This window comes from Scyliorhinus torazame, chromosome 4 (genome assembly GCF_047496885.1).
Source record: "Scyliorhinus torazame isolate Kashiwa2021f chromosome 4, sScyTor2.1, whole genome shotgun sequence".
Lineage (NCBI taxonomy): Eukaryota > Metazoa > Chordata > Chondrichthyes > Carcharhiniformes > Scyliorhinidae > Scyliorhinus > Scyliorhinus torazame.
The window spans coordinates 630801-774979 of record NC_092710.1 but is presented as its reverse complement, the minus strand read 5'-3'; positions in this window follow the sequence as shown (position 1 = coordinate 774979).

Here is a 144179-nt window from a genome sequence, read left to right as displayed (position 1 = left end):
ACACACACACTCGCACACTGAGACACAGACACACACACACATAGATACACACACACACACACACTCGCACACTGAGAAACAGACACACACACACACACAGATACACACACACTCGCACACACTGAGACACAGACACACTCACACACACAGATACACACACTCACACACTGATGCACAGACACACTCACACACACATAGATACACACACACACGCAGACACACACACACGTAGACACACACACACACACACTGATACACACACACACACACGCAGACACACTCACACACACGTAGACACACACACACACTCACACACTGATACACAGACACACTCGCACACACAGATACACACACACTCGCACACACTGATACACAGACACACACACACATAGATACACACACACTGATACACAGACACAATCACACACACAGATACACACACTCACACACTGATGCACAGACACACTCACACACACATAGGCACACACACACACACACACACACTCGCACACTGAGACACAGACACACTCACACACAGATACACACACACGCACACTGATGCACAGACACACACATGCACAGATACACACGCTCTCACACACACTGATACACAGACACACTCACACACACATAGATACACACACACGCACACACTGATACACAGACACAATCACACACACAGATACACACACTCACACACTGATGCACAGACACACTCACACACACATAGGCACACACACACACACACTCACACACTGATACACAGACACACTCGCACACACATAGATACACACACTCGCACACTGAGACACAGACACACTCACACACAGATACACACACACTCGCACACAGATACACACACACACGCACACTGATGCACAGACACACACACGCACACTGAGACACAGACACACTCACACACAGATACACACGCTCTCACACACTGAGACACAGACACACTCACACACACAGATACACACACACACTCGCACACACATAGATACACACACACACGCACACTGAGACACAGACACACTCACACACACACACAGATACACACACACTCGCACACTGAGACACAGACACACTCACACACACAGATACACACACACTCGCACACTGAGACACAGACACACTCACACACAGATACACACTCACACACTGAGACACAGATACACACACACTCGCACACTGAGACACAGACACACACAGATACACACACACTCGCACAATGATGCACAGACACCCACACACAGATACACACACACTCGCACACACAGATACACACACACTCGCACACTGAGACACAGACACACTCACAAACACACAGATACACACACACTCGCACACACACTGATACACACTCACTCGCACACTGAGACACACACACACACATAGATACACACACACGCACACTGAGACACAGACACACTCGCACACACAGATACACACACACTCGCACACTGAGACACAGACACACTCACACACACAGATACACACACACGCACACTGAGACACAGACACACTCACACACACACACACACAGATACACACACACTCGCACACTGATACACAGACACACTCGCACACACAGATACACACACACTCGCACACTGAGACACAGACACACTCACACACACAGATACACACACACTCGCACACTGAGACACAGACACACTCGCACACTGAGACACAGACACACACAGATACACACACACTCGCACACTGATGCACAGACACAGACACACACACACACAGATACAGACACACTCGCACACACAGATACACACACACACGCACACTGAGACACAGACACACACACAAACACACAGATACACACACACTCGCACACACAGATACACACAAACACTCGCACACTGAGACACAGACACACACACACATAGATACACGCACACTGAGACACAGACACACTCGCACACACAGATACACACACACTCGCACACTGGGACACAGACACACTCACACACACATAGATACACACACAAGCACACACTGATGCACAGATACACACACACACACACACTGATACACAGACACACTCTCACACACACTCACACACTGATACACAGACACACTCGCACACACATAGATACACACACATTCGTACACACTGATACACACACACTCACACACACAGATACACACACTCACACACTGATGCACAGACACACTCACACACATAGATACACACACACACGCAGACACACTCACACACACGTAGACACACACACACGCTCACACACTGATACACAGACACACTCGCACACACATAGATACACACACACGCACACACTGATACACAGACACACTCACACACACAGATACACACACACACACTGATGCACAGACACACTCACACGCTCGCACACTGAGACACAGACACACTCACACACACAGATAGACACACACTTGCACACTGAGAACCAGACACACTCACACACATAGATACACACGCTCTCACACACTGAGACACAGACACACTCACACACACAGATACACACACACTCGCACACTGAGACACAGACACACACACAGATACACACACACTCGCACACTGAGACACAGACACACATACACACATAGATACACACACACTCGCACACTGAGACACAGACACACACAGATACACACACTCACACACTGATGCACAGACACACTCACACACACATAGATACACACACACTCGCACACTGAGACACAGACACACTCACACACACAGATACACACACACTCTCACACTGAGACACAGGCACACTCACACACACAGATACACCCACACTGATGCACAGACACACTCACACACACATAGATACACACACACACTCACACACACGTAGACACACACACACTGATACACAGACACACTCACACACACGCAGACACACTCACACACACGTAGATACACACACTCACACACTGATACACAGGCTCACTCGCACACACATAGATACACACACACTTGCACACACTGATACACAGACACACTCACACACATAGATACACGCACACACTGATACACACACACGCACACTGATGCACAGACACACTCACACACATAGATACACACACACACACGCAGACACACACACACACGTAGACACACACACACTGATACACAGACACACTCACACACACATAGATACACACACAAGCACACACTGATGCAGATACACACACACACACACTGATACACAGACACACTCTCACACACACTCGCACACTGAGACACAGACACACTCACACACACATAGATACACACACACTCGCACACTGAGACACAGACACACTCACACACAGATACACACACGCAGACACACACACACACACGTAGACACACACACACACGCACACTGATACACAGACACACGCACACACAGATACACACACGCACACTGATGCACAGACACACTCACACACACATAGATACACACACACACGCAGACACACACACACACGTAGACACACACCGATACACAGACACACTCACACACACACAGATACACACACTCACACACTGATGCACAGACACACTCACACACACATAGATACACACACACACGCAGACACACTCACACACACGTAGACACACACGCACTGATACACAGACATACTCACACACACGTAGACACACACACACACGCAGACACACTCACACACACGTAGACACACACACTCACACACTGATACACAGACACACTCGCACACACATAGATACACACACACTTGCACACACACACACGCAGACACACTCACACACACGTAGACACACACACACACTCACACACTGATACACAGACACACTCGCACACAGATACACACACTCGCACACACTTAGCTACACACCCACACGCACACTGAGACACAGACACACTCACACACAGATACACACGCTCTCACACACTGAGACACAGACACACACATACACAGATACACACACACTCGCACACTGAGACACAGACACACTCACACACAGATACACACACACTCGCACACTGAGACACAGACACACTCACACACACAGATACACACACACACTCGCACACACAGATACACACACACTCGCACACTGAGACACAGACACACTCACACACACAGATACACACACACTCGCACACTGAGACACAGACACACCCACACACACAGATACACACACACTCGCACACTGAGACACAGACACACACACACACAGATACACACACACTCGCACACTGATACACAGACACACACACACACAGATACACACACACTCGCACACTGATACACAGACACACACACACACACACAGGTACACGCACACTCGCACACACAGATACACACACACTCGCACACTGAGACACAGACACACACACACACAGATACACACACACAGATACACACACACTCACACACTGAGACACAGACACACTCACACACAGATACACACACACACTCGCACACACAGATACACACACACTCGCACAATGAGACACAGACACACTCACACACACAGATACACACACACTCGCACACTGAGACACAGACACACTCACACACAGATACACACTGAGACACAGACACACTCACACACACAGATACACACACACTCGCACATTGAGACACAGACACACTCACACACACAGATACACACACACACAGATACACACTCGCACACTGGTACACAGACACACTCACACACATAGATACACAGACACACACACACACACAGATACACACACACACACACACACAGATACGCACACACACACAGATACACACACACTGAGACACAGACACACTCACAGATACACACACACACTCGCACACACTGATACACAGACACACTCACACGCACAGATACACACACAAACTCGCTCACTGAGACAGACACACTCACACACACATAGATACACACACACTCGCACACTGATACACAGACACACTTGCACACTGATACACACACACTCGCACACTGAGACACAGACACACTCACACACACTGAGACACAGACACACTCGCACACACATAGATACACACACACTCGCACACTGAAATACAGACACACACACACACAGATACACACACACTCGCACACTGAGGCACAGACACACTCACACACACAGATACACACACACTCGCACACTGATACACAGACACACACACACACACAGATACACACACACTCGCACACTGAGACACAGACACACTCACACACACAGATACACACACACTCGCACACTGTTACACAGACAGACACACACACACAGATACACACACACTCGTACACTGATACACAGACACACACAGATACACACACACTCGCACACTGGGACACAGACACACACACACACAGAGATACACACACACTCGCACACACAGATACAAACACACTCGCACACTGATACACAGACACACTCACACACACAGATACACACACACTCGCACACTGAGACACAGACACACTCACACACACAGATACACACACACTCGCACACTGAGACACAGACACACACACACACACAGATACACACACACTCGCACACTGAGACACAGACACACTCACACACAGATACACACACACTCGCACACTGAGACACAGACACACTCACACACACAGATACACACACACTCGCACACTGATACACAGACACACACACACACAGATACACACACACTCGCACACTGAGACACAGACACACTCACACACACAGATACACACACACTCGCACACTGTTACACAGACAGACACACACACACAGATACACACACACTCGTACACTGATACACAGACACACACAGATGCACACACACTCGCACACTGGGACACAGACACACACACACACACAGATACACACACACTCGCACACACAGATACACACACACTCGCACACTGAGACACAGACACACGCACACACACAGATACACACACACTCGCACACTGAGACACAGACACACTCACACACAGATACATACACACTCGCATACTGAGACACAGACACACTCACACACACAGATACACACACACTCGCACACACAGATACACACACACTCGCACACTGAGACACAGACACACTCGCACACACAGATACACACACACTCACACACTGAGACACAGACACACTCACACACACAGATACACACACACTCGCACACACAGATACACACACACTCGCACACTGAGACACAGACACACTCACACACTGATACACAGACACACTCAGACACTGATACACAGACACACACACACACACAGATACACACACACTCGCACACTGCGACACAGACACACTCACACACACAGATACACACACACTCACACACATACACACACACACACAGATACACACACACTCACACACACAGACACACACACTCGCACACTGATACACAGACACACACACACACAGATACACACACACTCGCACACTGAGACACAGACACACACACAGATACACACACACTCGCACACTGAGACACAGGCACACACACAGATACACACACACTCGCACACTGATACACAGACACACACACACACAGATACACACACACTCGCACACTGAAACACAGACACACTCACACGCACAGATACACACACACAGTCGCACACGGAGACATAGACACACTCACACACACAGATACACACACACTCGCACACACTGAGACACAGACACACTCACAGATACACACACACACTCGCACACTGAGACACAGACACACTCACACACACAGATACACACACACACAGATACACACACACTCGCACACACTGAGACACAGACACACTCACAGATACACACACACACTCACACACTGAGACACAGACACACTCACACACATAGATACACACACACTCGCACACTGAGACACAGACACACTCACACACACTGAGACACAGACACACTCGCACACACATGGATACACACACACTCGCACACTGAGACACAGACACACTCACACACACAGATACACACACACACTCGCACACACATAGATACACACACACACACGCACACTGAGACACAGACACACTCACACACACACTCACACACACACACACACAAATACGCACAAACTCGCACACTGATACACAGACACACTCGCACACACAGATACACACACACTCGCACACTGAGACACAGACACACTCACACACACAGATACACACACACTCACACACTGAGACACAGACACACTCGCACCCTGAGACACAGACACACTCACACACACAGATACACACACACTCGCACACACATAGATACACACACACACGCACACTGAGACACAGACACACTCACACACACAGATACACACTCGCATACTGATGCCCAGACACACACACACACACACACAGACAGATACACACACACTCGCACACACAGATACACACACACTCGCACACTGAGACACAGACACATTCACACACAGATACACACACACTCGCACACTGAGACACAGACAAACTCACAAACACACAGATACACACACACTCGCACACACAGATATGCACACTGAGACACAGACACACTCGCACACACACTGATACACACTCACTCGCACACTGAGACACAGACACACTCACACACAGATACACACACACACGCACACTGAGACACAGACACACTCACACACACAGATACACAAACACGCACACTGAGACACAGACACACTCACACACACATAGACACACACACATGCACACTGATACACAGACACACTCACACACACACTCACACACTGATGCACAGATACACTCACACACACACACTGATACACAGGCACACTCACACACACACTCACACACTGATGCACACTGAGACACAGACACACTCACACACACACACGCACACACTGATGCACAGATACACACAGACTCGCACACTGAGACACAGACACACTCGCACACTGATACGCACACACTCGCACACTGAGACACAGACACACTCACACACACAGATACACACACACGCACACTGAGACACAGACACACGCACACACACAGATACACACACACTCACACACTGATGCACAGATACACACACACTCGCACACTGAGACACAGACACACTCACACACACAGATACACACACACACAGATACACACACACTCGCACACACTGAGACACAGACACACTCACAGATAGACACACACACTCACACACTGAGACACAGACACACTCACACACATAGATACACACACACTCGCACACTGAGACACAGACACACTCACACACACTGAGACACAGACACACTCGCACACACATGGATACACACACACTCGCACACTGAGACACAGACACACTCACACACACAGATACACACACACACTCGCACACACATAGATACACACACACACACGCACACTGAGACACAGACACACTCACACACACACACACACAAATACGCACAAACTCGCACACTGATACACAGACACACTCACACACAGACACACTCACACACACACACACACAGATACACACACACTCGCACACTGAGACACAGACACACTCACACACACAGATACACACACTCTCACACACTGAGACACAGACACACTCGCACCCTGAGACACAGACACACTCACACACACAGATACACACACACACTCGCACACACATAGATACACACACACACGCACACTGAGACACAGACACACTCACACACACAGATACACACTCGCATACTGATGCCCAGACACACACACACACACACACACAGACAGATACACACACACTCGCACACACAGATACACACACACTCGCACACTGAGACACAGACACATTCACACACAGATACACACACACTCGCACACTGAGACACAGACACACTCACAAACACACAGATACACACACACTCGCACACACAGATATGCACACTGAGACACAGACACACTCGCACACACACTGATACACACTCACTCGCACACTGAGACACAGACACACTCACACACACATAGACACACACACATGCACACTGATACACAGACACACTCACACACACACTCACACACTGATGCACAGATACACTCACACACACACACTGATACACAGGCACACTCACACACACACTCACACACTGATGCACACTGAGACACAGACACACTCACACACACACACGCACACACTGATGCACAGATACACACAGACTAGCACACTGAGACACAGACACACTCGCACACTGATACGCACACTGAGACACAGACACACTCACACACACAGATACACACACACGCACACTGAGACACAGACACACGCACACACACAGATACACACACACTCACACACTGATGCACAGATACACACACACTCGCACACTGAGACACAGACACACTCGCACACTGATATGCACACACTCGCACACTGAGACACAGACACACTCGCACACACATAGATACACACACTCGCACACTGAGACACAGATACACTCGCACACACAAATACACACACACTCACACACTGAGACACAGACACACTCACACACACAGATACACACACACTCAAACACACAGATACACACACACTCACACACACAGATACACACACACTCACACACACAGATACACACACACTCGCACACACACATTGATACACACGTTTGGATACTTTCAGTGCTTCCTGTTTTTGGGCAGCACACGTTGATGCTGATTGGTGAGTGTCGAGGTTTGGGTTGACTAACACTGAAACAGTATCAATCTTCAGCTCCATTTCTCTTTGTGTTTCTAATCCTTAGGGAACTGTGTTGTCCTAAAGCCATCGGAGGTGAGCGCTAACACATCAGCTCTGCTCAGTAACCTCATCCCCAAGTACCTGGACAAGGTGAGAAACAGCACGAACTCTGACTACACCTTCCACAGGAACAGGAGGCCATGCAGCCCCTCAACACTGTTACACAGGAACAGGAGGAGGCCCCATTCAGCCCCTTCTCCAGCCTGTTACACAGGAACAGGAGGACCCATTCAGCCCCTTCTCCAGCCTGTTACACAGGAACAGGAGGAGGCCCCATTCAGCCCCTTCTCCAGCCTGTTACACAGGAACAGGAGGGGGCCCCATTCAGCCCCTTCTCCAGCCTGTTACACAGGAACAGGAGGAGGCCCCATTCAGCCCCTTCTCCAGCCCGTTACACAGGAACAGGAGGAGGCCCCATTCAGCCCCTTCTCCAGCCTGTTACACAGGAACAGGAGGAGGCCCCATTCAGCCCCTTCTCCAGCCTGTTACACAGGAACAGGAGGACCCATTCAGCCCCTTCTCCAGCCTGTTACACAGGAACAGGAGGAGGCCCCATTCAGCCCCTTCTCCAGCCTATTACACAGGAACAGGAGGGGGCCCCATTCAGCCCCTTCTCCAGCCTGTTACACAGGAACAGGAGGAGGCCCCATTCAGCCCCTTCTCCAGCCCGTTACACAGGAACAGGAGGAGGCCCCATTCAGCCCCTTCTCCAGCCTGTTACACAGGAACAGGAGGAGGCCCCATTCAGCCCCTTCTCCAGCCTGTTACACAGGAACAGGAGGAGGCCCCATTCAGCCCCTCAACACTGTTACACAGGAACAGGAGGAGGCCCCATTCAGCCCCTTCTCCAGCCTGTTACACAGGAACAGGGGGAGGCCCCATTCAGCCCCTTCTCCAGCCTGTTACACAGGAACAGGAGGAGGCCCCATTCAGCCCCTTCTCCAGCCGGTTACACAGGAACAGGAGGAGGCCCCATTCAGTCCCTTTTCCAGCCTGTTACACAGGAACAGGAGGAGGCCCCATTCAGCCCCTTCTCCAGCCTGTGACACAGGAACAGGAGGAGGCCCCATTCAGCCCCTTCTCCAGCCTGTGACACAGGAACAGGAGGACCCATTCAGCCCCTTCTCCAGCCTGTGACACAGGAACAGGAGGAGGCCCCATTCAGACCCTTCTCCAGCCCGTTACACAGGGACAGGAGGCCCCGTTCAGCCCCTTCTCCAGCCTGTTACACAGGAACAGGAGGAGGCCCCATTCAGCCCCTTCTCCAGCCTGTTACACAGGAACAGGAGGATGCCCCATTCAGCCCCTTCTCCAGCCTGTTACACAGGAACAGGAGGAGGCCCCATTCAACCCCTTCTCCAGCCCGTTACACAGGAACAGGAGGAGGCCCCATTCAGACCCTTCTCCAGCCCGTTACACAGGGACAGGAGGCCCCGTTCAGCCCCTTCTCCAGCCTGTGACACAGGAACAGGAGGAGGCCCCATTCAGACCCTTCTCCAGCCCGTTACACAGGGACAGGAGGCCCCGTTCAGCCCCTTCTCCAGCCTGTTACACAGGAACAGGAGGAGGCCCCATTCAGCCCCTTCTCCAGCCTGTTACACATGAACAGGAGGAGGCCCCATTCAGCCCCTTCTCCAGCCTGTTACACAGGAACAGGAGGAGGCCCCATTCAGCCCCTTCTCCAGCCTGTGACACAGGAACAGGAGGAGGCCCCATTCAGCCCCTTCTCCAGCCTGTTACACAGGAACAGGAGGCCCCATTCAGCCCCTTCTCCAGCCCGTTGCACAGGAACAGGAGGATGCCCCATTCAGCCCCTTCTCCAGCCTGTTACACAGGAACAGGAGGAGGCACCATTCAGTCCCTTCTCCAGCCTGTTACACAGGAACAGGAGGCCCCATTCAGCCCCTTCTCCAGCCTGTTACACAGGAACAGGAGGAGGCCCCATTCAGTCCCTTCTCCAGCCTGTTACACAGGAACAGGAGGCCCCATTCAGCCCCTTCTCCAGCCTGTTACACAGGAACAGGAGGAGGCCCCGTTCAGCCCCTTCTCCAGCCTGTTACACAGGAACAGGAGGAGGCCCCATTCAGCCCCTTCTCCAGCCTGTTACACAGGAACAGGAGGCCCCATTCAGCCCCTTCTCCAGCCTGTTACACAGGAACAGGAGGAGGCCCCATTCAGCCCCTTCTCCAGCCTGTTACACAGGAACAGGAGGATGCCCCATTCAGCCCCTTCTCCAGCCTGTTACACAGGAACAGGAGGAGGCCCCATTCAGCCCCTTCTCCATCCTGTTACACAGGAACAGGAGGAGGCCCCATTCAGCCCCTTCTCCAGCCTGTTACACAGGAACAGGAGGAGGCCCCATTCGGCCCCTTCTCCAGCCTGTTATACAGGAACAGGAGGAGGCCCCATTCAGCCCCTTCTCCAGCCTGTTACACATGAACAGGAGGAGGCCCCATTCAGCCCCTTCTCCAGCCTGTTACACAGGAACAGGAGGAGGCCCCATTCAGCCCTTCTCCAGCCTGTTACACAGGAACAGGAGGAGGCCCCATTCAGCCCCTTCTCCAGCCTGTTACACAGGAACAGGAGGAGGCCCCATTCAGCCCCTTCTCCAGCCTGTTACACAGGAACAGAAGGAGGCCCCATTCAGCCCCGTCTCCAGCCTGTTACACAGGAACAGGAGGAGGCCCCATTCAGCCCCTTCTCCAGCCTGTTACACAGGAACAGGAGGAGGCCCCATTCAGCCCCTCAACACTGTTACACAGGAACAGGAGGAGGCCCCATTCAGCCCCTTCTCCAGCCTGTTACACAGGAACAGGGGGAGGCCCCATTCAGCCCCTTCTCCAGCCTGTTACACAGGAACAGGAGGAGGCCCCATTCAGCCCCTTCTCCAGCCGGTTACACAGGAACAGGAGGAGGCCCCATTCAGTCCCTTTTCCAGCCTGTTACACAGGAACAGGAGGAGGCCCCATTCAGCCCCTTCTCCAGCCTGTGACACAGGAACAGGAGGAGGCCCCATTCAGCCCCTTCTCCAGCCTGTGACACAGGAGGAGGCCCCATTCAGCCCCTTCTCCAGCCTGTGACACAGGAACAGGAGGAGGCCCCATTCAGACCCTTCTCCAGCCCGTTACACAGGGACAGGAGGCCCCGTTCAGCCCCTTCTCCAGCCTGTTACACAGGAACAGGAGGAGGCCCCATTCAGCCCCTTCTCCAGCCTGTTACACAGGAACAGGAGGATGCCCCATTCAGCCCCTTCTCCAGCCTGTTACACAGGAACAGGAGGAGGCCCCATTCAGCCCCTTCTCCAGCCTGTGACACAGGAACAGGAGGAGGCCCCATTCAGCCCCTTCTCCAGCCTGTTACACAGGAACAGGAGGCCCCATTCAGCCCCTTCTCCAGCCCGTTACACAGGAACAGGAGGATGCCCCATTCAGCCCCTTCTCCAGCCTGTTACACAGGAACAGGAGGAGGCCCCATTCAGTCCCTTCTCCAGCCTGTTACACAGGAACAGGAGGCCCCATTCAGCCCCTTCTCCAGCCTGTTACACAGGAACAGGAGGAGGCCCCATTCAGTCCCTTCTCCAGCCTGTTACACAGGAACAGGAGGCCCCATTCAGCCCCTTCTCCAGCCTGTTACACAGGAACAGGAGGAGGCCCCGTTCAGCCCCTTCTCCAGCCTGTTACACAGGAACAGGAGGAGGCCCCATTCAGCCCCTTCTCCAGCCTGTTACACAGGAACAGGAGGATGCCCCATTCAGCCCCTTCTCCAGCCTGTTACACAGGAACAGGAGGAGGCCCCATTCAGCCCCTTCTCCAGCCTGTTACACAGGAACAGGAGGAGGCCCCATTCAGCCCCTTCTCCAGCCTGTTACACAGGAACAGGAGGAGGCCCCATTCGGCCCCTTCTCCAGCCTGTTATACAGGAACAGGAGGAGGCCCCATTCAGCCCCTTCTCCAGCCTGTTACACATGAACAGGAGGAGGCCCCATTCAGCCCCTTCTCCAGCCTGTTACACAGGAACAGGAGGAGGCCCCATTCAGCCCCTTCTCCAGCCTGTTACACAGGAACAGGAGGAGGCCCCATTCAGCCCCTTCTCCAGCCTGTGACACAGGAACAGGAGGAGGCCCCATTCAGCCCCTTCTCCAGTCTGTTACACAGGAACAGGAGGAGGCCCCATTCAGCCCCTTCTCCAGCCCGTTACACAGGAACAGGAGGAGGCCCCATTCAGCCACTTCTCCAGCCTGTTACACGGGAACAGGAGGAGGCCCCATTCAGCCCCTTCTCCAGCCCGTTACACAGGAACAGGAGGAGGCCCCATTCAGCCCCTTCTCCAGCCTGTTACACAGGAACAGGAGGAGGCCCCATTCAGCCCCTTCTCCAGCCTGTTACACAGGAACAGAAGGAGGCCCCATTCAGCCCCGTCTCCAGCCTGTTACACAGGAACAGGAGGAGGCCCCATTCAGCCCCCTTAAGCCTACACCGACACTCAGTAGGATGTAGGCTCATCAATATCATGAGCGAGATTCTCCGACCCCCCCCCCCGCCGGTTGCCGAATTCTCCGGCACCGGATATTCGGCGGGGGCGGGAATCGCGCCGCACCGGTTGGTGGGCCACCCCCCCCCCGCGATTCTCCGGCCCGGATGGGCCGATGTCCCGCTGCTCGAATGCCTGTCCCGCCGGCGTGGATTAAACCACCCCTCTTACCGGCGGGACAAGGCGGCACGGGCGGGCTCCGGGGTCCTGGGGGGGGTGCAGGGCGATCTGTCCCCGGGGGGGGGGGGGGGGCCCCCACGGTGGCCTGGCCCGCGATCGGGGCCCACCGATCCGCGGGCGGCCCTGTGCCGTGAGGGCACTCTTCTCCTTCCACCTTCAGCACGGTCTCCACCATGGCGGAGGCGGAAGAGACCCCCTCCGATGTGCATGCGCGGGGATGCTGTGAGCGGCCGCTGACGCTCCCACGCATGCGCCGCCCGGCAAAGTCATTTCCGCGCCAGCTGGCATGGGCACCAAAGGCCTTTCCCGCCAGCTGGCGGGGCAGAAATCAGTCCGGCGCGGGCCTAGCCACTCAAGGTTGGGGCTCGGCCGCTCAAGATGCGGAGGATTCCGCACCTTTGGGGCGGCGCAATGCCGGACTGATTCGCGCCGTTTTTGGCGCCGGTCGGCGGACATCGCGCCGATTGCGGAGATTTTCGACCCATAATCTCCCTTTTCCACACGTTTTCTGAAACTCTTAATTCCCGTGACCCACAGAAAAATCGATCAATCTCAGTTTTCAAATTTCTCTCGGCCCCCGAATCAACAGCTTTATGCAGAGCGTGAGTTTGAGATTTTCCCTGTCCCTATGCGACAGATAGACCCAGGGAACATGTAAGTTTCAAAAATAAATAAAATAAAAGGCAAAGAACTCTTTCCTGATATTATCCCCCAACGGCTTGGCTCCAAATTGAAGGTTCTGCACCTTCATCACCTTGATCAGATCGCTCTTCAATTGATTAACCAGATAGGAAAATAACCTCGTCTGTGTAACCTGCTCTGTCATTGAATTCCCGAGATGGGTCCATTGGGAGCTTGTACAGCCACCATCACCTCATCCTGGTTCTATTCCAACCCTGGGAGACAGTCGGACGAACCTACTCAATTATTGTCACATTCGGTCAGGACCTGTGAATTGTTCCTGTAATTTACCCCCTAAATATGTGTGCTCCACCCTGTTTAGCTGCTGTACTGAACTCTGTCTACCCCTCGTCCGGGGACAGTGTAGAGGGAGCTTTACTCTGTATCTAACCCCGTGCTGTACCTGTCCTGGGAGTGTTTGAGAGGGACAGTGTAGAGGGAGCTTTACTCTGTACCTAACCCCGTGCTGTACCTGTCCTGGGAGTGTTTGATGTGGACAGTGTAGAGGGAGCTTTACTCTGTATCTAACCCCGTGCTGTACCTGTCCTGGGAGTGTTTGATGGGGACAGTGTGGAGGGAGATTTACTCAGTATCTAACCCCGTGCTGTACCTGTCCTGGGAGTGTTTGATGGGGACAGTGTAGAGGGAGCTTTACTCTGTATCTAACCCCGTGCTGTACCTGTCCTGGGAGTGTTTGATGGGGACAGTGTAGCGGGAGCTTTAATCTGTATCTAACCCAGTGCTGTACCCGTCCTGGGAGTGTTTGATGGGGACAGTGTAGAGGGAGCTTTACTCTGTATCTAACCCTGTGCTGTACCTGTCCTGGGAGTGTTTGATGTGGACAGTGCAGAGGGAGCTTTACTCTGTATCTAACCCCGTGCTGTACCTGTCCTGGGAGTGTTTGATGGGGACAGTGTAGAGGGAGCTTTACTCTGTATCAAACCCCGTGCTGTCCCTGTCCGGGGAGTGTTTGATGGGGACAGTGTAGAGGGAGCTTTAATCTGTATCTAACCCCGTGCTGTACCTGTCCTGGGAGTGTTTGATGGGGACAGTGTAGAGGGAGCTTTACTCTGTATCTAACCCCGTGATGTACCTGTTCAGGGAGTGTTTGAAGGGGGCAGTGTAGAGAGAGCTTTACTCTGTACCTAACCCAGTGATGTACCTGTTCAGGGAGTGTTTGAAGGGGGCAGTGTAGAGGGAACTTTACTCTGTATCTAACCCCGTGCTGTACTTGACCTGAGAGTGTTTGATGGGGACAGGGTCGAGGGAGCTTTACTCTGTATCTAACCCCGTGCTGTACCTGTCCTGGGAGTGTTTGATGGGGACAGTGTAGAGGGAGCTTTACTCTGTATCTAACCCCGTGCTGTACCTGTCCTGGGAGTGTTTGATGGGGACAGTGTGGAGGGAGATTTACTCTGTATCTAACCCCGTGCTGTACTTGTCCTGGGAGTGTTTGATGGGGTCCGTGTAGAGAGAGCTTTACTCTGTAGCTAACTGTAGCGCACAAAGACTCCGTGAGACGAATAGAGTGAAGTCGATGAGGCTTTATTAAGCGTGTCTGTTCCCCCGCAGCTCGATAGTAGACTGGCCTGCGGGGGAGGACTCCGGCTTCTTATACTCCACCTTCAGGGCGGAGCTAGAGGTCAACGGCCAACCAGGACCCGGGATCTGTCAGCCAATGACATACTACCACATTCACCCCTTGTCAAAAATGAACCCGGTGGGGTGATGCTTCGTATGGTGGTAAGGGTTTACAGGGCTGGTCCTGGGAGGAAAAAAAACATTCACATGGCAATACAGTATTGTACAATTTTGTCCTGTTTCAACTATTTACAGAGGGTATAGGGAGAAAAGCAAAATGTTCTTGTGAAAAGTCCATATTTTGATTTAGATCGACGCCACGAGTCGGTCGGGCGGTCTGGTCGTCCGTGTCGATCGCCTCGGCCCCGGCGGTGGTGGTGCTTGTACCGGTGTTGTCGTCTCCGGGATCCTTACGGTTTCAGCTTGGGCTTTATTCTTGGTCGGGCCTGAGGGGGGGGGAACCGATCCTCCTGGGAAGGGGGCGGTCACGGGGTGCGACGGTGGCAGGAAGGGGGGGGGGGGGCGGTGTTGGGTGAATGGTGTCGGGGGGGTGTGTGTGTTGCCGGCGGGCGCCAGATCCCGCAGGGAGACCGTGGCTGTCGGCCGTCGGGGTACTCCACGTAAGCGTACTGCGGGTTCGCGTGGAGGAGGTGAACCCTTTCGACCAACGGGTCCGCCTTATGTGCCCGCACATGCTTCGGAGCAGGATGGGTCCTGGGGCCGCCAGCCAGGTCGGCAGCGACGTTCCAGAGGAGGACCTCCTAGGGAAGACAAGGAGACGCTCATGAGGCGTTTGATTAGTGCTCGTACATAATAACGACCGGATGGAGTGGAGAGCGTCCGGGAGGACCTCCTGCCACCGTGAAACTGGGAGGTCCCTGGACCGTAGGGCCAGTAGGACGATCTTCCAGACCGTGCCGTTCTCCCTCTCTACTTGCCCGTTCCCCCGGGGGTTGTAGCTGGTCGTCCTGCTTGAGGCTATGCCCTTGCTGAGCAGGAACTGGCGCAGCTCGTCACTCATGAAAGAGGACCCCCTGTCGCTGTGGACGTATGCGGGGTAACCGAACAGTGTGAAGATGCTGTTCAGGGCTTTAATGACTGTGGCCGCGGTCATGTCAGAGCAGGGAATGGCAAAAGGGAAGCGGGAGTATTCGTCCACCACATTAAGAAAATACGCGTTGCGGTCGGTGGAGGGGAGGGGCCCTTTGAAATCGAGACTGAGGCGTTCAAAGGGGCGGGAAGCCTTAATCAGGTGCGCACCATCCGGCCTGAAAAAATGCGGTTTGCATTCCACGCACATGTGGCAGTCCCTTGTGACTGTACGGACCTCCTCTAAAGAGTATGGGAGATTGCGGGACTTGATGAAGTGGTAAAACCGAGTGACCCCCGGGTGGCAGAGGTCCTCGTGGAGGGTTTGGAGGCGGTTAATTTGTGCGTTGGCACATGTGCCACGGGATAGGGCATCGGACGGCTCGTTCAGCTTTCCGGGCCGGTACAAGATCTCATAGTTGAAGGTGGAGAGCTCGATCCTCCACCTTAAGATCTTGTCGTTTTTGATTTTGCCCCGCTGTGCATTATCGAACATGAAGGCTACTGACCGTTGGTCCGTGAGGAGAGTGAATCTCCTGCCGGCCAGGTAATGCCTCCAATGTCGCACAGCTTCCACTATGGCTTGGGCTTCCTTTTCCACTGAGGAGTGGCGGATTTCTGAGGCGTGGAGGGTCCGGGAGAAAAAGGCCATGGGTCTGCCCGCTTGGTTAAGGGTGGCCGCTAGAGCTACGTCGGAGGCGTCGCTCTCGACCTGGAAGGGGAGGGACTCGTCGATGGCGCGCATCGTGGCCTTTGCGATATCCGCTTTGATGCGGCTGAAGGCCTGGCAAGCCTCTGTCGACAGAGGGAAGGTCGTGGTCTGTATTAGGGGGCGGGCCTTGTCTGCGTACTGGGGGACCCACTGGGCGTAGTATGAAAAGAACCCCAGGCAGCGTTTCAGGGATTTTGGGCAGTGCGGGAGGGGAAATTCCATGAGGGCACGCATACGTTCGGGGTCGGGGCCTATTATCCCATTGCGCACTACGTAGTGGTGCTAAAAACGCACTTGTCCTCGTTGTACGTGAGGTTCAAGGCTTTGGCGGTCTGGAGGAATTTTTGGAGGTTGGCGTCGTGGTCCTGCTGGTCGTGGCCGCAGATGGTTACATTGTCGAGATACGGGAATGTGGCCCGTAACCCATGTTGATCAACCATTCGGTCCATCTCCCGTTGGAAGACCGAGACCCCGTTTGTGACACCAAAAGGGACCCTTAGGAAATGGTATAATCGCCCGTCTGCCTCGAAGGCTGTGTACTTGCGGTCACTTGGGCGGATGGGGAGCTGATGGTAGGCGGACTTGAGGTCCACGGTGGAGAAGACTTTATATTGGGCAATCCGATTGACCATGTCGGATATGCGGGGGAGAGGGTACGCATCTAGCTGTGTGTACCTGTTGATGTCTGGCTATAGTCTATGACCATCCTTTGCTTCTCCCCTGTCTTTACTACTATCACCTGCGCTCTCCAGGGACTATTGCTGGCCTGGATTATGCCCTCCTTTAGTAGCCGCTGGACTTCGGACCGAATGAAGGTCCGGTCCTCGGCGCTGTACCGTCTGCTCCTAGTGGCGACGGGTTTGCAATCCGGGGTGAGGTTCGCAAACAAGGACGGGGGTTGCACCTTGAGGGTTGCGAGGCCGCAGATAGTGAGTGGGGGTATTGGGCCGCCGAATTTGAACGTAAGGCTCTGTAGATTGCATTGGAAATCTAATCCCAGCAAGGTGGGGGCACAGAGTTGGGGAAGGACGTTTAGTTTGTAGTTTTTGAACTCCCTCCCCTGCACCGTTAGGGTAACTATGCAGAATCCTTGGATCTGTACGGACTGGGATCCTGCAGCTAAGGAAATCTTTTGTGCGCTGGGATAGGTGGTCAAGGAACAGCGTCTTACCGTGTCGGGGTGGATAAAGCTCTCCGTGCTCCCGGAGTCGACTAGGCATGGTATCTCGTGGCCGTTTATTAGCACCGTTGTCGTCCTCGTCTGGAGTGTCCGGGGCCGAGCTTGATCGAGCATAATTGAAGCGAGACGTGGTTGTAGTAGTGGAGTGGGGTCCGTTGTTGCCGTCCAAGATGGCGTCGGGGATGGACAAAATGGCCGCCCCCATACATCGCACGTGGCTGGGGGGTCACAAGATGGCGGCGGGGGTGGACAAAATGGCCACCCCCACGCGTCATACAGGTCTGGGGCGGTCCAAGATGGCGGCGCCCTTCCTCCCCTCGTGGTGGCCGGGACCCAAAATGGCGGCGTCTGCGGGTCGCACATGGGGCGCTGGGGGGGGGGGCTGGGGAGCGCTAGGACCGCGCGGAGCTCCCTCACCGGGGACAGCGGTGGTTGGGACCCAAGTTGGTGGCGCCGGCGGGTCAGACGTGGGGCGCGGGGTGGGGGCTAGGGGGGCGTTAGGGACGCGCAAAACTCCCTCTTCTCCGTGGAGTGGTGGCCGGGACCCAAAGCGGTAGCGCCGGCGGGTCATACATGGGCTGCGGGGAGGGGGGGTTGGGGAGCGTAAGCGGCGTGCAGGGCTCCCTGTTCTCCCGGAACCGCGGTGGTCGGGACCCAGAGCGGCTGCGCCTGCGGGTCGTACATGGCGTGCTGGGGGGGTTGGGGCGCGTAAACGGCTTGCAGGGCTCCCTGTTCTCCCGGGACAGCGGCGACCTCGCGGGACCGGCACACAACCGCGTAATGGCCCTTTTTCCCGCAGCTCTTGCAGATAGCTGCGCGGGCCGGGCAGCGCTGTCGGGGGTGTTTCGCCTGGCCGCAGAAATAACAGCGGGCTCCCCCGGTGCGACTCGGCGTTTGGACCGCGCAAGCCTGTGGGGTGTCCGGGGGGGGGGGGGGGGGGGGGGTTTGTCGCGACGGGTACGTACGGAGCCCAATGGGCTGCCGCGCGGTCGGGGCCGTAGGCGCGGGTATTATGCGCGGCCACGTCTAGGGAGGCTGCTCGGGCCCGGGCCTCAGAGTCCTAGCGACTCTCTTTCTAGAAGTTTTTGGCGGATTTGGGAGGAATTCATACCTGCCACAAAAGCATCGCGCATTAACATGTCCGTGTGTTCATTTGCGTTCACCGAAGGGCAGCTGCAGGCTCGTCCCAAAATCAGCAGCGCGGCGTAGAATTCGTCCATCGATTCTCCGGGACCTTGCCGTCTCGTCGCGAGCTGGTAGCGAGCGTAGATTTGGTTAACTGGGCGGACATAGAGACTTTTCAGTGCTGCGAACGCCGTCTGGAAATCGTCCGAGTCTTCGATGAGGGAGAAGATCTCCGTGCTCACCCTCGAGTGCAGGACCTGTAGTTTTTGGTCTTCTGTGACTCGGCCGGTGGTCGTTCTGAGGTAGGCCTCGAAGCAAGTCTGCTAGTGCTTGAAGGCTGCTGCCGCGTTCACTGCGTGGGAACCGATCCTCCTGGGAAGGGGGCGGTCGCGGGTTGCCCCGCAGCTCAATAGTAGACTGGCCTGCGGGGGAGGACTCCGGCTTCTTATATTCCGCCTTCAGAGCGGAGCTAGAGGTCAACGGCCAACCAGGACCCGGGATCTGTCAGCCAATGACATTAGGGCTTCCAGTCCTATATGACCCCCAATACATACTACCACACTAACCCCGTGCTGTACCTGTCCTGGGAGTGTTTGATGGGGGCAGTGTAGAGGGAGCTTTACTCTGTATCTAACCCCGTGCTGTACCTGTCCTGGGAGTGTTTGGTGGGGACAGTGTAGAGGGAGCTTTACTCTGTATCTAACACCGTGCTGTACCTGTCCTGGGAGTGTTTGGTGGGGACAGTGTAGAGGGAGCTTTACTCTGTAGCTGATGCGCTAAGCGTCAAGAACCACAAAGACATGTGAGACTTTAACTCAGGTGTTAGCGCGTCAAGAACCACAAAGACATGTGAGACTTTAACTCAGGCTTTAATATACTACATGGGAGGCTTACCCGACACAGATGACCCCAGACAGAATGGGGCCGGTCCCAGAAGAGGGTTCTTATACTAACTCCCAGGGGAGTGGCTAAGGCGGAGCTCTCCGTGGCCAGGTCGGGTTACCTACCAGTGACCGAGCCTCTGCAGAGCTACAGTACAATACACAGGATTACAGGGGCCACGTTACACACAACTATTATATAACTGTACAATGGTAGGGAAGTACAGTGGTGTATCACCACAGTAGCTAACCCCGTGCTGTACCTGTCCTGGGAGTGTTTGATGGGGACAGTGTAGAGGGAGCTTTACTCTGTATCTAACCCCGTGCTGTACCTGTCCTGGGAGTGTTTGATGGGGACAGTGTAGAGGGAGCTTTACTCTGTATCTATCCCCGTGCTGTACCTGTCCTGGGAGTGTTTGATGGGGACAGTGTAGAGGGAGCTTTACTCTGTATCTAACCCCGTGCTGTACCTGTCCTGGGAGTGTTTGATGGGGACAGTGTAGAGGGAGCTTTACTCTGTATCTAACCCTGTGCTGTACCTGTCCTGGGAGTGTTTGATGGGGACAGTGTAGGGAGCTTTACTCTGTATCTATCCCCGTGCTGTACCTGTCCTGGGAGTGTTTGATGGGGACAGTGTAGAGGGAGATTTACTCTCATCGTTGATCCTATACCTGTCTCTCTAGGATTGTTTTGCTGTTTTTATTGGGGGGCCGGTGGAAACGAGAAAACTTCTGCAATTCAAGTTTGATTACGTCTTTTATACAGGTGAGTGTGCAAGCAGGAGCAAGATGGAACATCGGGGTCAAGGCACTGAGAGACATGTATATTGGAGAGATCGGGGGACATAGAACTGAGGGACATTTATGTTGGAGGCACAGAGGGAGATTTATATTGGAGGCACAGAGGGACATTTACATTGGAGGCACAGAGGGACATTTATATTGGAGGCACAGAGAGACATTTATATTGGAGGCACAGAGGGACATTTATATTGGAGGCACAGAGGGACATTTATATCGGTGGCACAGAGGGACATTTATATTGGTGGCACAGAGGGACATTTATATTGGAGGCACAGAGAGACATTTATATTGGAGGCACAGAGGGACATTTATATTGGAGGCACAGAGGGATATATATTGGAGGCACAGAGGGACATTTATATTGGAGGCACAGAGGGACATTTATATTGGAAGCACAGAGGGACATTTATATTGGAGGCACAGAGGGACATTTATATTGGAGGCACAGAGGGACATTTATATTGGAGGCACAGAGGGACATTTATATTGGAGGCACAGAGGGACATTTATATTGGAGGCACAGAGGGACATTTATATTGGAGGCACAGAGGGAGATTTATCTTGGAGGCACAGAGGGACATTTATATTGGAGGCACAGAGGGACATTTATATTGGAGGCACAGAGGGACATTTATATTGGAGGCACAGAGGGACATTTATATTGGTGCCACAGAGAGACATTTATATTGGAGGCACAGAGAGACATTTATATTGGAGGCACAGAGAGACATTTATATTGGAGGCACAGAGGGATATTCATATTGGAGGCACAGAGGGACATTTATATTGGAGGCACAGAGGGACATTTATATTGGAGTCACAGAGGGACATTTATATTGGAGGCACTGAGACATTTATATTGGAGGCACAGAGGGACATTTATATTGGTGGCACAGAGGGACATTTATATTGGTGGCACAGAGGGACATTTATATTGGAGGCACAGAGGGACATTTATATTGGAGGCACAGAGGGACAGTTATATTGGATGCAGAGGGACATTTATATTGGAGGCACAGAGGGACATTTATATTGGAGGCACAGAGGGACATTTATATTGGAGGCACAGAGAGACATTTATATTGGAGGCACAGAGGGTCATTTATATTGGAGGCACAGAGGGACATTTATATTGGAGGCACAGAGGGACATTTATATTGGAGGCACAGAGGGACATTTATATTGGAGGCACAGAGAGACATTTATATTGGAGGCACAGAGGGTCATTTATATTGGAGGCACAGAGGGACATTTATATTGGAGGCACAGAGGGACATTTATATTGGAGGCACAGAGAGACATTTATAGTGGAGCTACAGAGGGACATTTATATTGGTGGCACAGAGGGACATTTATATTGGATGCACAGAGAGACATTTATATTGGAGGCACAGAGGGACATTTATACTGGAGGCACAGAGGGACATTTATATTGGGGGCACAGAGGGACATTTATATTGGAGGCACAGAGGGACATTTATATTGGAGGCACAGAGGGACATTTATATTGGAGGCACAGAGGGACATTTGTATTGGAGGCACAGAGGGACATTTATATTGGAGGCACAGAGATACATTTATATTGGAAGCACAGAGGGACATTTATATTGGAGGCAGAGAGGGACATTTATATTGGAGGCACAGAGGGACATTTATATTGGAGGCACAGAGGGACAGTTATATTGGAGGCACAGAGGGACATTTATATTGGAGGCACAGAGGGACGTTTATATTGGAGGCACAGAGGGACATTTATATTGGAGGCACAGGGAGACATTTATATTGGAGGCACAGAGGGACATTTATATTGGAGGCACAGAGGGACATTTATATTGGAGGCACAGAGGGACATTTATATTATTGGCACAGAGGGACATTTATACTGGAGGCACAGAGGGACATTTATATTGGTGGCACAGAGGGACATTTATATTGGAGGCACAGAGGGACATTTATATTGGAGGCACAGAGGGACATTTATATTATTGGCACAGAGGGACATTTATACTGGAGGCACAGAGGGACATTTATATTGGAGGTACAGAGGGACATTTATATTGGAGGCACAGAGGGACATTTATCTTGGAGGCACAGAGGGACATTTATATTGGTGGCACAGAGGGACATTTATACTGGAGGCACAGAGGGACATTTATATTGGAGGCACAGAGGGACATTTATATTGGAGGCACAGAGGGACATTTATATTGGTGGCACAGAGAGACATTTATATTGGAGGCACAGAGGGACATTTATACTGGAGGCACAGAGGGACATTTATATTGGGGGCACAGAGGGACATTTATATTGGAGGCACAGAGGGACATTTATATTGGAGGCACAGAGGGACATTTATATTGGAGGCACAGAGGGACATTTATATTGGAGGCACAGAGATACATTTATATTGGAAGCACAGAGGGACATTTATATTGGAGGCACAGAGGGACATTTATATTGGAGGCACAGAGATACATTTATATTGGAAGCACAGAGGGACATTTATATTGGAGGCAGAGAGGGACATTTATATTGGAGGCACAGAGGGACATTTATATTGGAGGCACAGAGGGACAGTTATATTGGAGGCACAGAGGGACATTTATATTGGAGGCACAGAGGGACGTTTATATTGGAGGCACAGAGGGACATTTATATTGGAGGCACAGAGGGACATTTATATTGGAGGCACAGGGAGACATTTATATTGGAGGCACAGAGGGACATTTATATTGGAGGCACAGAGGGACATTTATATTGGAGGCACAGAGGGACATTTATATTATTGGCACAGAGGGACATTTATACTGGAGGCACAGAGGGACATTTATATTGGTGGCACAGAGGGACATTTATATTGGAGGCACAGAGGGACATTTATATTGGAGGCACAGAGGGACATTTATATAATTGGCACAGAGGGACATTTATACTGGAGGCACAGAGGGACATTTATATTGGAGGCACAGAGGGACATTTATATTGGAGGCACAGAGGGACATTTATCTTGGAGGCACAGAGGGACATTTATATTGGTGGCACAGAGGGACATTTATACTGGAGGCACAGAGGGACATTTATATTGGAGGCACAGAGGGACATTTATATTGGAGGCACAGAGGGACATTTATATTGGTGGCACAGAGGGACATTTATATTGGAGGCACAGAGGGACATTTATATTGGAGGCACAGAGGGATATATATTGGAGGCACAGAGGGACATTAATATTGGAGGCACAGAGGGACATTTATATTGGAGGCACAGAGGGATATATATTGGTGGCACAGAGAGACATTTATATTGGAGGCACAGAGGGACATTTATATTCGAGGCACAGAGGGACATTAATATTGGAGGCACAGAGGGACATTTATATTGGAGGCACAGAGGGACATTTATATTGGAGGCACAGAGGGACATTTATATTGGAGGCACAGGGGGTCATTTATATTGGAGGCACAGAGGGACATTTATATTGGAGGCACAGAGGGACATTTATATTAGAGGCACAGAGGGACATTTATATTGGAGGCACAGAGGGACATTTATATTAGAGGCACAGAGGGACATTTATATTGGAGGCACAGAGGGACATTTATATTGGAGGCACAGAGGGACATTTATATAAGAGGCACAGAGGGACATTTATATTGGAGGCACAGAGGGACATTTATATTGGAGGCACAGAGGGACATTTATATTGGAGGCACAGAGAGTCATTTATATTGGAAGCACAGAGCGACATTTATATTGGAGGCACAGAGGGACATTTATATTGGAGGCACAGAGGGATATATATTGGAGGCACAGGGGGACATTTATACTGGAGGCACGGAGGGACATTTATATTGGAGGCACAGAGGGATATATATTGGAGGCACAGAGGGATATATATTGGAGGCACAGAGGGACATTTATACTGGAGGCACAGAGGGACATTTATATTGGAGGCACAGAGGGACATTTATATTGGAGGCACAGAGGGACATTTATATTGGAGGCACAGAGGGACATTTATATTGGAGGCACAGAGGGATATATATTGGAGGCACAGAGGGATATATATTGGAGGCACAGAGGGACATTTATACTGGAGGCATAGAGGGACATTTATATTGGAGGCACAGAGGGACATTTATATTGGAGGCACAGAGGGACATTTATATTGGAGGCACAGAGGGACATTTATATTGGAGGCACAGTGGGTCATTTATATTGGAGGCACAGAGAGTCATTTATATTGGAAGCACAGAGGGACATTTATATTGGAGGCACAGAGGGACATTTATATTGGAGGCACAGGGGGACATTTATATTGGAGGCACAGAGGGACATTTATACTGGAGGCACAGAGGGAGATTCATATTGGAGGCACAGAGGGACATTTATATTGGAAGCACAGAGGGACATTTATATTGGAGGCACAGAGGGTCATTTAAATGGGAGGCACAGAGGGACAGTTATATTGGAGGCACAGAGGGACATTTGTATTGGAGGCACAGAGGGACATTTATATTGGAGGCACAGAGGGACATTTATATTGGAGGCACAGAGGGACATTTATATTGGAGGCACAGAGGGACAGTTATATTGGAGGCACAGAGGGACATTTATATTGGAGGCACAGTGGGACATTTATATTGGAAGCACAGAGGGACATTTATATTGGAGGCACAGAGGGACAGTTATATTGGAGGCACAGAGGGACATTTATATTGGAGGCACAGAGGGACATTTATATTGGAGGCACAGAGGGACATTTATATTGGAAGCACAGAGGGACATTTATATTGGAGGCACAGAGGGACATTTATATTGGAGGCACAGAGGGACATTTATATTGGAGGCACAGTGGGATATATATTGGAGGCACAGGGGGACATTTATATTGGAGGCACAGAGGGACATTTATATTGGAGGCACAGAGGGATATATATTGGAGGCACAGAGGGACATTTATATTGGAGGCACAGAGGGACATTTATATTGGTGGCATGAGGGATATATATTGGAGGCACAGAGGGACATTTATATTGGAGGCACAGGGGGACATTTATATTGGAGGCACAGAGGGACATTTATATTGGAGGCACAGAGGGATATATATTGGAGGCACAGAGGGACATTTATATTGGAGGCACAGAGGGACATTTATATTGGTGGCACCGAGGGATATATATTGGAGGCACAGAGGGATATAGGAAGCACAGAGGGACATTTATATTGGTGGCACAGAGGGACATTTATATTGGAGGCACAGAGGGACATTTATATTGGAGGCACAGAGGGACATTAAATTGGAGGCACAGAGGGATATATATATTGGAGGCACAGAGGGACATTTATATTGGAGGCACAGAGGGATATATATTGGAGGCACAGGGGGACATTTATACTGGAGGCACGGAGGGACATTTATATTGGAGGCACAGAGGGATATATATTGGAGGCACAGAGGGATATATATTGGAGGCACAGAGGGACATTTATACTGGAGGCACAGAGGGACATTTATATTGGAGGCACAGAGGGACATTTATATTGGAGGCACAGAGGGACATTTATATTGGAGGCACAGAGGGACATTTATATTGGAGGCACAGAGGGACATTTATATTGGAGGCACAGAGGGATATATATGGGAGGCACAGAGGGATATATATTGGAGGCACAGAGGGACATTTATACTGGAGGCACAGAGGGACATTTATATTGGAGGCACAGAGGGACATTTATATTGGAGGCACAGAGGGACATTTATATTGGAGGCACAGAGGGACATTTATATTGGAGGCACAGTGGGTCATTTATATTGGAGGCACAGAGAGTCATTTATATTGGAAGCACAGAGGGACATTTATATTGGAGGCACAGAGGGACATTTATATTGGAGGCACAGGGGGACATTTATATTGGAGGCACAGAGGGACATTTATACTGGAGGCACAGAGGGAGATTCATATTGGAGGCACAGAGGGACATTTATATTGGAAGCACAGAGGGACATTTATATTGGAGGCACAGAGGGTCATTTAAATGGGAGGCACAGAGGGACAGTTATATTGGAGGCACAGAGGGACATTTGTATTGGAGGCACAGAGGGACATTTATATTGGAGGCACAGAGGGACATTTATATTGGAGGCACAGAGGGACATTTATATTGGAGGCACAGAGGGACATTTATATTGGAGGCACAGAGGGACAGTTATATTGGAGGCACAGAGGGACATTTATATTGGAGGCACAGTGGGACATTTATATTGGAGGCACAGAGGGACAGTTATATTGGAGGCACAGAGGGACATTTATATTGGAGGCACAGAGGGACATTTATATTGGAGGCACAGAGGGACATTTATATTGGAAGCACAGAGGGACATTTATATTGGAGGCACAGAGGGACATTTATATTGGAGGCACAGAGGGACATTTATATTGGAGGCACAGTGGGATATATATTGGAGGCACAGGGGGACATTTATATTGGAGGCACAGAGGGACATTTATATTGGAGGCACAGAGGGATATATATTGGAGGCACAGAGGGACATTTATATTGGAGGCACAGAGGGACATTTATATTGGTGGCACCGAGGGATATATATTGGAGGCACAGAGGGACATTTATATTGGAGGCACAGGGGGACATTTATATTGGAGGCACAGAGGGACATTTATATTGGAGGCACAGAGGGATATATATTGGAGGCACAGAGGGACATTTATATTGAAGGCACAGAGGGACATTTATATTGGTGGCACCGAGGGATATATATTGGAGGCACAGAGGGATATAGGAAGCACAGAGGGACATTTATATTGGTGGCACAGAGGGACATTTATATTGGAGGCACAGAGGGACATTTATATTGGAGGCACAGAGGGACATTTATATTGGAGGCACAGAGGGATATATCTATTGGAGGCACAGAGGGACATTTATATTGGAGGCACAGAGGGATATATATATTGGAGGCACAGAGGGACATTTATATTGGAGGCACAGAGGGACATTTATATTGGAGGCACAGAGGGTCATTTATATTGGAGGCACAGAGGGACATTTATATTGGAGGCACAGAGGGACATTTATATTGGAGGCACAGAGGGATATTTATATTAGAGGCACAGAGGGACATTTATACTGGAGGCACAGAGGGACATTTATACTGGAGGCACAGAGGGACATTTATATTGGAGGCACAGGGGGACATTTAGATTGGAGGCACAGAGGGACATTTATATTGGAGGCACAGAGGGACATTTATATTGGAGGCACAGAGGGACATTTATATTGCTGGCACAGAGGGACATTTATATTGGAGTCACAGAGGGACATTTATATTGGAGGCACAGAGGGACATTTATATTGGAGGCACAGAGGGACATTTATATTGGAGGCACAGAGGGACATTTATATTGGAGGCACAGAGGGAGATTTATCTTGGAGGCACAGAGGGACATTAATATTGGAGGCACAGAGGGACATTTATATTGGCGGCACAGAGGGACATTTATATTGGAGGCACAGAGGGACATTTATATTGGAGGCACAGAGGGACATTTATATTGGAGGCACAGAGGGACATTTATATTGGTGGCACAGAGAGACATTTATATTGGAGGCACAGAGGGACATTTATATTGGAGGCACAGAGGGACATTTATATTGGAGGCACAGAGGGACATTTATATATGTGGCACAGAGGGACATTTATATTTGAGGCACAGAGGGACATTTATATTGGTGGCACAGAGAGACATTTATCTTGGAGGCACAGAGGGACATTTATATTGGATGCACAGGGACATTTATATTGGAGGCACAGAGGGATATTCATATTGGAGACACAGAGGGACATTTATATTGGAGGCACAGAGAGACATTTATATTGGAGGCACAGAGAGACATTTATATTGGAGGCACAGAGGGACATTTATATTGGTGGCACAGAGAGACATTTATCTTGGAGGCACAGAGGGACATTTATATTGGATGCAGAGGGACATTTATATTGGAGGCACAGAGGGATATTCATATTGGAGACACAGAGGGACATTTATATTGGAGGCACAGAGAGACATTTATATTGGAGGCACAGAGGGTCATTTATATTGGAGGCACAGAGGGACATTTATATTGGTGGCACAGAGGGACATTTATACTGGAGGCACAGAGGGACATTTATATTGGAGGCACAGAGGGACATTTATATTGGAGGCACAGAGGGACATTTATATTGGAGGCACAGAGGGACATTTATATTGGATGCAGAGGGACATTTATATTGGAGGCACAGAGGGATATTCATATTGGAGACACAGAGGGACATTTATATTGGAGGCACAGAGAGACATTTATATTGGAGGCACAGAGGGTCATTTATATTGGAGGCACAGAGGGACATTTATATTGGTGGCACAGAGGGACATTTATACTGGAGGCACAGAGGGACATTTATATTGGAGGCACAGAGGGACATTTATATTGGATGCAGAGGGACATTTATATTGGAGGCACAGAGGGATATTCATATTGGAGACACAGAGGGACATTTATATTGGAGGCACAGAGAGACATTTATATTGGAGGCACAGAGGGTCATTTATATTGGAGGCACAGAGGGACATTTATATTGGTGCCACAGAGGGACATTTATACTGGAGGCACAGAGGGACATTTATATTGGAGGCACAGAGGGACATTTATATTGGAGGCACAGAGGGACATTTATATTGGAGGCACAGAGAGACATTTATATTGGAGGCACAGAGGGACATTTATATTGGAGGCACAGAGGGACATTTATATTGGAGGCACAGAGAGACATTTATAGTGGAGCTACAGAGGGACATTTATATTGGAGGCACAGAGAGACATTTATATTGGAGGCACAGAGGGACATTTATATTGGAGGCACAGAGAGACATTTATATTGGAGGCACAGAGGGACATTTATATTGGAGGCACAGAGAGACATTTATATTGGAGGCACAGAGGGACATTTATATTGGAGGCACAGAGGGACATTTATATTGGAGGCACAGAGAGACATTTATATTGGAGGCACAGAGGGACATTTATATTGGAGGCACAGAGATACATTTTTATTGGAAGCACAGAGGGACATTTATATTGGAGGCACAGAGGGACATTTATATTGGAGGTACAGGGGGACAGTTATATTGGAGGCACAAAGAGTCATTTATATTGGAGGCACAGAGGGACATTTATATTGGAGGCACAGAGGGACAGTTATATTGGAGGCACAGAGGGACATTTTTTATTGGAGGCACAGAGGGACATTTATATTGGAGGCACAGAGGGACATTTATATTGGAGGCACAGAGGGACATTTATATTGGAGGCACAGGGAGACATTTATATTGGAGGCACAGAGGGACATTTATATTGGAGGCACAGAGGGACATTTATACTGGAGGCACAGAGGGACATTTATATTGGTGGCACAGAGGGACATTTATATTGGAGGCACAGAGGGACATTTATATTGGAGGCACAGAGGGACATTTATATTATTGGCACAGAGGGACATTTATACTGGAGGCACAGAGGGACATTTATATTGGAGGCACAGAGGGACATTTATATTATTGGCACAGAGGGACATTTATACTGGAGGCACAGAGGGACATTTATATTGGAGGCACAGAGGGACATTTATATTGGAGGCACAGAGAGACATTTATATTGGAGGCACAGAGGGACATTTATATTGGAGGCACAGAGAGACATTTATATTGGAGGCACAGAGGGACATTTATATTGGAGGCACAGAGGGACATTTATATTGGAGGCACAGAGATACATTTATATTGGAAGCACAGAGGGACATTTATATTGGAGGCACAGAGGGACATTTATATTGGAGGTACAGGGGGACAGTTATATTGGAGGCACAAAGAGTCATTTATATTGGAGGCACAGAGGGACATTTATATTGGAGGCACAGAGGGACAGTTATATTGGAGGCACAGAGGGACATTTATATTGGAGGCACAGAGGGACATTTATATTGGAGGCACAGAGAGACATTTATATTGGAGGCACAGGGAGACATTTATATTGGAGGCACAGAGGGACATTTATATTGGAGGCACAGAGGGACATTTATACTGGAGGCACAGAGGGACATTTATATTGGAGGCACAGAGGGACATTTATATTGGAGGCACAGAGGGACATTTATATTGGAGGCAAAGAGGGACATTTATATTGGAGGCACAGAGGGACATTTATATTGGATGCAGAGGGACATTTATATTGGAGGCACAGAGGGATATTCATATTGGAGACACAGAGGGACATTTATATTGGAGGCACAGAGAGACATTTATATTGGAGGCACAGAGGGTCATTTATATTGGAGGCACAGAGGGACATTTATATTGGTGGCACAGAGGGACATTTATACTGGAGGCACAGAGGGACATTTATATTGGAGGCACAGAGGGACATTTATATTGGATGCAGAGGAACATTTATATTGGAGGCACAGAGGGATATTCATATTGGAGACACAGAGGGACATTTATATTGGAGGCACAGAGAGACATTTATATTGGAGGCACAGAGGGTCATTTATATTGGAGGCACAGAGGGACATTTATATTGGTGGCACAGAGGGACATTTATACTGGAGGCACAGAGGGACATTTATATTGGAGGCACAGAGGGACATTTATACTGGAGGCACAGAGGGACATTTATATTGGAGGCACAGAGGGACATTTATATTGGAGGCACAGAGGGACATTTATATTGGAGGCACAGAGAGACATTTATATTGGAGGCACAGAGGGACATTTATATTGGAGGCACAGAGGGACATTTATATTGGAGGCACAGAGAGACATTTATAGTGGAGCTACAGAGGGACATTTATATTGGAGGCACAGAGGGACATTTATATTGGAGGCACAGAGAGACATTTATATTGGAGGCACAGAGGGACATTTATATTGGAGGCACAGAGGGACATTTATATTGGAGGCACAGAGGGACATTTATATTGGAGGCACAGAGAGACATTTATATTGGAGGCACAGAGGGACATTTATATTGGAGGCACAGAGATACATTTATATTGGAAGCACAGAGGGACATTTATATTGGAGGCACAGAGGGACATTTATATTGGAGGTACAGGGGGACAGTTATATTGGAGGCACAAAGAGTGATTTATATTGGAGGCACAGAGGGACATTTATATTGGAGGCACAGAGGGACAGTTATATTGGAGGCACAGAGGGACATTTATATTGGAGGCACAGAGGGACATTTATATTGGAGGCACAGAGGGACATTTATATTGGAGGCACAGAGGGACATTTATATTGGAGGCACAGGGAGACATTTATATTGGAGGCACAGAGGGACATTTATATTGGAGGCACAGAGGGACATTTATACTGGAGGCACAGAGGGACATTTATATTGGTGGCACAGAGGGACATTTATATTGGAGGCACAGAGGGACATTTATATTGGAGGCACAGAGGGACATTTATATTATTGGCACAGAGGGACATTTATACTGGAGGCACAGAGGGACATTTATATTGGAGGCACAGAGGGACATTTATATTATTGGCACAGAGGGACATTTATACTGGAGGCACAGAGGGACATTTATATTGGAGGCACAGAGGGACATTTATCTTGGAGGCACAGAGAGACATTTATCTTGGAGGCACAGAGGGACATTTATATTGGCGGCACAGAGGGACATTTATATTGGAGGCACAGAGGGACATTTATATTGGAGGCACAGAGGGACATTTATATTGGAGGCACAGAGGGACATTTATATTGGTGGCACAGAGAGACATTTATATTGGAGGCACAGAGGGACATTTATATTGGAGGCACAGAGGGACATTTATATTGGAGGCACAGAGGGACATTTATATTGGTGGCACAGAGGGACATTTATATTGGAGGCACAGAGGGACATTTATATTGGAGGCACAGAGGGACATTTATATTGGTGGCACAGAGGGACATTTATATTGGAGGCACAGAGAGACATTTATATTGGAGGCACAGAGGGACATTTATATTGGTGGCACAGAGGGACATTTATATTGGAGTCACAGAGGGACATTTATATTGGAGGCACAGGGGGACATTTATATTGGAGGCACAGAGGGACATTTATATTGGAGGCACAGAGGGACATTTATATTGGTGGCACAGAGAGACATTTATCTTGGAGGCACAGAGGGACATTTATATTGGATGCAGAGGGACATTTATATTGGAGGCACAGAGGGATATTCATATTGGAGACACAGAGGGACATTTATATTGGAGGCACAGAGAGACATTTATATTGGAGGCACAAAGGGTCATTTATATTGGAGGCACAGAGGGACATTTATATTGGTGGCACAGAGGGACATTTATACTGGAGGCACAGAGGGACATTTATATTGGAGGCACAGAGGGACATTTATATTGGAGGCACAGAGGGACATTTATATTGGAGGCACAGAGGGACATTTATATTGGAGGCACAGAGGGACATTTATATTGGAGGCACAGAGGGACATTTATATTGGAGGCACAGAGAGACATTTATAGTGGAGCTACAGAGGGACATTTATATTGGAGGCACAGAGGGACATTTATATTGGAGGCACAGAGGGACATTTATATTGGAGGCACAGAGAGACATTTATATTGGAGGCACAGAGGGACATTTATATTGGAGGCACAGAGATACATTTATATTGGAAGCACAGAGGGACATTTATATTGGAGGCACAGAGGGACATTTATATTGGAGGCACAGGGGGACAGTTATATTGGAGGCACAGAGGGACATTTATATTGGAGGCACAGAGGGACATTTATATTGGTGGCACAGAGGGACATTTATATTGGAGGCACAGAGGGACATTTATATTGGAGGCACAGAGGGACATTTATATTATTGGCACAGAGGGACATTTATACTGGAGGCACAGAGGGACATTTATATTGGAGGCACAGAGGGACATTTATATTATTGGCACAGAGGGACATTTATACTGGAGGCACAGAGGGACATTTATATTGGAGGCACAGAGGGACATTTATATTGGAGACACAGAGAGACATTTATCTTGGAGGCACAGAGGGACATTTATATTGGTGGCACAGAGGGACATTTATACTGGAGGCACAGAGGGACATTTATATTGGAGGCACAGAGGGATATATATTGGAGGCACAGAGGGACATTTATATTGGAGGCACAGAGGGACATTTATATTCGAGGCACAGAGGGACATTAATATTGGAGGCACAGAGGGACATTTATATTGGAGGCACAGAGGGACATTTATATTGGATGCAGAGGGACATTTATATTGGAGGCACAGAGGGATATTCATATTGGAGACACAGAGGGACATTTATATTGGAGGCACAGAGAGACATTTATATTGGAGGCACAGAGGGTCATTTATATTGGAGGCACAGAGGGACATTTACATTGGTGGCACAGAGGGACATTTATACTGGAGGCACAGAGGGACATTTATATTGGAGGCACAGAGGGACATTTATATTGGAGGCACAGAGGGACATTTATATTGGAGGCACAGAGGGACATTTATATTGGAGGCACAGAGAGACATTTATATTGGAGGCACAGAGGGACATTTATATTGGAGGCACAGAGGGACATTTATATTGGAGGCACAGAGAGACATTTATAGTGGAGCTACAGAGGGACATTTATATTGGAGGCACAGAGAGACATTTATATTGGAGGCACAGAGGGACATTTATATTGGAGGCACAGAGAGACATTTATATTGGAGGCACAGAGGGACATTTATATTGGAGGCACAGAGAGACATTTATATTGGAGGCACAGAGGGACAATTATATTGGAGGCACAGAGGGACATTTATATTGGAGGCACAGAGAGACATTTATATTGGAGGCACAGAGGGACATTTATATTGGAGGCACAGAGGGACATTTATATTGGAGGCACAGAGAGACATTTATAGTGGAGCTACAGAGGGACATTTATATTGGAGGCACAGAGGGACATTTATATTCGAGGCACAGAGGGACATTAATATTGGAGGCACAGAGGGACATTTATATTGGAGGCACAGAGGGACATTTATATTGGATGCAGAGGGACATTTATATTGGAGGCACAGAGGGATATTCATATTGGAGACACAGAGGGACATTTATATTGGAGGCACAGAGAGACATTTATATTGGAGGCACAGAGGGTCATTTATATTGGAGGCACAGAGGGACATTTACATTGGTGGCACAGAGGGACATTTATACTGGAGGCACAGAGGGACATTTATATTGGAGGCACAGAGGGACATTTATATTGGAGGCACAGAGGGACATTTATATTGGAGGCACAGAGGGACATTTATATTGGAGGCACAGAGAGACATTTATATTGGAGGCACAGAGGGACATTTATATTGGAGGCACAGAGGGACATTTATATTGGAGGCACAGAGAGACATTTATAGTGGAGCTACAGAGGGACATTTATATTGGAGGCACAGAGAGACATTTATATTGGAGGCACAGAGGGACATTTATATTGGAGGCACAGAGAGACATTTAAATTGGAGGCACAGAGGGACATTTATATTGGAGGCACAGAGAGACATTTATATTGGAGGCACAGAGGGACAATTATATTGGAGGCACAGAGGGACATTTATATTGGAGGCACAGAGAGACATTTATATTGGAGGCACAGAGGGACATTTATATTGGAGGCACAGAGGGACATTTATATTGGAGGCACAGAGAGACATTTATAGTGGAGCTACAGAGGGACATTTATATTGGAGGCACAGAGGGACATTTATATTGGAGGCACAGAGAGACATTTATATTGGAGGCACAAGGGACATTTATATTGGAGGCACAGAGAGACATTTATATTGGAGGCACAGAGGGACATTTATATTGGAGGCACAGAGATACATTTATATTGGAAGCACAGAGGGACATTTATATTGGAGGCACAGAGGGACATTTATATTGGAGGCACAGGGGGACAGTTATATTGGAGGCACAGAGAGTCATTTATATTGGAGGCACAGAGGGACATTTATATTGGAGGCACAGAGGGACAGTTATGTTGGAGGCACAGAGGGACAGTTATATTGGAGGCACAGAGGGACATTTATATTGGAGACACAGAGGGACATTTATATTGGAGGCACAGAGGGACATTTATATTGGTGGCACAGAGGGACATTTATATTGGAGGCACAGAGGGACATTTATATTGGAGGCACAGAGGGACATTTATATTGGTGGCACAGAGGGACATTTATACTGGAGGCACAGAGGGACATTTATATTGGAGGCACAGAGGGATATATATTGGAGGCACAGAGGGACATTTATATTGGAGGCACAGAGGGACATTTATATTCGAGGCACAGAGGGACATTAATATTGGAGGCACAGAGGGACATTTATATTGGAGGCACAGAGGGACATTTATATTGGATGCAGAGGGACATTTATATTGGAGGCACAGAGGGATATTCATATTGGAGACACAGAGGGACATTTATATTGGAGGCACAGAGAGACATTTATATTGGAGGCACAGAGGGTCATTTATATTGGAGGCACAGAGGGACATTTACATTGGTGGCACAGAGGGACATTTATACTGGAGGCACAGAGGGACATTTATATTGGAGGCACAGAGGGACATTTATATTGGAGGCACAGAGGGACATTTATATTGGAGGCACAGAGGGACATTTATATTGGAGGCACAGAGAGACATTTATATTGGAGGCACAGAGGGACATTTATATTGGAGGCACAGAGGGACATTTATATTGGAGGCACAGAGAGACATTTATAGTGGAGCTACAGAGGGACATTTATATTGGAGGCACAGAGAGACATTTATATTGGAGGCACAGAGGGACATTTATATTGGAGGCACAGAGGGACATTTATATTGGAGGCACAGAGAGACATTTATATTGGAGGCACAGAGGGACATTTATATTGGAGGCACAGAGGGACATTTATATTGGAGGCACAGAGAGACATTTATATTGGAGGCACAGAGGGACATTTATATTGGAGGCACAGAGATACATTTATATTGGAAGCACAGAGGGACATTTATATTGGAGGCACAGAGGGACATTTATATTGGAGGTACAGGGGGACAGTTATATTGGAGGCACAAAGAGTCATTTATATTGGAGGCACAGAGGGACATTTATATTGGAGGCACAGAGGGACAGTTATATTGGAGGCACAGAGGGACATTTATATTGGAGGCACAGAGGGACATTTATATTGGAGGCACAGAGGGACATTTATATTGGAGGCACAGGGGGACATTTATATTGGAGGCACAGAGGGACATTTATACTGGAGGCACAGAGGGACATTTATATTGGAAGCACAGAGGGACATTTATATTGGAGGCACAGAGGGACATTTATATTGGAGGCACAGGGGGACAGTTATATTGGAGGCACAGAGAGTCATTTATATTGGAGGCACAGAGGGACATTTATATTGGAGGCACAGAGGGACAGTTATATTGGAGGCACAGAGGGACAGTTATATTGGAGGCACAGAGGGACATTTATATTGGAGGCACAGAGGGACATTTATATTGGAGGCACAGAGGGACATTTATATTGGAGGCACAGAGGGACATTTATATTGGTGGCACAGAGGGACATTTATACTGGAGGCACAGAGGGACATTTATATTGGAGGCACAGAGGGACATTTATATTGGAGGCACAGAGGGACATTTATATTGGAGGCACAGAGAGACATTTATACTGGAGGCACAGAGGGACATTTATATTGGAGGCACAGAGGGATATATATTGGAGGCACAGAGGGACATTTATATTGGAGGGACAGAGGGATATTTATATTCGAGGCACAGAGGGACATTAATATTGGAGGCACAGAGGGACATTTATATTGGAGGCACAGAGGGACATTTATATTGGATGCAGAGGGACATTTATATTGGAGGCACAGAGGGATATTCATATTGGAGACACAGAGGGACATTTATATTGGAGGCACAGAGAGACATTTATATTGGAGGCACAGAGGGTCATTTATATTGGAGGCACAGAGGGACATTTATATTGGTGGCACAGAGGGACATTTATACTGGAGGCACAGAGGGACATTTATATTGGAGGCACAGAGGGACATTTATATTGGAGGCACAGAGGGACATTTATATTGGAGGCACAGAGAGACATTTATATTGGAGGCACAGAGGGACATTTATATTGGAGGCACAGAGGGACATTTATATTGGAGGCACAGAGAGACATTTATAGTGGAGCTACAGAGGGACATTTATATTGGAGGCACAGAGAGACATTTATATTGGAGGCACAGAGGGACATTTATATTGGAGGCACAGAGAGACATTTATATTGGAGGCACAGAGGGACATGTATATTGGAGGCACAGAGAGACATTTATATTGGAGGCACAGAGGGACATTTATATTGGAGGCACAGAGGGACATTTATATTGGAGGCACAGAGAGACATTTATATTGGAGGCACAGAGGGACATTTATATTGGAGGCACAGAGATATATTTATATTGGAAGCACAGAGGGACATTTATATTGAAGGCACAGAGGGACATTTATATTGGAGGTACAGGGGGACAGTTATATTGGAGGCACAAAGAGTCATTTATATTGGAGGCACAGAGGGACAGTTATATTGGAGGCACAGAGGGACATTTATATTGGAGGCACAGAGGGACATTTATATTGGAGGCACAGAGGGACATTTATATTAGAGGCACAGGGAGACATTTATATTGGAGGCACAGAGGGACATTGATATTGGAGGCACAGAGGGACATTTATACTGGAGGCACAGAGGGACATTTATATTGGTGGCACAGAGGGACATTTATATTGGAGGCACAGAGGGACATTTATATTGGAGGCACAGAGGGACATTTATATTATTGGCACAGAGGGACATTTATACTGGAGGCACAGAGGGACATTTATATTGGAGGCACAGAGGGACATTTATATTATTGGCACAGAGGGACATTTATACTGGAGGCACAGAGGGACATTTATATTGGAGGCACAGAGGGACATTTATCTTGGAGGCACAGAGAGACATTTATCTTGGAGGCACAGAGGGACATTTATATTGGAGGCACAGAGGGACATTTATATTGGTGGCACAGAGAGACATTTATATTGGAGGCACAGAGGGACATTTATATTGGAGGCACAGAGGGACATTTATATTGGAGGCACAGAGGGACATTTATATTGGAGGCACAGAGAGACATTTATAGTGGAGCTACAGAGGGACATTTATATTGGAGGCACAGAGAGACATTTATATTGGAGGCACAGAGGGACATTTATATTGGAGGCACAGAGAGACATTTATATTGGAGGCACAGAGGGACATTTATATTGGAGGCACAGAGAGACATTTATGTTGGAGGCACAGAGGGACATTTATATTGGAGGCACAGAGGGACATTTATATTGGAGGCACAGAGAGACATTTATATTGGAGGCACAGAGGGACATTTATATTGGAGGCACAGAGGGACAGTTATGTTGGAGGCACAGAGGGACATTTATATTGGAGGCACAGAGGGACATTTATATTGGAGGCACAGAGGGACATTTATATTGGAGGCACAGAGGGACATTTATATTGGAGGCACAGGGAGACATTTATATTGGAGGCACAGAGGGACATTGATATTGGAGGAACAGAGGGACATTTATACTGGAGGCACAGAGGGACATTTATATTGGTGGCACAGAGGGACATTTATATTGGAGGCACAGAGGGACATTTATATTGGAGGCACAGAGGGACATTTATATTATTGGCACAGAGGGACATTTATACTGGAGGCACAGAGGGACATTTATATTAGAGGCACAGAGGGACATTTATATTATTGGCACAGAGGGACATTTATACTGGAGGCACAGAGGGACATTTATATTGGTGGCACAGAGGGACATTTATATTGGAGGCACAGAGGGACATTTATATTGGAGGCACAGAGGGACATTTATATTATTGGCACAGAGGGACATTTATACTGGAGGCACAGAGGGACATTTATATTAGAGGCACAGAGGGACATTTATATTATTGGCACAGAGGGACATTTATACTGGAGGCACAGAGGGACATTTATCTTGGAGGCACAGAGAGACATTTATCTTGGAGGCACAGAGGGACATTTATATTGGCGGCACAGAGGGACATTTATATTGGAGGCACAGAGGGACATTTATATTGGAGGCACAGAGGGACATTTATATTGGAGGCACAGAGGGACATTTATATTGGTGGCACAGAGAGACATTTATATTGGAGGCACAGAGGGACATTTATATTGGAGGCACAGAGGGACATTTATATTGGAGGCACAGAGGGACATTTATATTGGTGGCACAGAGGGACATTTATATTGGAGGCACAGAGGGACATTTATATTGGAGGCACAGAGGGACATTTATATTGGTGGCACAGAGGGACATTTATATTGGAGGCACAGAGGGACATTTATATTGGTGGCACAGAGGGACATTTATATTGGAGTCACAGAGGGACATTTATATTGGAGGCACAGGGGGACATTTATATTGGAGGCACAGAGGGACATTTATATTGGAGGCACAGAGGGACATTTATATTGGTGGCACAGAGAGACATTTATCTTGGAGGCACAGAGGGACATTTATATTGGATGCAGAGGGACATTTATATTGGAGGCACAGAGGGATATTCATATTGGAGACACAGAGGCACATTTATATTGGAGGCACAGAGAGACATTTATATTGGAGGCACAGAGGGTCATTTATATTGGAGGCACAGAGGGACATTTATATTGGTGGCACAGAGGGACATTTATACTGGAGGCACAGAGGGACATTTATATTGGAGGCACAGAGGGACATTTATATTGGAGGCACAGAGGGACATTTATATTGGAGGCACAGAGGGACATTTATATTGGAGGCACAGAGAGACATTTATATTGGAGGCACAGAGGGACATTTATATTGGAGGCACAGAGGGACATTTATATTGGAGGCACAGAGAGACATTTATAGTGGAGCTACAGAGGGACATTTATATTGGAGGCACAGAGGGACATTTATATTGGAGGCACAGAGAGACATTTATATTGGAGGCACAGAGGGACATTTATATTGGAGGCACAGAGAGACATTTATATTGGAGGCACAGAGGGACATTTATATTGGAGGCACAGAGATACATTTATATTGGAAGCACAGAGGGACATTTATATTGGAGGCACAGAGGGACATTTATATTGGAGGCACAGGGGGACAGTTATATTGGAGGCACAGAGAGTAATTTATATTGGAGGCACAGAGGGACATTTATATTGGAGGCACAGAGGGACAGTTATATTGGAGGCACAGAGGGACAGTTATATTGGAGGCACAGAGGGACATTTATATTGGAGGCACAGAGGGACATTTATATTGGAGGCACAGAGGGACATTTATATTGGTGGCACAGAGGGACATTTATATTGGAGGCACAGAGGGACATTTATATTGGAGGCACAGAGGGACATTTATATTATTGGCACAGAGGGACATTTATACTGGAGGCACAGAGGGACATTTATATTGGAGGCACAGAGGGACATTTATATTATTGGCACAGAGGGACATTTATACTGGAGGCACAGAGGGACATTTATATTGGAGGCACAGAGGGACATTTATATTGGAGGCACAGAGAGACATTTATCTTGGAGGCACAGAGGGACATTTATATTGGTGGCACAGAGGGACATTTATACTGGAGGCACAGAGGGACATTTATATTGGAGGCACAGAGGGACATTTATATTGGAGGCACAGAGGGACATTTATATTGGTGGCACAGAGGGACCTTTATATTGGAGGCACAGAGGGACATTTATATTGGAGGCACAGAGGGATATATATTGGAGGCACAGAGGGACATTAATATTGGAGGCACAGAGGGACATTTATATTGGAGGCACAGAGGGACATTTATATTGGAGGCACAGAGGGATATATATTGGAGGCACAGAGGGACATTTATATTGGAGGCACAGAGGGACATTTATATTCGAGGCACAGAGGGACATTAATATTGGAGGCACAGAGGGACATTTATATTGGAGGCACAGAGGGACATTTATATTGGAGGCACAGAGGGACATTTATATTGGAGGCACAGAGGGACATTTATATAAGAGGCACAGAGGGACATTTATATTGGAGGCACAGAGGGACATTTATATTGGAGGCACAGAGGGACATTTATATTGGAGGCACAGAGGGTCATTTATATTGGAGGCACAGAGAGTCATTTATATTGGAAGCACAGAGGGACATTTATATTGGAGAAACAGTGGGACATTTATATTGGAGGCACAGAGGGACATTTATATTGGAGGCACAGAGGGATATATATTGGAGGCACAGGGGGACATTTATACTGGAGGCACGGAGGGACATTTAAATTGGAGGCACAGAGGGATATATATTGGAGGCACAGAGGGATATATATTGGAGGCACAGAGGGACATTTATACTGGAGGCACAGAGGGACATTTATATTGGAGGCACAGAGGGACATTTATATTGGAGGCACAGAGGGACATTTATATTGGAGGCACAGAGGGACATTTATATTGGAGGCACAGAGGGACATTTATATTGGAGGCACAGAGGGACATTTATATTGGAGGCACAGAGGGATATATATTGGAGGCACAGAGGGATATATATTGGAGGCACAGAGGGACATTTATACTGGAGGCACAGAGGGACATTTATATTGGAGGCACAGAGGGACATTTATATTGGAGGCACAGAGGGACACTTATATTGGAGGCACAGAGGGACATTTATATTGGAGGCACAGAGGGACATTTATATTGGAGGCACAGTGGGTCATTTATATTGGAGGCACAGAGAGTCATTTATATTGGAAGCACAGAGGGACATTTATATTGGAGGCACAGAGGGACATTTATATTGGAGGCACAGGGGGACATTTATATTGGAGGCACAGAGGGACATTTATACTGGAGGCACAGAGGGAGATTTATATTGGAGGCACAGAGGGACATTTATATTGGAAGCACAGAGGGACATTTATATTGGAGGCACAGAGGGTCATTTAAATGGGAGGCACAGAGGGACAGTTATATTGGAGGCACAGAGGGACATTTATATTGGAGGCACAGAGGGACATTTATATTGGAGGCACAGATGGACATTTATATTGGAGGCACAGAGGGACATTTATATTGGAGGCACAGAGGGTCATTTATATTGGAGGCACAGAGGGACATTTATATTGGAGGCACAGAGATACATTGATATTGGAAGCACAGAGGGACATTTATATTGGAGGCACAGAGGGACATTTATATTGGAGGCACAGGGGGACAGTTATATTGGAGGCACAGAGAGTCATTTATATTGGAGGCACAGAGGGACATTTATATTGGAGGCACAGAGGGACAGTTATATTGGAGGCACAGAGGGACAGTTATATTGGAGGCACAGAGGGACATTTATATTGGAGGCACAGAGGGACATTTATATTGGAGGCACAGAGGGACATTTATATTGGTGGCACAGAGGGACATTTATATTGGAGGCACAGAGGGACATTTATATTGGAGGCACAGAGGGACATTTATATTATTGGCACAGAGGGACATTTATATTGGAGGCACAGAGGGACATTTATATTATTGGCACAGAGGGACATTTATACTGGAGGCACAGAGGGACATTTATATTGGAGGCACAGAGGGACATTTATATTGGAGGCACAGAGAGACATTTATCTTGGAGGCACAGAGGGACATTTATATTGGTGGCACAGAGGGACATTTATACTGGAGGCACAGAGGGACATTTATATTGGAGGCACAGAGGGACATTTATATTGGAGGCACAGAGGGACATTTATATTGGTGGCACAGAGGGACATTTATATTGGAGGCACAGAGGGACATTTATATTGGAGGCACAGAGGGATATATATTGGAGGCACAGAGGGACATTAATATTGGAGGCACAGAGGGACATTTATATTGGAGGCACAGAGGGACATTTATATTGGAGGCACAGAGGGATATATATTGGAGGCACAGAGGGACATTTATATTGGAGGCACAGAGGGACATTTATATTGGAGGCACAGAGGGACATTAATATTGGAGGCACAGAGGGACATTTATATTGGAGGCACAGAGGGACATTTATATTGGAGGCACAGAGGGACATTTATATTGGAGGCACAGAGGGACATTTATATTGGAGGCACAGAGGGACATTTATATAAGAGGCACAGAGGGACATTTATATTGGAGGCACAGAGGGTCATTTATATTGGAGGCACAGAGAGTCATTTATATTGGAAGCACAGAGGGACATTTATATTGGAGAAACAGAGGGACATTTATATTGGAGGCACAGAGGGACATTTATATTGGAGGCACAGAGGGATATATATTGGAGGCACAGGGGGACATTTATACTGGAGGCACGGAGGGACATTTAAATTGGAGGCACAGAGGGATATATATTGGAGGCACAGAGGGATATATATTGGAGGCACAGAGGGACATTTATACTGGAGGCACAGAGGGACATTTATATTGGAGGCACAGAGGGACATTTATATTGGAGGCACAGAGGGACATTTATATTGGAGGCACAGAGGGACATTTATATTGGAGGCACAGAGAGACATTTATAGTGGAGCTACAGAGGGACATTTATATTGGAGGCACAGAGGGACATTTATATTGGAGGCACAGAGAGACATTTATATTGGAGGCACAGAGGGACATTTATATTGGAGGCACAGAGAGACATTTATATTGGAGGCACAGAGGGACATTTATATTGGAGGCACAGAGATACATTTATATTGGAAGCACAGAGGGACATTTATATTGGAGGCACAGAGGGACATTTATATTGGAGGCACAGGGGGACAGTTATATTGGAGGCACAGAGAGTAATTTATATTGGAGGCACAGAGGGACATTTATATTGGAGGCACAGAGGGACAGTTATATTGGAGGCACAGAGGGACAGTTATATTGGAGGCACAGAGGGACATTTATATTGGAGGCACAGAGGGACATTTATATTGGAGGCACAGAGGGACATTTATATTGGTGGCACAGAGGGACATTTATATTGGAGGCACAGAGGGACATTTATATTGGAGGCACAGAGGGACATTTATATTATTGGCACAGAGGGACATTTATACTGGAGGCACAGAGGGACATTTATATTGGAGGCACAGAGGGACATTTATATTATTGGCACAGAGGGACATTTATACTGGAGGCACAGAGGGACATTTATATTGGAGGCACAGAGGGACATTTATATTGGAGGCACAGAGAGACATTTATCTTGGAGGCACAGAGGGACATTTATATTGGTGGCACAGAGGGACATTTATATTGGAGGCACAGAGGGACATTTATATTGGAGGCACAGAGGGACATTTATATTGGTGGCACAGAGGGACCTTTATATTGGAGGCACAGAGGGACATTTATATTGGAGGCACAGAGGGATATATATTGGAGGCACAGAGGGACATTAATATTGGAGGCACAGAGGGACATTTATATTGGAGGCACAGAGGGACATTTATATTGGAGGCACAGAGGGATATATATTGGAGGCACAGAGGGACATTTATATTGGAGGCACAGGGGGACATTTATATTCGAGGCACAGAGGGACATTAATATTGGAGGCACAGAGGGACATTTATATTGGAGGCACAGAGGGACATTTATATTGGAGGCACAGAGGGACATTTATATTGGAGGCACAGAGGGACATTTATATTGGAGGCACAGAGGGACATTTATATAAGAGGCACAGAGGGACATTTATATTGGAGGCACAGAGGGACATTTATATTGGAGGCACAGAGGGACATTTATATTGGAGGCACAGAGGGTCATTTATATTGGAGGCACAGAGAGTCATTTATATTGGAAGCACAGAGGGACATTTATATTGGAGAAACAGAGGGACATTTATATTGGAGGCACAGAGGGACATTTATATTGGAGGCACAGAGGGATATATATTGGAGGCACAGGGGGACATTTATACTGGAGGCACGGAGGGACATTTAAATTGGAGGCACAGAGGGATATATATTGGAGGCACAGAGGGATATATATTGGAGGCACAGAGGGACATTTATACTGGAGGCACAGAGGGACATTTATATTGGAGGCACAGAGGGACATTTATATTGGAGGCACAGAGGGACATTTATATTGGAGGCACAGAGGGACATTTATATTGGAGGCACAGAGGGACATTTATATTGGAGGCACAGAGGGACATTTATATTGGAGGCACAGAGGGATATATATTGGAGGCACAGAGGGATATATATTGGAGGCACAGAGGGACATTTATACTGGAGGCACAGAGGGACATTTATATTGGAGGCACAGAGGGACATTTATATTGGAGGCACAGAGGGACACTTATATTGGAGGCACAGAGGGACATTTATATTGGAGGCACAGAGGGACATTTATATTGGAGGCACAGTGGGTCATTTATATTGGAGGCACAGAGAGTCATTTATATTGGAAGCACAGAGGGACATTTATATTGGAGGCACAGAGGGACATTTATATTGGAGGCACAGGGGGACATTTATATTGGAGGCACAGAGGGACATTTATACTGGAGGCACAGAGGGAGATTTATATTGGAGGCACAGAGGGACATTTATATTGGAAGCACAGAGGGACATTTATATTGGAGGCACAGAGGGTCATTTAAATGGGAGGCACAGAGGGACAGTTATATTGGAGGCACAGAGGGACATTTATATTGGAGGCACAGAGGGACATTTATATTGGAGGCACAGATGGACATTTATATTGGAGGCACAGAGGGACATTTATATTGGAGGCACAGAGTGTCATTTATATTGGAGGCACAGAGGGACATTTATATTGGAGGCACAGAGATACATTTATATTGGAAGCACAGAGGGACATTTATATTGGAGGCACAGAGGGACATTTATATTGGAGGCACAGGGGGACAGTTATATTGGAGGCACAGAGAGTCATTTATATTGGAGGCACAGAGGGACATTTATATTGGAGGCACAGAGGGACAGTTATATTGGAGGCACAGAGGGACAGTTATATTGGAGGCACAGAGGGACATTTATATTGGAGGCACAGAGGGACATTTATATTGGAGGCACAGAGGGACATTTATATTGGAGGCACAGAGGGACATTTATATTGGAGGCACAGAGGGACATTTATATTATTGGCACAGAGGGACATTTATATTGGAGGCACAGAGGGACATTTATATTATTGGCACAGAGGGACATTTATACTGGAGGCACAGAGGGACATTTATATTGGAGGCACAGAGGGACATTTATATTGGAGGCACAGAGAGACATTTATCTTGGAGGCACAGAGGGACATTTATATTGGTGGCACAGAGGGACATTTATACTGGAGGCACAGAGGGACATTTATATTGGAGGCACAGAGGGACATTTATATTGGAGGCACAGAGGGACATTTATATTGGTGGCACAGAGGGACATTTATATTGGAGGCACAGAGGGACATTTATATTGGAGGCACAGAGGGATATATATTGGAGGCACAGAGGGACATTTATATTGGAGGCACAGAGGGACATTTATATTGGAGGCACAGAGGGATATATATTGGAGGCACAGAGGGACATTTATATTGGAGGCACAGAGGGACATTTATATTGGAGGCACAGAGGGACATTAATATTGGAGGCACAGAGGGACATTTATATTGGAGGCACAGAGGGACATTTATATTGGAGGCACAGAGGGACATTTATATTGGAGGCACAGAGGGACATTTATATTGGAGGCACAGAGGGACATTTATATTGGAGGCACAGAGGGACATTTATATTGGAGGCACAGAGGGACATTTATATTGGAGGCACAGAGGGTCATTTATATTGGAGGCACAGAGAGTCATTTATATTGGAAGCACAGAGGGACATTTATATTGGAGAAACAGAGGGACATTTATATTGGAGGCACAGAGGGACATTTATATTGGAGGCACAGAGGGATATATATTGGAGGCACAGGGGGACATTTATACTGGAGGCACGGAGGGACATTTAAATTGGAGGCACAGAGGGATATATATTGGAGGCACAGAGGGATATATATTGGAGGCACAGAGGGACATTTATACTGGAGGCACAGAGGGACATTTATATTGGAGGCACAGAGGGACATTTATATTGGAGGCACAGAGGGACATTTATATTGGAGGCACAGAGGGACATTTATATTGGAGGCACAGAGGGACATTTATATTGGAGGCACAGAGGGACATTTATATTGGAGGCACAGAGGGATATATATTGGAGGCACAGAGGGATATATATTGGAGGCACAGAGGGACATTTATACTGGAGGCACAGAGGGACATTTATATTGGAGGCACAGAGGGACATTTATATTGGAGGCACAGAGGGACACTTATATTGGAGGCACAGAGGGACATTTATATTGGAGGCACAGAGGGACATTTATATTGGAGGCACAGTGGGTCATTTATATTGGAAGCACAGAGGGACATTTATATTGGAGGCACAGAGGGACATTTATATTGGAGGCACAGGGGGACATTTATATTGGAGGCACAGAGGGACATTTATACTGGAGGCACAGAGGGAGATTTATATTGGAGGCACAGAGGGACATTTATATTGGAGGCACAGAGGGACATTTATATTGGAGGCACAGAGGGTCATTTAAATGGGAGGCACAGAGGGACAGTTATATTGGAGGCACAGAGGGACATTTATATTGGAGGCACAGAGGGACATTTATATTGGAGGCACAGATGGACATTTATATTGGAGGCACAGAGGGACATTTATATTGGAGGCACAGAGGGTCATTTATATTGGAGGCACAGAGGGACAGTTATATTGGAGGCACAGAGGGACATTTATATTGGAGGCACAGAGGGACATTTATATTGGAAGCACAGAGGGACATTTATATTGGAGGCACAGAGGGACAGTTATATTGGAGGCACAGAGGGACATTTATATTGGAGGCACAGAGGGACATTTATATTGGAGGCACAGAGGGACATTTATATTGGAAGCACAGAGGGACATTTATATTGGAGGCACAGAGGGACATTTATATTGGAGGCACAGAGGGACATTTATATTGGAGGCACAGAGGGATATATATTGGAGGCACAGGGGGACATTTATATTGGAGGCACAGAGGGACATTTATATTGGAGGCACAGAGGGATATATATTGGAGGCACAGAGGGACATTTATATTGGAGGCACAGAGGGACATTCATATTGGTGGCACCGAGGGAAAGATATTGGAGGCACAGAGGGACATTTATATTGGAGGCACAGGGGGACATTTATATTGGAGGCACAGAGGGACATTTATATTGGAGGCACAGAGGGATATATATTGGAGGCACAGAGGGACATTTATATTGGAGGCACAGAGGGACATTTATATTGGAGGCACAGAGGGACATTTATATTGGTGGCACAGAGGGACATTTATATTGGAGGCACAGAGGGACATTTATATTGGAGGCACAGAGGGATATAGGAAGCACAGAGGGACATTTATATTGGTGGCACAGAGGGACATTTATATTGGAGGCACAGAGGGACATTTATATTGGAGGCACAGAGGGACATTTATATTGGAGGCACAGAGGGATATATATATTGGAAGCACAGAGGGACATTTATATTGGAGGCACAGAGGGATATATATATTGGAGGCACAGAGGGACATTTATATTGGAGGCACAGAGGGACATTTATATCGGAGGCACAGAGATACATTTATATTGGAGGCACAGAGGGACATTTATACTGGAGGCACAGAGGGACATTTATATCGGAGGCACAGAGGCACATTTATATTGGAGGCACAGAGGGACATTTATATTGGAGGCACAGAGGGACATTTATATTGGAGGCACAGAGGGATATATATTGGAGGCACAGAGGGATATATATTGGAGGCACAGAGGGACATTTATACTGGAGGCACAGAGGGACATTTATATTGGAGGCACAGAGGGACATTTATATTGGAGGCACAGAGGGACATTTATATTGGAGGCACAGAGGGACATTTATATTGGAGGCACAGAGGGACATTTATATTGGAGGCACAGTGGGTCATTTATATTGGAGGCACAGAGAGTCATTTATATTGGAAGCACAGAGGGACATTTATATTGGAGGCACAGAGGGACATTTATATTGGAGGCACAGGGGGACATTTATATTGGAGGCACAGAGGGACATTTATATTGGAGGCACAGAGGGACATTTATATTGGAGGTACAGAGGGACATTTATATTGGAGGCACAGAGGGACATTTATATTGGAGGCACAGAGGGATATATATTGGAGGCACAGGGGGACATTTATATTGGAGGCACAGAGGGACATTTATATTGGAGGCAAGAGGGATATATATTGGAGGCACAGAGGGACATTTATATTGGAGGCACAGAGGGACATTTATATTGGTGGCACCGAGGGATATATATTGGAGGCACAGAGGGACATTTATATTGGAGGCACAGGGGGACATTTATATTGGAGGCACAGAGGGACATTTATATTGGAGGCACAGAGGGATATATATTGGAGGCACAGAGGGACATTTATATTGGAGGCACAGAGGGACATTTATATTGGAGGCACAGAGGGACATTTATATTGGAGGCACAGAGGGACATTTATATTGGAGGCACAGAGGGACATTTATATTGGAGGCACAGAGGGACATTTATATTGGAGGCACAGAGGGATATAGGAAGCACAGAGGGACATTTATATTGGTGGCACAGAGGGACATTTATATTGGAGGCACAGAGGGACATTTATATTGGAGGCACAGAGGGACATTTATATTGGAGGCACAGAGGGATATATATATTGGAGGCACAGAGGGACATTTATATTGGAGGCACAGAGGGATATATATATTGGAGGCACAGAGGGACATTTATATCGGAGGCACAGAGATACATTTATATTGGAGGCACAGAGGGACATTTATACTGGAGGCACAGAGGGACATTTATATCGGAGGCACAGAGATACATTTATATCGGAGGCACAGAGGGACATTTATATTGGAGGCACAGAGGGACATTTATATTGGAGGCACAGAGGGTCATTTATATTGGAGGCACAGAGGGACATTTATATTGGAGACACAGAGGGACATTTATATTGGAGGCACAGAGGGATATTTATATTAGAGGCACAGAGGGACATTTATATTGGAGGCACAGAGGGACATTTATATTGGAGGCACAGAGGGACATTTATACTGGAGGCACAGAGGGACATTTATATTGGAAGCACAGGGGGACATTTATATTGGAGGCACAGATGGTCATTTATATTGGAGGCACAGAGAGACATTTATATTGGAAGCACAGACGGACATTTATATTGGAGTCACAGAGGGACATTTATATTGGAGGCACAGAGGGACATTTATTTTGGAGGCACAGAGGGACATTTATATTGGAGGAACAGAGGGACATTTATATTGGAGGCACAGGGGGACATTTATATTGGAGGCACAGAGGGATATATATTGGAAGCACAGAGGGACATTTATATTGGTGGCACTGAGGGACATTTATATTGGAGGCACAGAGGGACATTTATATTGGAGGCACAGAGGGACATTAATATTGGAGGCACCGAGGGACATTTATATTGGAGGCACAGAGGGTCATTTATATTGGAGGCACAGAGGGACATTTATATTGGAGGCACAGAGATACATTTATATTGGAGGAACAGAGGGACATTTATATTGGAGGCACAGAGGGACATTTATATTGGAGGCACAGAGGGACATTTATATTGGAGGCACAGAGGGACATTTATATTGGTGGCACAGAGGGACATTTATATTGGAGGCACAGAGGGACATTTATATTGGAGGCACAGAGGGACATTTATATTGGTGGCACAGAGGGACATTTATATTGGAGGCACAGAGGGACATTTATATTGGTGGCACAGAGGGACATTTATATTGGAGTCACAGAGGGACATTTATATTGGAGGCACAGGGGGACATTTATATTGGAGGCACAGAGGGACATTTATATTGGAGGCACAGAGGGACATTTATATTGGAGGCACAGAGGGACATTTATATTGGTGGCACAGAGAGACATTTATCTTGGAGGCACAGAGGGTCATTTATATTGGAGGCACAGAGTGATATATATTGGAGGCACAGAGGGATATATATTGGAGGCACAGAGGGACATTTATATTGGAGGCACAGAGGGACATTTATATTGGAGGCACAGAGGGACATTTATATTGGAGGCACAGAGGGACATTTATATTGGAGGCACAGAGAGACATTTATATTGGAGGCAAAGAGGGACATTTATATTGGAGGCACAGAGAGACATTTATATTGGAGGCAAAGAGGGTCATTTATATTGGAGGCACAGAGGGATATATATTGTAGGCACAGAGGGATATATATTGGAGGCACAGAGGGACATTTATACTGGAGGCACAGAGGGACATTTATATTGGAGGCACAGAGGGACATTTATATTGGAGGCACAGAGGGACATTTATATTGGAGGCACAGAGGGATATATATTGGAGGCACAGAGGGACATTTATATTGGAGGCACAGAGGGACATTTATATTGGAGGCACAGAGGGACATTTATATTGGAGGCACAGAGGGACATTTATATTGGAGGCACAGAGAGACATTTATATTGGAGGCAAAGAGGGTCATTTATATTGGAGGCACAGAGGGATATATATTGTAGGCACAGAGGGATATATATTGGAGGCACAGAGGGACATTTATACTGGAGGCACAGAGGGACATTTATATTGGAGGCACAGAGGGACATTTATATTGGAGGCACAGAGGGACATTTATATTGGAGGCACAGAGGGACATTTATATTGGAGGCACAGAGGGACATTTATATTGGAGGCACAGGGGGATATATATTGGAGGCACAGAGGGATATATATTGGAGGCACAGAGGGACATTTATATTGGAGGCACAGAGGGACAGTTATATTGGAGGCACAGAGGGACATTTATATTGGAGGCACAGAGGGACATTTATATTGGAGGCACAGAGGGACAGTTATATTGGAGGCACAGAGGGACATTTATATTGGAGGCACAGAGGGACATTTATATTGGAGGCACAGAGGGTCATTTATATTGGAGGCACAGAGGGACAGTTATATTGGAGGCACAGAGGGACATTTATATTGGAGGCACAGAGGGACATTTATATTGGAAGCACAGAGGGACATTTATATTGGAGGCACAGAGGGACATTTATATTGGAGGCACAGAGGGACATTTATATTGGAGGCACAGAGGGATATATATTGGAGGCACAGGGGGACATTTATATTGGAAGCACAGAGGGACATTTATATTGGAGGCACAGAGGGACAGTTATATTGGAGGCACAGAGGGACATTTATATTGGAGGCACAGAGGGACATTTATATTGGAGGCACAGAGGGACAGTTATATTGGAGGCACAGAGGGACATTTATATTGGAGGCACAGAGGGACATTTATATTGGAAGCACAGAGGGACATTTATATTGGAGGCACAGAGGGACATTTATATTGGAGGCACAGAGGGACATTTATATTGGAGGCACAGAGGGATATATATTGGAGGCACAGGGGGACATTTATATTGGTGGCACAGAGGGACATTTATATTGGAGGCACAGAGGGATATATATTGGAGGCACAGAGGGACATTTATATTGGAGGCACAGAGGGACATTTATATTGGAGGCACAGAGGGATATATATTGGAGGCACAGAGGGACATTTATATTGGAGGCACAGGGGGACATTTATATTGGAGGCACAGAGGGACATTTATATTGGAGGCACAGAGGGATATATATTGGAGGCACAGAGGGACATTTATATTGGAGGCACAGAGGGACATTTATATTGGTGGCACCGAGTGATATATATTGGAGGCACAGAGGGATATATATTGGAAGCACAGAGGGACATTTATATTGGTGGCACAGAGGGACATTTATATTGGAGGCACAGAGGGTCATTTATATTGGAGGCACAGAGGGAGATTTATATTGGAGACACAGAGGGACATTTATATTGGAGGCACAGAGGGATATTTATATTAGAGGCACAGAGGGACATTTATATTGGAGGCACAGAGGGTCATTTATATTGGAGGCACAGAGGGACATTTATATTCGAGACACAGAGGGACATTTATATTGGAGGCACAGAGGGATATTTATATTAGAGGCACAGAGGGACATTTATACTGGAGGCACAGAGGGACATTTATATTGGAGGCACAGGGGGACATTTATATTGGAGGCACAGAGGGTCATTTATATTGGAGGCACAGAGAGACATTTATATTGGAAGCACAGACGGACATTTATATTGGAGTCACAGAGGGACATTTATATTGGAGGCACAGAGGGACATTTATTTTGGAGGCACAGAGGCACATTTATATTGGAGGCACAGCGGGACATTTATATTGGAGGCACAGGGGGACATTTATATTGGAGGCACAGAGGGATATATATTGGAAGCACAGAGGGACATTTATATTGGTGGCATAGAGGGACATTTATATTGGAGGCACAGAGGGTCATTTATATTGGAGGCACAGAGGGACATTTATATTGGAGGCACAGAGGGACATTTATATTGGAGGCACAGAGAGACATTTATATTGGAAGCACAGACGGACATTTATATTGGAGTCACAGAGGGACATTTATATTGGAGGCACAGAGGGACATTTATTTTGGAGGCACAGAGGGACATTTATATTGGAGGAACAGAGGGACATTTATATTGGAGGCACAGGGGGACATTTATATTGGAGGCACAGAGGGATATATATTGGAAGCACAGAGGGACATTTATATTGGTGGCACTGAGGGACATTTATATTGGAGGCACAGAGGGACATTTATATTGGAGGCACAGAGGGACATTACTATTGGAGGCACCGAGGGACATTTATATTGGAGGCACAGAGGGTCATTTATATTGGAGGCACAGAGGGACATTTATATTGGAGGCACAGAGATACATTTATATTGGAGGCACAGAGGGACATTTATATTGGAGGCACAGAGGGACATTTATATTGGCAGCACAGAGGGACATTTATATTGGAGGCACAGAGGGACATTTATATTGGAGGCACAGAGGGACATTTATATTGGAGGCACAGAGGGACATTTATATTGGTGGCACAGAGAGACATTTATATTGGAGGCACAGAGGGACATTTTTATTGGAGGCACAGAGGGACATTTATATTGGAGGCACAGAGGGACATTTATATTGGTGGCACAGAGGGACATTTATATTGGAGGCACAGAGGGACATTTATATTGGAGGCACAGAGGGACATTTATATTGGAGGCACAGAGGGACATTTATATTGGTGGCACAGAGGGACATTTATATTGGAGGCACAGAGAGACATTTATATTGGAGGCACAGAGGGACATTTATATTGGTGGCACAGAGGGACATTTATATTGGAGTCACAGAGGGACATTTATATTGGAGGCACAGGGGGACATTTATATTGGAGGCACAGAGGGACATTTATATTGGAGGCACAGAGGGACATTTATATTGGAGGCACAGAGGGACATTTATATTGGTGGCACAGAGAGACATTTATCTTGGAGGCACAGAGGGTCATTTATATTGGAGGCACAGAGTGATATATATTGGAGGCACAGAGGGATATATATTGGAGGCACAGAGGGACATTTATATTGGAGGCACAGAGGGACATTTATATTGGAGGCACAGAGGGACATTTATATTGGAGGCACAGAGGGACATTTATATTGGAGGCACAGTGAGACATTTATATTGGAGGCAAAGAGGGTCATTTATATTGGAGGCACAGAGGGATATATATTGTAGGCACAGAGGGATATATATTGGAGGCACAGAGGGACATTTATACTGGAGGCACAGAGGGACATTTATATTGGAGGCACAGAGGGACATTTATATTGGAGGCACAGAGGGACATTTATATTGGAGGCACAGAGGGACATTTATATTGGAGGCACAGGGGGATATATATTGGAGGCACAGAGGGATATATATTGGAGGCACAGAGGGACATTTATATTGGAGGCACAGAGGGACATTTATATTGGAGGCACAGAGGGACATTTATACTGGAGGCACAGAGGGACATTTATATTGGAGGCACAGAGGGACATTTATATTGGAGGCACAGAGGGACATTTATATTGGAGGCACAGAGGGACATTTATATTGGAGGCACAGGGGGATATATATTGGAGGCACAGAGGGACATTTATATTGGAGGCACAGGGGGACATTTATATTGGAGGCACAGAGGGACATTTATACTGGAGGCACAGAGGGAGATTTATATTGGAGGCACAGAGGGACATTTATATTGGAAGCACAGAGGGACATTTATATTGGAGGCACAGAGGGTCATTTAAATGGGAGGCACAGATGGACAGTTATATTGGAGGCACAGAGGGTCATTTATATTGGAGGCACAGAGGGACAGTTATATTGGAGGCACAGAGGGACATTTATATTGGAGGCACAGAGGGACATTTATATTGGAGGCACAGAGGGACATTTATATTGGAGGCACAGAGGGACATTTATATTGGAGGCACAGAGGGTCATTTATATTGGAGGCACAGAGGAACAGTTATATTGGAGGCACAGAGGGACATTTATATTGGAGGCACAGAGGGACATTTATATTGGAAGCACAGAGGGACATTTATATTGGAGGCACAGAGGGACATTTATATTGGAGGCACAGTGGGACATTTATATTGGAGGCACAGAGGGATATATATTGGAGGCACAGGGGGACATTTATATTGGAAGCACAGAGGGACATTTATATTGGAGGCACAGAGGGACAGTTATATTGGAGGCACAGAGGGACATTTATATTGGAGGCACAGAGGGACATTTATATTGGAGGCACAGAGGGACAGTTATATTGGAGGCACAGAGGGACATTTATATTGGAGGCACAGAGGGACATTTATATTGGAAGCACAGAGGGACATTTATATTGGAGGCACAGAGGGACATTTATATTGGAGGCACAGAGGGACATTTATATTGGAGGCACAGAGGGATATATATTGGAGGCACAGGGGGACATTTATATTGGTGGCACAGAGGGACATTTATATTGGAGGCACAGAGGGATATATATTGGAGGCACAGAGGGACATTTATATTGGAGGCACAGAGGGACATTTATATTGGAGGCACAGAGGGATATATATTGGAGGCACAGAGGGACATTTATATTGGAGGCACAGGGGGACATTTATATTGGAGGCACAGAGGGACATTTATATTGGAGGCACAGAGGGATATATATTGGAGGCACAGAGGGACATTTAAATTGGAGGCACAGAGGGACATTTATATTGGTGGCACCGAGGGATATATATTGGAGGCACAGAGGGATATATATTGGAAGCACAGAGGGACATTTATATTGGTGGCACAGAGGGACATTTATATTGGAGGCACAGAGGGTCATTTATATTGGAGGCACAGAGGGACATTTATATTGGAGACACAGAGGGACATTTATATTGGAGGCACAGAGGGATATTTATATTAGAGGCACAGATAGACATTTATATTGGAGGCACAGAGGGTCATTTATATTGGAGGCACAGAGGGACATTTATATTGGAGACACAGAGGGACATTTATATTGGAGGCACAGAGGGATATTTATATTAGAGGCACAGAGGGACATTTATACTGGAGGCACAGAGGGACATTTATATTGGAGGCACAGGGGGACATTTATATTGGAGGCACAGAGGGTCATTTATATTGGAGGCACAGAGAGACATTTATATTGGAAGCACAGACGGACATTTATATTGGAGTCACAGAGGGACATTTATATTGGAGGCACAGAGGGACATTTATTTTGGAGGCACAGAGGCACATTTATATTGGAGGCACAGAGGGACATTTATATTGGAGGCACAGGGGGACATTTATATTGGAGGCACAGAGGGATATATATTGGAAGCACAGAGGGACATTTATATTGGTGGCACAGAGGGACATTTATATTGGAGTCACAGAGGGACATTTATATTGGAGGCACAGGGGGACATTTATATTGGAGGCACAGAGGGACATTTATATTGGAGGCACAGAGGGACATTTATATTGGAGGCACAGAGGGACATTTATCTTGGAGGCACAGAGTGATATATATTGGAGGCACAGAGGGATATATATTGGAGGCACAGAGGGACATTTATATTGGAGGCACAGAGGGACATTTATATTGGAGGCACAGAGGGACATTTATATTGGAGGCACAGAGGGACATTTATATTGGAGGCACAGAGAGACATTTATATTGGAGGCAAAGAGGGTCATTTATATTGGAGGCACAGAGGGATATATATTGTAGGCACAGAGGGATATATATTGGAGGCACAGAGGGACATTTATACTGGAGGCACAGAGGGACATTTATATTGGAGGCACAGAGGGACATTTATATTGGAGGCACAGAGGGACATTTATATTGGAGGCACAGAGGGACTTTTATATTGGAGGCACAGAGGGACATTTATATTGGAGGCACAGGGGGATATATATTGGAGGCACAGAGGGATATATATTGGAGGCACAGAGGGACATTTATATTGGAGGCACAGAGGGACAGTTATATTGGAGGCACAGAGGGACATTTATATTGGAGGCACAGAGGGACATTTATATTGGAGGCACAGAGGGACAGTTATATTGGAGGCACAGAGGGACATTTATATTGGAGGCACAGAGGGACATTTATATTGGAGGCACAGAGGGTCATTTATATTGGAGGCACAGAGGGACAGTTATATTGGAGGCACAGAGGGACATTTATATTGGAGGCACAGAGGGACATTTATATTGGAAGCACAGAGGGACATTTATATTGGAGGCACAGAGGGACATTTATATTGGAGGCACAGAGGGACATTTATATTGGAGGCACAGAGGGATATATATTGGAGGCACAGGGGGACATTTATATTGGAAGCACAGAGGGACATTTATATTGGAGGCACAGAGGGACAGTTATATTGGAGGCACAGAGGGACATTTATATTGGAGGCACAGAGGGACATTTATATTGGAGGCACAGAGGGACAGTTATATTGGAGGCACAGAGGGACATTTATATTGGAGGCACAGAGGGACATTTATATTGGAAGCACAGAGGGACATTTATATTGGAGGCACAGAGGGACATTTATATTGGAGGCACAGAGGGACATTTATATTGGAGGCACAGAGGGATATATATTGGAGGCACAGGGGGACATTTATATTGGTGGCACAGAGGGACATTTATATTGGAGGCACAGAGGGATATATATTGGAGGCACAGAGGGACATTTATATTGGAGGCACAGAGGGACATTTATATTGGAGGCACAGAGGGATATATATTGGAGGCACAGAGGGACATTTATATTGGAGGCACAGGGGGACATTTATATTGGAGGCACAGAGGGACATTTATATTGGAGGCACAGAGGGATAGATATTGGAGGCACAGAGGGACATTTATATTGGAGGCACAGAGGGACATTTATATTGGTGGCACCGAGTGATATATATTGGAGGCACAGAGGGATATATATTGGAAGCACAGAGGGACATTTATATTGGTGGCACAGAGGGACATTTATATTGGAGGCACAGAGGGTCATTTATATTGGAGGCACAGAGGGAGATTTATATTGGAGACACAGAGGGACATTTATATTGGAGGCACAGAGGGATATTTATATTAGAGGCACAGAGGGACATTTATATTGGAGGCACAGAGGGTCATTTATATTGGAGGCACAGAGGGACATTTATATTCGAGACACAGAGGGACATTTATATTGGAGGCACAGAGGGATATTTATATTAGAGGCACAGAGGGACATTTATACTGGAGGCACAGAGGGACATTTATATTGGAGGCACAGGGGGACATTTATATTGGAGGCACAGAGGGTCATTTATATTGGAGGCACAGAGAGACATTTATATTGGAAGCACAGACGGACATTTATATTGGAGTCACAGAGGGACATTTATATTGGAGGCACAGAGGGACATTTATTTTGGAGGCACAGAGGCACATTTATATTGGAGGCACAGCGGGACATTTATATTGGAGGCACAGGGGGACATTTATATTGGAGGCACAGAGGGATATATATTGGAAGCACAGAGGGACATTTATATTGGTGGCACAGAGGGACATTTATATTGGAGGCACAGAGGGTCATTTATATTGGAGGCACAGAGGGACATTTATATTGGAGGCACAGAGGGACATTTATATTGGAGGCACAGAGAGACATTTATATTGGAAGCACAGACGGACATTTATATTGGAGTCACAGAGGGACATTTATATTGGAGGCACAGAGGGACATTTATTTTGGAGGCACAGAGGGACATTTATATTGGAGGAACAGAGGGACATTTATATTGGAGGCACAGGGGGACATTTATATTGGAGGCACAGAGGGATATATATTGGAAGCACAGAGGGACATTTATATTGGTGGCACTGAGGGACATTTATATTGGAGGCACAGAGGGACATTTATATTGGAGGCACAGAGGGACATTACTATTGGAGGCACCGAGGGACATTTATATTGGAGGCACAGAGGGTCATTTATATTGGAGGCACAGAGGGACATTTATATTGGAGGCACAGAGATACATTTATATTGGAGGCACAGAGGGACATTTATATTGGAGGCACAGAGGGACATTTATATTGGCAGCACAGAGGGACATTTATATTGGAGGCACAGAGGGACATTTATATTGGAGGCACAGAGGGACATTTATATTGGAGGCACAGAGGGACATTTATATTGGTGGCACAGAGAGACATTTATATTGGAGGCACAGAGGGACATTTTTATTGGAGGCACAGAGGGACATTTATATTGGAGGCACAGAGGGACATTTATATTGGTGGCACAGAGGGACATTTATATTGGAGGCACAGAGGGACATTTATATTGGAGGCACAGAGGGACATTTATATTGGAGGCACAGAGGGACATTTATATTGGTGGCACAGAGGGACATTTATATTGGAGGCACAGAGAGACATTTATATTGGAGGCACAGAGGGACATTTATATTGGTGGCACAGAGGGACATTTATATTGGAGTCACAGAGGGACATTTATATTGGAGGCACAGGGGGACATTTATATTGGAGGCACAGAGGGACATTTATATTGGAGGCACAGAGGGACATTTATATTGGAGGCACAGAGGGACATTTATATTGGTGGCACAGAGAGACATTTATCTTGGAGGCACAGAGGGTCATTTATATTGGAGGCACAGAGTGATATATATTGGAGGCACAGAGGGATATATATTGGAGGCACAGAGGGACATTTATATTGGAGGCACAGAGGGACATTTATATTGGAGGCACAGAGGGACATTTATATTGGAGGCACAGAGGGACATTTATATTGGAGGCACAGTGAGACATTTATATTGGAGGCAAAGAGGGTCATTTATATTGGAGGCACAGAGGGATATATATTGTAGGCACAGAGGGATATATATTGGAGGCACAGAGGGACATTTATACTGGAGGCACAGAGGGACATTTATATTGGAGGCACAGAGGGACATTTATATTGGAGGCACAGAGGGACATTTATATTGGAGGCACAGAGGGACATTTATATTGGAGGCACAGAGGGACATTTATATTGGAGGCACAGGGGGATATATATTGGAGGCACAGAGGGATATATATTGGAGGCACAGAGGGACATTTATATTGGAGGCACAGAGGGACATTTATATTGGAGGCACAGAGGGACATTTATACTGGAGGCACAGAGGGACATTTATATTGGAGGCACAGAGGGACATTTATATTGGAGGCACAGAGGGACATTTATATTGGAGGCACAGAGGGACATTTATATTGGAGGCACAGAGGGACATTTATATTGGAGGCACAGGGGGATATATATTGGAGGCACAGAGGGACATTTATATTGGAGGCACAGGGGGACATTTATATTGGAGGCACAGAGGGACATTTATACTGGAGGCACAGAGGGAGATTTATATTGGAGGCACAGAGGGACATTTATATTGGAAGCACAGAGGGACATTTATATTGGAGGCACAGAGGGTCATTTAAATGGGAGGCACAGATGGACAGTTATATTGGAGGCACAGAGGGTCATTTATATTGGAGGCACAGAGGGACAGTTATATTGGAGGCACAGAGGGACATTTATATTGGAGGCACAGAGGGACATTTATATTGGAGGCACAGAGGGACATTTATATTGGAGGCACAGAGGGACATTTATATTGGAGGCACAGAGGGTCATTTATATTGGAGGCACAGAGGAACAGTTATATTGGAGGCACAGAGGGACATTTATATTGGAGGCACAGAGGGACATTTATATTGGAAGCACAGAGGGACATTTATATTGGAGGCACAGAGGGACATTTATATTGGAGGCACAGTGGGACATTTATATTGGAGGCACAGAGGGATATATATTGGAGGCACAGGGGGACATTTATATTGGAAGCACAGAGGGACATTTATATTGGAGGCACAGAGGGACAGTTATATTGGAGGCACAGAGGGACATTTATATTGGAGGCACAGAGGGACATTTATATTGGAGGCACAGAGGGACAGTTATATTGGAGGCACAGAGGGACATTTATATTGGAGGCACAGAGGGACATTTATATTGGAAGCACAGAGGGACATTTATATTGGAGGCACAGAGGGACATTTATATTGGAGGCACAGAGGGACATTTATATTGGAGGCACAGAGGGATATATATTGGAGGCACAGGGGGACATTTATATTGGTGGCACAGAGGGACATTTATATTGGAGGCACAGAGGGATATATATTGGAGGCACAGAGGGACATTTATATTGGAGGCACAGAGGGACATTTATATTGGAGGCACAGAGGGATATATATTGGAGGCACAGAGCGAACATTTATATTGGAGGCACAGGGGGACATTTATATTGGAGGCACAGAGGGACATTTATATTGGAGGCACAGAGGGATATATATTGGAGGCACAGAGGGACATTTAAATTGGAGGCACAGAGGGACATTTATATTGGTGGCACCGAGGGATATATATTGGAGGCACAGAGGGATATATATTGGAAGCACAGAGGGACATTTATATTGGTGGCACAGAGGGACATTTATATTGGAGGCACAGAGGGTCATTTATATTGGAGGCACAGAGGGACATTTATATTGGAGACACAGAGGGACATTTATATTGGAGGCACAGAGGGATATTTATATTAGAGGCACAGATAGACATTTATATTGGAGGCACAGAGGGTCATTTATATTGGAGGCACAGAGGGACATTTATATTGGAGACACAGAGGGACATTTATATTGGAGGCACAGAGGGATATTTATATTAGAGGCACAGAGGGACATTTATACTGGAGGCACAGAGGGACATTTATATTGGAGGCACAGGGGGACATTTATATTGGAGGCACAGAGGGTCATTTATATTGGAGGCACAGAGAGACATTTATATTGGAAGCACAGACGGACATTTATATTGGAGTCACAGAGGGACATTTATATTGGAGGCACAGAGGGACATTTATTTTGGAGGCACAGAGGCACATTTATATTGGAGGCACAGAGGGACATTTATATTGGAGGCACAGGGGGACATTTATATTGGAGGCACAGAGGGATATATATTGGAAGCACAGAGGGACATTTATATTGGTGGCACAGAGGGACATTTATATTGGAGGCACAGAGGGTCATTTATATTGGAGGCACAGAGGGACATTTATATTGGAGGCACAGAGATACATTTATATTGGAGGCACAGAGGGACATTTATATTGGAGGCACAGAGGGACATTTATATTGGAGGCACAGAGGGACATTTATATTGGAGGCACAGAGGGTCATTTATATTGGAGGCACAGAGGGACATTTATATTGGAGGCACAGAGGGATATTTATATTAGAGGCACAGAGGGACATTTATATTGGAGGCACAGAGGGACATTTATATTGGAGGCACAGAGGGACATTTATATTGGAGGCACAGAGGGACATTTATATTGGAGGCACAGAGGGACATTTATATTGGAGGCACAGAGGGTCATTTATATTGGAGGCACAGAGGGACATTTATATTGGAGGCACAGAGGGATATTTATATTAGAGGCACAGAGGGACATTTATATTGGAGGCACAGAGGGACATTTATATTGGAGGCACAGAGGGACATTTATATTGGAGGCACAGAGGGTCATTTATATTGGAGGCACAGAGGGACATTTATACTGGAGGCACAGAGGGATATATATTGGAGGCACAGAGGGATATTTATATTAGAGGCACAGAGGGAGATTTATATTGGAGACACAGAGGGACATTTATATTGGAGGCACAGAGGGATATATATTGGAGGCACAGAGGGACATTTATACTGGAGGCACAGAGGTACATTTATATTGGAGGCACAGAGGGACATTTATATTGGAGGCACAGAGGGACATTTATATTGAAGGCACAGAGGGATATTTATATTAGAGGCACAGAGGGAGATTTATATTGGAGGGACAGAGGGACATTTATATTAGAGGCACAGAGGGATATATATTGGAGGCACAGAGGGACATTTATACTGGAGGCACAGAGGGATATATATTGGAGGCACAGAGGGAAATTTATATTAGAGGCACAGAGGGAGATTTATATTGGAGGCACAGAGGGACATTTATATTGGAGGCACAGAGGGATATATATTGGAGGCACAGAGGGACATTTATACTGGAGGCACAGAGGTATATTTATATTGGAGGCACAGAGGGATATATATTGGAGGCACAGAGGGATATTTATATTAGAGGCACAGAGGGAGATTTATATTGGAGGCACAGAGGGACATTTATATTGGAGGCACAGAGGGATATATATTGGAGGCACAGAGGGACATTTATACTGGAGGCACAGAGGTACATTTATATTGGAGGCACAGAGGTACATTTATATTGGAGGCACAGAGGGACATTTATATTGGAGGCAGAGAGGGACATTGATATTGGAGGTACAGAGGGTCATTTATATTGGAGGCACAGAGGGACATTTATATTGGAGGCACAGAGGGACATTTATATTGGAGGCACAGAGGGACATTTATATTGGAGGCACAGGGAGACATTTATATTGGAGGCACAGAGGGACATTTATATTGGAGGCACAGAGGGACATTTATACTGGAGGCACAGAGGGACATTTATATTGGTGGCACAGAGGGACATTTATATTGGAGGCACAGAGGGACATTTATATTGGAGGCACAGAGGGACATTTATATTATTGGCACAGAGGGACATTTATACTGGAGGCACAGAGGGACATTTATATTGGAGGCACAGAGGGACATTTATATTGGAGGCACAGAGAGACATTTATCTTGGAGGCACAGAGGGACATTTATATTGGCGGCACAGAGGGACATTTATATTGGAGGCACAGAGGGACATTTATATTGGAGGCACAGAGGGACATTTATATTGGAGGCACAGAGGGACATTTATATTGGTGGCACAGAGAGACATTTATATTGGAGGCACAGAGGGACATTTATATTGGTGGCACAGAGGGACATTTATATTGGTGGCACAGAGGGACATTTATATTGGAGGCACAGAGGGACATTTATATTGGAGGCACAGAGGGACATTTATATTGGTGGCACAGAGGGACATTTATATTGGAGGCACAGAGAGACATTTATATTGGAGGCACAGAGGGACATTTATATTGGAGTCACAGAGGGACATTTATATTGGAGGCACAGGGGGACATTTATATTGGAGGCACAGAGGGACATTTATATTGGAGGCACAGAGGGACATTTATATTGGTGGCACAGAGAGACATTTATCTTGGAGGCACAGAGGGACATTTATATTGGATGCAGAGGGACATTTATATTGGAGGCACAGAGGGATATTCATATTGGAGACACAGAGGGACATTTATATTGGAGGCACAGAGAGACATTTATTTTGGAGGCACAGAGGGTCATTTATATTGGAGGCACAGAGGGACATTTATATTGGTGGCACAGAGGGACATTTATACTGGAGGCACAGAGGGACATTTATATTGGAGGCACAGAGGGACATTTATATTGGAGGCACAGAGGGACATTTATATTGGAGGCACAGAGGGACATTTATATTGGAGGCACAGAGGGACATTTATATTGGAGGCACAGAGGGACATTTATATTGGAGGCACAGAGAGACATTTATAGTGGAGCTACAGAGGGACATTTATATTGGAGGCACAGAGAGACATTTATATTGGAGGCACAGAGGGACATTTATATTGGAGGCACAGAGAGACATTTATATTGGAGGCACAGAGGGACATTTATATTGGAGGCACAGAGAGACATTTATATTGGAGGCACAGAGGGACATTTATATTGGAGGCACAGAGATACATTTATATTGGAAGCACAGAGGGACATTTATATTGGAGGCACAGAGGGACATTTATATTGGAGGCACAGGGGGACAGTTATATTGGAGGCACAGAGAGTCATTTATATTGGAGGCACAGAGGGACATTTATATTGGAGGCACAGAGGGACATTTATATTGGAGGCACAGAGGGACATTTATATTGGAGGCACAGAGAGACATTTATCTTGGAGGCACAGAGGGACATTTATATTGGTGGCACAGAGGGACATTTATACTGGAGGCACAGAGGGACATTTATATTGGAGGCACAGAGGGACATTTATATTGGAGGCATAGAGGGACATTTATATTGGTGGCACAGAGGGACATTTATATTGGAGGCACAGAGGGACATTTATATTGGAGGCACAGAGGGATATATATTGGAGGCACAGAGGGACATTAATATTGGAGGCACAGAGGGACATTTATATTGGAGGCACAGAGGGATATATATTGGAGGCACAGAGGGACATTTATATTGGAGGCACAGAGGGACATTTATATTCGAGGCACAGAGGGACATTAATATTGGAGGCACAAAGGGACATTTATATTGGAGGCACAGAGGGACATTTATATTGGAGGCACAGAGGGACATTTATATTGGAGGCACAGAGGGACATTTATATTGGAGGCACAGAGGGACATTTATATTGGAGGCACAGAGGGACATTTATATAAGAGGCACAGAGGGACATTTATATTGGAGGCACAGAGGGACATTTATATTGGAGGCACAGAGGGACATTTATATTGGAGGCACAGAGGGTCATTTATATTGGAGGCACAGAGAGTCATTTATATTGGAAGCACAGAGGGACATTTATATTGGAGGAACAGAGGGACATTTATATTGGAGGCACAGAGGGACATTTATATTGGAGGCACAGAGGGATATATTTTGGAGGCACAGGGGGACATTTATACTGGAGGCACGGAGGGACATTTAAATTGGAGGCACAGAGGGATATATATTGGAGGCACAGAGGGATATATATTGGAGGCACAGAGGGACATTTATACTGGAGGCACAGAGGGACATTTATATTGGAGGCACAGAGGGACATTTATATTGGAGGCACAGAGGGACATTTATATTGGAGGCACAGAGGGACATTTATATTGGAGGCACAGAGGGACATTTATATTGGAGGCACAGAGGGACATTTATATTGGAGGCACAGAGGGATATATATTGGAGGCACAGAGGGATATATATTGGAGGCACAGAGGGACATTTATACAGGAGGCACAGAGGGACATTTATATTGGAGGCACAGAGGGACATTTATATTGGAGGCACAGACGGACATTTATATTGGAGGCACAGAGGGACATTTATATTGGAGGCACAGAGGGACATTTATATTGGAGGCACAGTGGGTCATTTATATTGGAGGCACAGAGAGTCATTGATATTGGAAGCACAGAGGGACATTTATATTGGAGGCACAGAGGGACATTTATATTGGAGGCACAGGGGGACATTTATATTGGAGGCACAGAGGGACATTTATACTGGAGGCACAGAGGGAGATTTATATAGGAGGCACAGAGGGACATTTATATTGGAAGCACAGAGGCACATTTATATTGGAGGCACAGAGGGTCATTTAAATGGGAGGCACAGAGGGACAGTTATATTGGAGGCACAGAGGGCCATTTATATTGGAGGCACAGAGGGACATTTATATTGGAGGCACAGAGGGACATTTATATTGGAGGCACAGAGGGACATTTATATTGGAGGCACAGAGGGTCATTTATATTGGAGGCACAGAGGGACAGTTATATTGGAGGCACAGAGGGACATTTATATTGGAGGCTCAGAGGGACATTTATATTGGAGGCACAGAGGGACATTTATATTGGAAGCACAGAGGGACATTTATATTGGAGGCACAGAGGGACATTTATATTGGAGGCACAGAGGGACATTTATATTGGAGGCACAGAGGGATATATATTGGAGGCACAGGGGGACATTTATATTGGAGGCACAGAGGGACATTTATATTGGAGGCACAGAGGGATATATATTGGAGGCACAGAGGGACATTTATATTGGAGGCACAGAGGGACATTTATATTGGTGGCACCGAGGGATATATATTGGAGGCACAGAGGGACATTTATATTGGAGGCACAGGGGGACATTTATATTGGAGGCACAGAGGGACATTTATATTGGAGGCACAGAGGGATATATATTGGAGGCACAGAGGGACATTTATATTGGAGGCACAGAGGGACTTTTGTATTGGAGGCACAGAGGGACATTTATATTGGAGGCACAGAGGGACATTTATATTGGAGGCACAGAGGGACATTTATATTGGAGGCACAGAGGGACATTTATATTGGAGGCACGGAGGGATATAGGAAGCACAGAGGGACATTTATATTGGTGGCACAGAGGGACATTTATATTGGAGGCACAGAGGGACATTTATATTGGAGGCACAGAGGGACATTTATATTGGAGGCACAGAGGGAAATATATATTGGAGGCACAGAGGGACATTTATATTGGAGGCACAGAGGGATATATATATTGGAGGCACAGAGGGACATTTATATTGGAGGCACAGAGGGACATTTATATCGGAGGCACAGAGATACATTTATATTGGAGGCACAGAGGGACATTTATACTGGAGGCACAGAGGGACATTTATATCGGAGGCACAGAGATACATTTATATCGGAGGCACAGAGGGACATTTATATTGGAGGCACAGAGGGTCATTTATATTGGAGGCACAGAGGGACATTTATATTGGAGACACAGAGGGACATTTATATTGGAGGCACAGAGGGATATTTATATTAGAGGCACAGAGGGACATTTATATTGGAGGCACAGAGGGACATTTATATTGGAGGCACAGAGGGACATTTATACTGGAGGCACAGAGGGACATTTATATTGGAAGCACAGGGGGACATTTATATTGGAGGCACAGATGGTCATTTATATTGGAGGCACAGAGAGACATTTATATTGGAAGCACAGACGGACATTTATATTGGAGTCACAGAGGGACATTTATATTGGAGGCACAGAGGGACATTTATTTTGGAGGCACAGAGGGACATTTATATTGGAGGAACAGAGGGACATTTATATTGGAGGCACAGGGGGACATTTATATTGGAGGCACAGAGGGATATATATTGGAAGCACAGAGGGACATTTATATTGGTGGCACTGAGGGACATTTATATTGGAGGCACAGAGGGACATTTATATTGGAGGCACAGAGGGACATTTATATTGGAGGCACAGAGAAACATTTATATTGGTGGCACTGAGGGACATTTATAATTGAGGCACAGAGGGACATTTATATTGGTGGCACAGAGGGATATATATTGGAAGCACAGAGGGACATTTATATTGGTGGCACTGAGGGACATTTATATTAGAGGCACAGAGGGACATTTATATTGGAGGCACAGAGATACATTTATATTGGAGGCACAGAGGGACATTTATATTGGAGGCACAGAGGGACATTTATATTGGCAGCACAGAGGGACATTTATATTGGAGGCACATAGGGACATTTATATTGGAGGCACAGAGGGACATTTATATTGGAGGCACAGAGGGACATTTATATTGGTGGCACAGAGAGACATTTATATTGGAGGCACAGAGGGACATTTATATTGGAGGCACAGAGGGACATTTATATTGGAGGCACAGAGGGACATTTATATTGGTGGCACAGAGGGACATTTATATTGGAGGCACAGAGGGACATTTATATTGGAGGCACAGAGGGACATTTATATTGGAGGCACAGAGGGACATTTATATTGGTGGCACAGAGGGACATTTATATTGGAGGCACAGAGAGACATTTATATTGGAGGCACAGAGGGACATTTATATTGGTGGCACAGAGGGACATTTATATTGGAGGCACAGGGGGACATTTATATTGGAGGCACAGAGGGACATTTATATTGGAGGCACGGAGGGACATTTATATTGGTGGCACAGAGAGACATTTATCTTGGAGGCACAGAGGGTCATTTATATTGGAGGCACAGAGGGATATATATTGGAGGCACAGAGGGATATATATTGGAGGCACAGAGGGACATTTATACTGGAGGCACAGAGGGACATTTATATTGGAGGCACAGAGGGACATTTATATTGGAGGCACAGAGGGACATTCATATTGGAGGCACAGAGGGACATTTATATTGGAGGCACAGAGAGACATTTATATTGGAGGCAAAGAGGGTCATTTATATTGGAGGCACAGAGGGATATATATTGGAGGCATAGAGGGATATATATTGGAGGCACTGAGGGACATTTATACTGGAGGCACAGAGGGACATTTATATTGGAGGCACAGAGGGACATTTATATTGGAGGCACAGAGGGACATTTATATTGGAGGCACAGAGGGACATTTATATTGGAGGCACAGAGGGACATTTATATTGGAGGCACAGGGGGATATATATTGGAGGCACAGAGGGATATATATTGGAGGCACAGAGGGACATTTATATTGGAGGCACAGAGGGACATTTATATTGGAGGCACAGAGGGACATTTATACTGGAGGCACAGAGGGACATTTATATTGGAGGCACAGAGGGACATTTATATTGGAGGCACAGAGGGACATTTATATTGGAGGCACAGAGGGACATTTATATTGGAGGCACAGAGGGACATTTATATTGGAGGCACAGTGGGTCATTTATATTGGAGGCACAGAGAGTCATTTATATTGGAAGCACAGAGGGACATTTATATTGGAGGCACAGAGGGACATTTATATTGGAGGCACAGGGGGACATTTATATTGGAGGCACAGAGGGACATTTATACTGGAGGCACAGAGGGAGATTTATATTGGAGGCACAGAGGGACATTTATATTGGAAGCACAGAGGGACATTTATATTGGAGGCACAGAGGGTCATTTAAATGGGAGGCACAGAGGGACAGTTATATTGGAGGCACAGAGGGTCATTTATATTGGAGGCACAGAGGGACAGTTATATTGGAGGCACAGAGGGACATTTATATTGGAGGCACAGAAGGAAATTTATATTGGAGGCACAGAGGGACAGTTATATTGGAGGCACAGAGGGACATTTATATTGGAGGCACAGAGGGACATTTATATTGGAGGCACAGAGGGACATTTATATTGGAAGCACAGAGGGACATTTATATTGGAGGCACAGAGGGACATTTATATTGGAGGCACAGAGGGACATTTATATTGGAGGCACAGAGGGATATATATTGGAGGCACAGGGGGACATTTATATTGGAGGCACAGAGGGACATTTATATTGGAGGCACAGAGGGATATATATTGGAGGCACAGAGGGACATTTATATTGGAGGCACAGAGGGACATTTATATTGGAGGCACAGAGGGATATATATTGGAGGCACAGAGGGACATTTATATTGGAGGCACAGAGGGACATTTATATTGGAGGCACAGAGGGACATTTATATTGGAGGCACAGAGGGATATATATTGGAGGCACAGAGGGACATTTATATTGGAGGCACAGAGGGACATTTATATTGGTGGCACCGTGGGATATATATTGGAGGCACAGAGGGATATATATTGGAAGCACAGAGGGACATTTATATTGGTGGCACAGAGGGACATTTATATTGGAGGCACAGAGGGTCATTTATATTGGAGGCACAGAGGGACATTTATATTGGAGACACAGAGGGACATTTATATTGGAGGCACAGAGGGATATTTATATTAGAGGCACAGAGGGACATTTATATTGGAGGCACAGAGGGTCATTTATATTGGAGGCACAGAGGGACATTTATATTGGAGGCACAGAGGGACATTTATATTGGAGACACAGAGGGACATTTATATTGGAGGCACAGAGGGATATTTATATTAGAGGCACAGAGGGACATTTATACTGGAGGCACAGAGGGACATTTATATTGGAGGCACAGGGGGACATTTATATTGGAGGCACAGAGGGTCATTTATATTGGAGGCACAGAGAGACATTTATATTGGAAGCACAGACGGACATTTATATTGGAGTCACAGAGGGACATTTATATTGGAGGCACAGAGGGACATTTATTTTGGAGGCACAGAGGCACATTTATATTGGAGGCACAGAGGGACATTTATATTGGAGGCACAGGGGGACATTTATATTGGAGGCACAGAGGGATATATATTGGAAGCACAGAGGGACATTTATATTGGTGGCACAGAGGGACATTTATATTGGAGGCACAGAGGGTCATTTATATTGGAGGCACAGAGGGACATTTATATTGGAGGCACAGAGATACATTTATATTGGAGGCACAGAGGGACATTTATATTGAAGGCACAGAGGGACATTTATATTGGAGGCACAGAGGGACATTTATATTGGAGGCACAGAGGGTCATTTATATTGGAGGCACAGAGGGACATTTATATTGGAGGCACAGAGGGACATTTATATTAGAGGCACAGAGGGACATTTATATTGGAGGCACAGAGGGACATTTATATTGGAGGCACAGAGGGACATTTATATTGGAGGCACAGAGGGACATTTATATTGGAGGCACAGAGGGACATTTATATTGGAGGCACAGAGGGTCATTTATATTGGAGGCACAGAGGGACATTTATATTGGAGGCACAGAGGGATATTTATATTAGAGGCACAGAGGGACATTTATATTGGAGGCACAGAGGGACATTTATATTGGAGGCACAGAGGGACATTTATATTGGAGGCACAGAGGGTCATTTATATTGGAGGCACAGAGGGACATTTATACTGGAGGCACAGAGGGATATATATTGGAGGCACAGAGGGATATTTATATTAGAGGCACAGAGGGAGATTTATATTGGAGGCACAGAGGGACATTTATATTGGAGGCACAGAGGGATATATATTGGAGGCACAGAGGGACATTTATACTGGAGGCACAGAGGTACATTTATATTGGAGGCACAGAGGGACATTTATATTGGAGGCACAGAGGGATATTTATATTAGAGGCACAGAGGGAGATTTATATTGGAGGGACAGAGGGACATTTATATTAGAGGCACAGAGGGATATATATTGGAGGCACAGAGGGACATTTATACTGGAGGCACAGAGGGATATATATTGGAGGCACAGAGGTAAATTTATATTAGAGGCACAGAGGGAGATTTATATTGGAGGCACAGAGGGACATTTATATTGGAGGCACAGAGGGATATATATTGGAGGCACAGAGGGACATTTATACTGGAGGCACAGGTATATTTATATAGGAGGCACAGAGGGATATATATTGGAGGCACAGAGGGATATTTATATTAGAGGCACAGAGGGAGATTTATATTGGAGGCACAGAGGGACATTTATATTGGAGGCACAGAGGGATATATATTGGAGGCACAGAGGGACATTTATACTGGAGGCACAGAGGTACATTTATATTGGAGGCACAGAGGTACATTTATATTGGAGGCACAGAGGGACATTTATATTGGAGGCAGAGAGGGACATTGATATTGGAGGTACAGAGGGTCCTTTATATTGGAGGCACAGAGGGACATTTATATTGGAGGCACAGAGGGACATTTATATTGGAGGCACAGAGGGATATATATTGGAGGCACAGAGGGACATTTATATTGGAGGCACAGGGGGACATTTATATTGGAGGCACAGAGGGATATATATTGGAAGCACAGAGGGACATTTATATTGGTGGCACAGAGGGACATTTATATTGGAGGCACAGAGGGACATTTATATTGGAGGCACAGGGGGACATTTATATTGGAGGCACAGGGGGACATTTATATTGGAGGCACAGAGTGATATATATTGGTTGCACAGAGGGACATTCATATTGGAGGCACAGAGGGACATTTATATCGGAGGCACAGAGATACATTTATATTGGAGGCACAATGGGACATTTATATTGGAGGCACATTTATATTGGAGGCACAGAGGGACATTTATATTGGAGGCGCAGGGGGACATTTATATTGGAGGCACAGAGGGACATTTATACTGGAGGCACAGAGCGATATTTATATTGGAGGCACAGGGACATTTATATTGGAGGCACAGAGGGACATTTATATTGGAGACACAGAGGGACATTTATATTGGAGGCACAGAGGGACATTTATATTGGAGGCACAGAGGGACATTTATACTGGAGGCACAGAGGGACATTTATATTGGAGGCACAGAGGGATATATATTGGAGGCACAGAGGGAGATTTATATTGGAGGCACAGAGGAACATTTATATTGGAGGCACAGAGGGATATATATTGGAGGCACAGAGGGACATTTATACTGGAGGCACAGAGGTACATTTATATTGGAGGCACAGAGGTACATTTATATTGGAGGCACAAGGGACACTTATATTGGAGGCACAGAGGGATATTGATATTGGAGGCACAGAGGGATATATATTGGAGGCACAGAGGGACATTTATACTGGAGGCACAGAGGGATATATATTGGAGGCACAGAGGGACATTTATACTGGAGGCACAGAGGGATATATATTGGAGGCACAGAGGGACATTTATATTGGAGGCACAGGGGGACATTTAAATTGGAGTCACAGAGGGATATATATTGGAAGCACAGAGGGTCATTTATATTGGAGGCACAGAGGGTCATTTATATTGGAGGCACAGAGGGTCATTTATATTGGAGGCACAGAGGGACATTTATATTGGTGGCACAGAGGGACATTTATATTGCAGGCACAGAGGGACATTTATATCGGAGGCACAGAGATACATTTATATCGGAGTCACAGAGGGACATTTATGTTGGAAGCACAGAGGGACATTTATATTGGAGGCACAGAGGGTCATTTATATTGGAGGCACAGAGGGACATTTATATTGGTGGCACAGAGGGACATTTATATTGGAGGCACAGAGGGACATTTATATTGGAGGCACAGAGGGATATTTATTTTGGAGGCACAGAGGGTCATTTATATTGGAGGCACAGAGGGACATTTATACTGGAGGCACAGAGGGATATATATTGGAGGCACAGAGGGACATTTATACTGGAGGCACAGAGGTACATTTATATTGGAGGCACAGAGGGATATATATTGGAGGCACAGAGGGATATTTATATTAGAGGCACAGAGGGAGATTTATATTGGAGGCACAGAGGGTCATTTATACTAGAGGCACAGAGGGATATATATTGAAGGCACAGAGGGACATTTGTACTGGAGGCACAGAGGGATATATATTGGAGGCACAGAGGGAAATTTATATTAGAGGCACAGAGGGAGATTTATATTGGAGGCACAGAGGGACATTTATATTGGAGGCACAGAGGGATATATATTGGAGGCACAGAGGGACATTTATACTGGAGGCACAGAGGTACATTTATATTGGAGGCACAGAGGGATATATATTGGAGGCACAGAGGGATATTTATATTAGAGGCACAGAGGGAGATTTATATTGGACGCACAGAGGGACATTTATATTGGAGGCACAGAGGGATATATATTGGAGGCACAGAGGGACATTTATACTGGAGGTACATTTATATTGGAGGCACAGAGGTACATTTATATTGGAGGCACAGAGGGACATTTATATTGGAGGCAGAGAGGGACATTGATATTGGAGGCACAGAGGGTCATTTATATTGGAGGCACAGAGGGACATTTATATTGGAGGCACAGAGGGACATTTATATTGGAGGCACAGAGGGATATATATTGGAGGCACAGAGGGACATTTAGATTGGAGGCACAGAGGGATATATATTGGAGGCACAGAGGGACATTTATATTGGAGGCACAGAGGGACATTTATATTGGTGGCACCGAGGGATATATATTGGAGGCACAGAGGGATATATATTGGAGGCACAGGGGGACATTTATATTGGAGGCACAGGGGGACATTTATATAGGAGGCACAGAGGCATATATATTGGAAGCACAGAGGGACATTTATATTGGAGGCACAGAGGGACATTTATATTGGTGGCACCGAGGGATATATATTGGAGGCACAGAGGGATATATATTGGAGGCACAGAGGGACATTTATATTGGAGGCACAGGGGGACATTTATATTGGAGGCACAGGGGGACATTTATATTGGAGGCACAGAGGGATATATATTGGAAGCACAGAGGGACATTTATATTGGTGGCACAGGGACAATTATATTGGAGGCACAGAGGGACATTTATATTGGAGGCACAGGGGGACATTTATATTGGAGGCACAGGGGGACATTTATATTGGAGGCACAGAGTGATAAATATTGGTGGCACAGAGGGACATTTATATTGGAGGCACAGAGGGACACTTATATTGGAGGCACAGGGGGACATTTATATCGGAGGCACAGAGATACATTTATATTGGAGGCACAGAGGGACATTTATATTGGAGGCACATTTATATTGGAGGCACAGAGGGACATTTATATTGGAGGCACAGGGGGACATTTATATTGGAGGCACAGAGGGACATTTATACTGGAGGCTCAGAGGGATATTTATATTGGAGGCACAGAGGGAAATTTATATTGGAGGCACAGAGGGACATTTATATTGGAGACACAGAGGGACATTTATATTGGAGGCACAGAGGGACATTTATATTGGAGGCACAGAGGGACATTTATACTGGAGGCACAGAGGGACATTTATATTGGAGGCACAGAGGGATATATATTGGAGGCACAGAGGGACATTTATATTGGAGACACAGAGGGATATTGATATTGGAGGCACAGAGGGATATATATTGGAGGCACAGAGGGACATTTATACTGGAGGCACAGAGGGATATAAATTGGAGGCACAGAGGGACATTTATACTGGAGGCACAGAGGGATATATATTGGAGGCACAGAGGGACATTTATATTGGAGGCACAGGGGGACATTTAAATTGGAGGCACAGAGTGATATATATTGGTGGCACAGAGGGACATTCATATTGGAGGCACAGAGGGACATTTATATTGGAGGCACAGGGGGACATTTATATCGGAGGCACAGAGATACATTTATATTGGAGGCACAATGGGACATTTATATTGGAGGCACATTTATATTGGAGGCACATTTATATTGGAGGCACAGAGGGACATTTATATTGGAGGCACAGGGGGACATTTATATTGGAGGCACAGAGGGACATTTATACTGGAGGCACAGAGGGATATTTATATTGGAGGCACAGAGGGACATTTATATTGGAGGCACAGAGGGACATTTATATTGGAGACACAGAGGGACATTTATATTGGAGGCACAGAGGGACATTTATATTGGAGGCACAGAGGGACATTTATACTGGAGGCACAGAGGGACATTTATATTGGAGGCACAGAGGGATATATATTGGAGGCACAGAGGGAGATTTATATTGGAGGCACAGAGGAACATTTATATTGGAGGCACAGAGGGATATATATTGGAGGCACAGAGGGACATTTATACTGGAGGCACAGAGGTACATTTATATTGGAGGCACAGAGGTACATTTATATTGGAGGCACAAGGGACACTTATATTGGAGGCACAGAGGGATATTGATATTGGAGGCACAGAGGGATATATATTGGAGGCACAGAGGGACATTTATACTGGAGGCACAGAGGGATATATATTGGAGGCACAGAGGGACATTTATACTGGAGGCACAGAGGGATATATATTGGAGGCACAGAGGGACATTTATATTGGAGGCACAGGGGGACATTTAAATTGGAGGCACAGAGGGATATATATTGGAAGCACAGAGGGTCATTTATATTGGAGGCACAGAGGGTCATTTATATTGGAGGCACAGGGGGACATTTATATTGGAGGCACAAGGGACACTTATATTGGAGGCACAGAGGGATATTGATATTGGAGGCACAGAGGGATATATATTGGAGGCACAGAGGGACATTTATACTGGAGGCACAGAGGGATATATATTGGAGGCACAGAGGGACATTTATACTGGAGGCACAGAGGGATATATATTGGAGGCACAGAGGGACATTTATATTGGAGGCACAGGGGGACATTTAAATTGGAGGCACAGAGGGATATATATTGGAAGCACAGAGGGTCATTTATATTGGAGGCACAGAGGGTCATTTATATTGGAGGCACAGAGGGACATTTATATTGGTGGCACAGAGGGACATTTATATTGCAGGCACAGAGGGACATTTATATTGGAGGCACAGAGGGACATTTATATCGGAGGCACAGAGATACATTTATATCGGAGTCACAGAGGGACATTTATGTTGGAAGCCCAGAGGGACATTTATATTGGAGGCACAGAGGGTCATTTATATTGGAGGCACAGAGGGACATTTATATTGGTGGCACAGAGGGACATTTATATTGGAGGCACAGAGGGACATTTATATTGGAGGCACAGAGGGATATTTATATTGGAGGCACAGAGGGTCATTTATATTGGAGGCACAGAGGGACATTTATACTGGAGGCACAGAGGGATATATATTGGAGGCACAGAGGGACATTTATACTGGAGGCACAGAGGTACATTTATATTGGAGGCACAGAGGGATATATATTGGAGGCACAGAGGGATATTTATATTAGAGGCACAGAGGGAGATTTATATTGGAGGCACAGAGGGACATTTATACTAGAGGCACAGAGGGATATATATTGAAGGCACAGAGGGACATTTGTACTGGAGGCACAGAGGGATATATATTGGAGGCACAGAGGTAAATTTATATTAGAGGCACAGAGGGAGATTTATATTGGAGGCACAGAGGGACATTTATATTGGAGGCACAGAGGGATATATATTGGAGGCACAGAGGGATATTTATATTAGAGGCACAGAGGGAGATTTATATTGGACGCACAGAGGGACATTTATATTGGAGGCACAGAGGGATATATATTGGAGGCACAGAGGGACATTTATACTGGAGGTACATTTATATTGGAGGCACAGAGGTACATTTATATTGGAGGCACAGAGGGACATTTATATTGGAGGCAGAGAGGGACATTGATATTGGAGGCACAGAGGGTCATTTATATTGGAGGCACAGAGGGACATTTATATTGGAGGCACAGAGGGACATTTATATTGGAGGCACAGAGGGATATATATTGGAGGCACAGAGGGACATTTAGATTGGAGGCACAGAGGGATATATATTGGAGGCACAGAGGGACATTTATATTGGAGGCACAGAGGGACATTTATATTGGTGGCACCGAGGGATATATATTGGAGGCACAGAGGGATATATATTGGAGGCACAGGGGGACATTTATATTGGAGGCACAGGGGGACATTTATATAGGAGGCACAGAGGCATATATATTGGAAGCACAGAGGGACATTTATATTGGAGGCACAGAGGGACATTTATATTGGTGGCACCGAGGGATATATTTTGGAGGCACAGAGGGATATATATTGGAGGCACAGAGGGACATTTATATTGGAGGCACAGGGGGACATTTATATTGGAGGCACAGGGGGACATTTATATTGGAGGCACAGAGGGATATATATTGGAAGCACAGAGGGACATTTATATTGGTGGCACAGGGACAATTATATTGGAGGCACAGAGGGACATTTATATTGGAGGCACAGGGGGACATTTATATTGGAGGCACAGGGGGACATTTATATTGGAGGCACAGAGTGATATATATTGGTGGCACAGAGGGACATTTATATTGGAGGCACAGAGGGACACTTATATTGGAGGCACAGGGGGACATTTATATCGGAGGCACAGAGATACATTTATATTGGAGGCACAGAGGGACATTTATATTGGAGGCACATTTATATTGGAGGCACAGAGGGACATTTATATTGGAGGCACAGGGGGACATTTATATTGGAGGCACAGAGGGACATTTATACTGGAGGCTCAGAGGGATATTTATATTGGAGGCACAGAGGGACATTTATATTGGAGGCACAGAGGGACATTTATATTGGAGACACAGAGGGACATTTATATTGGAGGCACAGAGGGACATTTATATTGGAGGCACAGAGGGACATTTATACTGGAGGCACAGAGGGACATTTATATTGGAGGCACAGAGGGATATATATTGGAGGCACAGAGGGACATTTATATTGGAGACACAGAGGGATATTGATATTGGAGGCACAGAGGGATATATATTGGAGGCACAGAGGGACATTTATACTGGAGGCACAGAGGGATATATATTGGAGGCACAGAGGGACATTTATACTGGAGGCACAGAGGGATATATATTGGAGGCACAGAGGGACATTTATATTGGAGGCACAGGGGGACATTTAAATTGGAGGCACAGAGTGATATATATTGGTGGCACAGAGGGACATTCATATTGGAGGCACAGAGGGACATTTATATTGGAGGCACAGGGGGACATTTATATCGGAGGCACAGAGATACATTTATATTGGAGGCACAATGGGACATTTATATTGGAGGCACATTTATATTGGAGGCACATTTATATTGGAGGCACAGAGGGACATTTATATTGGAGGCACAGGGGGACATTTATATTGGAGGCACAGAGGGACATTTATACTGGAGGCACAGAGGGATATTTATATTGGAGGCACAGAGGGACATTTATATTGGATGCACAGAGGGACATTTATATTGGAGACACAGAGGGACATTTATATTGGAGGCACAGAGGGACATTTATACTGGAGGCACAGAGGGACATTTATATTGGAGGCACAGAGGGATATATATTGGAGGCACAGAGGGAGATTTATATTGGAGGCACAGAGGAACATTTATATTGGAGGCACAGAGGGATATATATTGGAGGCACAGAGGGACATTTATACTGGAGGCACAGAGGTACATTTATATTGGAGGCACAGAGGTACATTTATATTGGAGGCACAAGGGACACTTATATTGGAGGCACAGAGGGATATTGATATTGGAGGCACAGAGGGATATATATTGGAGGCACAGAGGGACATTTATACTGGAGGCACAGAGGGATATATATTGGAGGCACAGAGGGACATTTATACTGGAGGCACAGAGGGATATATAATGGAGGCACAGAGGGACATTTATATTGGAGGCACAGGGGGACATTTAAATTGGAGGCACAGAGGGATATATATTGGAAGCACAGAGGGTCATTTATATTGGAGGCACAGAGGGTCATTTATATTGGAGGCACAGAGGTACATTTATATTGGAGGCACAGAGGTACATTTATATTGGAGGCACAAGGGACACTTATATTGGAGGCACAGAGGGATATTGATATTGGAGGCACAGAGGGATATATATTGGAGGCACAGAGGGACATTTATACTGGAGGCACAGAGGGATATATATTGGAGGCACAGAGGGACATTTATACTGGAGGCACAGAGGGATATATATTGGAGGCACAGAGGGACATTTATATTGGAGGCACAGGGGGACATTTAAATTGGAGGCACAGAGGGATATATATTGGAAGCACAGAGGGTCATTTATATTGGAGGCACAGAGGGTCATTTATATTGGAGGCACAGAGGGTCATTTATATTGGAGGCACAGAGGGACATTTATATTGGTGGCACAGAGGGACATTTATATTGCAGGCACAGAGGGACATTTATATTGGAGGCACAGAGGGACATTTATATCGGAGGCACAGAGATACATTTATATCGGAGTCACAGAGGGACATTTATGTTGGAAGCACAGAGGGACATTTATATTGGAGGCACAGAGGGTCATTTATATTGGAGGCACAGAGGGACATTTATATTGGTGGCACAGAGGGACATTTATATTGGAGGCACAGAGGGACATTTATATTGGAGGCACAGAGGGATATTTATATTGGAGGCACAGAGGGTCATTTATATTGGAGGCACAGAGGGACATTTATACTGGAGGCACAGAGGGATATATATTGGAGGCACAGAGGGACATTTATACTTGAGGCACAGAGGTACATTTATATTGGAGTCACAGAGGGATATATATTGGAGGCACAGAGGGATATTTATATTAGAGGCACAGAGGGAGATTTATATTGGAGGCACAGAGGGACATTTATACTAGAGGCACAGAGGGATATATATTGAAGGCACAGAGGGACATTTGTACTGGAGGCACAGAGGGATATATATTGGAGGCACAGAGGGAAATTTATATTAGAGGCACAGAGGGAGATTTATATTGGAGGCACAGAGGGACATTTATATTGGAGGCACAGAGGGATATATATTGGAGGCACAGAGGGACATTTATACTGGAGGCACAGAGGTACATTTATATTGGAGGCACAGAGGGATATATGTTGGAGGCACAGAGGGATATTTATATTAGAGGCACAGAGGGAGATTTATATTGGACGCACAGAGGGACATTTATATTGGAGGCACAGAGGGATATATATTGGAGGCACAGAGGGACATTTATACTGGAGGTACATTTATATTGGAAGCACAGAGGGACATTTATATTGGAGGCACAGAGGGTCATTTATATTGGAGGCACAGAGGGACATTTATATTGGTGGCACAGAGGGACATTTATATTGGAGGCACAGAGGGACATTTATATTGGAGGCACAGAGGGATATTTATATTGGAGGCACAGAGGGTCATTTATATTGGAGGCACAGAGGGACATTTATACTGGAGGCACAGAGGGATATATATTGGAGGCACAGAGGGACATTTATACTGGAGGCACAGAGGTACATTTATATTGGAGGCACAGAGGGATATATATTGGAGGCACAGAGGGATATTTATATTAGAGGCACAGAGGGAGATTTATATTGGAGGCACAGAGGGACATTTATACTAGAGGCACAGAGGGATATATATTGAAGGCACAGAGGGACATTTGTACTGGAGGCACAGAGGGATATATATTGGAGGCACAGAGGGAAATTTATATTAGAGGCACAGAGGGAGATTTATATTGGAGGCACAGAGGGACATTTATATTGGAGGCACAGAGGGATATATATTGGAGGCACAGAGGGACATTTATACTGGAGGCACAGAGGTACATTTATATTGGAGGCACAGAGGGATATATATTGGAGGCACAGAGGGATATTTATATTAGAGGCACAGAGGGAGATTTATATTGGACGCACAGAGGGACATTTATATTGGAGGCACAGAGGGATATATATTGGAGGCACAGAGGGACATTTATACTGGAGGTACATTTATATTGGAGGCACAGAGGTACATTTATATTGGAGGCACAGAGGGACATTTATATTGGAGGCAGAGAGGGACATTGATATTGGAGGCACAGAGGGTCATTTATATTGGAGGCACAGAGGGACATTTATATTGGAGGCACAGAGGGACATTTATATTGGAGGCACAGAGGGATATAGGAGGCACAGAGGGACATTTAGATTGGAGGCACAGAGGGATATATATTGGAGGCACAGAGGGACATTTATATTGGAGGCACAGAGGGACATTTATATTGGTGGCACCGAGGGATATATATTGGAGGCACAGAGGGATATATATTGGAGGCACAGGGGGACATTTATATTGGAGGCACAGGGGGACATTTATATAGGAGGCACAGAGGCATATATATTGGAAGCACAGTGGGACATTTATATTGGAGGCACAGAGGGACATTTATATTGGTGGCACCGAGGGATATATATTGGAGGCACAGAGGGATATATATTGGAGGCACAGAGGGACATTTATATTGGAGGCACAGGGGGACATTTATATTGGAGGCACAGGGGGACATTTATATTGGAGGCACAGAGGGATATATATTGGAAGCACAGAGGGACATTTATATTGGTGGCACAGGGACATTTATATTGGAGGCACAGAGGGACATTTATATTGGAGGCACAGGGGGACATTTATATTGGAGGCACAGGGGGACATTTATATTGGAGGCACAGAGTGATATATATTGGTGGCACAGAGGGACATTTATATTGGAGGCACAGAGGGACACTTATATTGGAGGCACAGGGGGACATTTATATCGGAGGCACAGAGATACATTTATATTGGAGGCACAGAGGGACATTTATATTGGAGGCACATTTATATTGGAGGCACAGAGGGACATTTATATTGGAGGCACAGGGGGACATTTATATTGGAGGCACAGAGGGACATTTATACTCGAGGCTCAGAGGGATATTTATATTGGAGGCACAGAGGGACATTTATATTGGAGGCACAGAGGGACATTTATATTGGAGACACAGAGGGACATTTATATTGGAGGCACAGAGGGACATTTATATTGGAGGCACAGAGGGACATTTATACTGGAGGCACAGAGGGACATTTATATTGGAGGCACAGAGGGATATATATTGGAGGCACAGAGGGACATTTATATTGGAGACACAGAGGGATATTGATATGGGAGGCACAGAGGGATATATATTGGAGGCACAGAGGGACATTTATACTGGAGGCACAGAGGGATATATATTGGAGGCACAGAGGGACATTTATACTGGAGGCACAGAGGGATATATATTGGAGGCACAGAGGGACATTTATATTGGAGGCACAGGGGGACATTTAAATTGGAGGCACAGAGTGATATATATTGGTGGCACAGAGGGACATTCATATTGGAGGCACAGAGGGACATTTATATTGGAGGCACAGGGGGACATTTATATCGGAGGCACAGAGATACATTTATATTGGAGGCACAATGGGACATTTATATTGGAGGCACATTTATATTGGAGGCACATTTATATTGGAGGCACAGAGGGACATTTATATTGGAGGCACAGGGGGACATTTATATTGGAGGCACAGAGGGACATTTATACTGGAGGCACAGAGGGATATTTATATTGGAGGCACAGAGGGACATTTATATTGGAGGCACAGAGGGACATTTATATTGGAGACACAGAGGGACATTTATATTGGAGGCACAGAGGGACATTTATATTGGAGGCACAGAGGGACATTTATACTGGAGGCACAGAGGGACATTTATATTGGAGGCACAGAGGGATATATATTGGAGGCACAGAGGGAGATTTATATTGGAGGCACAGAGGAACATTTATATTGGAGGCACAGAGGGATATATATTGGAGGCACAGAGGGACATTTATACTGGAGGCACAGAGGTACATTTATATTGGAGGCACAGAGGTACATTTATATTGGAGGCACAAGGGACACTTATATTGGAGGCACAGAGGGATATTGATATTGGAGGCACAGAGGGATATATATTGGAGGCACAGAGGGACATTTATACTGGAGGCACAGAGGGATATATATTGGAGGCACAGAGGGACATTTATACTGGAGGCACAGAGGGATATATATTGGAGGCACAGAGGGACATTTATATTGGAGGCACAGGGGGACATTTAAATTGGAGGCACAGAGGGATATATATTGGAAGCACAGAGGGTCATTTATATTGGAGGCACAGAGGGTCATTTATATTGGAGGCACAGAGGGTCATTTATATTGGAGGCACAGAGGGACATTTATATTGGTGGCACAGAGGGACATTTATATTGCAGGCACAGAGGGACATTTATATTGGAGGCACAGAGGGACATTTATATCGGAGGCGCAGAGATACATTTATATCGGAGTCACAGAGGGACATTTATGTTGGAAGCACAGAGGGACATTTATATTGGAGGCACAGAGGGTCATTTATATTGGAGGCACAGAGGGACATTTATATTGGTGGCACAGAGGGACATTTATATTGGAGGCACAGAGGGACATTTATATTGGAGGCACAGAGGGATATTTATATTGGAGGCACAGAGGGTCATTTATATTGGAGGCACAGAGGGATATATATTGGAGGCACAGAGGGACATTTATACTGGAGGCACAGAGGGATATATATTGGAGGCACAGAGGGACATTTATACTGGAGGCACAGAGGTACATTTATATTGGAGGCACAGTGGGATATATATTGGAGGTACAGAGGGATATTTATATTAGAGGCACAGAGGGAGATTTATATTGGAGGCACAGAGGGACATTTATACTAGAGGCACAGAGGGATATATATTGAAGGCACAGAGGGACATTTGTACTGGAGGCACAGAGGGATATATATTGGAGGCACAGAGGGAAATTTATATTAGAGGCACAGAGGGAGATTTATATTGGAGGCACAGAGGGACATTTATATTGGAGGCACAGAGGGATATATATTGGAGGCACAGAGGGACATTTATACTGGAGGCACAGAGGTACATTTATATTGGAGGCACAGAGGGATATATATTGGAGGCACAGAGGGATATTTATATTAGAGGCACAGAGGGAGATTTATATTGGACGCACAGAGGGACATTTATATTGGAGGCACAGAGGGATATATATTGGAGGCACAGAGGGACATTTATACTGGAGGTACATTTATATTGGAGGCACAGAGGTACATTTATATTGGAGGCACAGAGGGACATTTATATTGGAGGCAGAGAGGGACATTGATATTGGAGGCACAGAGGGTCATTTATATTGGAGGCACAGAGGGACATTTATATTGGAGGCACAGAGGGACATTTATATTGGAGGCACATAGGGATATATATTGGAGGCACAGAGGGACATTTAGATTGGAGGCACAGAGGGATATATATTGGAGGCACAGAGGGACATTTATATTGGAGGCACAGAGGGACATTTATATTGGTGGCACCGAGGGATATATATTGGAGGCACAGGGGGACATTTATATTGGAGGCACAGGGGGACATTTATATTGGAGGCACAGAGGCATATATATTGGAAGCACAGAGGGACATTTATATTGGAGGCACAGAGGGACATTTATATTGGTGGCACCGAGGGATATATATTGGAGGCACAGAGGGATATATATTGGAGGCACAGAGGGACATTTATATTGGAGGCACAGGGGGACATTTATATTGGAGGCACAGGGGGATATATATTGGAAGCACAGAGGGACATTTATATTGGTGGCACAGGGACATTTATATTGGAGGCACAGAGGGACATTTATATTGGAGGCACAGGGGGACATTTATATTGGAGGCACAGGGGGACATTTATATTGGAGGCACAGAGTGATATATATTGGTGGCACAGAGGGACATTTATATTGGAGGCACAGAGGGACACTTATATTGGAGGCACAGGGGGACATTTATATCGGAGGCACAGAGATACATTTATATTGGAGGCACAGAGGGACATTTATATTGGAGGCACATTTATATTGGAGGCACAGAGGGACATTTATATTGGAGGCACAGGGGGACATTTATATTGGAGGCACAGAGGGACATTTATACTGGAGGCTCAGAGGGATATTTATATTGGAGGCACAGAGGGACATTTATATTGGAGGCACAGAGGGACATTTATATTGGAGACACAGAGGGACATTTATATTGGAGGCACAGAGGGACATTTATATTGGAGGCACAGAGGGACATTTATACTGGAGGCACAGAGGGACATTTATATTGGAGGCACAGAGGGATAAATATTGGAGGCACAGAGGGACATTTATATTGGAGACACAGAGGGATATTGATATTGGAGGCACAGAGGGATATATATTGGAGGCACAGAGGGACATTTATACTGGAGGCACAGAGGGATATATATTGGAGACACAGAGGGACATTTATACTGGAGGCACAGAGGGATATATATTGGAGGCACAGAGGGACATTTATATTGGAGGCACAGGGGGACATTTAAATTGGAGGCACAGAGGGATATATATTGGAAGCACAGAGGGTCATTTATATTGGAGGCACAGAGGGTCATTTATATTGGAGGCACAGAGGGTCATTTATATTGGAGGCACAGAGGGACATTTATATTGGTGGCACAGAGGGACATTTATATTGCAGGCACAGAGGGACATTTATATTGGAGGCACAGAGGGACATTTATATCGGAGGCACAGAGATACATTTATATCGGAGTCACAGAGGGACATTTATGTTGGAAGCACAGAGGGACATTTATATTGGAGGCACAGAGGGTCATTTATATTGGTGGCACAGAGGGACATTTATATTGGAGGCACAGAGGGACATTTATATTGGAGGCACAGAGGGATATTTATATTGGAGGCACAGAGGGTCATTTATATTGGAGGCACAGAGGGACATTTATACTGGAGGCACAGAGGGATATATATTGGAGGCACAGAGGTACATTTATATTTTAGGCACAGGGGGATATATATTGGAGGCACAGAGGGATATTTATATTAGAGGCACAGAGGGAGATTTATATTGGAGGCACAGAGGGACATTTATACTAGAGGCACAGAGGGATATATATTGAAGGCACAGAGGGACATTTGTACTGGAGGCACAGAGGGATATATATTGGAGGCACAGAGGGAGATTTATATTGGAGGCACAGAGGGACATTTATATTGGAGGCACAGAGGGATATATATTGGAGGCACAGAGGGACATTTATACTGGAGGCACAGAGGTACATTTATATTGGAGGCACAGAGGGATATATATTGGAGGCACAGAGGGATATTTATATTAGAGGCACAGAGGGAGATTTATATTGCACGCACAGAGGGACATTTATATTGGAGGCACAGAGGGATATATATTGGAGGCACAGAGGGACATTTATACTGGAGGTACATTTATATTGGAGGCACAGAGGTACATTTATATTGGAGGCACAGAGGGACATTTATATTGGAGGCACAGAGGGACATTTATATTGGAGGCACAGAGGGACATTTATATTGGAGGCACAGAGGGATATTTATATTGGAGGCACAGAGGGTCATTTATATTGGAGGCACAGAGGGACATTTATACTGGAGGCACAGAGGGATATATATTGGAGGCACAGAGGTACATTTATATTTTAGGCACAGGGGGATATATATTGGAGGCACAGAGGGATATTTATATTAGAGGCACAGAGGGAGATTTATATTGGAGGCACAGAGGGACATTTATACTAGAGGCACAGAGGGATATATATTGAAGGCACAGAGGGACATTTGTACTGGAGGCACAGAGGGATATATATTGGAGGCACAGAGGGAGATTTATATTGGAGGCACAGAGGGACATTTATATTGGAGGCACAGAGGGATATATATTGGAGGCACAGAGGGACATTTATACTGGAGGCACAGAGGTACATTTATATTGGAGGCACAGAGGGATATATATTGGAGGCACAGAGGGATATTTATATCAGAGGCACAGAGGGAGATTTATATTGCACGCACAGAGGGACATTTATATTGGAGGCACAGAGGGATATATATTGGAGGCACAGAGGGACATTTATACTGGAGGTACATTTATATTGGAGGCACAGAGGTACATTTATATTGGAGGCACAGAGGGACATTTATATTGGAGGCAGAGAGGGACATTGATATTGGAGGCACAGAGGGTCATTTATATTGGAGGCACAGAGGGACATTTATATTGGAGGCACAGAGGGACATTTATATTGGAGGCACAGAGGGATATATATTGGAGGCACAGAGGGACATTTAGATTGGAGGCACAGAGGGATATATATTGGAGGCACAGAGGGACATTTATATTGGAGGCACAGAGGGACATTTATATTGGTGGCACCGAGGGATATATATTGGAGGCACAGAGGGATATATATTGGAGGCACAGGGCGACATTTATATTGGAGGCACAGGGGGACATTTATATTGGAGGCACAGAGGCATATATATTGGAAGCACAGAGGGACATTTATATTGGAGGCACAGAGGGACATTTATATTGGTGGCACCGAGGGATATATATTGGAGGCACAGAGGGATATATATTGGAGGCACAGAGGGACATTTATATTGGAGGCACAGAGGGAGATTTATATTGGAGGCACAGAGGAACATTTATATTGGAGGCACAGAGGGATATAGGAGGCACAGAGGGACATTTATACTGGAGGCACAGAGGTACATTTATATTGGAGGCACAGAGGTACATTTATATTGGAGGCACAGAGGGACATTTATATTGGAGGCACAGAGGGACATTGATATTGGAGGCACAAAGGGTCATTTATATTGGAGGCACAAAGGGACATTTATATTGGAGGCACAGAGGGACATTTATATTGGAGGCACAGAGGGATATTTATATTAGAGGCACAGAGGGACATTTATATTGGAGGCACAGAGGGACATTTATATTGGAGGCACAGAGGGACATTTATATTGGAGGCATAGGGTGGACATTTATACTGGAGGCACAGAGGGATATATATTGGAAGCACAGAGGGACATTTATATTGGTGGCACAGAAGGACATTTATATTGGAGGCACAGAGGGACATTTATATTGGAGGCACAGAGGGATATATATATTGGAGGCACAGAGGGACATTTATATTGGAGGCACAGAGGGATATATATTGGAAGCACAGAGGGACATTTATATTGGTGGCACAGAGGGACATTTATATTGGAGGCACAGAGGGACATTTATATTGGATGCACAGAGGGATATATATATTGGAGGCACAGAGGGACATTTATATTGGAGGCACAGAGATACATTTATATTGGAGGCACAGAGGGACATTTATATTGGAGGCACAGAGGGACATTCATATCGGAGGCACAGAGGGACATTTATATCGGAGGCACAGAGATACATTTATATTGGAGGCACAGTGGGACATTTATATTGGAGGCACAGAGGGTCATTTATATTGGAGGCACAGAGGGACATTTATATTGGAGGCACAGAGGGATATTTATATTAGAGGCACAGAGGGACATTTATATTGGAGGCACAGAGGGATATTTATATTGGAGGCACAGAGGGACATTTATATTGGAGGCACAGAGGGCCATTTATATTGGAGGCACAGAGGGACATTTATATTGGAGACACAGAGGGACATTTATATTGGAGGCACAGAGGGACATTTATATTGGAGGCACAGAGGGCCATTTATACTGGAGGCACAGAGGGACATTTATATTGGAGACACAGAGGGACATTTATATTGGAGGCACAGAGGGACATTTATATTGGAGGCACAGAGGGACATTTATACTGGAGGCACAGAGGGCCATTTATATTGGAGACACAGAGGGACATTTATATTGGAGGCACAGAGGGACATTTATATTGGAGGCACAGAGGGCCATTTATACTGGAGGCACAGAGGGATATTTATATTGGAGGCACAGAGGGACATTTATCTTGGAGGCACAGAGGGCCATTTATATTGGAGGCACAGAGGGACATTTATATTGGAGACACAGAGGGACATTTATATTGGAGGCACAGCGGGACATTTATATCGGAGGCACAGGGGGACATTTATATCGGAGGCACAGAGGTACATTTATATTGGAGGCACAGAGGGACATTTATATTGGAGGCACATTTATATTGGAGGCACAGAGGGACATTTATATTGGAGGCACAGGGGGACATTTATATTGGAGGCACAGAGGGACATTTATACTGGAGGCACAGAGGGATATTTATATAGGAGGCACAGAGGGACATTTATATTGGAGGCACAGAGGGACATTTATATTGGAGACACAGAGGGACATTTATATTGGAGGCACAGAGGGACATTTATATTGGAGGCACAGAGGGACATTTATACTGGAGGCACAGAGGGACATTTATATTGGAGGCACAGAGGGAGATTTATATTGGAGGCACAGAGGAACATTTATATTGGAGGCACAGAGGGATATATATTGGAGGCACAGAGGGACATTTATACTGGAGGCACAGAGGTACATTTATATTGGAGGCACAGAGGTACATTTATATTGGAGGCGCAGAGGGACATTTATATTGGAGGCACAGAGGGACATTGATATTGGAGACACAGAGGGATATATATTGGAGGCACAGGGGGACATTTATACTGGAGGCACAGAGGGATATATATTGGAGGCACAGAGGGACATTTATACTGGAGGCACAGAGGGATATATATTGGAGGCACAGAGGAACATTTATATTGGAGGCACAGAGGGATATAGGAGGCACAGAGGGACATTTATACTGGAGGCACAGAGGTACATTTATATTGGAGGCACAGAGGTACATTGATATTGGAGGCACAAAGGGTCATTTATATTGGAGGCACAGAGGGACATTTATATTGGAGGCACAGAGGGACATTTATATTGGAGGCACAGAGGGATATTTATATTAGAGGCACAGAGGGACATTTATATTGGAGGCACAGAGGGATATTTATATTGGAGGCACAGAGGGACATTAATATTGGAGGCACAGAGGGCCATTTATATTGGAGGCACAGAGGGACATTTATATTGGAGACACAGAGGGACATTTATATTGGAGGCACAGAGGGACATTTATATTGGAGGCACAGAGGGCCATTTATACTGGAGGCACAGAGGGACATTTATATTGGAGACACAGAGGGACATTTATATTGGAGGCACAGAGGGACATTTATATTGGAGGCACAGAGGGACATTTATACTGGAGGCACAGAGGGCCATTTATATTGGAGACACAGAGGGACATTTATATTGGAGGCACAGAGGGACATTTATATTGGAGACACAGAGGGACATTTATATTGGAGGCACAGAGGGCCATTTATACTGGAGGCACAGAGGGATATTTATATTGGAGGCACAGAGGGACATTTATATTGGAGGCACAGAGGGCCATTTATATTGGAGGCACAGAGGGACATTTATATTGGAGACACAGAGGGACATTTATATTGGAGGCACAGAGGGACATTTATATTGGAGGCCCAGAGGGACATTTATATTGGAGGCACAGAGATACATTTATATTGGAGGCACAGAGGGACATTTATATTGGAGGCACAGAGGGACATTTATATTGGAGGCACAGAGGGCCATTTATATTGGAGGCACAGAGGGACATTTATATTGGAGGCACAGAGGGACATTTATATTGGAGGCACAGAGGGACATTTATATTGGAGACACAGAGGGACATTTATATTGGAGGCACAGGGGGACATTTATATTGGAGGCACAGAGTGATATATATTGGTGGCACAGAGGGACATTTATATTGGAGGCACAGAGGGACATTTATATTGGAGGCACAGAGGGACATTTATATTGGAGACACAGAGGGACATTTATATTGGAGGCACAGAGGGAAATTTATATTGGAGGCACAGAGGGACATTTATATTGGAGGCACAGGGGGACACTTATATTGGAGGCACAGAGTGATATATATTGGTGGCACAGAGGGACATTTATATTGGAGGCACAGAGGGACATTTATATTGGAGGCACAGGGGGACATTTATATCGGAGGCACAGAGATACATTTATATTGGAGGCACAGAGGGACATTTATATTGGAGGCACATTTATATTGGAGGCACAGAGGGACATTTATATTGGAGGCACAGGGGGACATTTATATTGGAGGCACAGAGGGACATTTATACTGGAGGCACAGAGGGATATTTATATTGGAGGCACAGAGGGACATTTATATTGGAGGCACAGAGGGACATTAATACTGGAGGCACAGAGGTACATTTATATTGGAGGCACAGAGGGATACATATTGGAGGCACAGAGGGATATTTATATTAGAGGCACAGAGGGAGATTTATATTGCACGCACAGAGGGACATTTATATTGGAGGCACAGAGGGATATATATTGGAGGCACAGAGGGACATTTATACTGGAGGTACATTTATATTGGAGGCACAGAGGTACATTTATATTGGAGGCACAGAGGGACATTTATATTGGAGGCAGAGAGGGACATTGATATTGGAGGCACAGAGGGTCATTTATATTGGAGGCACAGAGGGACATTTATATTGGAGGCACAGAGGGACATTTATATTGGAGGCACAGAGGGATATATATTGGAGGCACAGAGGGACATTTAGATTGGAGGCACAGAGGGATATATATTGGAGGCACAGAGGGACATTTATATTGGAGGCACAGAGGGACATTTATATTGGTGGCACCGAGGGATATATATTGGAGGCACAGAGGGATATATATTGGAGGCACAGGGGGACATTTATATTGGAGGCACAGGGGGACATTTATATTGGAGGCACAGAGGCATATATATTGGAAGCACAGAGGGACATTTATATTGGAGGCACAGAGGGACATTTATATTGGTGGCACCGAGGGATATATATTGGAGGCACAGAGGGATATATATTGGAGGCACAGAGGGACATTTATATTGGAGGCACAGGGGGACATTTATATTGGAGGCACAGGGGGACATTTATATTGGAGGCACAGAGGGATATATATTGGAAGCACAGAGGGACATTTATATTGGTGGCACAGGGACATTTATATTGGAGGCACAGAGGGACATTTATATTGGAGGCACAGGGGGACATTTATATTGGAGGCACAGGGGGACATTTATATTGGAGGCACAGAGTGATATATATTGGTGGCACAGAGGGACATTTATATTGGAGGCACAGAGGGACACTTATATTGGAGCCACAGGGGGACATTTATATCGGAGGCACAGAGATACATTTATATTGGAGGCACAGAGGGACATTTATATTGGAGGCACATTTATATTGGAGGCACAGAGGGACATTTATATTGGAGGCACAGGGGGACATTTATATTGGAGGCACAGAGGGACATTTATACTGGAGGCTCAGAGGGATATTTATATTGGAGGCACAGAGGGACATTTATATTGGAGGCACAGAGGGACATTTATATTGGAGACACAGAGGGACATTTATATTGGAGGCACAGAGGGACATTTATATTGGAGGCACAGAGGGACATTTATACTGGAGGCACAGAGGGACATTTATATTGGAGGCACAGAGGGATATATATTGGAGGCACAGAGGGAGATTTATATTGGAGGCACTGAGGGATATATATTGGAGGCACAGGGGGACATTTATATTGGAGGCACAGAGGTACATTTATATTGGAGGCACAGAGGGACATTTATATTGGAGGCACAGAGGGACATTTATATTGGAGGCACAGAAGGACATTGATATTGGAGGCACAGAGGGATATATATTGGAGGCACAGAGGGACATTTATACTGGAGGCACAGAGGTATATATATTGGAGGCACAGAGGGACATTTATACTGGAGGCACAGAGGGATATATATTGGAGGCACAGAGGGAGATTTATATTGGAGGCACAGAGGAACATTTATATTGGAGGCACAGAGGGATATAGGAGGCACAGAGGGACATTTATACTGGAGGCACAGAGGTACATTTATATTGGAGGCACAGAGGTACATTTATATTGGAGGCACAGAGGGACATTTATATTGGAGGCACAGAGGGACATTGATATTGGAGGCACAAAGGGTCATTTATATTGGAGGCACAGAGGGACATTTATATTGGAGGCACAGAGGGACATTTATATTGGAGGCACAGAGGGATATGTATATTAGAGGCACAGAGGGACATTTATATTGGAGGCACAGAGGGACATTTATATTGGAGGCACAGAGGGACATTTATATTGGAGGCATAGGGTGGACATTTATACTGGAGGCACAGAGGGATATATATTGGAAGCACAGAGGGACATTTATATTGGTGGCACAGAAGGACATTTATATTGGAGGCACAGAGGGACATTTATATTGGAGGCACAGAGGGATATATATATTGGAGGCACAGAGGGACATTTATATTGGAGGCACAGAGGGATATATATTGGAAGCACAGAGGGACATTTATATTGGTGGCACAGAGGGACATTTATATTGGAGGCACAGAGGGACATTTATATTGGATGCACAGAGGGATATATATATTGGAGGCACAGAGGGACATTTATATTGGAGGCACAGAGATACATTTATATTGGAGGCACAGAGGGACATTTATATTGGAGGCACAGAGGGACATTCATATCGGAGGCACAGAGGGACATTTATATCGGAGGCACAGAGATACATTTATATTGGAGGCACAGTGGGACATTTATATTGGAGGCACAGAGGGACATTTATATTGGAGGCACAGAGGGTCATTTATATTGGAGGCACAGAGGGACATTTATATTGGAGGCACAGAGGGATATTTATATTAGAGGCACAGAGGGACATTTATATTGGAGGCACAGAGGGATATTTATATTGGAGGCACAGAGGGACATTTATATTGGAGGCACAGAGGGCCATTTATATTGGAGGCACAGAGGGACATTTATATTGGAGACACAGAGGGACATTTATATTGGAGGCACAGAGGGACATTTATATTGGAGGCACAGAGGGCCATTTATACTGGAGGCACAGAGGGACATTTATATTGGAGACACAGAGGGACATTTATATTGGAGGCACAGAGGGACATTTATATTGGAGGCACAGAGGGACATTTATACTGGAGGCACAGAGGGCCATTTATATTGGAGACACAGAGGGACATTTATATTGGAGGCACAGAGGGACATTTATATTGGAGACACAGAGGGACATTTATATTGGAGGCACAGAGGGCCATTTATACTGGAGGCACAGAGGGATATTTATATTGGAGGCACAGAGGGACATTTATATTGGAGGCACAGAGGGCCATTTATATTGGAGGCACAGAGGGACATTTATATTGGAGACACAGAGGGACATTTATATTGGAGGCACAGAGGGACATTTATATTGGAGGCCCAGAGGGACATTTATATTGGAGGCACAGAGGGACATTTATATTGGAGGCACAGGGGGACATTTATATTGGAGGCACAGAGTGATATATATTGGTGGCACAGAGGGACATTTATATTGGAGGCACAGAGGGACATTTATATTGGAGGCACAGAGGGACATTTATATTGGAGACACAGAGGGACATTTATATTGGAGGCACAGAGGGAAATTTATATTGGAGGCACAGAGGGACATTTATATAGGAGGCACAGGGGGACACTTATATTGGAGGCACAGAGTGATATATATTGGTGGCACAGAGGGACATTTATATTGGAGGCACAGAGGGACATTTATATTGGAGGCACAGGGGGACATTTATATCGGAGGCACAGAGATACATTTATATTGGAGGCACAGAGGGACATTTATATTGGAGGCACATTTATATTGGAGGCACAGAGGGACATTTATATTGGAGGCACAGGGGGACATTTATATTGGAGGCACAGAGGGACATTTATACTGGAGGCACAGAGGGATATTTATATTGGAGGCACAGAGGGACATTTATATTGGAGGCACAGAGGGACATTTATATTGGAGACACAGAGGGACATTTATATTGGAGGCACAGAGGGACATTTATATTGGAGGCACAGAGGGACATTTATATTGGTGGCACAGAGGGACATTTATATTGGAGGCACAGAGGGACATTTATATTGGAGGCACAGAGGGATATATATTGGAGGCACAGAGGGACATTAATATTGGAGGCACAGAGGGACATTTATATTGGAGGCACAGAGGGATATATATTGGTGGCACAGAGGGACATTTATATTGGAGGCACAGAGGGACATTTATATTCGAGGCACAGAGGGACATTAATATTGGAGGCACAGAGGGACATTTATATTGGAGGCACAGAGGGACATTTATATTGGAGGCACAGAGGGACATTTATATTGGAGGCACAGAGGGACATTTATATTGGAGGCACAGAGGGACATTTATATTGGAGGCACAGAGGGACATTTATATAAGAGGCACAGAGGGACATTTATATTGGAGGCACAGAGGGACATTTATATTGGAGGCACAGAGGGACATTTATATTGGAAGCACAGAGGGACATTTATATTGGAGGCACAGAGGGACATTTATATTGGAGGCACAGAGGGACATTTATATTGGAGGCACAGAGGGATATATATTGGAGGCACAGGGGGACATTTATACTGGAAGCACGGAGGGACATTTATATTGGAGGCACAGAGGGATATATATTGGAGGCACAGAGGGATATATATTGGAGGCACAGAGGGACATTTATACTGGAGGCACAGAGGGACATTTATATTGGAGGCACAGAGGGACATTTATATTGGAGGCACAGAGGGACATTTATATTGGAGGCACAGAGGGACATTTATATTGGAGGCACAGAGGGATATATATTGGAGGCACAGAGGGATATATATTGGAGGCACAGAGGGACATTTATACTGGAGGCACAGAGGGACATTTATATTGGAGGCACAGAGGGACATTTATATTGGAGGCACAGAGGGACATTTATATTGGAGGCACAGAGGGACATTTATATTGGAGGCACAGTGGGTCATTTATATTGGAGGCACAGAGAGTCATTTATATTGGAAGCACAGAGGGACATTTATATTGGAGGCACAGAGGGACATTTATATTGGAGGCACAGGGGGACATTTATATTGGAGGCACAGAGGGACATTTATACTGGAGGCACAGAGGGAGATTCATATTGGAGGCACAGAGGGACATTTATATTGGAAGCACAGAGGGACATTTATATTGGAGGCACAGAGGGTCATTTAAATGGGAGGCACAGAGGGACAGTTATATTGGAGGCACAGAGGGACATTTGTATTGGAGGCACAGAGGGACATTTATATTGGAGGCACAGAGGGACATTTATATTGGAGGCACAGAGGGACATTTATATTGGAGGCACAGAGGGACAGTTATATTGGAGGCACAGAGGGACATTTATATTGGAGGCACAGTGGGACATTTATATTGGAAGCACAGAGGGACATTTATATTGGAGGCACAGAGGGACAGTTATATTGGAGGCACAGAGGGACATTTATATTGGAGGCACAGAGGGACATTTATATTGGAGGCACAGAGGCACATTTATATTGGAAGCACAGAGGGACATTTATATTGGAGGCACAGAGGGACATTTATATTGGAGGCACAGAGGGACATTTATATTGGAGGCACAGTGGGATATATATTGGAGGCACAGGGGGACATTTATATTGGAGGCACAGAGGGACATTTATATTGGAGGCACAGAGGGATATATATTGGAGGCACAGAGGGACATTTATATTGGAGGCACAGAGGGACATTTATATTGGTGGCACCGAGGGATATATATTGGAGGCACAGAGGGACATTTATATTGGAGGCACAGGGGGACATTTATATTGGAGGCACAGAGGGACATTTATATTGGAGGCACAGAGGGATATATATTCGAGGCACAGAGGGACATTTATATTGGAGGCACAGAGGGACATTTATATTGGTGGCACCGAGGGATATATATTGGAGGCACAGAGGGATATAGGAAGCACAGAGGGACATTTATATTGGTGGCACAGAGGGACATTTATATTGGAGGCACAGAGGGACATTTATATTGGAGGCACAGAGGGACATTAAATTGGAGGCACAGAGGGATATATATATTGGAGGCACAGAGGGACATTTATATTGGAGGCACAGAGGGATATATATTGGTGGCACAGGGGGACATTTATACTGGAGGCACGGAGGGACATTTATATTGGAGGCACAGAGGGATATATATTGGAGGCACAGAGGGATATATATTGGAGGCACAGAGGGACATTTATACTGGAGGCACAGAGGGACATTTATATTGGAGGCACAGAGGGACATTTATATTGGAGGCACAGAGGGACATTTATATTGGAGGCACAGAGGGACATTTATATTGGAGGCACAGAGGGACATTTATATTGGAGGCACAGAGGGATATATATTGGAGGCACAGAGGGATATATATTGGAGACACAGAGGGACATTTATACTGGAGGCACAGAGGGACATTTATATTGGAGGCACAGAGGGACATTTATATTGGAGGCACAGAGGGACATTTATATTGGAGGCACAGAGGGACATTTATATTGGAGGCACAGTGGGTCATTTATATTGGAGGCACAGAGAGTCATTTATATTGGAAGCACAGAGGGACATTTATATTGGAGGCACAGAGGGACATTTATATTGGAGGCACAGGGGGACATTTATATTGGAGGCACAGAGGGACATTTATACTGGAGGCACAGAGGGAGATTCATATTGGAGGCACAGAGGGACATTTATATTGGAAGCACAGAGGGACATTTATATTGGAGGCACAGAGGGTCATTTAAATGGGAGGCACAGAGGGACAGTTATATTGGAGGCACAGAGGGACATTTGTATTGGAGGCACAGAGGGACATTTATATTGGAGGCACAGAGGGACATTTATATTGGAGGCACAGAGGGACATTTATATTGGAGGCACAGAGGGACAGTTATATTGGAGGCACAGAGGGACATTTATATTGGAGGCACAGTGGGACATTTATATTGGAGGCACAGAGGGACAGTTATATTGGAGGCACAGAGGGACATTTATATTGGAGGCACAGAGGGACATTTATATTGGAGGCACAGAGGGACATTTATATTGGAAGCACAGAGGGACATTTATATTGGAGGCACAGAGGGACATTTATATTGGAGGCACAGAGGGACATTTATATTGGAGGCACAGTGGGATATATATTGGAGGCACAGGGGGACATTTATATTGGAGGCACAGAGGGACATTTATATTGGAGGCACAGAGGGATATATATTGGAGGCACAGAGGGACATTTATATTGGAGGCACAGAGGGACATTTATATTGGTGGCACCGAGGGATATATATTGGAGGCACAGAGGGACATTTATATTGGAGGCACAGGGGGACATTTATATTGGAGGCACAGAGGGACATTTATATTGGAGGCACAGAGGGATATATATTGGAGGCACAGAGGGACATTTATATTGGAGGCACAGAGGGACATTTATATTGGTGGCACCGAGGGATATATATTGGAGGCACAAAGGGATATAGGAAGCACAGAGGGACATTTATATTGGTGGCACAGAGGGACATTTATATTGGAGGCACAGAGGGACATTTATATTGGAGGCACAGAGGGACATTTATATTGGAGGCACAGAGGGATATATATATTGGAGGCACAGAGGGACATTTATATTGGAGGCACAGAGGGATATATATATTGGAGGCACAGAGGGACATTTATATTGGAGGCACAGAGGGACATTTATATTGGAGGCGCAGAGGGTCATTTATATTGGAGGCACAGAGGGACATTTATATTGGAGGCACAGAGGGACATTTATATTGGAGGCACAGAGGGATATTTATATTAGAGGCACAGAGGGACATTTATACTGGAGGCACAGAGGGACATTTATACTGGAGGCACAGAGGGACATTTATATTGGAGGCACAGAGGGACATTAAATTGGAGGCACAGAGGGATATATATATTGGAGGCACAGAGGGACATTTATATTGGAGGCACAGAGGGATATATATTGGAGGCACAGGGGGACATTTATACTGGAGGCACGGAGGGACATTTATATTGGAGGCACAGAGGGATATATATTGGAGGCACAGAGGGATATATATTGGAGGCACAGAGGGACATTTATACTGGAGGCACAGAGGGACATTTATATTGGAGGCACAGAGGGACATTTATATTGGAGGCACAGAGGGACATTTATATTGGAGGCACAGAGGGACATTTATATTGGAGGCACAGAGGGACATTTATATTGGAGGCACAGAGGGATATATATTGGAGGCACAGAGGGATATATATTGGAGACACAGAGGGACATTTATACTGGAGGCACAGAGGGACATTTATATTGGAGGCACAGAGGGACATTTATATTGGAGGCACAGAGGGACATTTATATTGGAGGCACAGAGGGACATTTATATTGGAGGCACAGTGGGTCATTTATATTGGAGGCACAGAGAGTCATTTATATTGGAAGCACAGAGGGACATTTATATTGGAGGCACAGAGGGACATTTATATTGGAGGCACAGGGGGACATTTATATTGGAGGCACAGAGGGACATTTATACTGGAGGCACAGAGGGAGATTCATATTGGAGGCACAGAGGGACATTTATATTGGAAGCACAGAGGGACATTTATATTGGAGGCACAGAGGGTCATTTAAATGGGAGGCACAGAGGGACAGTTATATTGGAGGCACAGAGGGACATTTGTATTGGAGGCACAGAGGGACATTTATATTGGAGGCACAGAGGGACATTTATATTGGAGGCACAGAGGGACATTTATATTGGAGGCACAGAGGGACATTTATATTGGAGGCACAGAGGGACAGTTATATTGGAGGCACAGAGGGACATTTATATTGGAGGCACAGTGGGACATTTATATTGGAGGCACAGAGGGACAGTTATATTGGAGGCACAGAGGGACATTTATATTGGAGGCACTGAGGGACATTTATATTGGAGGCACAGAGGGACATTTATATTGGAAGCACAGAGGGACATTTATATTGGAGGCACAGAGGGACATTTATATTGGAGGCACAGAGGGACATTTATATTGGAGGCACAGTGGGATATATATTGGAGGCACAGGGGGACATTTATATTGGAGGCACAGAGGGACATTTATATTGGAGGCACAGAGGGATATATATTGGAGGCACAGAGGGACATTTATATTGGAGGCACAGAGGGACATTTATATTGGTGGCACCGAGGGATATATATTGGAGGCACAGAGGGACATTTATATTGGAGGCACAGGGGGACATTTATATTGGAGGCACAGAGGGACATTTATATTGGAGGCACAGAGGGATATATATTGGAGGCACAGAGGGACATTTATATTGGAGGCACAGAGGGACATTTATATTGGTGGCACCGAGGGATATATATTGGAGGCACAAAGGGATATAGGAAGCACAGAGGGACATTTATATTGGTGGCACAGAGGGACATTTATATTGGAGGCACAGAGGGACATTTATATTGGAGGCACAGAGGGACATTTATATTGGAGGCACAGAGGGATATATATATTGGAGGCACAGAGGGACATTTATATTGGAGGCACAGAGGGATATATATATTGGAGGCACAGAGGGACATTTATATTGGAGGCACAGAGGGACATTTATATTGGAGGCGCAGAGGGTCATTTATATTGGAGGCACAGAGGGACATTTATATTGGAGGCACAGAGGGACATTTATATTGGAGGCACAGAGGGATATTTATATTAGAGGGACAGAGGGACATTTATACTGGAGGCACAGAGGGACATTTATACTGGAGGCACAGAGGGACATTTATATTGGAGGCACAGGGGGACATTTAGATTGGAGGCACAGAGGGACATTTATATTGGAGGCACAGAGGGACATTTATATTGGAGGCACAGAGGGACATTTATATTGCTGGCACAGAGGGACATTTATATTGGAGTCACAGAGGGACATTTATATTGGAGGCACAGAGGGACATTTATATTGGAGGCACAGAGGGACATTTATATTGGAGGCACAGAGGGACATTTATATTGGAGGCACAGAGGGAGATTTATCTTGGAGGCACAGAGGGACATTAATATTGGAGGCACAGAGGGACATTTATATTGGCGGCACAGAGGGACATTTATATTGGAGGCACAGAGGGACATTTATATTGGAGGCACAGAGGGACATTTATATTGGAGGCACAGAGGGACATTTATATTGGTGGCACAGAGAGACATTTATATTGGAGGCACAGAGGGACATTTATATTGGAGGCACAGAGGGACATTTATATTGGAGGCACAGAGGGACATTTATATTGGTGGCACAGAGGGACATTTATATTTGATGCACAGAGGGACATTTATATTGGTGGCACAGAGAGACATTTATCTTGGAGGCACAGAGGGACATTTATATTGGATGCACAGGGACATTTATATTGGAGGCACAGAGGGATATTCATATTGGAGACACAGAGGGACATTTATATTGGAGGCACAGAGAGACATTTATATTGGAGGCACAGAGGGTCATTTATATTGGAGGCACAGAGGGACATTTATATTGGTGGCACAGAGGGACATTTATACTGGAGGCACAGAGGGACATTTATATTGGAGGCACAGAGGGACATTTATATTGGAGGCACAGAGGGACATTTATATTGGAGGCACAGAGGGACATTTATATTGGAGGCACAGAGACATTTATATTGGAGGCACAGAGGGACATTTATATTGGAGGCACAGAGGGACATTTATATTGGAGGCACAGAGAGACATTTATAGTGGAGCTACAGAGGGACATTTATATTGGAGGCACAGAGAGACATTTATATTGGAGGCACAGAGGGACATTTATATTGGAGGCACAGAGAGACATTTATATTGGAGGCACAGAGGGACATTTATATTGGAGGCACAGAGAGACATTTATATTGGAGGCACAGAGGGACATTTATATTGGAGGCACAGAGGGACATTTATATTGGAGGCACAGAGAGACATTTATATTGGAGGCACAGAGGGACATTTATATTGGAGGCACAGAGATACATTTATATTGGAAGCACAGAGGGACATTTATATTGGAGGCACAGAGGGACATTTATATTGGAGGTACAGGGGGACAGTTATATTGGAGGCACAAAGAGTCATTTATATTGGAGGCACAGAGGGACATTTATATTGGAGGCACAGAGGGACAGTTATATTGGAGGCACAGAGGGACATTTATATTGGAGGCACAGAGGGACATTTATATTGGAGGCACAGGGGGACATTTATATTGGAGGCACAGAGGGACATTTATATTGGAGGCACAGAGGGATATATATTGGAGGCACAGAGGGACATTTATATTGGAGGCACAGAGGGACATTTATATTGGTGGCACCGAGGGATATATATTGGAGGCACAGAGGGATATAGGAAGCACAGAGGGACATTTATATTGGTGGCACAGAGGGACATTTATATTGGAGGCACAGAGGGACATTTATATTGGAGGCACAGAGGGACATTTATATTGGAGGCACAGAGGGATATATATATTGGAGGCACAGAGGGACATTTATATTGGAGGCACAGAGGGATATATATATTGGAGGCACAGAGGGACATTTATATTGGAGGCACAGAGGGATATTTATATTGGAGGCACAGAGGGTCATTTATATTGGAGGCACAGAGGGACATTTATATTCGAGGCACAGAGGGACATTTATATTGGAGGCACAGAGGGATATTTATATTAGAGGCACAGAGGGACATTTATATTGGAGGCACAGAGGGACATTTATACTGGAGGCACAGAGGGACATTTATATTGGAGGCACAGGGGGACATTTAGATTGGAGGCACAGAGGGACATTTATATTGGAGGCACAGAGGGACATTTATATTGGAGGCACAGAGGGACATTTATATTGCTGGCACAGAGGGACATTTGTATTGGAGTCACAGAGGGACATTTATATTGGAGGCACAGAGGGACATTTATATTGGAGGCACAGAGGGACATTTATATTGGAGGCACAGAGGGACATTTATATTGGAGGCACAGAGGGAGATTTATCTTGGAGGCACAGAGGGACATTAATATTGGAGGCACAGAGGGACATTTATATTGGCGGCACAGAGGGACATTTATATTGGAGGCACAGAGGGACATTTATATTGGAGGCACAGAGGGACATTTATATTGGAGGCACAGAGGGACATTTATATTGGTGGCACAGAGAGACATTTATATTGGAGGCACAGAGGGACATTTATTTGGAGGCACAGAGGGACATTTATATTGGAGGCACAGAGGGACATTTATATTGGTGGCACAGAGGGACATTTATATTTGAGGCACAGAGGGACATTTATATTCGTGGCACAGAGAGACATTTATCTTGGAGGCACAGAGGGACATTTATATTGGATGCACAGGGACATTTATATTGGAGGCACAGAGGGATATTCATATTGGAGACACAGAGAGACATTTATATTGGAGGCACAGAGGGTCATTTATATTGGAGGCACAGAGGGACATTTATATTGGTGGCACAGAGGGACATTTATACTGGAGGCACAGAGGGACATTTATATTGGAGGCACAGAGGGACATTTATATTGGAGGCACAGAGGGACATTTATATTGGAGGCACAGCGGGACATTTATATTGGAGGCACAGAGACATTTATATTGGAGGCACAGAGGGACATTTATATTGGAGGCACAGAGGGACATTTATATTGGAGGCACAGAGAGACATTTATAGTGGAGCTACAGAGGGACATTTATATTGGAGGCACAGAGAGACATTTATATTGGAGGCACAGGGACATTTATATTGGAGGCACAGAGAGACATTTATATTGGAGGCACAGAGGGACATTTATATTGGAGGCACAGAGAGACATTTATATTGGAGGCACAGAGGGACATTTATATTGGAGGCACAGAGGGACATTTATATTGGAGGCACAGAGAGACATTTATATTGGAGGCACAGAGGGACATTTATATTGGAGGCACAGAGATACATTTATATTGGAAGCACAGAGGGACATTTATATTGGAGGCACAGAGGGACATTTATATTGGAGGTACAGGGGGACAGTTATATTGGAGGCACAAAGAGTCATTTATATTGGAGGCACAGAGGGACATTTATATTGGAGGCACAGAGGGACAGTTATATTGGAGGCACAGAGGGACATTTATATTGGAGGCACAGAGGGACATTTATATTGGAGGCACAGAGGGACATTTATATTGGAGGCACAGAGGGACATTTATATTGGAGGCACAGAGGGACATTTATATTGGAGGCACAGGGAGACATTTATATTGGAGGCACAGAGGGACATTTATATTGGAGGCACAGAGGGACATTTATACTGGAGGCTCAGAGGGATATTTATATTGGTGGCACAGAGGGACATTTATATTGGAGGCACAGAGGGACATTTATATTGGAGGCACAGAGGGACATTTATATTATTGGCACAGAGGGACATTTATACTGGAGGCACAGAGGGACATTTATATTGGAGGCACAGAGGGACATTTATATTATTGGTACAGAGGGACATTTATACTGGAGGCACAGAGGGACATTTATATTGGAGGCACAGAGGGACATTTATATTGGAGGCACAGAGAGACATTTATCTTGGAGGCACAGAGGGACATTTATATTGGCGGCACAGAGGGACATTTATATTGGAGGCACAGAGGGACATTTATATTGGAGGCACAGAGGGACATTTATATTGGAGGCACAGAGGGACATTTATATTGGTGGCACAGAGAGACATTTCTATTGGAGGCACAGAGGGACATTTATATTGGAGGCATAGAGGGACATTTATATTGGAGGCACAGAGGGACATTTATATTGGTGGCACAGAGGGACATTTATATTGGAGGCACAGAGGGACATTTATATTGGAGGCACAGAGGGACATTTATATTGGTGGCACAGAGGGACATTTATATTGGAGGCACAGAGAGACATTTATATTGGAGGCACAGAGGGACATTTATATTGGTGGCACAGAGGGACATTTATATTGGAGGCACAGGGGGACATTTATATTGGAGGCACAGAGGGACATTTATATTGGAGGCACAGAGGGACATTTATATTGGTGGCACAGAGAGACATTTATCTTGGAGGCACAGAGGGACATTTATATTGGATGCAGAGGGACATTTATATTGGAGGCACAGAGGGATATTCATATTGGAGACACAGAGGGACATTTATATTGGAGGCACAGAGAGACATTTATATTGGAGGCACAGAGGGTCATTTATATTGGAGGCACAGAGGGACATTTATATTGGTGGCACAGAGGGACATTTATACTGGAGGCACAGATGGACATTTATATTGGAGGCACAGAGGGACATTTATATTGGAGGCACAGAGGGACATTTATATTGGAGGCACAGAGGGACATTTATATTGGATGCAGAGGGACATTTATATTGGAGGCACAGAGGGATATTCATATTGGAGACACAGAGGGACATTTATATTGGAGGCACAGAGAGACATTTATATTGGAGGCACAGAGGGTCATTTATATTGGAGGCACAGAGGGACATTTATATTGGTGGCACAGAGGGACATTTATACTGGAGGCACAGAGGGACATTTATATTGGAGGCACAGAGGGACATTTATATTGGATGCAGAGGGACATTTATATTGGAGGCACAGAGGGATATTCATTTTGGAGACACAGAGGGACATTTATATTGGAGGCACAGAGAGACATTTATATTGGAGGCACAGAGGGTCATTTATATTGGAGGCACAGAGGGACATTTATATTGGTGGCACAGAGGGACATTTATACTGGAGGCACAGAGGGACATTTATATTGGAGGCACAGAGGGACATTTATATTGGAGGCACAGAGGGACATTTATATTGGAGGCACAGAGAGACATTTATATTGGAGGCACAGAGGGACATTTATATTGGAGGCACAGAGGGACATTTATATTGGAGGCACAGAGAGACATTTATAGTGGAGCTACAGAGGGACATTTATATTGGAGGCACAGAGAGACATTTATATTGGAGGCACAGAGGGACATTTATATTGGAGGCACAGAGAGACATTTATATTGGAGGCACAGAGGGACATTTATATTGGAGGCACAGAGAGACATTTATATTGGAGGCACAGAGGGACATTTATATTGGAGGCACAGAGGGACATTTATATTGGAGGCACAGAGAGACATTTATATTGGAGGCACAGAGGGACATTTATATTGGAGGCACAGAGATACATTTTTATTGGAAGCACAGAGGGACATTTATATTGGAGGCACAGAGGGACATTTATATTGGAGGTACAGGGGGACAGTTATATTGGAGGCACAAAGAGTCATTTATATTGGAGGCACAGAGGGACATTTATATTGGAGGCACAGAGGGACAGTTATATTGGAGGCACAGAGGGACATTTATATTGGAGGCACAGAGGGACATTTATATTGGAGGCACAGAGGGACATTTATATTGGAGGCACAGGGAGACATTTATATTGGAGGCACAGAGGGACATTTATATTGGAGGCACAGAGGGACATTTATACTGGAGGCACAGAGGGACATTTATATTGGTGGCACAGAGGGACATTTATATTGGAGGCACAGAGGGACATTTATATTGGAGGCACAGAGGGACATTTATATTATTGGCACAGAGGGACATTTATACTGGAGGCACAGAGGGACATTTATATTGGAGGCACAGAGGGACATTTATATTATTGGCACAGAGGGACATTTATACTGGAGGCACAGAGGGACATTTATATTGGAGGCACAGAGGGACATTTATATTGGAGGCACAGAGAGACATTTATATTGGAGGCACAGAGGGACATTTATATTGGAGGCACAGAGAGACATTTATATTGGAGGCACAGAGGGACATTTATATTGGAGGCACAGAGGGACATTTATATTGGAGGCACAGAGATACATTTATATTGGAAGCACAGAGGGACATTTATATTGGAGGCACAGAGGGACATTTATATTGGAGGTACAGGGGGACAGTTATATTGGAGGCACAAAGAGTCATTTATATTGGAGGCACAGAGGGACATTTATATTGGAGGCACAGAGGGACAGTTATATTGGAGGCACAGATGGACATTTATATTGGAGGCACAGAGGGACATTTATATTGGAGGCACAGAGGGACATTTATATTGGAGGCACAGAGAGACATTTATATTGGAGGCACAGGGAGACATTTATATTGGAGGCACAGAGGGACATTTATATTGGAGGCACAGAGGGACATTTATACTGGAGGCACAGAGGGACATTTATATTGGAGGCACAGAGGGACATTTATATTGGAGGCACAGAGGGACATTTATATTGGAGGCAAAGAGGGACATTTATATTGGAGGCACAGAGGGACATTTATATTGGATGCAGAGGGACATTTATATTGGAGGCACAGAGGGATATTCATATTGGAGACACAGAGGGACATTTATATTGGAGGCACAGAGAGACATTTATATTGGAGGCACAGAGGGTCATTTATATTGGAGGCACAGAGGGACATTTATATTGGTGGCACAGAGGGACATTTATACTGGAGGCACAGAGGGACATTTATATTGGAGGCACAGAGGGACATTTATATTGGATGCAGAGGGACATTTATATTGGAGGCACAGAGGGATATTCATATTGGAGACACAGAGGGACATTTATATTGGAGGCACAGAGGGTCATTTATATTGGAGGCACAGAGGGACATTTATATTGGTGGCACAGAGGGACATTTATACTGGAGGCACAGAGGGACATTTATATTGGAGGCACAGAGGGACATTTATATTGGAGGCACAGAGGGACATTTATATTGGAGGCACAGAGGGACATTTATATTGGAGGCACAGAGAGACATTTATATTGGAGGCACAGAGGGACATTTATATTGGAGGCACAGAGGGACATTTATATTGGAGGCACAGAGAGACATTTATAGTGGAGCTACAGAGGGACATTTATATTGGAGGCACAGAGGGACATTTATATTGGAGGCACAGAGAGACATTTATATTGGAGGCACAGAGGGACATTTATATTGGAGGCACAGAGAGACATTTATATTGGAGGCACAGAGGGACATTTATATTGGAGGCACAGAGGGACATTTATATTGGAGGCACAGAGAGACATTTATATTGGAGGCACAGAGGGACATTTATATTGGAGGCACAGAGATAAATTTATATTGGAAGCACAGAGGGACATTTATATTGGAGGCACAGAGGGACATTTATATTGGAGGTACAGGGGGACAGTTATATTGGAGGCACAAAGAGTGATTTATATTGGAGGCACAGAGGGACATTTATATTGGAGGCACAGAGGGACAGTTATATTGGAGGCACAGAGGGACATTTATATTGGAGGCACAGAGGGACATTTATATTGGAGGCACAGAGGGACATTTATATTGGAGGCACAGGGAGACATTTATATTGGAGGCACAGAGGGACATTTATATTGGAGGCACAGAGGGACATTTATACTGGAGGCACAGAGGGACATTTATATTGGTGGCACAGAGGGACATTTATATTGGAGGCACAGAGGGACATTTATATTGGAGGCACAGAGGGACATTTATACTGGAGGCACAGAGGGACATTTATATTGGAGGCACAGAGGGACATTTATATTATTGGTACAGAGGGACATTTATACTGGAGGCACAGAGGGACATTTATATTGGAGGCACAGAGGGACATTTATATTGGAGGCACAGAGAGACATTTATCTTGGAGGCACAGAGGGACATTTATATTGGCGGCACAGAGGGACATTTATATTGGAGGCACAGAGGGACATTTATATTGGAGGCACAGAGGGACATTTATATTGGAGGCACAGAGGGACATTTATATTGGTGGCACAGAGAGACATTTATATTGGAGGCACAGAGGGACATTTATATTGGAGGCATAGAGGGACATTTATATTGGAGGCACAGAGGGACATTTATATTGGTGGCACAGAGGGACATTTATATTGGAGGCACAGAGGGACATTTATATTGGAGGCACAGAGGGACATTTATATTGGTGGCACAGAGGGACATTTATATTGGAGGCACAGAGAGACATTTATATTGGAGGCACAGAGGGACATTTATATTGGTGGCACAGAGGGACATTTATATTGGAGGCACAGGGGGACATTTATATTGGAGGCACAGAGGGACATTTATATTGGAGGCACAGAGGGACATTTATATTGGTGGCACAGAGAGACATTTATCTTGGAGGCACAGAGGGACATTTATATTGGATGCAGAGGGACATTTATATTGGAGGCACAGAGGGATATTCATATTGGAGACACAGAGGGACATTTATATTGGAGGCACAGAGAGACATTTATATTGGAGGCACAGAGGGTCATTTATATTGGAGGCACAGAGGGACATTTATATTGGTGGCACAGAGGGACATTTATACTGGAGGCACAGAGGGACATTTATATTGGAGGCACAGAGGGACATTTATATTGGAGGCACAGAGGGACATTTATATTGGATGCAGAGGGACATTTATATTGGAGGCACAGAGGGATATTCATATTGGAGACACAGAGGGACATTTATATTGGAGGCACAGAGAGACATTTATATTGGAGGCACAGAGGGTCATTTATATTGGAGGCACAGAGGGACATTTATATTGGTGGCACAGAGGGACATTTATACTGGAGGCACAGAGGGACATTTATATTGGAGGCACAGAGGGACATTTATATTGGATGCAGAGGGACATTTATATTGGAGGCACAGAGGGATATTCATATTGGAGACACAGAGGGACATTTATATTGGAGGCACAGAGAGACATTTATATTGGAGGCACAGAGGGTCATTTATATTGGAGGCACAGAGGGACATTTATATTGGTGGCACAGAGGGACATTTATACTGGAGGCACAGAGGGACATTTATATTGGAGGCACAGAGGGACATTTATATTGGAGGCACAGAGGGACATTTATATTGGAGGCACAGAGAGACATTTATATTGGAGGCACAGAGGGACATTTATATTGGAGGCACAGAGGGACATTTATATTGGAGGCACAGAGAGACATTTATAGTGGAGCTACAGAGGGACATTTATATTGGAGGCACAGAGAGACATTTATATTGGAGGCACAGAGGGACATTTATATTGGAGGCACAGAGAGACATTTATATTGGAGGCACAGAGAGACATTTATAGTGGAGCTACAGAGGGACATTTATATTGGAGGCACAGAGAGACATTTATATTGGAGGCACAGAGGGACATTTATATTGGAGGCACAGAGGGACATTTATATTGGAGGCACAGAGGGACATTTATATTGGAGGCACAGAGAGACATTTATATTGGAGGCACAGAGGGACATTTATATTGGAGGCACAGAGATACATTTTTATTGGAAGCACAGAGGGACATTTATATTGGAGGCACAGAGGGACATTTATATTGGAGGTACAGGGGGACAGTTATATTGGAGGCACAAAGAGTCATTTATATTGGAGGCACAGAGGGACATTTATATTGGAGGCACAGAGGGACAGTTATATTGGAGGCACAGAGGGACATTTATATTGGAGGCACAGAGGGACATTTATATTGGAGGCACAGAGGGACATTTATATTGGAGGCACAGAGGGACATTTATATTGGAGGCACAGGGAGACATTTATATTGGAGGCACAGAGGGACATTTATATTGGAGGCACAGAGGGACATTTATACTGGAGGCACAGAGGGACATTTATATTGGTGGCACAGAGGGACATTTATATTGGAGGCACAGAGGGACATTTATATTGGAGGCACAGAGGGACATTTATATTATTGGCACAGAGGGACATTTATACTGGAGGCACAGAGGGACATTTATATTGGAGGCACAGAGGGACATTTATATTATTGGCTGTGGTGTTGGGTGTTCTAACACACAGAAGAGCCAACACAGTTGCATATGGTACAACGCTTGTTTATTTAAACTCACTATTTACAACTTGGTCTTTGCACTCTGCACGTGGGGGGCTCCCTGCTTGTGGTGTTTCAACAGCTCTTTCATGCTTCCTTCTCCCCAGACCTACCGACCTCCAGGTGTCGTGCTCGTGCTTTTTATGTGGTTGGTGTTCTTGTCTGTGATTGGTTGTGGTGTTGTGTACTCTGATTTGCCTGTTAGTGTGTCCATCATGATGTGTGTGTTTGAATATCATGACATCCCCCCTTTTTACAAAGATATGTGCCTACGTGGTAATAAATATGATCGTGACGTGAGTGCATCTAAGAGTGTGTGTGTGTCGTGTGCAGCATGTGTCTATGACGGAACTATGTACATGGGGCGATGTCGAGTGCGTCACATGAATCCAGTTGTACCATAACATAACAGAAATGCGAACGAGAGAAGAAGAAAAAAAATTTTGAACAGTTGTCCAGTCAGACGACATCTGGAACGATAAACAACAACAGGTTATCATGTAAAATTGTCCAACTTATTAAACATATGAACTGTATTATAAGTCCATTCTAATGGGTTTGCGACGAATTCGGGTTGACCGCCTTAAGGGTGGATCAAGAACCACCGGCTGCTGTGCAGGCATGGCCATGGGTGGCGATGGAAAGGGCGTGATGTGCGGCAGCTCCACAAAGTCATCCTCGGAAGCCTGTTGAGGATCTGGCGTGTTGTGTGGCTGTGAACGTGGAAGTCGGCGAAGGGCGCGCCGATTGCGGCGACGCACGGAACCATCCGGCATGCGAACCAGGAACGAGCGGGGAGCCACTTGTCGGAGGACTTCGGCCGGTGCTGACCAGCCACCATACGGTTGATGGACGCGTACTTTGTCTCCGGAGGACAGGGGGGGCAGGTCCGTCGCTCGTGTGTCGTACCGACCTTTCTGGCGATCACGCTGCAGTTGCATGTCCCGAAGAACCGCCTCATGGTCTGTTGTCGGTGCCAGGACGGAAGGTACCGTCGTCCTGAGGGAGCGACCCATTAGTAGCTGCGCTGGCGAGAGGCCCGTGGATAACGGGGCCGATCGATAGGCCAGCAAGGCAAGGTTAAAGTCCGATCCGGCATCAGCCGCCTTGCACAGGAGCCGCTTTGCGATGTGGACACCCTTTTCAGCCTTCCCGTTCGATTGTGGATGCAGAGGGCTGGATGTCACATGAGTGAAACCATATGCTGCGGCAAAGGACGACCATTCACGGCTGGCAAAACAAGGTCCATTGTCTGACATGACAGTCCTTGGAATGCCATGGCGAGCAAACGTTTCCTTGCAGGCCCCAATGACTGCGGACGACGTCAGATCATGGAGAGGCATGACTTCCGGGTAGTTTGAGAAGTAGTCTATAATAACAATGTAATCTCTGCCGAGCGCGTGAAATAGGTCAACACCCACCTTCGCCCAGGGGGACGTCACCATCTCGTGTGGTAGAAGTGTTTCCGGAGGTTGCGCCGGCTGAAACCTCTGACAGGTTGTGCAGTTGAGCACCATGTTGGCTATGTCTTCATTAATACCCGGCCAATATACCGCCGCCCGGGCCCTTCGTCTGCATTTTTCGACACCCAAGTGGCCTTCGTGTAGTTGACGAAGAATCATCTGGCGCACACTGTGTGGAATGACGATCCTATGCGATTTCATAAGGACCCCGTCTATATTGGTGAGATCATCTCGCACATTGTAAAACTGGGGGCACTGCCCTTTTAGCCACCCTTCCGTCATGTGGCGCATCACTCGCTGCAGCAGAGGGTCAGTCGCCGTCTCTGCGCGTATGTGGGCCAGACAAGGATCATCAGCTGGCATATTTGCTGCTGTCAGAGTCACGTGTGCCTCAATTTGACGCACGAACCCCTCCGCATCTGGTGGTGTGCTCACTGCTCGGGAAAGAGTGTCCGCCACTATGAGTTCCTTCCCCGGAGTGTAGATCAGTTCAAAATCGTACCTCCTGAGTTTGAGTAAGATGCGCTGGAGGCGAGGAGTCATGTCGTTCAGGTCTTTGTTAATGATGTTGACCAGGGGGCGGTGGTCAGTTTCGACCGTGAATCGTGGCAGGCCATACACATAGTCGTGGAACTTGTCCAGTCCAGTTAACAAGCCCAGGCATTCTTTTTCGATTTGCGCGTAGCGCTGTTCGGTAGGGGTCATGGCTCGTGAGGCATACGCAACCGGGGCCCATGATGACGTGCTGTCTTTTTGCAGGAGTACCGCTCCAATACCAGATTGGCTGGCGTCTGTTGAGATCTTTGTAGGGCGAGTCGCGTCAAAGAAGGCCAGCACTGGTGCCGTGACCAGTTTGTGCTTGAGCTCCTCCCATTCCTGCTGATGCGACTGGTGCCAGTTGAATTCCGTCGATTTTTTTACGAGATGGCGCATGTTTGTTGTATGAGAAGCCAGGTTGGGAATGAACTTCCCAAGGAAGTTGACCATGCCCAGGAATCTTAAGACAGCCTTCTTGTCAGCCGGTCGTGGCATGGCTGTGATGGCGCTAACCTTGTCTGCATCGGGACGGACCCCGGACCTTGAGATGTGGTCCCCGAGGAATTTCAGCTCCGTCTGGCCGAAAGCACACTTCGCACGGTTGAGACGCAGGCCATTTTGCCGTATGCGGGTGAAGACACGTCGAAGACGATGCATGTGTTCCTGCGGAGTGGTGGACCAAATGATGATATCGTCCACATATACACGTACCCCTTCGATGCCTTCCATCATCTGCTCCATAATGCGGTGGAATACTTCAGATGCCGAAATGATGCCGAATGGCATCCGGTTGTAGCAGAATCTGCCAAAAGGGGTGTTGAATGTGCATAGTCTTCGGCTGGCCGGGTCCAGTTGGATCTGCCAGAATCCTTTGGACGCATCCAATTTAGTGAATATGTTGGCTCGCGCCATCTCGCTGGTGAGGTCTTCTCGTTTCGGGATGGGATAGTGTTCCCGCATGATGTTGTTGTTCAGATCTTTTGGATCTATACATATACGGAGCTCGCCAGAGGGCTTCTTTACACAGACCATGGAGCTGACCCATGGCGTGGGCTCCGTGACCTTGGATAGGACCCCTTGGTCCTGAAGAATCTGCAGTTGTGCCTTGAGGCGGTCTTTGAGAGGCGCAGGAACCCTGCGAGGTGCGTGAACGACAGGGATGGCGTCCGGTCTGAGTCGAATCTTGTACGTGTGTGGCAATGTCCCCATGCCTTCAAAAACCTCCTGGTTGTGAGCGAGGAGGGAATGGAGATTCGCGTGGAACTCAGCATCCGGGAAGTCGGATATCTCATCTGGAGAGAGAGACATGATGCGCTGTACCAGGTGAAGGACCTTACACGCTTGTGCGCCCAGTAACGAGTCCTTTGATGAGCCCACAACTTCGAAGGGGAGTGTGGCCGTGTACCTCTTGTGAGTCACCTGTAGCTGGCAAGATCCTACGGACGGGATAACGTTCCCGTTATAGTCAACCATCTTAAGCCGGGATGGTGTGATGAGTGGTTTGACCTTCATGGCCTGGACTGCAGAGTAAGCAATCAGGTTGGCGGATGCGCCGGTGTCCAGACGGAAGGCGACGCGCGATCGGTTGACCGTCAGGGTGGCACACCACTCATCGTCTGGATTGATGGCATTGACCTTGTTGACATCAATGACGGCAACTCTGAAGTCATCCTGGTCATCTGCATCACTTAACTGGAAGTCTTGATGCGTGGGCTGGACGGTCCTGACTCGTGTGCGAGGTTGTCGAGGATGCGCCGGATCCATGGGTTGAGCCGCACGACAGCGGGCTGCGTAGTGGCCTATCATGGCACATCTGTTGCACTGTTGGTATTTTGCAGGACATTGCCCTTTTAAGTGTAGACCTCCACACTTGCTGCACGTCATGACGTCACGGCGTTCGTTGCGCCACTGCGCATGCGCAGTGCGATCTTGCGGTGGGCGCGCCTGCGCAGTGCGTCCCTCGTTGTGGCCGTTATTCTTGGCGCGCACCTGCGCGGGAGACCGCGAAAAGCGCGGGAAGCGGCCGCTGTCGTCCGGGCCGTGGGGCGGGAAGAAATCGACGGCCTGGATGCGTTCAACGTCGTGGGCGGCCTGGCTTGCCGATTCGACGGCTGGGGACCCCCTCCGTGCCAACTCGGACGCCTGAAATCGGGCAAAACGGCAGGCAGCATTCTCATGGAGGACACAGGCTTCCACAGCAGACGCTAAGGTGAGGCTTTTCATTTTAAGAAGCTGCTGGCGTAGGCCACTGGAGGCAACGCCAAAAACAATCTGGTCCCTGATCATGGACTCTGTGGTGGTGCCGTAACCGCAGGACTGCGCCAGAATCCGGAGGTGCGTCAAAAAGGGTTGAAAAAGCTCCTCCTTACCTTGCAGGCGTTGCTGAAAGATGTATCTTTCGAAAGTTTCGTTTACTTCAGTTTGAAAGTGCTGGTCCATTTTGAGGATGACCGTGTCATATTTGGCCTGGTTTTCGCCTTCCTCGAACACCAGTGAATTAAAGACATCATTTGGGTGGGGGCCTGCGTAGAAGAGGAGCATTGCAATCTTCGAATCATCCGAGACATTCTGTTTTTCGGTGGCACGGATGTACAGGTCAAATCGCTGCCTGTAGAGCTTCCAGTTGGTGCCTAGGTTCCCCGTGACTTGCATCGGCTGCGGTTTGCCGGTGTGGTCCATGTCCAGAATGGCAGGTTGGTAGGCAGGTATCGATCCACTCCTGTACCATGTGGTGTTGGGTGTTCTAACACACAGAAGAGCCAACACAGTTGCATATGGTACAACGCTTGTTTATTTAAACTCACTATTTACAACTTGGTCTTTGCACTCTGCACGTGGGGGGCTCCCTGCTTGTGGTGTTTCAACAGCTCTTTCATGCTTCCTTCTCCCCAGACCTACCGACCTCCAGGTGTCGTGCTCGTGCTTTTTATGTGGTTGGTGTTCTTGTCTGTGATTGGTTGTGGTGTTGTGTACTCTGATTTGCCTGTTAGTGTGTCCATCATGATGTGTGTGTTTGAATATCATGACATTGGCACAGAGGGACATTTATACTGGAGGCACAGAGGGACATTTATATTGGAGGCACAGAGGGACATTTATATTGGAGGCACAGAGAGACATTTATATTGGAGGCACAGAGGGACATTTATATTGGAGGCACAGAGAGACATTTATATTGGAGGCACAGAGGGACATTTATATTGGAGGCACAGAGGGACATTTATATTGGAGGCACAGAGATACATTTATATTGGAAGCACAGAGGGACATTTATATTGGAGGCACAGAGGGACATTTATATTGGAGGTACAGGGGGACAGTTATATTGGAGGCACAAAGAGTCATTTATATTGGAGGCACAGAGGGACATTTATATTGGAGGCACAGAGGGACAGTTATATTGGAGGCACAGAGGGACATTTATATTGGAGGCACAGAGGGACATTTATATTGGAGGCACAGAGGGACATTTATATTGGAGGCACAGAGAGACATTTATATTGGAGGCACAGGGAGACATTTATATTGGAGGCACAGAGGGACATTTATATTGGAGGCACAGAGGGACATTTATACTGGAGGCACAGAGGGACATTTATATTGGAGGCACAGAGGGACATTTATATTGGAGGCACAGAGGGACATTTATATTGGAGGCAAAGAGGGACATTTATATTGGAGGCACAGAGGGACATTTATATTGGATGCAGAGGGACATTTATATTGGAGGCACAGAGGGATATTCATATTGGAGACACAGAGGGACATTTATATTGGAGGCACAGAGAGACATTTATATTGGAGGCACAGAGGGTCATTTATATTGGAGGCACAGAGGGACATTTATATTGGTGGCACAGAGGGACATTTATACTGGAGGCACAGAGGGACATTTATATTGGAGGCACAGAGGGACATTTATATTGGATGCAGAGGGACATTTATATTGGAGGCACAGAGGGATATTCATATTGGAGACACAGAGGGACATTTATATTGGAGGCACAGAGAGACATTTATATTGGAGGCACAGAGGGTCATTTATATTGGAGGCACAGAGGGACATTTATATTGGTGGCACAGAGGGACATTTATACTGGAGGCACAGAGGGACATTTATATTGGAGGCACAGAGGGACATTTATATTGGAGGCACAGAGGGACATTTATATTGGAGGCACAGAGGGACATTTATATTGGAGGCACAGAGAGACATTTATATTGGAGGCACAGAGGGACATTTATATTGGAGGCACAGAGGGACATTTATATTGGAGGCACAGAGAGACATTTATAGTGGAGCTACAGAGGGACATTTATATTGGAGGCACAGAGAGACATTTATATTGGAGGCACAGAGGGACATTTATATTGGAGGCACAGAGAGACATTTATATTGGAGGCACAGAGGGACATTTATATTGGAGGCACAGAGAGACATTTATATTGGAGGCACAGAGGGACATTTATATTGGAGGCACAGAGGGACATTTATATTGGAGGCACAGAGAGACATTTATATTGGAGGCACAGAGGGACATTTATATTGGAGGCACAGAGATACATTTATATTGGAAGCACAGAGGGACATTTATATTGGAGGCACAGAGGGACATTTATATTGGAGGTACAGGGGGACAGTTATATTGGAGGCACAAAGAGTGATTTATATTGGAGGCACAGAGGGACATTTATATTGGAGGCACAGAGGGACAGTTATATTGGAGGCACAGAGGGACATTTATATTGGAGGCACAGAGGGACATTTATATTGGAGGCACAGAGGGACATTTATATTGGAGGCACAGAGGGACATTTATATTGGAGGCACAGGGAGACATTTATATTGGAGGCACAGAGGGACATTTATATTGGAGGCACAGAGGGACATTTATACTGGAGGCACAGAGGGACATTTATATTGGTGGCACAGAGGGACATTTATATTGGAGGCACAGAGGGACATTTATATTGGAGGCACAGAGGGACATTTATATTATTGGCACAGAGGGACATTTATACTGGAGGCACAGAGGGACGTTTATATTGGAGGCACAGAGGGACATTTATATTATTGGCACAGAGGGACATTTATACTGGAGGCACAGAGGGACATTTATATTGGAGGCACAGAGGGACATTTATCTTGGAGGCACAGAGAGACATTTATCTTGGAGGCACAGAGGGACATTTATATTGGCGGCACAGAGGGACATTTATATTGGAGGCACAGAGGGACATTTATATTGGAGGCACAGAGGGACATTTATACTGGAGGCACAGAGGGACGTTTATATTGGAGGCACAGAGGGACATTTATATTGGAGGCACAGAGAGACATTTATATTGGAGGCACAGAGGGACATTTATATTGGAGGCACAGAGAGACATTTATATTGGAGGCACAGAGGGACATTTATATTGGAGGCACAGAGGGACATTTATATTGGAGGCACAGAGAGACATTTATATTGGAGGCACAGAGGGACATTTATATTGGAGGCACAGAGATACATTTATATTGGAAGCACAGAGGGACATTTATATTGGAGGCACAGAGGGACATTTATATTGGAGGTACAGGGGGACAGTTATATTGGAGGCACAAAGAGTGATTTATATTGGAGGCACAGAGGGACATTTATATTGGAGGCACAGAGGGACAGTTATATTGGAGGCACAGAGGGACATTTATATTGGAGGCACAGAGGGACATTTATATTGGAGGCACAGAGGGACATTTATATTGGAGGCACAGAGGGACATTTATATTGGAGGCACAGGGAGACATTTATATTGGAGGCACAGAGGGACATTTATATTGGAGGCACAGAGGGACATTTATACTGGAGGCACAGAGGGACATTTATATTGGTGGCACAGAGGGACATTTATATTGGAGGCACAGAGGGACATTTATATTGGAGGCACAGAGGGACATTTATATTATTGGCACAGAGGGACATTTATACTGGAGGCACAGAGGGACGTTTATATTGGAGGCACAGAGGGACATTTATATTATTGGCACAGAGGGACATTTATACTGGAGGCACAGAGGGACATTTATCTTGGAGGCACAGAGAGACATTTATCTTGGAGGCACAGAGGGACATTTATATTGGCGGCACAGAGGGACATTTATATTGGAGGCACAGAGGGACATTTATATTGGAGGCACAGAGGGACATTTATACTGGAGGCACAGAGGGACGTTTATATTGGAGGCACAGAGGGACATTTATATTATTGGCACAGAGGGACATTTATACTGGAGGCACAGAGGGACATTTATATTGGAGGCACAGAGGGACATTTATCTTGGAGGCACAGAGAGACATTTATCTTGGAGGCACAGAGGGACATTTATATTGGCGGCACAGAGGGACATTTATATTGGAGGCACAGAGGGACATTTATATTGGAGGCACAGAGGGACATTTATATTGGAGGCACAGAGGGACATTTATATTGGTGGCACAGAGAGACATTTATATTGGAGGCACAGAGGGACATTTATATTGGAGGCACAGAGGGACATTTATATTGGAGGCACAGAGGGACATTTATATTGGTGGCACAGAGGGACATTTATATTGGAGGCACAGAGGGACATTTATATTGGAGGCACAGAGGGACATTTATATTGGTGGCACAGAGGGACATTTATATTGGAGGCACAGAGAGACATTTATATTGGAGGCACAGAGGGACATTTATATTGGTGGCACAGAGGGACATTTATATTGGAGTCACAGAGGGACATTTATATTGGAGGCACAGGGGGACATTTATATTGGAGGCACAGAGGGACATTTATATTGGAGGCACAGAGGGACATTTATATTGGTGGCACAGAGAGACATTTATCTTGGAGGCACAGAGGGACATTTATATTGGATGCAGAGGGACATTTATATTGGAGGCACAGAGGGATATTCATATTGGAGACACAGAGGGACATTTATATTGGAGGCACAGAGAGACATTTATATTGGAGGCACAAGGGGTCATTTATATTGGAGGCACAGAGGGACATTTATATTGGTGGCACAGAGGGACATTTATACTGGAGGCACAGAGGGACATTTATATTGGAGGCACAGAGGGACATTTATATTGGAGGCACAGAGGGACATTTATATTGGAGGCACAGAGAGACATTTATATTGGAGGCACAGAGGGACATTTATATTGGAGGCACAGAGAGACATTTATAGTGGAGCTACAGAGGGACATTTATATTGGAGGCACAGAGGGACATTTATATTGGAGGCACAGAGAGACATTTATATTGGAGGCACAGAGGGACATTTATATTGGAGGCACAGAGAGACATTTATATTGGAGGCACAGAGGGACATTTATATTGGAGGCACAGAGATACATTTATATTGGAAGCACAGAGGGACATTTATATTGGAGGCACAGAGGGACATTTATATTGGAGGCACAGGGGGACAGTTATATTGGAGGCACAGAGAGTCATTTATATTGGAGGCACAGAGGGACATTTATATTGGAGGCACAGAGGGACAGTTATATTGGAGGCACAGAGGGACAGTTATATTGGAGGCACAGATGGACATTTATATTGGAGGCACAGAGGGACATTTATATTATTGGCACAGAGGGACATTTATACTGGAGGCACAGAGGGACATTTATATTGGAGGCACAGAGGGACATTTATATTATTGGCACAGAGGGACATTTATACTGGAGGCACAGAGGGACATTTATATTGGAGGCACAGAGGGACATTTATATTGGAGACACAGAGAGACATTTATCTTGGAGGCACAGAGGGACATTTATATTGGTGGCACAGAGGGACATTTATACTGGAGGCACAGAGGGACATTTATATTGGAGGCACAGAGGGATATATATTGGAGGCACAGAGGGACATTTATATTGGAGGCACAGAGGGACATTTATATTCGAGGCACAGAGGGACATTAATATTGGAGGCACAGAGGGACATTTATATTGGAGGCACAGAGGGACATTTATATTGGATGCAGAGGGACATTTATATTGGAGGCACAGAGGGATATTCATATTGGAGACACAGAGGGACATTTATATTGGAGGCACAGAGAGACATTTATATTGGAGGCACAGAGGGTCATTTATATTGGAGGCACAGAGGGACATTTACATTGGTGGCACAGAGGGACATTTATACTGGAGGCACAGAGGGACATTTATATTGGAGGCACAGAGGGACATTTATATTGGAGGCACAGAGGGACATTTATATTGGAGGCACAGAGAGACATTTATATTGGAGGCACAGAGGGACATTTATATTGGAGGCACAGAGGGACATTTATATTGGAGGCACAGAGAGACATTTATAGTGGAGCTACAGAGGGACATTTATATTGGAGGCACAGAGAGACATTTATATTGGAGGCACAGAGGGACATTTATATTGGAGGCACAGAGAGACATTTATATTGGAGGCACAGAGGGACATTTATATTGGAGGCACAGAGAGACATTTATATTGGAGGCACAGAGGGACAATTATATTGGAGGCACAGAGGGACATTTATATTGGAGGCACAGAGAGACATTTATATTGGAGGCACAGAGGGACATTTATATTGGAGGCACAGAGGGACATTTATATTGGAGGCACAGAGAGACATTTATAGTGGAGCTACAGAGGGACATTTATATTGGAGGCACAGAGGGACATTTATATTCGAGGCACAGAGGGACATTAATATTGGAGGCACAGAGGGACATTTATATTGGAGGCACAGAGGGACATTTATAATGGATGCAGAGGGACATTTATATTGGAGGCACAGAGGGATATTCATATTGGAGACACAGAGGGACATTTATATTGGAGGCACAGAGAGACATTTATATTGGAGGCACAGAGGGTCATTTATATTGGAGGCACAGAGGGACATTTACATTGGTGGCACAGAGGGACATTTATACTGGAGGCACAGAGGGACATTTATATTGGAGGCACAGAGGGACATTTATATTGGAGGCACAGAGGGACATTTATATTGGAGGCACAGAGGGACATTTATATTGGAGGCACAGAGAGACATTTATATTGGAGGCACAGAGGGACATTTATATTGGAGGCACAGAGGGACATTTATATTGGAGGCACATAGAGACATTTATAGTGGAGCTACAGAGGGACATTTATATTGGAGGCACAGAGAGACATTTATATTGGAGGCACAGAGGGACATTTATATTGGAGGCACAGAGAGACATTTATATTGGAGGCACAGAGGGACATTTATATTGGAGGCACAGAGAGACATTTATATTGGAGGCACAGAGGGACAATTATATTGGAGGCACAGAGGGACATTTATATTGGAGGCACAGAGAGACATTTATATTGGAGGCACAGAGGGCCATTTATATTGGAGGCACAGAGGGACATTTATATTGGAGGCACAGAGGGACATTTATATTGGAGGCACAGAGGGACATTTATATTGGAGGCACAGAGAGACATTTATATTGGAGGCACAGAGGGACATTTATATTGGAGGCACAGAGGGACATTTATATTGGAGGCACATAGAGACATTTATAGTGGAGCTACAGAGGGACATTTATATTGGAGGCACAGAGAGACATTTATATTGGAGGCACAGAGGGACATTTATATTGGAGGCACAGAGAGACATTTATATTGGAGGCACAGAGGGACATTTATATTGGAGGCACAGAGAGACATTTATATTGGAGGCACAGAGGGACAATTATATTGGAGGCACAGAGGGACATTTATATTGGAGGCACAGAGAGACATTTATATTGGAGGCACAGAGGGACATTTATATTGGAGGCACAGAGGGACATTTATATTGGAGGCACAGAGAGACATTTATATTGGAGGCACAGAGGGACATTTATATTGGAGGCACAGAGAGACATTTATATTGGAGGCACAGAGGGACAATTATATTGGAGGCACAGAGGGACATTTATATTGGAGGCACAGAGGGACATTTATATTGGAGGCACAGAGGGACATATATATTGGAGGCACAGAGAGACATTTATATTGGAGGCACAGAGGGACATTTATATTGGAGGCACAGAGATACATTTATATTGGAAGCACAGAGGGACATTTATATTGGAGGCACAGAGGGACATTTATATTGGAGGCACAGGGGGACAGTTATATTGGAGGCACAGAGAGTCATTTATATTGGAGGCACAGAGGGACATTTATATTGGAGGCACAGAGGGACAGTTATGTTGGAGGCACAGAGGGACAGTTATATTGGAGGCACAGAGGGACATTTATATTGGAGGCACAGAGGGACATTTATATTGGAGGCACAGAGGGACATTTATATTGGTGGCACAGAGGGACATTTATATTGGAGGCACAGAGGGACATTTATATTGGAGGCACAGAGGGACATTTATATTGGTGGCACAGAGGGACATTTATACTGGAGGCAGAGGGACATTTATATTGGAGGCACAGAGGGATATATATTGGAGGCACAGAGGGACATTTATATTGGAGGCACAGAGGGACATTTATATTCGAGGCACAGAGGGATATTAATATTGGAGGCACAGAGGGACATTTATATTGGAGGCACAGAGGGACATTTATATTGGATGCAGAGGGACATTTATATTGGAGGCACAGAGGGATATTCATATTGGAGACACAGAGGGACATTTATATTGGAGGCACAGAGAGACATTTATATTGGAGGCACAGAGGGTCATTTATATTGGAGGCACAGAGGGACATTTACATTGGTGGCACAGAGGGACATTTATACTGGAGGCACAGAGGGACATTTATATTGGAGGCACAGAGGGACATTTATATTGGAGGCACAGAGGGACATTTATATTGGAGGCACAGAGGGACATTTATATTGGAGGCACAGAGAGACATTTATATTGGAGGCACAGAGGGACATTTATATTGGAGGCACAGAGGGACATTTATATTGGAGGCACAGAGAGACATTTATAGTGGAGCTACAGAGGGACATTTATATTGGAGGCACAGAGAGACATTTATATTGGAGGCACAGAGGGACATTTATATTGGAGGCACAGAGGGACATTTATATTGGAGGCACAGAGAGACATTTATATTGGAGGCACAGAGGGACATTTATATTGGAGGCACAGAGGGACATTTATATTGGAGGCACAGAGAGACATTTATATTGGAGGCACAGAGGGACATTTATATTGGAGGCACAGAGATACATTTATATTGGAAGCACAGAGGGACATTTATATTGGAGGCACAGAGGGACATTTATATTGGAGGTACAGGGGGACAGTTATATTGGAGGCACAAAGAGTCATTTATATTGGAGGCACAGAGGGACATTTATATTGGAGGCACAGAGGGACAGTTATATTGGAGGCACAGAGGGACATTTATATTGGAGGCACAGAGGGACATTTATATTGGAGGCACAGAGGGACAGTTATATTGGAGGCACAGAGGGACAGTTATATTGGAGGCACAGAGGGACATTTATATTGGAGGCACAGAGGGACATTTATATTGGAGGCACAGAGGGATATTTATATTGGAGGCACAGAGGGACATTTATATTGGAGGCACAGAGGGATATTTATATTGGTGGCACAGAGGGACATTTATATTGGAGACACAGAGGGACATTTATATTGGAGGCACAGAGGGATATTTATATTGGAGGCACAGAGGGGCATTTATATTGGAGGCACAGAGGGACATTTATATTGGAGGCACAGAGGGATATTTATATTGGAGGCACAGAGGCACATTTATATTGGAGGCACAGAGGGACATTTATATTGGAGGCACAGAGGGACATTTATATTGGAGGCACAGAGAGACATTTATATTGGCGGCACAGAGAGACATTTATATTGGAGGCACAGAGGGACATTTATATTGGAGGCACAGAGGGACATTTATATTGGAGGCACAGAGGGACATTTATATTGGAGGCACAGAGGGATATTTATATTGGAGGCACAGAGGGACATTTATATTGGAAGCACAGAGGGACATTTATATTGGAGGCACAGAGGGACATTTATATTGGAGGCACAGAGGGACATTTATATTGGAGGCACAGTGGGATATATATTGGAGGCACAGGGGGACATTTATATTGGAGGCACAGAGGGACATTTATATTGGAGGCACAGAGGGATATATATTGGAGGCACAGAGGGACATTTATATTGGAGGCACAGAGGGACATTTATATTGGTGGCACCGAGGGATATATATTGGAGGCACAGAGGGACATTTATATTGGAGGCACAGGGGGACATTTATATTGGAGGCACAGAGGGACATTTATATTGGAGGCACAGAGGGATATATATTGGAGGCACAGAGGGACATTTATATTGGAGGCACAGAGGGACATTTATATTGGTGGCACCGAGGGATATATATTGGAGGCACAGAGGGATATAGGAAGCACAGAGGGACATTTATATTGGTGGCACAGAGGGACATTTATATTGGAGGCACAGAGGGACATTTATATTGGAGGCACAGAGGGACATTTATATTGGAGGCACAGAGGGATATATATATTGGAGGCACAGAGGGACATTTATATTGGAGGCACAGAGGGATATATATATTGGAGGCACAGAGGGACATTTATATTGGAGGCACAGAGGGACATTTATATTGGAGGCACAGAGGGTCATTTATATTGGAGGCACAGAGGGACATTTATATTGGAGGCACAGAGGGACATTTATATTGGAGGCACAGAGGGATATTTATATTAGAGGCACAGAGGGACATTTATACTGGAGGCACAGAGGGACATTTATACTGGAGGCACAGAGGGACATTTATATTGGAGGCACAGGGGGACATTTAGATTGGAGGCACAGAGGGACATTTATATTGGAGGCACAGAGGGACATTTATATTGGAGGCACAGAGGGACATTTATATTGCTGGCACAGAGGGACATTTATATTGGAGTCACAGAGGGACATTTATATTGGAGGCACAGAGGGACATTTATATTGGAGGCACAGAGGGACATTTATATTGGAGGCACAGAGGGAGATTTATCTTGGAGGCACAGAGGGACATTAATCTTGGAGGCACAGAGGGACATTTATATTGGCGGCACAGAGGGACATTTATATTGGAGGCACAGAGGGACATTTATATTGGAGGCACAGAGGGACATTTATATTGGAGGCACAGAGGGACATTTATATTGGTGGCACAGAGAGACATTTATATTGGAGGCACAGAGGGACATTTATATTGGAGGCACAGAGGGACATTTATATTGGAGGCACAGAGGGACATTTATATTGGTGGCACAGAGGGACATTTATATTTGAGGCACAGAGGGACATTTATATTGGTGGCACAGAGAGACATTTATCTTGGAGGCACAGAGGGACATTTATATTGGATGCACAGGGACATTTATATTGGAGGCACAGAGGGATATTCATATTGGAGACACAGAGGGACATTTATATTGGAGGCACAGAGAGACATTTATATTGGAGGCACAGAGGGTCATTTATATTGGAGGCACAGAGGGACATTTATATTGGTGGCACAGAGGGACATTTATACTGGAGGCACAGAGGGACATTTATATTGGAGGCACAGAGGGACATTTATATTGGAGGCACAGAGGGACATTTATATTGGAGGCACAGAGGGACATTTATATTGGAGGCACAGAGACATTTATATTGGAGGCACAGAGGGACATTTATATTGGAGGCACAGAGGGACATTTATATTGGAGGCACAGAGAGACATTTATAGTGGAGCTACAGAGGGACATTTATATTGGAGGCACAGAGAGACATTTATATTGGAGGCACAGAGGGACATTTATATTGGAGGCACAGAGAGACATTTATATTGGAGGCACAGAGGGACATTTATATTGGAGGCACAGAGAGACATTTATATTGGAGGCACAGAGGGACATTTATATTGGAGGCACAGAGGGACATTTATATTGGAGGCACAGAGAGACATTTATATTGGAGGCACAGAGGGACATTTATATTGGAGGCACAGAGATACATTTATATTGGAAGCACAGAGGGACATTTATATTGGAGGCACAGAGGGACATTTATATTGGAGGTACAGGGGGACAGTTATATTGGAGGCACAAAGAGTCATTTATATTGGAGGCACAGAGGGACATTTATATTGGAGGCACAGAGGGACAGTTATATTGGAGGCACAGAGGGACATTTATATTGGAGGCACAGGGGGACATTTATATTGGAGGCACAGAGGGACATTTATATTGGAGGCACAGAGGGATATATATTGGAGGCACAGAGGGACATTTATATTGGAGGCACAGAGGGACATTTATATTGGTGGCACCGAGGGATATATATTGGAGGCACAGAGGGATATAGGAAGCACAGAGGGACATTTATATTGGTGGCACAGAGGGACATTTATATTGGAGGCACAGAGGGACATTTATATTGGAGGCACAGAGGGACATTTATATTGGAGGCAAAGAGGGATATATATATTGGAGGCACAGAGGGACATTTATATTGGAGGCACAGAGGGATATATATATTGGAGGCACAGAGGGACATTTATATTGGAGGCACAGAGGGACATTTATATTGGAGGCACAGAGGGTCATTTATATTGGAGGCACAGAGGGACATTTATATTCGCGGCACAGAGGGACATTTATATTGGAGGCACAGAGGGATATTTATATTAGAGGCACAGAGGGACATTTATGTTGGAGGCACAGAGGGACATTTATACTGGAGGCACAGAGGGACATTTATATTGGAGGCACAGGGGGACATTTAGATTGGAGGCACAGAGGGACATTTATATTGGAGGCACAGAGGGACATTTATATTGGAGGCACAGAGGGACATTTATATTGCTGGCACAGAGGGACATTTATATTGGAGTGACAGAGGGACATTTATATTGGAGGCACAGAGGGACATTTATATTGGAGGCACAGAGGGACATTTATATTGGAGGCACAGAGGGAGATTTATCTTGGAGGCACAGAGGGACATTAATATTGGAGGCACAGAGGGACATTTATATTGGCGGCACAGAGGGACATTTATATTGGAGGCACAGAGGGACATTTATATTGGAGGCACAGAGGGACATTTATATTGGAGGCACAGAGGGACATTTATATTGGTGGCACAGAGAGACATTTATATTGGAGGCACAGAGGGACATTTATATTGGAGGCACAGAGGGACATTTATATTGGAGGCACAGAGGGACATTTATATTGGTGGCACAGAGGGACATTTATATTTGAGGCACAGAGGGACATTTATATTGGTGGCACAGAGAGACATTTATCTTGGAGGCACAGAGGGACATTTATATTGGATGCACAGGGACATTTATATTGGAGGCACAGAGGGATATTCATATTGGAGACGCAGAGGGACATTTATATTGGAGGCACAGAGAGACATTTATATTGGAGGCACAGAGGGTCATTTATATTGGAGGCACAGAGGGACATTTATATTGGTGGCACAGAGGGACATTTATACTGGAGGCACAGAGGGACATTTATATTGGAGGCACAGAGGGACATTTATATTGGAGGCACAGAGGGACATTTATATTGGAGGCACAGAGGGACATTTATATTGGAGGCACAGAGACATTTATATTGGAGGCACAGAGGGACATTTATATTGGAGGCACAGAGGGACATTTATATTGGAGGCACAGAGAGACATTTATAGTGGAGCTACAGAGGGACATTTATATTGGAGGCACAGAGAGACATTTATATTGGAGGCACAGAGGGACATTTATATTGGAGGCACAGAGAGACATTTATATTGGAGGCACAGAGGGACATTTATATTGGAGGCACAGAGAGACATTTATATTGGAGGCACAGAGGGACATTTATATTGGAGGCACAGAGGGACATTTATATTGGAGGCACAGCGAGACATTTATATTGGAGGCACAGAGGGACATTTATATTGGAGGCACAGAGATACATTTATATTGGAAGCACAGAGGGACATTTATATTGGAGGCACAGAGGGACATTTATATTGGAGGTACAGGGGGACAGTTATATTGGAGGCACAAAGAGTCATTTATATTGGAGGCACAGAGGGACATTTATATTGGAGGCACAGAGGGACAGTTATATTGGAGGCACAGAGGGACATTTATATTGGAGGCACAGAGGGACATTTATATTGGAGGCACAGGGGGACATTTATATTGGAGGCACAGAGGGACATTTATATTGGAGGCACAGAGGGATATATATTGGAGGCACAGAGGGACATTTATATTGGAGGCACAGAGGGACATTTATATTGGTGGCACCGAGGGATATATATTGGAGGCACAGAGGGATATAGGAAGCACAGAGGGACATTTATATTGGTGGCACAGAGGGACATTTATATTGGAGGCACAGAGGGACATTTATATTGGAGGCACAGAGGGACATTTATATTGGAGGCACAGAGGGATATATATATTGGAGGCACAGAGGGACATTTATATTGGAGGCACAGAGGGATATATATATTGGAGGCACAGAGGGACATTTATATTGGAGGCACAGAGGGACATTTATATTGGAGGCACAGAGGGTCATTTATATTGGAGGCACAGAGGGACATTTATATTCGAGGCACAGAGGGACATTTATATTGGAGGCACAGAGGGATATTTATATTAGAGGCACAGAGGGACATTTATATTGGAGGCACAGAGGGACATTTATACTGGAGGCACAGAGGGACATTTATATTGGAGGCACAGGGGGACATTTAGATTGGAGGCACAGAGGGACATTTATATTGGAGGCACAGAGGGACATTTATATTGGAGGCACAGAGGGACATTTATATTGCTGGCACAGAGGGACATTTATATTGGAGTCACAGAGGGACATTTATATTGGAGGCACAGAGGGACATTTATATTGGAGGCACAGAGGGACATTTATATTGGAGGCACAGAGGGACATTTATATTGGAGGCACAGAGGGAGATTTATCTTGGAGGCACAGGGGGACAGTTATATTGGAGGCACAGAGAGTCATTTATATTGGAGGCACAGAGGGACATTTATATTGGAGGCACAGAGGGACAGTTATATTGGAGGCACAGAGGGACAGTTATATTGGAGGCACAGAGGGACATTTATATTGGAGGCACAGAGGGACATTTATATTGGAGGCACAGAGGGATATTTATATTGGAGGCACAGAGGGACATTTATATTGGAGGCACAGAGGGATATTTATATTGGTGGCACAGAGGGACATTTATATTGGAGACACAGAGGGACATTTATATTGGAGGCACAGAGGGATATTTATATTGGAGGCACAGAGGGGCATTTATATTGGAGGCACAGAGGGACATTTATATTGGAGGCACAGAGGGATATTTATATTGGAGGCACAGAGGCACATTTATATTGGAGGCACAGAGGGACATTTATATTGGAGGCACAGAGGGACATTTATATTGGAGGCACAGAGAGACATTTATATTGGCGGCACAGAGAGACATTTATATTGGAGGCACAGAGGGACATTTATATTGGAGGCACAGAGGGACATTTATATTGGAGGCACAGAGGGACATTTATATTGGAGGCACAGAGGGATATTTATATTGGAGGCACAGAGGGACATTTATATTGGAAGCACAGAGGGACATTTATATTGGAGGCACAGAGGGACATTTATATTGGAGGCACAGAGGGACATTTATATTGGAGGCACAGTGGGATATATATTGGAGGCACAGGGGGACATTTATATTGGAGGCACAGAGGGACATTTATATTGGAGGCACAGAGGGATATATATTGGAGGCACAGAGGGACATTTATATTGGAGGCACAGAGGGACATTTATATTGGTGGCACCGAGGGATATATATTGGAGGCACAGAGGGACATTTATATTGGAGGCACAGGGGGACATTTATATTGGAGGCACAGAGGGACATTTATATTGGAGGCACAGAGGGATATATATTGGAGGCACAGAGGGACATTTATATTGGAGGCACAGAGGGACATTTATATTGGTGGCACCGAGGGATATATATTGGAGGCACAGAGGGATATAGGAAGCACAGAGGGACATTTATATTGGTGGCACAGAGGGACATTTATATTGGAGGCACAGAGGGACATTTATATTGGAGGCACAGAGGGACATTTATATTGGAGGCACAGAGGGATATATATATTGGAGGCACAGAGGGACATTTATATTGGAGGCACAGAGGGATATATATATTGGAGGCACAGAGGGACATTTATATTGGAGGCACAGAGGGACATTTATATTGGAGGCACAGAGGGTCATTTATATTGGAGGCACAGAGGGACATTTATATTGGAGGCACAGAGGGACATTTATATTGGAGGCACAGAGGGATATTTATATTAGAGGCACAGAGGGACATTTATACTGGAGGCACAGAGGGACATTTATACTGGAGGCACAGAGGGACATTTATATTGGAGGCACAGGGGGACATTTAGATTGGAGGCACAGAGGGACATTTATATTGGAGGCACAGAGGGACATTTATATTGGAGGCACAGAGGGACATTTATATTGCTGGCACAGAGGGACATTTATATTGGAGTCACAGAGGGACATTTATATTGGAGGCACAGAGGGACATTTATATTGGAGGCACAGAGGGACATTTATATTGGAGGCACAGAGGGAGATTTATCTTGGAGGCACAGAGGGACATTAATCTTGGAGGCACAGAGGGACATTTATATTGGCGGCACAGAGGGACATTTATATTGGAGGCACAGAGGGACATTTATATTGGAGGCACAGAGGGACATTTATATTGGAGGCACAGAGGGACATTTATATTGGTGGCACAGAGAGACATTTATATTGGAGGCACAGAGGGACATTTATATTGGAGGCACAGAGGGACATTTATATTGGAGGCACAGAGGGACATTTATATTGGTGGCACAGAGGGACATTTATATTTGAGGCACAGAGGGACATTTATATTGGTGGCACAGAGAGACATTTATCTTGGAGGCACAGAGGGACATTTATATTGGATGCACAGGGACATTTATATTGGAGGCACAGAGGGATATTCATATTGGAGACACAGAGGGACATTTATGTTGGAGGCACAGAGAGACATTTATATTGGAGGCACAGAGGGTCATTTATATTGGAGGCACAGAGGGACATTTATATTGGTGGCACAGAGGGACATTTATACTGGAGGCACAGAGGGACATTTATATTGGAGGCACAGAGGGACATTTATATTGGAGGCACAGAGGGACATTTATATTGGAGGCACAGAGGGACATTTATATTGGAGGCACAGAGACATTTATATTGGAGGCACAGAGGGACATTTATATTGGAGGCACAGAGGGACATTTATATTGGAGGCACAGAGAGACATTTATAGTGGAGCTACAGAGGGACATTTATATTGGAGGCACAGAGAGACATTTATATTGGAGGCACAGAGGGACATTTATATTGGAGGCACAGAGAGACATTTATATTGGAAGCACAGAGGGACATTTATATTGGAGGCACAGAGGGACATTTATATTGGAGGTACAGGGGGACAGTTATATTGGAGGCACAAAGAGTCATTTATATTGGAGGCACAGAGGGACATTTATATTGGAGGCACAGAGGGACAGTTATATTGGAGGCACAGAGGGACATTTATATTGGAGGCACAGAGGGACATTTATATTGGAGGCACAGGGGGACATTTATATTGGAGGCACAGAGGGACATTTATATTGGAGGCACAGAGGGATATATATTGGAGGCACAGAGGGACATTTATATTGGAGGCACAGAGGGACATTTATATTGGTGGCACCGAGGGATATATATTGGAGGCACAGAGGGATATAGGAAGCACAGAGGGACATTTATATTGGTGGCACAGAGGGACATTTATATTGGAGGCACAGAGGGACATTTATATTGGAGGCACAGAGGGACATTTATATTGGAGGCACAGAGGGATATATATATTGGAGGCACAGAGGGACATTTATATTGGAGGCACAGAGGGATATATATATTGGAGGCACAGAGGGACATTTATATTGGAGGCACAGAGGGACATTTATATTGGAGGCACAGAGGGTCATTTATATTGGAGGCACAGAGGGACATTTATATTCGCGGCACAGAGGGACATTTATATTGGAGGCACAGAGGGATATTTATATTAGAGGCACAGAGGGACATTTATATTGGAGGCACAGAGGGACATTTATACTGGAGGCACAGAGGGACATTTATATTGGAGGCACAGGGGGACATTTAGATTGGAGGCACAGAGGGACATTTATATTGGAGGCACAGAGGGACATTTATATTGGAGGCACAGAGGGACATTTATATTGCTGGCACAGAGGGACATTTATATTGGAGTGACAGAGGGACATTTATATTGGAGGCACAGAGGGACATTTATATTGGAGGCACAGAGGGACATTTATATTGGAGGCACAGAGGGAGATTTATCTTGGAGGCACAGAGGGACATTAATATTGGAGGCACAGAGGGACATTTATATTGGCGGCACAGAGGGACATTTATATTGGAGGCACAGAGGGACATTTATATTGGAGGCACAGAGGGACATTTATATTGGAGGCACAGAGGGACATTTATATTGGTGGCACAGAGAGACATTTATATTGGAGGCACAGAGGGACATTTATATTGGAGGCACAGAGGGACATTTATATTGGAGGCACAGAGGGACATTTATATTGGTGGCACAGAGGGACATTTATATTTGAGGCACAGAGGGACATTTATATTGGTGGCACAGAGAGACATTTATCTTGGAGGCACAGAGGGACATTTATATTGGATGCACAGGGACATTTATATTGGAGGCACAGAGGGATATTCATATTGGAGACACAGAGGGACATTTATATTGGAGGCACAGAGAGACATTTATATTGGAGGCACAGAGGGTCATTTATATTGGAGGCACAGAGGGACATTTATATTGGTGGCACAGAGGGACATTTATACTGGAGGCACAGAGGGACATTTATATTGGAGGCACAGAGGGACATTTATATTGGAGGCACAGAGGGACATTTATATTGGAGGCACAGAGGGACATTTATATTGGAGGCACAGAGACATTTATATTGGAGGCACAGAGGGACATTTATATTGGAGGCACAGAGGGACATTTATATTGGAGGCACAGAGAGACATTTATAGTGGAGCTACAGAGGGACATTTATATTGGAGGCACAGAGAGACATTTATATTGGAGGCACAGAGGGACATTTATATTGGAGGCACAGAGAGACATTTATATTGGAGGCACAGAGGGACATTTATATTGGAGGCACAGAGAGACATTTATATTGGAGGCACAGAGGGACATTTATATTGGAGGCACAGAGGGACATTTATATTGGAGGCACAGCGAGACATTTATATTGGAGGCACAGAGGGACATTTATATTGGAGGCACAGAGATACATTTATATTGGAAGCACAGAGGGACATTTATATTGGAGGCACAGAGGGACATTTATATTGGAGGTACAGGGGGACAGTTATATTGGAGGCACAAAGAGTCATTTATATTGGAGGCACAGAGGGACATTTATATTGGAGGCACAGAGGGACAGTTATATTGGAGGCACAGAGGGACATTTATATTGGAGGCACAGAGGGACATTTATATTGGAGGCACAGGGGGACATTTATATTGGAGGCACAGAGGGACATTTATATTGGAGGCACAGAGGGATATATATTGGAGGCACAGAGGGACATTTATATTGGAGGCACAGAGGGACATTTATATTGGTGGCACCGAGGGATATATATTGGAGGCACAGAGGGATATAGGAAGCACAGAGGGACATTTATATTGGTGGCACAGAGGGACATTTATATTGGAGGCACAGAGGGACATTTATATTGGAGGCACAGAGGGACATTTATATTGGAGGCACAGAGGGATATATATATTGGAGGCACAGAGGGACATTTATATTGGAGGCACAGAGGGATATATATATTGGAGGCACAGAGGGACATTTATATTGGAGGCACAGAGGGACATTTATATTGGAGGCACAGAGGGTCATTTATATTGGAGGCACAGAGGGACATTTATATTCGAGGCACAGAGGGACATTTATATTGGAGGCACAGAGGGATATTTATATTAGAGGCACAGAGGGACATTTATATTGGAGGCACAGAGGGACATTTATACTGGAGGCACAGAGGGACATTTATATTGGAGGCACAGGGGGACATTTAGATTGGAGGCACAGAGGGACATTTATATTGGAGGCACAGAGGGACATTTATATTGGAGGCACAGAGGGACATTTATATTGCTGGCACAGAGGGACATTTATATTGGAGTCACAGAGGGACATTTATATTGGAGGCACAGAGGGACATTTATATTGGAGGCACAGAGGGACATTTATATTGGAGGCACAGAGGGACATTTATATTGGAGGCACAGAGGGAGATTTATCTTGGAGGCACAGAGGGACATTAATATTGGAGGCACAGAGGGACATTTATATTGGCGGCACAGAGGGACATTTATATTGGAGGCACAGAGGGACATTTATATTGGAGGCACAGAGGGACATTTATATTGGAGGCACAGAGGGACATTTATATTGGTGGCACAGAGAGACATTTATATTGGAGGCACAGAGGGACATTTATATTGGAGGCACAGAGGGACATTTATATTGGAGGCACAGAGGGACATTTATATTGGTGGCACAGAGGGACATTTATATTTGAGGCACAGAGGGACATTTATATTGGTGGCACAGAGAGACATTTATCTTGGAGGCACAGAGGGACATTTATATTGGATGCACAGGGACATTTATATTGGAGGCACAGAGGGATATTCATATTGGAGACACAGAGGGACATTTATATTGGAGGCACAGAGAGACATTTATATTGGAGGCACAGAGGGTCATTTATATTGGAGGCACAGAGGGACATTTATATTGGTGGCACAGAGGGACATTTATACTGGAGGCACAGAGGGACATTTATATTGGAGGCACAGAGGGACATTTATATTGGAGGCACAGAGGGACATTTATATTGGAGGCACAGCGGGACATTTATATTGGAGGCACAGAGACATTTATATTGGAGGCACAGAGGGTTATTTATATTGGAGGCACAGAGGGACATTTATATTGGAGGCACAGAGAGACATTTATAGTGGAGCTACAGAGGGACATTTATATTGGAGGCACAGAGAGACATTTATATTGGAGGCACAGAGGGACATTTATATTGGAGGCACAGAGAGACATTTATATTGGAGGCACAGAGGGACATTTATATTGGAGGCACAGAGAGACATTTATATTGGAGGCACAGAGGGACATTTATATTGGAGGCACAGAGGGACATTTATATTGGAGGCACAGAGGGACATTTATATTGGAGGCACAGAGATACATTTATATTGGAAGCACAGAGGGACATTTATATTGGAGGCACAGAGGGACATTTATATTGGAGGTACAGGGGGACAGTTATATTGGAGGCACAAAGAGTCATTTATATTGGAGGCACAGAGGGACATTTATATTGGAGGCACAGAGGGACAGTTATATTGGAGGCACAGAGGGACATTTATATTGGAGGCACAGAGGGACATTTATATTGGAGGCACAGAGGGACATTTATATTGGAGGCACAGAGGGACATTTATATTGGAGGCACAGAGGGACATTTATATTGGAGGCACAGGGAGACATTTATATTGGAGGCACAGAGGGACATTTATATTGGAGGCACAGAGGGACATTTATACTGGAGGCACAGAGGGATATTTATATTGGTGGCACAGAGGGACATTTATATTGGAGGCACAGAGGGACATTTATATTGGAGGCACAGAGGGACATTTATATTATTGGCACAGAGGGACATTTATACTGGAGGCACAGAGGGACATTTATATTGGAGGCACAGAGGGACATTTATATTATTGGTACAGAGGGACATTTATACTGGAGGCACAGAGGGACATTTATATTGGAGGCACAGAGGGACATTTATATTGGAGGCACAGAGAGACATTTATCTTGGAGGCACAGAGGGACATTTATATTGGCGGCACAGAGGGACATTTATATTGGAGGCACAGAGGGACATTTATATTGGAGGCACAGAGGGACATTTATATTGGAGGCACAGAGGGACATTTATATTGGTGGCACAGAGAGACATTTATATTGGAGGCACAGAGGGACATTAATATTGGAGGCACAGAGGGACATTTATATTGGCGGCACAGAGGGACATTTATATTGGAGGCACAGAGGGACATTTATATTGGAGGCACAGAGGGACATTTATATTGGAGGCACAGAGGGACATTTATATTGGTGGCACAGAGAGACATTTATATTGGAGGCACAGAGGGACATTTATATTGGAGGCACAGAGGGACATTTATATTGGTGGCACATAGGGACATTTATATTTGAGGCACAGAGGGACATTTATATTGGTGGCACAGAGAGACATTTATCTTGGAGGCACAGAGGGACATTTATATTGGATGCACAGGGACATTTATATTGGAGGCACAGAGGGATATTCATATTGGAGACACAGAGGGACATTTATATTGGAGGCACAGAGAGACATTTATATTGGAGGCACAGAGGGTCATTTATATTGGAGGCACAGAGGGACATTTATATTGGTGGCACAGAGGGACATTTATACTGGAGGCACAGAGGGACATTTATATTGGAGGCACAGAGGGACATTTATATTGGAGGCACAGAGGGACATTTATATTGGAGGCACAGAGGGACATTTATATTGGAGGCACAGAGACATTTATATTGGAGGCACAGAGGGACATTTATATTGGAGGCACAGAGGGACATTTATATTGGAGGCACAGAGAGACATTTATAGTGGAGCTACAGAGGGACATTTATATTGGAGGCACAGAGAGACATTTATATTGGAGGCACAGAGGGACATTTATATTGGAGGCACAGAGAGACATTTATATTGGAGGCACAGAGGGACATTTATATTGGAGGCACAGAGAGACATTTATATTGGAGGCACAGAGGGACATTTATATTGGAGGCACAGAGGGACATTTATATTGGAGGCACAGAGAGACATTTATATTGGAGGCACAGAGGGACATTTATATTGGAGGCACAGAGATACATTTATATTGGAAGCACAGAGGGACATTTATATTGGAGGCACAGAGGGACATTTATATTGGAGGTACAGGGGGACAGTTATATTGGAGGCACAAAGAGTCATTTATATTGGAGGCACAGAGGGACATTTATATTGGAGGCACAGAGGGACAGTTATATTGGAGGCACAGAGGGACATTTATATTGGAGGCACAGAGGGACATTTATATTGGAGGCACAGGGGGACATTTATATTGGAGGCACAGAGGGACATTTATATTGGAGGCACAGAGGGATATATATTGGAGGCACAGAGGGACATTTATATTGGAGGCACAGAGGGACATTTATATTGGTGGCACCGAGGGATATATATTGGAGGCACAGAGGGATATAGGAAGCACAGAGGGACATTTATATTGGTGGCACAGAGGGACATTTATATTGGAGGCACAGAGGGACATTTATATTGGAGGCACAGAGGGACATTTATATTGGAGGCACAGAGGGATATATATATTGGAGGCACAGAGGGACATTTATATTGGAGGCACAGAGGGATATATATATTGGAGGCACAGAGGGACATTTATATTGGAGGCACAGAGGGACATTTATATTGGAGGCACAGAGGGTCATTTATATTGGAGGCACAGAGGGACATTTATATTCGAGGCACAGAGGGACATTTATATTGGAGGCACAGAGGGATATTTATATTAGAGGCACAGAGGGACATTTATATTGGAGGCACAGAGGGACATTTATACTGGAGGCACAGAGGGACATTTATATTGGAGGCACAGGGGGACATTTAGATTGGAGGCACAGAGGGACATTTATATTGGAGGCACAGAGGGACATTTATATTGGAGGCACAGAGGGACATTTATATTGGAGGCACAGAGGGACATTTATATTGGAGGCACAGAGGGACATTTATATTGGAGGCACAGAGGGACATTTATATTGGAGGCACAGAGGGAGATTTATCTTGGAGGCACAGAGGGACATTAATATTGGA